This window comes from Psittacula echo, assembly GCF_963264785.1.
Source record: "Psittacula echo genome assembly, chromosome: 7".
NCBI classification, from domain to species: domain Eukaryota; kingdom Metazoa; phylum Chordata; class Aves; order Psittaciformes; family Psittacidae; genus Psittacula; species Psittacula echo.
The window spans coordinates 7,692,514-7,836,692 of NC_137740.1; the positions used below are offsets into that span (position 1 = coordinate 7,692,514).

Consider the following 144,179-nt stretch of genomic DNA (forward strand, 5'->3'; position numbering starts at 1 on the left):
GACAGTGGGTCTGATAGCATGTTACTTAAGCGCTGTAATTTGGAAAGACAATCTTGTGCAGAGTAAAAGACATTTTATCCCATTTTACTTATGTGTATCCTATAGGCTGAAGAGATGTTTTAAGGTGTTTTTCCATACAGGCAGCCATTTGCACTCCACAATAACTGGAAATAGATCAGGAATTTAGGAGAAGTGCTGCTTTGAACAAGGTATTTGCTTGAGAATTCAGTTTGCTGATCAATACAAGATGAAGTTCTTACCTTTGACTTGAGAGGTCTGTCCCAGCTGGCACTGGCCTGCAGGAGAACCTGTTGGCTGCCTTGGTTTTGTATCTGACAGCTCCCAAGTCAATAAAAGGATTCATCCTGAGCCACTCACTGATTTTTCTGTGTGCACCGATTCATTACTTACTCTGTGGAGGCTATGTAACATTGAACTTGTATTCAAAGTGGTAAAGCCTTTAGGATTGTTCTCTACAGACTGCAGTTTCTCTTGAGATGTTACATGGACAGCTGTGGTCACTTATACAGAAAAAACCTCTTTATGAAAGGCTCAATGGATTTTTAGGTAAAATGCTTCTTGTAGAATTTCTTTTTAAAATACTTGTCTCAACCTCTCTTAATTCCTCCTTATTCTTAAATGCTCTTCAGTAATATAGACCAGGGTCTTTTGTGTTCCAAACAGTTTGGGCCTACATCCAGTAATAACTTTTACTGAATAAATGAGATGAGGTTCAACCCAGTGACCCAGAATCCTGAAAACCATACATAAAAGTGCCAGTTGAATGTTGCAGTCATAAATTCTCTGATTTTCCTTCATGTGCCATCAATTTATCTTAAATTATTTATTTTACTGTCAGATACTAAAAGCACAACTGTTCATGACATTTCATACATGTCATACCTGTGATATGTATGACATGTCATACATATTCATGGCATGTCATACAGTGACATGCTCAGGAGAATAACAAATTTGAACTGCAATTAAGCTAATGATGCACATTTGCCCTTCTGTTTTAGCTTTTTCTACTTAGTCCCTACAACATAGAAATCCTGAAAGTTGTAACAATCGATCTCAAGTATATTCTGTAGGGTATATATCTATTAATACAAACGTTCTTTAGGTGAAATGCGACTGGCTGTTGAAAATGGGCTGTGTCTGAAGTGCAGAACTACACAGGAAGTCTTTTCCTCTTGCAAGCTGTGAGCTGGGATGTACGAGCTTCACAATTCAAAGGCAGAAATGGACGAAAACAGGTATTTCATGCTGAAAAATGTGAGTTTGCATCTGTACCAGAATAACAGCTCTGTGAAGGTGCTTGTCATTGACATCCCTCACTGATCTAAAACGTTCGATTTAGCCAGGACAGACATGAATTTTGCCTATTGTCAGACTAAAGAATCCCAACTGTCCTCAGTTGCCTCCAGTTCTGCCCCTCACAGCAGCACCCAAGCACTGGAACGTGAGGCAGCCCTGCCGCCTACCTCTCACTCCACACACCAAGAACCACATTGTCCGCGTTCAGCTAGGAAATTCTTTCTTTAACCTCATACACGCACTGTTCTCATTAATGTGCCCATTGTTCTCTTATGTCAACCAAGGCCTGTTTGTCCTGCCACTCCCTAGGCCCCGTATACCTTTGCCTTCTTTCCCCTGTTCATTTCCTTCTACAAACTCCTTTCTTTTGTTAATCTCCTGTTATCCTCTGAAGCTGCATGGTTGACATGATTAATTTGGCTATTATATATATTAGAAAACAATCTTTATTACTTGTATTATAAAACCTTTTTTTTGGGTATTGCATATCTATTGTAGTTTCATTTGATTTAGCCATGGTTTAACTGTGTATTTAAAACAATTAGTACATCAGCTGATAAATGTGAAATGTAAGCACTGTTGGTCTTTACTCCTTTTGTACCATTACTTGACCATGGTGTTTTGGGGCAGAGGCTCCACACAGGCAAACGCTGTACTGGAAGCAGGTGCATAGAGAGTTCAGGAACTAAAAACTTGGGTAATAGAAGTTATCCTTTCCACCTGTGTTTTCTCAAGAGGAATTAATTCCAGTACTTAATGCACGTGTCCCTGTGGCAGGCTCACCGCAGGCCTCCCTTCACCTCAGTTCCAGGGCAGGCTGGACCCTTCCCCACACACGCCGCAGGCACCGAGCCCCGCACCAGTGCGGACCAGCCCCGGCCCCCTCCTTACCGTGCCCGGGGCAGCCACTGCTGCTCACCTGTGGGGGCGGCTCCTCGGTCCGGCCCTGCCCGAACATGCGCCGAGGCTCACTGCTGCCGCCGCCGCTCCACACCATGCGAGGTGTCTGCGGCTGTCGCCCGCGCCGGGGAGCAGCAGCGCCGCCCGCCCGCTCCGGCCTCCCTCCCTCCGGCTCCCGGGGACGCCCTTCGCGACGCCTCCATGGACCCCCGCGCGGCCAGCGGCGGCGACGCCCGGTACGGGGCTGAGGCGGGCGGGGGGGCCGCGGCCGTTACCTCAGGCAGCGGGGGCTCTGCCGCCATAGGTAGCGCCTGCAGCGGGGCCGGCTCGGGGGTCCTTGGGAGTTGCGCTGCCTCCCCCCGGCCTCGCGGAGCGCTCTGTCCTGAGCGGAAGCGCCGGTCCGGTGCCGGCCGGAGCTGGGGGTCCGGTCTCCGGAGGCGCCGGTGTGGAGGGGGATGAGGGCGGCTCGTCGCACGGGTTAAGCCGCCCGTCTGGGTCTGGAGCCTGTAGATCGAGTTTGGTGCCTGTCTGAAGGACTCCTTCTGGCTGCGGGCAGGCAGCGTCCCTGTAGCTCCAGCCCCGTCTGTCCGGAGAGGCCGGGGATACCCAGGTGCGGTCGGGACCGAGCCGCGCTTGGCCCGGTTCTGGCCGCAGACCGCTCACGGTTGCGGGCGAACGGGGCTGTCCGCCCGCTGACCGACCTGAGCGCGGCCACTGGAGGGGCACAAACTGCTTTGTGTGCTTTGAGGGCTTTATCTGTCTACTTCTCATTTTCTCTTGGACAAAAGCATTAGCTTAAGCTAATTACATGCCTGTACTATAGTCCTTCACAGAGCTACATGCCAATTAACTTCAGTCCTCAAAGTGTTTAAGAGCATTGGCGTGTCTCTGAAGTCTGAGGAAGAGCACGGAAGACCTTGTCCTTGAGCTTCTGTTTGCACAGCTTGTAGCTCACCTTGACAGTGGAACTCTGATGGTGATTGCTCTGTAACTCAACACCTCCTTGCTCACCCTGGCTGTAGGTGGATAGCTTTCCTTTCTCCTTTCCACGTGTGCGCTCCCACAGCCCCTAAAACACACAAACTTCCCTTGCCTGCGTGTGAGGGAGCTGTTTCTTCCAGCTGAATCAGTGAGCAAATAGCATTCTACCCTGGTGATGATGGCGTGTCGCGTTTTAGATGTGGCTGCATTAAAGGCCTGTTTGTGGGTTTCCTATTTGACATAAGACTTTTGATATAATCTGCTTTATAATCTATGCAGGATTAGAAACTTTTGAGAGCACAGTTTGAGGTCAGCAAGCTGTTTCTGTACTTGGAGGGAGGTGGTAAAGATTCTGCTCATGACTTCATGAAGCGTTGGGAGAGGTGTTTTGCTCTGGTTTGGCCTGCTTTCCTTATATCTTAAAGTTGAAACCAAGAAACGTCAGCCCAAGACTTGAATTCATCCCCAGAAACCATGGTGGAAAAGGTTTCCTGAACTTCAGATTCTAAGAGCTATGGGATAGAGCTCGTTTTTTAGCGGCATGTATATTAACGTTAGAATTATTACAGAGTGGAGGTAGGTGGGCTAGTGGAATTTAAAGCAGCAAAGTCCTGTAGGATTTTATATCGAGTGTTAGACCTGCCAGTGATCCAGAATGACTTGTATTAGTATTTGTAATAGTTTTATACAGTTTTGTTGCCATGTTCTGTCTTGATAATCCCTTACAGGTGAACAATCCTTATGTTTTTAAAGCTTTTCTTCAGTTTTGCTCTCCAGGGTGGGAAGGTGGCCCACATGTTTGCAATAACGAGTTTAAATCACAGCATTAAATGACTTCCAGGTCTTGTGTTTGTGCTGACAATCGCAGCTGCAGGGGCTGAGAGATTGCGATTGTGTTGTGCTTCACAAGTTCTGAATGTGCAGAAATGTTCAGGAGCAGGAAGGGGCTTGGTGAATTCTCCTGGGTTGGGCAGGTTGTCCCAGGCTCAGGCTGTGTTGCTGAAGCTGCTGGAGATGCGAGTGCAGGGTCCCCATCACCTTTCTGCAGCTCCGTCTACTGGAATCAGTTTCCAGCTTAACTGCACTGGGATGTGAAGTGCTTCAGGTGTTTCAGTTACTGCAGTGCAAAAAACTGAAAACACAAATACCAGGAATTTTGCCCTTTTTCTTTTTGAAAAAGTATTGCTATTTTATTGTCATTCATATTTTACTTTAAATGCTTCTTTAAAACCTTGATGAAGCTCCTAGACTGTTTTCACAGGCCTGAGCTTGTGGTTTCTTAGGTTTTAGATATGCTTTGGGAATAGATGGAAATTATTAGCTCATAGCTGGAAGACATGACGGTCTAGTGTACTGGTCGGAATGGGAACCTAAATGCCAGATTTTCTGAGTAGGGGGTGAGAAGTGACCTCCCATTTTGCAGGTTTTCAGCTTTCACCTTCACTTTGACAGAAGATCTTTCAGTCATCTTTTGTGGAAGAAGAGTTGGCAGAAGACAGCCTGAATGCTCAGGTGGTCATTCAGATATATTTGCTTTAATGGCTTGAATCTCAAATGCAAATCAAACAGAAAGCAGTATTGAACTCACAGGTAATTTTGTGTTTCTGTTTGGCTCTAACTAAAAGTATCACCCTGAGCTGATGAAATCTTCTCCCTGCACCTGCATAAAAGGTTTTAATTTTGACCGATCCACGTTTCCTGTCAGAAGGGGAAGAAATGCCAGAAAGATTTCACTGTTCTGATTCTGAGTTCAAAGTCAGCCTTGCTTTTTTCCCCTTTTTTTATCCTCGGGTAGCTTTCTTAGTTGGTTTTGCACTCCGTAATGGAGAGAATAATAACCGTCTGCTTCCTGATGCTGTTGTGTCTAAGAATAACTTCAAAATGGCTTTAGAAATACGAAGTGCCAGGAAAAGGGCTTTTTTTTCTGTTCCCTAGTATTGATTCAATAGGCAGGTTCAGGAGAGTTGTAAAGGTGTATTGAAGTGCTATGCTTTAATTTTTACTCAACTGCAGAGAAAGTGATGTTGTTATTGGTCAAGGTTTTGTGAAATATGCTTTGCAGATGACTGCTGAGATATAAAGTGAGTTTGTTGGAAGCTCTCGGGGAAATGAAATCTGAAATTTCATGTAAAGCAATGATTAAAGGCAAAACAACAATCCTGTTCAAGTACTTTGTGTCATTCCTATGTATTTTTTATGAGAGCCTAAAGTAGTGTTCAGCAGTGGAACTGAAGCAAAAGCATGACTTTTTTTAAAGTCACAATAAAAGATATTAGAGAGTAATTTATTTTGAGAAGCTTTGCATAGATTTCATGCAAAAAAGACCCCAAACCAAACAAAACCAAAAACCAAACCAGGAAGCGTATCAGCCCAGATTAAATATTGCGAGAAGATGCCTTTTAAGTCAAAATGCGTATTTCATTCCTTCCATGTTCATCACTGCACTGAAATGTGACAGAAATGAACTCAGTGTAAGAAAGTTCAAACCAGGCTTTCCGAAATGCTGGAGTAAGATCATAGAATCCCAGACTGGTTTGTGTTGAAGGGACCTTAAAGCTCATCCAGTTCCAACCCCCCTGCCACGGGCAGGGACACCTTCCACTAGAGCAAGTTGCTCCAAGCCCCTGTGTCCAACCTGGCCTTGAACACTGCCAGGGATGGGGCAGCCACAGCTTCTCTGGGCACCCTGTGCCTCAGCACCCTCACAGGGAAGAACTTCTAGCCTAAGATCTGATCTAAATCTAGGTAACTGTTTTGTTACCTACCAGTCAGCCTTTATTACTGCTAGGTAATGCAGAATCCAACAAAAAGGGAAAACTGAATAAATACTCCCTAAATCCTCCCTGAATCTTGTTTGTTTGTTTGTTACCTAAATGTGCTCAGCAACATTGCAAGACAATGGACTAGTGCAGCTCTTGTTATTTCTCATTAGTCTTAATAGGGCAAGTGGGTATTGTAAGTGAATCTAAAGATCTTAAGATGCTTAAAAAACCCAAAAAGGCGTGATGAGAATCATATCTATCCTTCAAAGTGACAAAGATTGTAAAGTATTTGAATTGAAAAGAGCTGTCCAAACTTGCTGACTTTTATGATTTATGATGAAAATTTACTCTCAGTTGCAGCAATCTTGTAATTCTGACCCTATGTGAGCTAATTTTCTTTGTACTTTCCAGTTTGTTAATGCAGTTCCAGGATGCTTGGGTCAGTAACTTGTGATTTGCTAGACTATATTTTGTGTGTGTGTGTGTGTGTGTGTGTGTGTGTGTGTGTGTGTGTGTGTATATATATAGTGTGTGATGCAGGCAGTTCTAACTGGGAATAATCACCCACAATGGTGTATTTAGCCCTCTGTGAGCAGCCAGAGCAGTACAACACGGAAAGGGAACTGCAAAAATTACACCAAGACTTTATTTATCTGAACAAACCTATCTCAATGAATTTATTACATTATTTGCCTGTTCAAATACAGGATGAGAACAGTGAATGTAATGCAGCCTACATCCTGCTTGGTGCAACTTAAACAGCGGAACACCACTGATTACCTGGTCTTTGTTCTGCTGGCTGGACTGCTTTGCCACATCCCTTTGTTCTGTGAGCCTTCCCTGGAACAGGAGTGCTGAAAGCTTGAGTACCTTTTTAACAAAAGACCTTTGACATGAAGTTCTTTACTGTAAGGGTGGTGAGGCACTGGAATGGGTTGCCCAGGGAAGCTGTGGATGCTCCATCCCTGGCAGTTTTCAAGGCCAGGTTGGATGAGGCCTTGGGTGGCATGGTTTAGTGTGAGGTGTCCCTGCCCATGGCAGGGGGGTTGGAACTGGATGATCTTAAGGTCCTTTCCAGCCCTGACTATTCTATGATTCTATGACATTGCTGAAGCCTCAGCAACTTGGTGATTTGAGAGCTGTGTTAACCTCAAAAATTAACTGTGTCATACTCCATGTGCAACTTGAAATAGTAAGGTATCCTGAATTCCAGATTTGCATCACTGTTGTGTCTCTTTATGCAGGATGTTTGGAGAATATTGACTTCTTTCCAACTGCTTTGTTGTTAGAAATAATGGCATTTAATCAGCATGATGACAACAGAAAGCGGTGCCATGGCAAGAATTTCTGTGTCCAGTGGTGATATTTTTGGGAACATGCACCAGGACACTGTGGTGTCTGTTGAAGGTACTTACCACACATGGTGACCTGTGTATCAGCAAGCTGAGTTGTGTTCATGTGTTGGAAGTGCCTCTAGATGTCTTTTATGTGAAGAACTGAAATTCAGACCTTTGAAATGTGCTTTGGGATGCTCCTCACTTGTGTAAATGGTTGAAGTGTTAGCGCTGGTGAAGCTTTGGTAGCCTGAGTGGCACAGTGTTTGTAGGGGCAATACTCCTTCCTTCTTTGGGGAAAAATGAAGCCATTTTGGGCATTTGAGACTAATCGCTTCAGTTCCATTTCATACTCTGTGAAGAGGTGGTTTAAGAATGTATTACTTTGACTACGTGGCTAGACACAACCCTCTCTAAATGTAAAGACAGACTGTAGTGCTGGTTGTTGTTTCTCTGTACATACTAAGCTCTCCACCATCACGGTACTGAGGAGTGCTGCGAAGTATATTCACTATTGATTCAGGTAGTTTAAGAGGCCTGCGTTGTCTGTGCATCTTAGTCCTTTGTACCAGTCTTACGAGTGTTTGTGATGTCTTTTTAATAGCATAAGGTTAGCATTATCATGCAAAAATTGAAACTGTATGTTTGAGAGCCCTTGATATAAAGAGAGTAAAGGAGGCTAAAGCACAGTATTGCCCAGATTGTTAAATATAAAATAAAATCAAGAGCAAATACTCCAGAGTCACTTAACAGGAAGCTTTAGAGCTGAAACTGTAACCCTTCAGATAAAGAGCTGTGTTCTCCTTGCCTTCCATGTAGTAGGGCTGGGTGCTGAATGGTTCCTGTCGTGTTGCAGGAGCGGGAGGGCAGGAGCAGAAAACAGCTGAGCAGTACAGGTAGAGCTGTTGCAGAAATCAACCTGGAACCTGGGTTGATATTCACTGCAATGGCTTTGTTGATGGTTTTGAATAAGATGAAAGCAGCATCAGTCATTACTGAGCCCAGTTGTGCTGGTGTTGTTCAAGACCCTGAAATAGGTCTCTAGTACAGTTACAGAGATTTTGCTGTGAATCATAGTATCAGCTAGGTTGGAAAAGACCTTTAAGATCATCAAGTCCAACTTTGGATGGGAATATATTCTTTCCATTAGATATTTTTCTGTGATCTTGCATCTCACTTGCTTTTGTGTGTTTGGTGCTAGCCTGTATTTGGCAAAACAGTGTGCTTCCACTGCTCCCCACTACAAGGGTCTTCTGATAATGGAGAGCAGAGGGTCAACTACTGAGTCACCGGCACCTGGTCTTCTCTGTCATAGTTTCTCTTCAAGTACTGGTTTAGCTCAGTTGTGCTTGACTTCTTGTATTTTATTCTCTTCCTCCCAGTGAAGTTAGCCACGTACACTACCTCAGCTGACTTAGGCACATAACATAGATTTGGCAGAGAAATGCATGCATATTTTAGGATGTGACTAATTTAACTTGCTTTCACTGTTTCACAATACTGAAAGAGCTCTTGAATTACTATTAGAAGCTTTACTATAAAGGCACAAACTTCAGATTTACCTTTTTTTGCAAAGTTCTGATAATTACTGGGGTCAAATTTAGCATTTTTCAGGATACATGGTTCAAGATCCTTTTTTTTGAAGAAATCCATAAAATTCAATGACAAATCATAAAGCATATGTGCTGCAAACTTGTAGTAAGAAGCCAGGCATCATCATGCATGCCGTGAAATACAGTTATGGAGAAATATGGTGACTCCCACACTCAAAAAAGCCTTCCCTCCCCTTCGCTTTGACCATGGAAAACATTGTGATTCTTTCCATGTGAAAATGCTTTACTTTTCATTAATATTCAGAAACTTAATTTTGCTTAGTTCTGCTTGTTCATTTTGTTTGATATTGCTGTTGGCATGAAAAGGATGTGATGTTTAAGAGGAAAAAGGCATTGCCTAGGATGTCCTGACTAATTGTGCTTCTAACTAGAGACAATGGGGATGCAGTGGAGTAAGAAGATCAGGTCATATCGTAAGTCACAGGGTAACTGTAATTATGATTTGTGAAGCACCCCCAGTTGTGGTCCCTGGGGCAGAGAATGATGATTTCATAAATAATGAAACCACAATGAGAACCATCTGACTGTCCTTGCAAGACCTGCTGCCAGAATGCAAAAGCATGGAAAGAAGCTTCTAAAACAAAGGGGAAATGGCCTAAATTTGGAAATATTGCAGATCTTTTTGGGTTTGTTTTCTTTCAGATACACGTGGGGAAAGAGAGGTTGCATGCTGAAGGTTGTCTGAGCATGTAAGAGTTTCCAGAGAAGTGGTACTCAAATGAAAACCTACCAACTAAAGTCCTGAAGAACTTGGTGGAGCAGCCAGAGCCTTCACCATATAGAGCTTTAATGACCATTTAGAGGAACACAGTATCAGTTAGAAATGTATAAACAGCTGGTGAAAATCAAGAATAATCTTTCTGGAGGAGTTCATGATCCTGCCCTGGAAACACCCTGATTGATTTTAAGTTATAACCAGTAGTTATTCCTGACTGAGGGAAAAGGAAAATGGTAATATCTTGTATCTCCTGCTGTGGCCCAGTTACATAGTGCTGTTATAGACATGTAATGGAGTCATTAATGGGGCAGCCTGTGGATCAATTACAATAATTTATATACCAAATGCAGCACAGGCTTTTCCTGTACAGGATGTCATAAAACCAGCATTTAAGAGATTTAATCAGGTGTGCTAATGTCTTTAGAGCATTTTCCTGAAATTATCCTTCACTTTTTTATTGGTTTTGGGCCTTCCTTCTGCAGTTGATGTCTTCATTATTGGCACTGCTTTCTGTAATCTAACAAATAAGTCCATGTGTAAGAGAAAGGACATGTATAATTTTTAACATTAGATAGTCTTCGAGAAACAAACTTAGATAAGTATGACATAGCTGATCAACTTCTACAGCCTAGGTGTTGTAATGAGGGAGATTAGTAGTATAGTACAAACTACTACTTAGTAGTAATAGAGTACAAGCTTTAGCTGCTTGTAGCTGAACTTCTTACACATAGGACCAGTACTGGTGATGTGCCAGCAAAGCAGCTTGGGAACACACACTTACGTACTTACTTACTTTATTTTGGGCAAAATCAGCCAAATGAGCTTACTCCACTAATTAAATTATTTATGCCAAGTCGCTTCAATTTGCATGGCATTAAAGAGAGACTTTTACAAAGAACATGTAAAGTGTCACTACCTCCCAGACTTATAGGAGGCAGCAAAAAGCAACAGTTTGGGTGGTGAAATGAAGCCTGTTCTGCAGAGAATCAGTGCTGGGAAGGAAGTACTTTCTTCCTTCTCTGGCCTGTCTATTCCTCACATTCGGAGCAATTAATGCCTCAGTTCTCTTGCAGGTCAGCTGCCCTCATTTGACTCTGTTCTGGTTCATAGGTTTCTAATGTGGCCCATTGCTACATGCAGTAATTTTTATTGTTTCAGATCTGTAATTACAGGGATACCTGACTTCTGCCCAGTTTGTACCGAATGAAAGATAGCTGATGCTGCCACTAACTTCAGACAGATCTGCAGATCAAAGATATACCAGCACCTTCTCCATTAGTAGCATCCAGTGATAGATGAGCTTCCAAATCAGTCATTTGTAGTATGTTATAAGTGAAGTAGTGATGCTCATAACTCTTCTTGTATCATCCCTAATGGCCAATCAGAGTACGGTGTAGCAGGCAGTGGGCACTGCCCTACCCTCTGCTCACACAGTGACTGTCACTCAGGGCTGGGTAAGTAGCACCGAGTGCTGCTGCTGCCGCTGCTCGGTGCCCATGCCTGGCTGCTGAGTGAGCATCATACAAATCGTACATCATCATACAAATGACTATGTCAGAAAACACAAGACTTTTAGCAAAAAGGTAAGTAGCAGTGTACAGAATTTTCCATTTGGCTTAGAGGCAGTTCTGATCTTGCTGTTGAAAGCAGGAGAGAATCTGCAGCCCTCTGAAGCATGACTAATCAGTTTGCTGAAATGCTTAGCACTCTCTAGTTTAAGGTATTTCTTCCCTGTTGTTAACAGCAACAAATGATGATTTGTAGCATTTATGTAAGGTGTGTATTCAGTTCAGGTCTTAAACTCTTTGCTTGGGAGCTACATCAAATATCAGGATTCCACTTGTCAGGATGGAAGGGTGCAACTTGTATTTTGGTGCTGCTGGGGGTGGCACTATGTTAACTTTTATTCCAGAAAAGATGCAAGTAATTAATATATCTTATTTGTGCTTTGAGAATCAAGTGATTTTTTTTCTTTGTCACCTTCTGTTTTAAAGGGATATTTTGAAAAGATTTATTTGTCTTGAATGGGGTAATTCTGCTGCATTGACAAGAAACAAACAAACAGAAAAAATAGGTAAAATGTTACTAGTCTAAATATATTAAACCAGACAAGAATATGTTTTATATAGTGTTAAATATGCTGTTTGCTTCAGGGACACAGATTTTAAAAAGGGCAGATAAGAATCGTAATTCATATAGACAATAATTGACAGAATTTTAGTTATTATAGTAAGTAAGGCTCAGAATAGTTACGTGGACACTATATTGTATATTGCATGAGATGAATGCCTAGACTTGGTTAATCAATGTTTGCAAAGCACTTGGTGGAAGTTTTGGGCGCAGAAGGATTCACAGTGTATCTGAAGTGTGATGCCAACAGCCATTGTGAACAGTGTCATAGAATGTTACCCTCGAATTTATAATCCTGTTTTTCATATCTATAATTATGCTCTCTTTTTCTTTGCAGTCATTATTAAAAACAAACTCAAGCTGCTGCTGCAGTCAGTGGTTGTTGCTGATGCTATCTGTTTGTTCTGTGCTCCCCTGTCTTTTCCGTAAGATGATACCAGGACTTTGCTTTCTGTTTTTCCTTTCAGCAGGCAATGTGCTGTGCCATTTTTAAAGGAACTAACATAGTTTCTAAGTCACAAGACATCACATTAGTTATTGCTGTTTGGAGTCAGGAACATGGTGAGGATTTGTTTGTGTTATGCTGGGGGAGTTTTCTTTGTACAGACTTGTATACAGCATGTTAGTGGAGTATAGCTCTTTGATCATTAGATGCTGATGTTTCTGTGTCCTAACATTGGCCAGGTGACCTTAACTTTGTTAGTGCAAGGCCTTGTTATTTCATCTGTGAATTTTTTTTGTCCAGCAGTTCTGATGGCGATGAACTTGGGCCAAAGTTATTCAGCTGGTCTGTATTATCTTGCTGCCAGTAACCCGAAGACCAGCTGAGAGCCCTTGTGACGGGTCAGGCTGACATCTGAATATTGTAAGGGAGAAAAGTACAGCCAGAGTAAGCTGCTGAGAATCTTCTGACTTTGAGATGCAGCAGCAGCAGCAGGGGTTTTTATGAGTGCAGTAGCATTTCTTACGGATGATGTTCCCAGGAGCAGGCACAATCACAATGTGGATTTCAGCCCACCTGTATGTGTTCAGTAGTCTACCGGTCAGGAACCACACTGAACACGAGCTGAACTAACGTAGGTGTACCAGCAGCAGTCAACAGAATAATCTGGTGCAGTTTGGCAATGTCTCATCCTTAAAGTGGCAGCGTGATCATGTCACTAGCCTGTAATCTCTTGTCAGCTCTACATACACTCAGATGTGCATTGTCACCCAGTGCTTCTGTGTTCCTGATACCTGAGCTCATCAGATTGCCGTGCTCCCACATAGTAACTTCTGCATGTCCAGGTTCTTATTTACATTACATGCAGTTTATTTTGTTTTCAGGAAATACAAAACTTGAAGAGCTTTCCACGTGTCTCAGGGTAAGAGCATAGTTAAAGAAAACCACCTACCAACATAATGGAAGTTGCTTTCATCTTTTGCAATTATTGGAAATGGAATAGCAGGTTATGCATGACAATAAGGCTAGAACTGAAGAAAGGAGGTTCAAACGTAGCAGCAATGCAGCAGTAGGTGTGCTGAGTTTGTTCTGTCTTCTTCTGGCAGGTCACCTGCATCAGACCTCAATGTGGCATTGCGTGAGTGTATGGCAGCTCTGGATTTGTTTCTTAACAACAAGTTCTCGGATGCTTTGGCTTCTTTACAAGCAAAGTAAGTTGATTGCTTTTACTAGTTTTCCTCCATTCAGTTTAATTTGCTTCACCATCTCTGAGGAGAATCGACTAAACAGCTAGTTCTCTGTTAATAGTTGATAAGACTGCATGGTTTTGTTCTAGAAGCAAGTTAATATGTTAAGTTTTGGGGAAGACGAAGGTGCTTTACAGTTGGGTAAGTAAAGAGATTGATCAAAGTTAACCAGAGAAAGCACAGAATTGTTGTCCAAAGAAGTAGCTCCTCAGCTGTAACACAGTATGTGGGGTTCTTGCTCCTGGAAGAATAGAAACTATGTTTTAACACTTTATTTTTCTTTCCCCCTTCCTTTGCCCGTATTTTTCTGCATATTGTGAAGAATTCGAGAACCTACAGTTTTGTGTCTAAATGAGCAATTGTCCAGGAATTGCCAGGTTTCAGACACATTACTTTAGGTATGAATTCTTGGTTTATTGTCTTTTTAATAACCACTTGCAGAAACTTTCTCACAGCTTATTTGCAATTCAGTATTGTGGTCATGCACTGTCTCCTAATTACACTGCAGCCCAACATGTAATGAGTGGCCCAGCTGCAAGCAGTGAGCGAGGTAATGAAATAGCTTCTAAAAAGTTGTTGCATCTTTACAATGTCTGTGAGTTTTCATTCCCTGTCCTGAAGTTACCTGTGCTCTTGGCTTGGTAAAGTCTGTGGTTAAATCACATTCTTTCCCCTCAATTTTCTCCGTTTACTTTTGAGCCATCAGCAAATTTACATCAGGCCCTTTTTTCAGGCCACTGGAATGTGAAATAAGTAAAATTCATAGGTAATGCAGTAGTGTGTGTTTGATGTGCATCTGCAGTAACTGTAGTAAACTCTACATACCTTCTTTGTTGCGGTATCAGCCTCAGTCTTTGATGCCAGCATCTGCTGCTTAACCGTGCAAGTACACTCTGTGAAAGACATTCATGACAAATTGTAGGCTCAGATGTATGGTTTTATTCACAGCAGTGTTGTTTTGTGTTTATATATCATCAGAAGCTATAACAAAAATGGTAAGAAGAATAACTGTGTGTTCATTAAATTCTGACAGTAAAGCCCCTGTGCCCATCTGGAAATGCTTACTCGGTGCTTAGCATAAAATAGGGAGATATTTTATTGAAGGGGGTTTTCGAAACACTGCAAAAGCTAGCAAGGCTGTGGGGTTTTTTTTCTGTAAATCCATTTTTCTTCTGTTGCATATGGTTTTTATTCAGCTTTTGTTGGGCTCTGTGGAATATATTTCATGAGCTGATCCTCTAGTTTTGTACCTGACCGTATTCCACAGTGCAAAACCATTTTGAAACTGATTTTTCATGTTTTTCCTGTTGCCTTTGGCAGTGAGGAAAATAGACTCGAGATCTTTGCGAGTGTTAGGCAGAAACAGGATGCTAAATTTCCCCACAGATGATATCCATCATGGTCATACTCCATCTCATTAGGGAATGACAAGAGCTGTAGAGTGGGCACATGTGGTAATACTGAGGGTTTTCTTTAGGAGTCATCAGTTCCTCACTGTTGCCTCTTAGCATGCTGAGATATGAAATTGGTTTTCACAGTCCATAAACATACTATCTTTGTTTAAAGAAATACTTTTCAGTTTTTACAGGCTTGTAAAGAATTTCATATCACAGATTTTGCAGCTTTGCCACTTACGTTGTAGGACATACTCTGCTCTGTATTACATTATTGCAGATTCACTAAATTACTCACATTTGGCTTCCACAATAAGTGTATTTGCAACTGATTTGTACCATGTGTAACTGAGAGCAGATTTGGCAATGTATGAGAATTAAAATTGGAAGATCTTTTCTAGCAGCTTAGAAATAAATATCTGAGAATGATGTCTAGACTAGTGTTGAGGTAAAGCTCTTTTTTTCCTGTTAGAGAAACAAATCCATCATAAAGAAGAGATCTAATTTCATAAAGAATTCATCTGGTCTTTTTGCTTCATGTTGCATAACTTTTCTTGTTTCCTCCGCTACCTTTTTGTTTTCAGAGTAGGGTTTCTTTATCATCATTAACAATCATTGTACAATATGATTAAATTATCTTGTGGTTTCTGCAGCAAGTTTAATTAAATTCACCTTTCATATAGAGCAGTCATATTAAGTTGAAGAACTCTTAAGAGTTAAATTCAGTCACCAAACACAGCAGTGATTTTCAATATGTAATCTGTTGACTCTGACAATGAGTAGCGCTGAAACTGTCTAGTCATTGGAGTGGGGAAAAAATATCATCATCCTTCTCAACCCTGAGATACTTACAGTAAATTGATTAAAAGCTGACTAGGTTTTAGCCCTCATGTAATTGCAAACAGATAATCATAAATCAAAGAGTTGGTCCTGGTGAGATGTCCCTTTCACTTCCCCAGCATAAATGTTTAATATTTTAATGTTTATCCTGAAGGCAGGCAGGACATAATCACCTGATTTTGTCGTGCTTTGACATGCCAAGTGATTTGATATCAGCATCATAGTTCACTGATGTCAAATCACTTGGGAGAATGGTATATATAGTAAAGATAAATTCATTACACAGAGTGATCATTGAGGAAGCTGTGACGCATCTGTATTGCTGCTTGCAATACGGTAAGAACAGTATGAGAACAATTCATTCCAGGCAGTTGACTTTATTCTGAAAATAGTCTTCAAAAAGCATTTGGTTTTGTCTGGTGGTGTGTTAATTCTAGAATGACTGTGTTTGAAAGGTAAATTCAGTGCTTTGATGTGGGAGTATCTCGGGTGCGTCTGAAGAAATGATGTTATTACGCTGCTAGTTACTTGTGAAACCCTTTCTGGAATAGTGTAGTTCTGTGGTACCTATTTACTATCACTGGAATTTTTAATATAAGCCAGATTTACAATATTAAATGTTATCTTGTATATTCTGATCTGTAAAAAGTTTAAAGAGGTTACTAAGGAATTGTAATGACTGTTTCCATGGTGTGGTGAAATGTTTTTGCCCTTGTAGAACAAAAGCAAACATGAGGGTGGAGGAGCTTTCTCTGAGAACTGATCTGGCAAAGATAGTGTGACTGTCACACTGAGAGTAGTGGAAGAGTAAGGGCAATTACATGGAGGCAGAGTGAGGCTCTAGACAGTGTTTGGATAAAGATGGTGCAGAGCTCTGCAGAAAGGTTGAGTTAGCTATTTATTGTAAAGACTGTCAAGAACATGAAGAAGGCCATTATATCTAGGGCTTTTTTTTCCTCTTTTTATGCCTGGAGTCTACAAGAAGACAACTTTTATAGCCACTGTAAATAAATACATTGCTGCCAGAACCTGACCTTGTTGGTTTCACCGCCTAGATGGAAGAACTTACTAGATTCCAAATCTTGGAGAATGGCTTAGATCAAAAAGGCTCAGGGGTTCTCTTGTTTTTCTTTCTGTGGAAGCCCATGCAGTCGGTCTAGCGTATTGTTTGAGCGTTGGGTGGAATTTCTGATCAAAGATGAGGAAAGCCTTCGGGCCTTGTATGACCACATTCTCTTGGTGCAGTTTCAGTTTGGGCCTTGGGTTCTTACTCATGGGTACACTGAACAGATTTGGCTGGTCTGTGGAGGGCCTTTCTCACACTGTACTGTTGGATTTACTTGTTTGAGGCATCTTGATACTAAATCAGGGCATGGATTTGAACGTGGGGTTTCCGTAACCTGTCCTGCCTGCTGGATTACTGTGAAAGCATCCACAAAACGTTTTGGGCACTGTGTTTTCACAAAAAATACCAGCTCCTGGGTTAATCCTGAGGTCAACCCAAGCCAAGCTTTTTGGTTTCCGTACTTCAGCCGGAGGGGGTTGCTATCACTGTCCTCACTTAGGTCCTTGTTTTCAAGCAGGAATAAAAGTGTTCTCCAACAGCTCTCAAGAAGGGATAGTACTACAAGATAATGATTGCACATAGTTGGAGAACAGGCATGTGGCATAACTCCCTAAGTGCCTAAAGATATTAGTTGTAATCCTCTTACTCAGCCATGTGATACCAACTACTGGGATAAGTCATTAATCACAATATTTTATTTATGTCATAAAGACTTGTTAACTCCAGCAATGTCCTGGGAAAAGTGCTGCTGAGGAATCAAAGAAGAAATAAAAAAGCTATCAAGTTTCATTCTGTATCCACCTGTATAAAATGCAGGCCTTAATACTCGAGGCAGTATGCCAGGATGGAACTGGCAACTTTAATTGTATGGTTAGTATAAATAGCATAGATAACTCTTTTGTATTTGATTGTATTACTACTCGCATCCGGGCCCCTGAAAAAAATAAGAGTAAATTTGAGTGTTGATAAATACCACTTGACTAAGGATAAACGTTATTATTATCTCCTTTAAATAGTAGAGACAAAACAGATGAAACCATTGATTAGAGCAGGGGTGATTTGGTATCAGAAGCAAAGTATCGGAGAGGGAAATCCTTCTTCACCACGTATATGTGAAAAGTATCAATTTTCCTTTTAGTGCAGTGAATTTAATATTTATCTGCTTTGATTTTGAAAGCAAATTTCTACCATTTTGGAAGAGAACTACTCTACTGCCTTCCCTGTGCTTTGAATTTGAACCTTGGGAAGGGTTTTATTTTAATAAATACGAGATGAAGTGTGTTTCTCTGCAGCCTCTGAGGCTGATGAGTAATCAAATGAACAGGAGCACTTCATCAGGCTGGCATTGTATAGTATGTTCATATTTTTTTTCTGCTTTACATTATCATTCTGCTGAAAGCATCATGATCTAGAAGGCCAGGACAGAGCTGTTCTGACTCCACTGGATTCTTGAAAGAAAAAGATCATGAAGTGGCTCAGTATTAGAAACAAACACCTGAAGTATACCTATTGAGAATAGGTGTGCTGAGGGACGAGATGCTGTTGAAAGGATATCCCTGTGTGACTGCAAGTATTTTTGAATATTTCCTGCTATATAAATGGGGATCTACCTGATCCATTCAAAAATGATCGAAATGGCAATTGTTGTTCCTCAGCAGTATTTGTCTAAGTCATGTTATTTGTCAGGAGTGGATTAGCAAGCTCTACAGAGAGTTTCTGAGGCAGGAATTCAGCTGAACTTGCCCTTCAACATATTCCCCAAGTTGTCTTTATTGGACCTCTACACCTGCAGGTATTTTGATTCATTGGCAGAGGATTATACTAAACATAGGTACTGTCTGAATGCTGTAAATGTGTGCAATATATAAACCCTTCTTCCTGCCAGAGGAAGGAAGACAGCATCTTCCTGCCTGTAGGAGTTAGTTGTTTTTCTTGCACTAATGCCAGAGTTTTTGGCTTTCTGCAGAAGAGGCACCATCTGAAATCCCACAGGATAATATTTCAGTTGGATGGATTGGGGTGGAAGGTTGGCGGAAGGGGAGCAGAGGAAAAAGCTGTAACGTTTGACACGGATTGGAATGCTTCTGGTGGGAAGAGCTGTTTGAAGAAGATTCTATTATGGCCATGGTTATAGTATTGTGTTACTTATCTCCTTCAGTCTGTCCTGGGTAAACATCCCAAATTAGAAGAAGAATATCTGGATTTCTGTCACATGTTCTCGTATTGATTAGATACTCCATTAAAAAACCAAACCCCACATAATTCTGTTGTCCCTGAATGGCTTAGCCATGTGGTTAATTCCTCTGCTTTTGTATATTGAATACCTATTCTCTGCTCAGAACTGGAATATTTTAGCACAGTTATTGAAACTGGAGCTGTAGACATGATTTCCTGTACAAATCTTGATCTTGATTATTTTGCATGTCGTTTGTGTTTGATTTCTAGTTTATTTAAACCTTGTTCCCATGAGGCTGATACATTTCTGGAATTGGATTTTTGTTTCTTTTTAAAAAGTAATAATATAATCAAATCAGCTGTGCTTTGCATCTTGTGTTTTCTTTCAGAACTAAAGAGAGTATGTATCATGCACTGACTTATGCCACCATATTGGAAATGCAAGCAATGATGACATTTGATCCTCAGGACATACTGAATGCAGGAAACACAATGAAGGAAGCTCAAGCTACTTGCCAAAAGTAAGTATGGAGCAATTCAGTCAATAAATGTGCCCTTCATGGGAAAGTTTTGGAAGAGATACAGGTGAAAAAAGGACATATGACCTATAGAAATCGTAGGAAAACTGAAATTGGAAGGGACATCAGGAGTTCCTCTAGTCTAGCTGCCTGTTCAAAGGAGGGTCAGTTATGAGGCCACACCACATAACTTTGGCTTTTCAGCTGTATGGTCTTGCAAACTTCAGTTTACTGCAATATTTCTTGTCAATTAGGTTTTTGTTCTATCAGGAGCCCTGATTCTCCAGTGTCTGGAAGTTATTCACCATTTACAGGCACTGCAAAGTCTTCCCATTTGGCAATAGTGGTACTGTAGCTACCTGTCTGTGAGTCAGCTGTGCTCTCACTTCTGTACACACATGCACACATACAAAAGAAATCCAAAAGCCCCATTGTCCCCTTCCTTCATTGAGACAGATTTCCACATATGAAGGGTGAAAGACAGATCCCAGGACCATGTTGGCTATGCTCTGTGTGGTATGTGATGAAGTTTGTGTATATGGTAAGATGGCAGAGGGTTGGTGAGCACTAGAGGTATGTTAGTGACTCTGTGGGTGGCCAGCTGAAAGATACAGTATTCTGTTGTTGATGCTTTGCGTTCACAATGACCAAATAGACTTTTCTGCAGATTTAGGAAGAAATCTACAGTAGCTGATTCTATCAACAACCTTGTGCATAGACAAAGCCTTGAACACTTCACTGAAGGTAACATTATCTCTAATGTGTTACTCTTTTTACTTTTTACTCCTTTCCCCCCTCCACCTCTTCTCTTTTTCTCCTTTCTTTAATTTGAATTGTGTAATATTGTTCACCCAATGTGATTTTCAGATTGTGAGCTCACTGACAAATGGCTATTTGGCAGTTGCTGTGTCGCCATATCCAAAATTACTAACTGATTTTGTTGATTGCTGCCTTGGCATTTCCAAAAATTGCTGGGTAAAGAACCTAGGAAGAACTAATGACATGCCTACAAAGGTTCTAGATCCAGGAATTCCTGGAAAACGCCAGAGGAATTCCTTGAAAGGTTCTGTAATTCATAGAATCACAGAATAGTTAGGGTTGGAAAGGACCTCAAGATCATCCAGTTCCAACCCCCCTGCCATGGGCAGGGACACCCCACACTAAACCATGCCACCCAAGGCCTCATCCAACCTGGCCTTGAACACTGCCAGGGACGGAGCATTCACAACCTCCCTGGGCAACCCATTCCAGTGCCTCACCACCCTCACAGTAAAGAATTTCTTCCTTATATCCAATCTAAACTTCCCCTGTTTAAGTTTGAACCCGTTATCCCTTGTCCTGTCACTACAGGCCCTAATGAATAGTCCCTTCCCAGCATCCTTGTAGGCCCCCTTCAGATACTGGAAGGCTGCTATGAGGTCTCCATGCAGCCTTCTCTTCTCCAGGCTGAACAGCCCCAACTTTCTCAGCCTGTCTTCATACGGGAGGTGCTCCAGTCCCCTGATCATCCTCGTGGCCTCCTCTGGACTTGTTCCAACAGTTCCATGTTCTTTTTATGTTGAGGACACCAGAACTGCACACAATGCTCCAAGTGAGGTCTCACGAGAGCAGAGTAGAGGGGCAGGATCACCTCCTTCGACCTGCTGGTCACGCTCCTCTTGATGCAGCCCAGGATACAGTTGCTTTCTGGGCTGTGAGCGCACACTGAAGCCGGCTCCTGTTCATTTTCTCATCCACCAACACCCCCAAGTCCTTCTCTGCAGGGCTGCTCTGAATCTCTTCTCTGCCCAACCTGTAGCTGTGCCTGGGATTGCTCCGACCCAGGTGTAGGAGCTTGCAGTTGGCATGGTTAAATTTCATAAGGTTGGCATCAGCCCCCCTCACAAGCGTGTTGAGGTGGGCTAATTGTGTGTTGCTTCTGTTTGGAAAATACTGTTCCGGTAGTCTAGGGCTGAAACACTGCAGCAAATTTGGAAGGGATTTTTCTCAGTTTGAGCTTTGTGATGTTCTTCCTATATTAATGGGCTAAGTGGTTTTTCATGACTTCTTATGTGATTGATTTGTTTTCTTTCCCCCTCCGTGTGACACTAGAGGAAATCCATGCAGAAATTTGCTATGCTGAATGTTTACTTCAGAGAGCAGCACTCACATTCCTCCAGGTATGGATTCCTGCATGGCTCTTTGGGGGGAAAAAACACCATACAGGTTTCTTGAAATGAAGGAAATGGTAGAAGACCATAGTTTGATGTAATGGTGTAAGACTCTTTTAACAGGATTAAATCTGGAATTTATCTGGTGATGAGATGGTAGAATGCTTTTGCTAAACAGTGCCGCCTGTCTTTGAAAGAAGGGGAGCTCTACCTTTTCTTTGAATTTTATCTGTCTAAACAAATGAAGCTTGGCTTGTTTTCTGGTTCAGCATTAGCAGTACTTGGGCTCAAGTTTGCAACCGAAAGTGTTAATCGTAGTTGAAGTAACTGATTTTTCTTCTTGATGTGAGTGGACTTGCTGTATGACAGTGGGATCTCTTCATCTGTGCAGAAGGGACAATAAAAGTCATATTCACAAAGGGCTTCTGCTTGTTGGCTCAAAGATGCTGATAGAGAATGGAATCCAGGTGGTAATTTTGTAGTGTTTGAGAACTGCCAGATGTGCTCTGACTGAGGTTGCTTATGAACCATGTAACCTTTTTCAGTGACCTGTCATGCCCCTCCTCTAGAGACTATTCCTTCGTAGCAAAACCAGTAATCAGAGTAGCTTCTCCTAAAGATTTTTAGGGTGCTGATGATGGGGACTTTATGGTAAGATGCTGGACTTTGAAATGGCCACGGTGTTGCTCCCTATTTCCGTCTTTCTTTGGTTTGAGTAGCCTTTAGCACTGGGGACAGTTTGGGACAGCTATGGAAGCAAGGTTTTTCAGAACTTCTCTGTTGTGTCTGTAAGAAAGGAGTGTTTTAATGCGGTGTCTCTTGGTTTTAAGCACTATTTTCTCAGGTATCTGCTTTTAAAAATGTTTATAGATACATGAGAGATTTAAGAGTAAGAAAATAATTTCTTGTCCTCTTCTGCACAAAGAATGCCTGTCTGTTCGCTTCCTCTTCTGTTCTGTGTTTAATGTTTCATGAACAGGTTTTAAAAATTAAACAGAGGCACTTGGTTCCAACAGCTGTTGAAGTGGGTTAGGTTTGATGCTTAACAAAAATGACCAAATCCAGTTGAAAACACAGAAAAATTAATCTCAGGATTTTTGAAGGGCTGGACTATTCTCTCGTTAGTTATCTCTGTTGTTAGTATAATGAGTATTCTGAATTTAAACATTTGAAAGCCATCTTGTTTCCTCTTTCAATTTTCCATTCAAAGGAAAATATAACTGAATCTTTAATTATGGTTAGGTATGCAGTGCACTCCACACCACCCCTGCAATTGCTAATTGAAAACTGATTTTTGCTTGTGATTGGGATTCACGTGTCTGGGGATGTATCCTCAGGAATTATGTGTTCATTTATGGTGCGTAGTTTCTGTCCTCGACAATCACAATAACATTGCTTAAGGATGACTTTAAAGGACACAGGTCTTGTTGCAGGCTGCAGGAGTAAGCCCCTGCCCTTCAGTTCAGTCCATCAGGCTTCCTATGGTAGTTCATAAAAAGCAAAGTCTGGAAGAAGCTGAGCTGTGACTTTGGTTGGATCGAGTTATCTTCCTTACAGGCAGATGGAAAGCGCTTTGGGGCAGGTTCTGTCTTTTTATTTACATGTCAGTGAGCACAATTGGGCCCTATTTCTTTAACTATAGCAGCAAAACTGCCAAATGTTCATCTAATCTATGCTATTTTCTCCTCAATGCTTCATACAGCCTCTTAAAATACCATCACAAAACCCATCTGCTAAAACACATGTAGTCTTCCTATCCCAAAGTAATAGCAGATATCAAAACAAACCAGAATGACAGGTTATGTTTGATGAGTGAGGTAAGAAACTGCCACCAAAAGTTACAAGACTAAACAGTTCTCTGTTTGGAGTATAGCTGTAAATTAATGGTCCCCCAGACACACTTTGCTGCAAGCTCTCTGTTATAGTTTGTAATGTAACATATTACTATGCTAGTATGGATCTCATAGATATCTGAGTATTCAGACCAGATAGAGCATATCCAGCATAACTCTACTTACTCTGCTTCCTTTTCAGGATGTAAAACCATATTCTTTAGACTCTGGAGGACAGGCTGTTATTTGTGTCTGGTGTTGAGCCAGGAAATGTTCAGATCTTAACTGTGCTGAAGGACAAATGAGAGACAGCTATTTTTTGAAAGCCACAAATTCATGGTACCTTATGTACCATTCATTAGCTTAGTCCCTGCGTCCATTAATCCAGACTCAGATGGTCCAAAGGTTACAGGGGGCTAAATTAGTCACAGAAGGCATCAAAATGAATTGCGTATGTCTGAACAGAATAAATAACATAGAAAGGAAATCCTAGATCCCTGTATTGTTTCTCAGAGACTAGCATGGTCTGTGTCATGATAGTTATGTTTAAGGCTGCTCATATGAAGAAGCCAAAAGCCCTTTATAATGCTTACAGATTCATGTTGCTAATGTGTTCCCATTCTAACAGGATGAGAATATGGTTAGCTTCATTAAAGGAGGCATCAAAGTCCGAAACAGTTACCAAACATACAGGTAAGTCTTAGTGATGATGCGATGAAGTGTACTCTTTCACTATAAAGTGTTGCTGGGAAAATTGTCCAATTCACAAATAATTACTTTATAATGGGCAGCCTTTATAATGGGCCCCATGTCCATAGAATTTCTCAGCCCAAATTCCTCCTTTGCATAACAAAGGGCATTGATATTATGGTTGATTTGTATTGTAAAGATAGTGGACCCTAACCCTGTTAACTCTCAAGCTTTGCCTACTTCAAGTACTGTATACTTGAAATTATGTCAAAAAATGACTGTTCTAAATGATGTAGTGGTGTGTGTCAGCATAGCACAATTTTGAGGTCTCACAGTCATTGGGCATGTGAAATGGCATTTCTTTATAGTTCTAGCTACAGCTTTTTAGAACATTCAAAAGCAGTAGCTGAAGCACAAGTAATTCCATAATAAGTGCATGAAACTAAAACAAAATGAGGAGACAATAAACTGAATTATAAAGGGCTTCAAACAAAGATTAAACAAGTTTACAGGAAATAGGTCTATGGGGGCTAGTTACCACAGTAAAACAGATGCAGTTTCTCTGGGTCATGAAGTCCCTGAGCAGTCAATTCCTAGATGATGTTTTTCCAAACATATGCCATTGAGTGAATTATTTGCTTAGCTGGACTTTTAATCTGGTTAGGTATGACAGTTGTTCTACTCTGAAGGTGCATGGTATTGAAAATGATAAGCAGGGCTGCTTATCTGAGCTCACATCATGCCTATTACTTAGTGTCTACAAGCCAAAACCACGTACTTAAGCAGATTTCTTTTCATCCAGGAAGTTGGAGAGAGGTACTTTCAACATGTGCAAAAGGTTTTGAAGCGCCATAGTAAATCCTAAAAATTACATTAAACTGGGAAGCACACTCAGTTGTGCCTCAGTAAATTAGGACCAGCTCTGGTATATTTAAAAACAAAGTGTTATAAGTTCTTAGGTGGTCTTCTTCAAAAGAATGCTAATAGTAACTTGCTTTGTGCTAAAACATGTATGTTAACGAAGGAGAAGTTTGTATGTGAGGTTGGCAGTTACAATGGTTGGACTGTACCTTTGATGTGGGAAGAAAGAATTGTTTGCAGTATTGGCGAGAGTGTCTGCAACAGGTTACAGTGAAAACACTGGAATATGGAAATGAGACTTTATTTGCTTTGATTGATCAGTGTTGTTTACAACATAGCTTTCATATGAGAAGCCATCTTTCCTTCTGCTGCTGTCCGCAGTTGCTGTTTGATAATCTGCAACAAGAACCATGAAAAGACGGGAGAAATAAAGGTTGCAAGAACACAATTTTTATCAATCTAAAACTCCTTTTCAGGGAGGAAAAGTTACTGTACACTATAAAAAAGATGAAATGAGATAAAACAGTCATTCAGATTAAAACATTTGCTTATTGTCAGTGAATACAGAGCATAAGAAAACTTTCACAGTAATACAGACTTATATGAATAATTTGAAGAAATGAAAGCTAAATATGCATCATATTTCGTTGCACTGTAGGACTTGAAATTTGGACTCAGCCACAAAAAGTCACATCTAGCAGATACAAAAGGGCATCCAATCCGGGTTCTCCAGAAGTATACTGAAAGGGAGAGAGATGGCAGTGTCCATATTTGAAGGCAACTTTAAATGCAGGTCCATTGTAAAGACTGCAGTTACAACAAATAGTACTTTATCTGCTGGCAACAACCAGTAGATAAAAACATGACAGCCTGAACACAAATATGTGGCTGCCATTAAAAAAGGGGTTTTTTCCTTCTCCTAGTAATTAACAAAATAAACTAAAACAATAGTGTGGAAAACACATAGCTAAAGAAAACTTGGAGATGGAACAGGTTCAAATCCAGCTGGATTACACAGGGAAGTAAAGGGACACTACAAAGTTGAGATCTAGGAAAGGTAGAAAAACAAGTGGAAAGTAATTTCCAATATACCTGGCCTTTAAAAAATATTTTACAGTTATGTTTTCCTATATATAATAAAATGTTCTTTTCAATGAACATGAGGGAGAAGGGAATACCTTCAGGGATTAGTTGAAACTCAGATCAAATTTGCTAATTTAAATTTAACCCTCCTGCACTGCCCCATCATCTCTTTTCGTGTTAGTAGAGGTTTATGTTGCTCCCAGCAGCCATTCTTGACATGTTTTCAGGCAGAAATGTGGTTGCGAATTGACTGTATCTGTTTGACAGAAATTACTCTCCAGGACTCCATATTTTTTAATAGGTGGTAATGTGACAGAAATGGTTTGTGGATAGAGCCAACAAAATGTTTGTTCACCTGGGTGAGATGACAGACTGACCTTTTTTGAACTACTGTGTAGTTCAAGGTGATTGGGTTACTTTCTTTCTGAATTATAATCCATCATTTTATTTACTGACAACAGATTCCTGTCCATTTGCAGGGAGCTGGACAGTCTCATACAGTCTCCACATTATGTCAAAGGAGAGAACCATCTTCATTTTGAGGGAGGTGTAAAACTTGGAGTTGGAGCATTTAATCTGGTACGTATCAAGAGTTCTTCTCTTGAAGTCCTGCGGCCTCCTGAAAATGATTCTTAACACCTAAGAAGTTCCACGAACATCAGTGTTACTAATTGTATGGTTATATTCATTATGTGCTCTGACACAGGATCCTCATCTCTGGTCTCAGAATGTCAGACAGTGGTACACTTTAGAAATAGACTGCTACCTGCAGCATGGGCAGCACTGCTCTGTGTGTGCAGACCCACTTGTGCATCCTCATGGGGAGATTATCAACTGAGAAATTATCTCATCTGATATGGGCTTAAGGGCATGTTCTTTGAGAATATAGCTGAGTGCCTGAGCTCAGCTTCCAGTAAAGGTGATCATTAGCTAAGTGACCAATGATTGGGAGGTGCTTAGAGGGGAAGGTATTATAGTCTCATGAGAAGGAACAAGCTGGGATGGGGGCCAGAAGCCTTGCTCAAAAGCAGCAGTTGCCTGTGCTTATTGACTTCCATGTACTGTTTAACTGGCACTTGGGAAGCAACCAGGGTCTTGGCTGTTAGCAGGGCAGTATTTTGGAAACATCCAAGAAGTGCTGGAGTTACTAAGTGCTGTGTAAACGTATTTCTGTGCAAGCAATATTGGACACACAGGTTCCCTATATTAAACAGGTACTTTTGTTGAAGTTGTATGTAAAATATAGCAGGTATGCACATTTAGCCAGAAAATTGTTGCACATAAATATGTTTATAGTAATTTCAGTGTTTGGAGAAGTTGTAGGAGGCAGCTGGTAGCTGAGAGGCAGAAAAGTCCATTACTGCATAACTGTTGCATTTCTTTCCATAGACATTGTCCATGTTTCCCGCACGGATACTGAGATTGCTGGAGTTTGTTGGGTTTTCTGGGAACAAGGTAAATGTGAACTGAGTACTGGTACATTCCTCTCACTCTTAAATTAGAAACTGAGACAGGAGCTTCTCTCTTCTTCCTCATATTAGCTCAGTAGAGGCAAAAATCAAATAATTCTATATGTCAGTTACAAAAACAAGCCAACTAAAGCAAAATACTCTCCTAGAAATGTAAGAGCAGTTCATGTACCAGCAGGGTTCTGAGAATACTTTGCTGAACACTCATCTTATTACTGCAGATGAAAATTGTCCCTCTAATTGAATTTGTGATGTTTTCTTTTGGCCCTGGGATTTCTTGCATGGGTATGAGTGGGCTGATATTTGTGTTGATGAGTCAGCTCCTATTCCAGTCTTTTTAATAACTCACTGAAGCATGACCTACGTTATCATAAATCTAAGCAAAACTCTGCTGTCTGCACACCATAAAAAAAGGAGTATTTTAAACATGTTGATCAAAGTTCATTGATGGTTGTTTGCTTTAACATCCTAAAAAAGGTCTTTTTGCATTTACCATTGGTGAGTCAGGTCTAAAGCCAAAAGCAGAATTGCAATTGCATTTTCAATCATTTCCAGTGGTGATTTTCCAGAGCTTGCAAGAAGCTGTCCCCTGCAGTACAGGCAGGAGTCTGGAAGGTGAAAGAAACAGTGGCAGAGGAGGAGAGGGAAAGTTTGTGGATCATGTGCTGCACCCCATCCAGAAGAAAGGAGTTTAGAATGTGTCTGTAGTTGATCTTTAAATCTGTTCCATTAAATGCTCATGGTGAGCATCAGATTGTGCAAGAGACAAAAGAGCCATGGTTAGTGCCTTTAGCTGTTTACAGTTTATCTGAGAGAGGTGCAGAGCACTGGAAGGCAGCTTGCTTTTGGTGTGGGTCATGTGTTTATCAGAACTGGATTTAAAATTGCGTTGTGATATCTTCCACAATACCAGTCTACCTTGGAGTCAGCAGATTTGCCCCTAGGGACTCTTCTTGTCTCTCAGACATGTCATGTCTGATAGTAAATGAGGACATGCCCAAAGCTTCATTACTCCCAAAGCCATTTGTAGGCACTGTGGACATGATCAACTTAACAGCAATCTGGAGTCTCAAAATAGTAGGTAGGGATAAGATCAAGAAAGTATAAAAGTAGCCTGAGGCCGTGATTGTTCCCTTCCAGTCCAACAGGTGCCAGTTGTGCCTGTCTCTCTGTTTAAGCTTCTTTCCCCTGTATCATTAGTCAAAATATGGGCTTATTTGTATTTAATAGCATAGGACCTGTGTTTGGGCATTTAGGTTCAATGCAGTTTTGCCCAATTTTGTAAGAAGCTTTTTGTGGGCAGAGGTTTGTATTACACACCCTCAGGTACACTGTGCTGGGGAGCCTGGGGGGTAAGTGGGGCACGTGTTCCATCTGGACTTTTTGTGTTTAATGATAGCTAACTTCTGATGTGAGATCAGAAGAGTCCTTGTGCTCCCATGTAAGCACTGAACTGTTCTTACTGACTCCTCTGGCAGGTCTCAGGCTAAATATTTACTCTTGTTCTTATTTTATAGGCAGTTACAAATACAGTGCTGCTAAACTGTAAAGAAGTTTGACATGAGCAATTTGTCAGGGGGTCGATGACAGCATGATTGCAGGGCAGGAAAGCTTTCAGGTAGAACCACTGTCTTTCAAATTGTACTGTTTGATGTGGGAGGACACTTTTCCTAAAGCAGCTGAGCTGAAGAATATTTTGGATATGTCAATTTGTAATACGTGAGTTCCAGTTCCCCACTAAGCATCTTTTTGAATTGCATTTTGGTCTCTTCTCCACATTTTAAATGAAGACTAAATCTAAAATGATACATTCAAATGTGCTGTCTACCAGTTTAATTAGTAGTATCCATCTTCCTTGCGAAGCCTGCAGTAAAATGATCTGGTCATGGGACATGACCTTGCTTTGCTTTCCTTGTCAGGATCCATAATTAAAAGGGAGGGATCTCAAAATATCATTAAAGAGCATTCACTTCAGAAAAGTAGATGGATTTTAGTCAGTGACAGCTGAAATAAGTATGAATCAGTATCAACGTTGTCTGATATAATGAGTTTGAGCATTGTCCTTGTTCATCCTGCATTCACTTTGGGGAATCCCCACTGCTCATATGGGGAGTCCTGAATGACAGAGCGCTGGATGTCTTGGGACAAGGATCAAATCAGCAAGATACCAATGTAACATAGAGTAGTGACAAATTGGGAATGAAGAGATTGTGGGATGTTATGAGCAACTTGCAAAGGAAGGTGAGAGTTAGCGTACTGCATCACATTAATCTCTTAGAAAGTGTCATTGCTCCCTGCTTTGCATTATACCTTAATTTGCTTCAGAGTAACTTACATTTTCTGTGAAAGCAAAACCTAAATGTGTTAATGTCATTTATATATTTTGGAGAAATTACGAGAACTTACTGCCTTGACATCTGTTTTATATTGCAGCAGTATGCCCTGTAATAGACTTTGTTTGGAAGCTCCTTCCTGGTGTTCTGGGATTGCTCATATCACCTGTGGCATAGGTGTGGGTGATATTTATGGGTTATTTATGGTTAGAAGGTGTGTCCTAACAAATATAACATACTCACTTAGTGACTGGCACCGGGGAGTGTAGTTTGCATACAGAATTCCTCCTTAGGCTCAAATAGTAGCTGCCTGTGATTTGTTTCTGAGATCCTCATTTGATCCCCAGCGAGTATTGCATGGGGGTATTGCCCAACTCACGACACCTCTCTTAGCTGATTAGGTTTGCTGGCTAATCTCCTTAGGCTCCCTATGGAGAAAGAGTAGGTGCTCGGAAAGGTGATTCATGCCTGACCTTAGGCTTCTACACTGAATTGTTCCTTGGAGGAGTACCTCTGAGTCCACAGCCGCAGAGGGAGCCTAGGGAGGCTGGCTGGCTGAGCATGGTATCTAAAACATTTTAACCAGCAACACCATCATCTCACTTTTCTGGGGATCTCATCATAACAGAACAAGTTTGCAAAGGGGTTTTTTTTTTGAGGAAAAGCAGCTTTGTTGCAGCCTTTTCTACACACAGATGTGTAGTACTAATAGCAACACCTTCTAGATTTCCTTTTTACAGACTGATTATATTATTTTAATGTAGAAAGTTTTGGGTATTCAAGTGGCGGAGTGAAAAGTGAGCATTCTTTAATACCTGTGCTGGACAAAACAGGATTATGGGCATACCACAGAGTGAACTAACTTGCTCGGTGAGTTTCCCATACCTGTGCAGCTACTCATCTTAAGAATTTAAGGTCAGGTGTGCCAGGTTTGCATCCTTCTTCTGATGAACGGGCAATGTTCTTAATCCGGTTACTGCTTTCCAGGATGAAGTCCCACCCAAGCAGGGTGTGGGTTGCGTTCCTTGTTCATACAGGTGAAAACTTTGTGTTTGCCTGTATTAAAATACATTTTTGAGACTGAAATACATGAGATCAACTCAACAAATTATTAAGTTATTCTCTATGAGTAATAAAAATTGTTTCTGTATCATTCTTAGTGCTATTCACAGATGTGATTAGCATTCTTTTTATGTGGTTTTCTATTATATGGAAGATAATGACTATAAACACTGTAAGGGGTAGTACTGATGTCAGTAAAGGCTCAGTGGAATATCCAGCCTGAAGGTTTTTCACTTCGGAAAAATGTACTTTGGAAATCTACTTTGGGATTTTTTTTACCAAAAGTCATTCCACAGAAAGTTTTGTCTTCTACCTTGCAGAGCTCTAGTGCTGGGTTTTAAAATCCACATATTTGTGGGTTTCATCTGGGCAGTTTAAAGAAGCTGAATACATCCTATTCTATTACTTATCCCTATCAATCAATCTTAGCAGCAGTTGGCTTTATTTTGCTGAGTGCTTGATTTCCATTATGTCTCCGATTTTCAGTAGTGATTTTGCTAGCTTTTAATTTCTTCTGAAGTGACGTGTAAGTCGGTATTATCATTACTTTGCCTTGACTAAATGTTACACTAATTGACCTGCAAATATGTTTGTTAATTACCTTTCCCTGTAATGAATGTAATAAACTGAGATTTACAGAGAACCCCACCAAACAACTGTATGTGTGTGAAAACACTGAACCACACTACTGTGATGGTATGTACGTATGATGAAAATTAGAATAAATGTGAGGTAATGCAACATTCTTCTGTTGTCAAGGACAAACAAAAGATGAAAATCTGTGTTGAGATGATGCTCTGAGTGCTGTTCTGATACCTCCCACAGTGGCTCCAATAGGCATCCCTCAGGGTCCCTATTTATAGTGTAGCTGGTTTGAAAGGATGTCCTTATAGACACATACATCGTGTTCCAGTAACTTTCCATTGCAGTCAGAGTGTAAATTTGAAACAGATTTTTCCCCAGCACACAGGGGATATCTCACTGTGCATATTTACTAGTAAGCAGATCTCATGTTTAATCCATTTGCATATTTATATTACAGAATTGTAGAATAGTTAGGGTTGGAAAGGACCTTAAGATCATCCAGTTCCAACCCCCTGCCATGGGCAGGGACACCCCACACTAAACCATGCCACCCAAGGCCTCATCCAACCTGGCCTTGAACACTGCCAGGGATGGAGCATTCGCAACTTCCTTGGGCAACCCATTCCAGTGCCTCACTACCCTTACAGTAAAGAACTTCTTCTTTATATATATTCTTGCTGTTGATATCATAGAACCAGTTCTAGAATGGGCTGCTGAATGCTGTGGCCTCTGGAGCTTGGATCCTTAAAGCTGGTTATCCATCATGCTCTTGCTGAATATAAATACACTGTATACTTGATTGCTTTAGTTCTTCCCAAAGGGAACAGAATATTCTTTTCATCTTATTTTTGCACTTGTAGTAGTGGGCCAAAAATAATTGCAAAGCTCTTTTTGATCTTGGCATACCTAAAAGCCTCCTTTTGCTCTGTCATCTTTTTGTCCTGCTAGTTGCAGATTTTATTTCTTTTCTTGATATCTGTAACTTGCTTCTGCAGTGAATAACAGCAAACATGGATAGGCTGCACAATGGTGATATGCATTATTTGCCTTGCATTTCAAAACTCCGTGGTTTTTTGTTTCTGGAATGCTGTTTAGCAGCACATGCTGGTGGTGCTAAGTTGTCTCACATTCTCTTGCATTAACCATGTAGTACATCCCAAGTTGCTGCTCTGTCATCAGATGTTTTTCAGGCTAAGCAGTAACTTTGTAGAATACTGTTAGATATGTGTATTTTTGACTTAGATCACTGTGTAAGCAATGTATGTCTGCATTTTGGGATTTTGGTGAGTGAGCAATTTCTAGTTGACATTGCAGAAGTTAAGCTACTAAAACACAGCTTTGGTTCTTGTCCAGTACTTTGTCGTACTCACCTCTGTTTTCACAGGAGCATGGTCTGCTGCAGCTTCAAGAAGGAGCATCCTCGTACAGCTTTAGGTCGGTGCTGTGTACCATGCTGTTGCTTTGCTATCATACTTTCATGACCTTTGTGTTAGGTAAGATTGTTTATAATAACTCTTGGTTTTGGTTAGTTCTTGTGGGACGCAGAGGGGAAAAAAGTGATTCCATCACCTCTTGGTGGTGAATTGTTCATGACCAGATTAAATATAATTCATTTATGGGTAATTTTACAATAGTGATTATTATATATTCACAATATATAACTCACAGTATATATTATAATTCATGATATATATTATAATTCACAATAGCGAATTGAAGAGAGTGTCTTAATCTTCAAGATTGAGGTTTGTTTGACACATAAGAGGGGAGACAATGCGGGTAGCAAAAGAAGCTGAGAAGATTAAATCTGTCTTCAGTGCTCAGGTGCTTTACTGGGGAGGTTAAAATAATGGTTGTAAGTGATAACTTCCCAAATACTTTCTTCATGTTTATGTTGTCCCTAACTTTTCTGGGAGGTGATAGCTTTCCACTGAAACGTATCTCCCTGTTACCTCCTGCTAAAGCATTCTGCAAAATGTGTTTGTCTACACAGAAGTGAGTTTTCAAGTCATTAAGCACAATGTTGTTCAGGTCTTTCTGTTTGTTGGCTTCTGTGCAACACCAACCTGTATTTATGCCTTACTTATTGAGAAAGGACTCACATGTTGGCTAGATGAGGATGGCTAATCAGTACCTTGCATTCTTGTTTTGTTGTTGTTTTCCTTATTATTTTCTATCACTTGCATTTTTATGCATTCTAGGGACAGGAAAAGGAAACGTAGAGGAGGCAGAAAGACTACTTAAGCCTTACTTGGCACGCTATCCAAAGGTAAAATGAATCATTATTTAATTTGGTGTGACTGTTCAATGTTTTTTTGCCAAACAGCAAAGATCTAGACTGTGTGGTCAGATTGAAAACTGTTGTAGAATACTTGTATTTTTATTATTATTTATTACAGGGAGCCATATTCCTGTTTTTTGCAGGCAGGATAGAAACGCTAAAGGGTAATATTGATGCGGTAAGTAATCCTTTTGCTCTTGGGAAAGTAAGTTTCAAAAGCTTTAGAAAAACTCCTCCAGGAACAATGTTTCCTTTTTGGCCAATGCTTCCTGTGGCTTTTGCCTATGGGTAGTTTATAGACTATGAATTACAGCTATTTTGACTACCTTGTTTGACCATCTGGTTTTGCTACCCTTCTCAGTTTCAAGTGATAATCTAGTCCACCAGCATTAATGGCACAGTTTTCTCACTGTCTTTCCTATTCTGAATCGAGTTGTGCCATTAATAACATCCAGTGCTAGTCATTTGTCTTCAGTCTGATTTGGAGAGTCATACAAGACTTGAAAGAATTAAGGAGATGAAGAAGGCATGTCCAGAAAATTCTGAGAGTATCAGCTGGTACGCAGTGTGGTAGCTCCCTTGAAATCTTTGGAGCTGCAGCAATAAATGTCAGCTTAGAATCTGTCCTCTGGCTTTAGTTTCCTAATTTCCCTGGACACGAGCATTCATTTTGCCTGTGCTTTAAACTTAATACAACTTCCAGGAAAGGGGAGCTTTGTGCCAGGGATAGACTTGCTAACACCAGAATGGCTGTAGATGCACAACATCTTGTGTGAACCCAACAGATGTGATTTTGGGGAATACTGAACTTTTACTAATTTGGAAGTTGCAAGAGCCAAGCTGGCAAATCATGGTGCCCCAATGTCTATTACATCTTTGGTGTATGTGCATTTACACATGATTAAGGCAGTGTTTGGAAATCTCTGTGTTCAGGCAGTTAACAGGTATGAAGAATGTTGTGAGGCTCAGCAATACTGGAAGCAGTTTCATCACATGTGTTACTGGGAGCTCATGTGGTGCTTCACCTACAAGCGCCAGTGGAAGATGGCTTTCTTCTATGCAGACCTGCTGAGCAAAGAAAACACTTGGTCAAAGGTAAGTTACGCAAAACAGGAGAATGGAAGGCCCTGTGGTATCTATTAACTTTCAATCAGATTGAATTGACTTTTTGTAGCTTTGAAGCTTTTATAGCCTTGAAGGTAAAGATTGTAAAACAAAACCTGATCTGCTGTGGCTTTACTGAACAATGTGAATTGCAACCATTCAAATCTGACCACATTGTGGGCAAACAGAAATCTTTTGGGTGTGACTTGAAGAACAGCTTGTTAAAGATGTTCTGCTGTGTACTGACTGTGTCATCAACACATTGCAATTAGTGGCACAAGTTGCCTTTCTTTCACTACATTATGGAAATAAGCTCTTTTGATGGTGAGCAAGATGGTGCCTCCAAGATAATAAATGTAATAAGAAGAGGCGCCTTGCCCTGTGTGTCTGAAAGAGAGAAGCTCTTCCATCCAGAACCTTCCATCCTCCTTTTGTCTTCCCCTGAGCGCCAGGGAAATCTGTCTGAAGGGATTAAGTCTGGCTGGGGGTGTAGGTGGTTGATTGGCTGTTTGTTTCTTCTTAACGTGATCAGACTATGTGTGTAGGGAGGGTATCTCTACTTTTCTACTATGCATTGTATGTATTGGTCAAGTGGAAACAAAGCCAGCATAAGATCCAAGTAGACAGGTGAGAGCAACTCTCAGTACTCCCACTTGGGTGAAAACTGCAGTATGGACTCCCTGTGCCCCCGGGGACTCCAAAAGCACATTCAGCTGGGTGCATTATTCTGAATAGCTCCCACAAAACTACAGCCAGAGGTGCACCACCTGGCTTAAAAGCATTAACATCCTATGGGATTAATATTAGCATGTGTCCTTTTAAACTGGGTGTGAAGTTTTATATTGCGTTGCAAGGGCTTTAGAGAAGATGCTTTCTGTTCATATGTAATCTACAGTGCAATGTGATAGTAGCAAACTAGTAACTACATGAGCTAAATGAAAGATGGTCTTATATATGCACTGTTAGATCCAGTGTAAATAAATAATCACATCTTAGAATATTCCAGAAAACTCCTGAATTTTATGGTTACGGTATACTCCTTAAACAGTAATCAAGAACTCACCAACTGTTATTCTCTACTGTTGTGAGAGTTGTAACATTCTCTGCTGCTTTGTTTTCCTTGAATGTTTCATTTGTTGCTGAATGTATGCTTGTTCAGGAATCCCTATGAAGTCAGTACTTTTTATAAGTAATGGAATTATGAAACCCTTCACAGAATCATTCTATGAATGTTGCCCTTGACTTCTCTGGCCAGATTGAATTCTGTCAGGGCTTTGGCTTTCCTAACCTGATCACTGACTGCTTGGACAATTTCTTTGTATTCATCCCAAGCTACGGGTCCTTGCTTCCACCCTCTTTAGGCTTCCTTTTTGTGCTGGAGTTTGTTCATGAGCTCCTTGTTCACCCACAAAGGCCTCCTCACATTTTTGCCTAAGCTCTTCTTTGTTGGGACGCATCACTCCTGAGCTTGGAGGAGGTGATCCTTGAGTCTTAGCAGCTTTCATGGGCCCCTCTTACCTTTTCACAAGCATGATATTTGTTCTTGGAATGTGAACACAAACTATAAGCTGATACAAAGTAAACAGAGATGTCCATGATAAAAACCAACAACCCTGTACTCCACTTCCTAAAATACTTATCTCCTGCTTCAAATTTGGTGAGATCCCATCTGTGAGCAGAAGCAGCAACTTCTTCCTCTTTGTTGCTGTTTTATGCTTTATATCAATAATGGTGATGCTGTAAATTCATTTTTCTGTGTACTCTCGGTTGCATTTGCAGGCTACTTATATTTACATGAAAGCTGCTTATCTCAGTATGTTTGGACCAGATGACTGCAGCCCTTTTGGAGACAGCGAAGTTGAATTATTTAGGTAAAATTTGCTAACTCCCAGTTACGAAAGTTTCCTATCCCTTCATGTCACATCGTTGGAGCAAGAGAGGCAAGATTATTCATTGTGTAGTCTGGAAGATCTGCCAAATAGCATTGGATTGTTAAGAAATTGCAACATTAAACATTCCCTGAGACTGAAGTGAACCCTGAGCTTTCTCCTCTCCTGGAAATGCTTTAGTGATAGAAATCAGGTCTGTCAGCCATACAGTGGCTGCTGCTGTTGCAAGTAATATTCACATTCCTTCTCAGTTGTTTCCTTTAATCAAAATTACATGTAAGATATGAAAGCTTTCAATGGATTATGCTACAAGTTGTGTGCCTTCTTAATGGAGACAGCAGTAGAACTTGATTCTTGGGGTTTTGAGTCTGAAAAGAATATGAAGTAGTTAAATGTGCAAGTGAACATAAGCATTATTAACACAGTGAGTTAATCTGATTGTAATTTAAGATCAAAATTGCCTAGATCTTGCTGGGGCAAAGAAAATTGATTATTTGGGGGTTTGTAATTTTTCTATAAAATATAAATATTACCTTTTTTTTGTGCTGGCAATGATATTTCTTTCAGGTTTTCCATATATATTTGTTACAGGCAGATTTCATTGGATTCTGGAACCATTACAAAGTGAATAGGTGTGATATTTGGGAGTATGAGAAGAACATTGACAAAAGCTTGTCTCTTCCTTAGTCTGTGGGGAGAGATGGGCCCTTTATTAGTTAGGTGGACCATCTAATTTATTCTTTGGATGGGGAAGAGTTCCTCTTCCTCCTGCTTGATTAAAGTGGAAGCCTGGAGATATTTGTGCCCTGCATAAAGACAGCTTTTGTGAATATGTATTGCTCAGCTTCCCCAGAGGTAGCAGTACTTCAGTCTGCAGGAGCTTTTTTAATGTCTTTTGATTGGACTTTTTTATTTAAGTTTGAATATTTTTTTCCCAAAGGTTCTCAGGAAAAATTCCTTACATTTTCCTTTGAACTTTCAGGATTGTTCCCAGTTTGAAACTGAAAATTGCAGGGAAATCTCTGCCTACAGAAAAGTTTGCAATTCGGAAAGCTCGACGATATCTTTCTCCAAACCCCATTCCTCTGCCTGTTCCACCTTTGGTAAGTTAGAACTGTATCCCCCACCCCAGCCTTATTAACATCTTTTTAATTTATGGAAATAAACCCAAGATAATTAGAATAGTATCTTTCCATGTTTCTAAGGTAAAACCTCTGCAGGAGACTGGAATGTTCCCAAAGCAAAGCCAAATGAATGCAAGGAATGCTGTAAAACTGGGGCATGCACCAGCCACAGGGAACTAAGCCAGTTGTTTGTGACACGTAAATGTGTTGCATGTGTAACTCATTATTCCAGCCATAGACTAGCATGCTCCTAGCAGCTTTCTTTTGATTCCCTTTTGAGGAACTTTGCCCTGGGTCTCTTCTGTCACGTGTCATTTACTGAGGCTGCTAAAAGAAGAATTTAAGGTACAAGTTACAGGGGGAGGAGGGGGGAATCAAGGAAACAATGCACAAATTGGGCACTGCATATAAGCATCTATTTAATGTGCCCCTGAATGTTTGCAGTTTGGTGCTTTGCAGAGCAGCTCACGGGTGCCAGGATGAAACAACCAGATCCTTTAGCCACTTCAACAGTATGCAATGGTTTTCTGCCTTTCTTCTTTCCCTGTTTTTTGTCTATAATGCTGGCCACATACCTGTGACCAGATGTGAACAGCTGCATTAAGGCACCCATTGCTTCACTTAATAATGACTTTAAAAATCTGCCTGCAAAGAACATGTAAAAGAACATAAAAGGGGGTTTGCCAAGTGCAGTGGTGTTAACATTGCAGTGCTTTGAGCTGTTGTGTTTGAGAAACAGATGGGTGATTAGTAAATACTCCTTAAGAAAACGCTTGAACAAGAAGAGTCTCTTGGAGACATCAGTGAGTAGTCATTTCTCAGCCCACCAGCTGGGAATGTGACAGGGTGCTGCTTGAAGAAATAGAGTTGTTACTGCATAGTGTGGGTATTCACTAGGGGCCACTTCTCACTCAGTCTTGAGACTGCAAGGAGAGAAATAATTACGTTACCTTGATTTGCCTTTCAGGTTTCAGAGATTGCAGAGTCAAAAGCGTACACACCAGCGGTTTGGCTGGGCTATTCCAATGGGATTTTAGCAGAGCAGGTGCCTGTACTAAGCTCTCTTTGGAGCAGCTGGGCACTGCGTCCTTTGCTTCTGCTGCAGTTGCATTTCTGAGGCAGCAGATGCCGCAGCTGAACAGTTAAACGCACTCTGAAGATGTGGCATTGGGTGCGGAATCTAATCTCTAGCGTTTTTCTTTTCCCTGGGAAAGGACTCGCTGAGAGGAGCAAGTCCTCAAGCAAGTCTTAGCGCAGAGATTTAGCCTACAGTAAATGTAGTTTGAATACTTCCATTTCAAACCCATGTTAACAAGTCTGCACTAGGTAAAGTAGGTTCAGCACAGGTTTTCCAATGGATAGAGACCAGATGGTGAAAGCAACAGTGATGGGGTTAACATGCTGTTTCGTTCTATTCTAGTCTGTCAGCTTTTGCTACTGTAGTTCCAGAACTCAGTTATTCTGTGCCGAAATTTTATTGGAAAGCTTTAAATTTATCAAATACAGATGAGGTAGTATAAATAAATAGAATAAATAACTTGTCCTGAGGACCAGTTTGTTTCCATCTTTAACTCTGTGATTGCTAGTGGCAATGAGCACATTTGGACTGGTGATGTAATCTAGGAGAGAACCCCAGTAACAAATAGGAATTAAACCTCTTTGTTAAAACCTAAGTTTTTAATACCGTTTACTGTAAGAACAGGTGAATAAGAAAGGAGTTACTTTCTGTGAGAACATCAAACAAATCTGAGGAATTTAAAGGATTTACAGTTCAGCTCTAAAATTCTGTTGGTTTCTTTGGAGCTCGGCTTAAAGGTTAGGGGGTTTGGTTTTCTTTTTGTTCTGTTTTGCTTTGTTATCCTGAGGTTTCAGGTATTTTCTATGGAAGCAATACATTGTAGTTAGTTATTACTGCTCTGGTTAGGATGGAACTGAAAACCAAGAGGAGACCTTTATCAAGGGACAGTTAGCTGTGTGCCATGAATGTTTTAAGTCTGTCTTGTTGGTACTTGTCTTCATTTATAAGTGACATTGTATTTGTAGTCTGTTCAAGCAATCCTATTTGCATTGTGTGTAGGAAATTGTTCTGCAGTTGTCTACCAGGGCTAATTTGTTCTGAAATCCAATGTAAAAAGTTTTCAATTGCAATGAAAATGTGTTATGACAAACTAACCCTTTATTTAAGGAATCTGTAGCTTTTTCTTCATACAGGGATAAACTAAAGTATTTGATAGCTGCATTTATCCAGTACTGTAACTAATGATGCTGTCATTTCTCTCTGTCCCTAGGAAATGATGTATATCTGGAATGGCTATGCTGTAATTGGAAAATGTCCCAACTTAACAGAAGGCATGTTAGGGACTTTAATTGAAGCAGAAGAAGCATTGGCAAGAAGTTCAGGTAATCAGTGGTAGGGTTTAAGCAGGTATTTCAGAGTGCAATAGCTAAAGATATTATCTGTAAATAGAAACACCCTCATTAGTAGTTAATTTGATCACAGGAGGAACACAGATAATGAAACCATAAACTGTTTATGCAGATAGTAATAATTTTCCTTTTTAATGCAGCAATAACTTACAATAGTAGCAAGTGATTTTTCCCTCCACAGATGTGCATTAGGAATAGTTTGACATGTGTAATAGGACTGTTTATTTTGCTAGATCAAAACAGCGTATGTGTTGACGTGATTACAATCATGAAGCTTTGTTATCCTTAGATACTATATTATTATTATTATACAGTTATTAAGAATAAATAGGAGATCAGTTGATCTTCTGTTTTAAAAGTGCTGTTGATTTATGATGTGACCTTGGGCTGAGTGTGTTTGTATATCAACAGTATGCTATAGAAACCTGGCACGTCAGGGTTGAGCTTCCTTTGCGCTGTGAATGAGTGTAAGATGGTATTGAACTGAAACAGGCTCTGCTACCACATTTTCTGTCAGTCTGTTAATGAGGCTTCCATGAGAAAGTTGAATTGATGCTTATTTCTTGCCAGTCTTTCCCAGCTCCTGTGGGAAAGCAAGCAGCCTGCACAGCTTTCCTCACAAAGTTTTCCCTTACTAAATGTTTGATCTTATTATTCTATACTACCTTCCTGCAAAAGGATCAAGCCCCCTGTTGCCAAAGGAGTATGGGCTAAATCACTGCACTGCAGTCCTCTTCTAGGACCTTTATCTTCCTGTGCCCATTGCGTTACACAGTGTTTTAAAGAGTTGCTTGAAAGACCAGCTAGAGCTATCTCCTTGTTAATTAATTGAAGAAGGGAAGAGTATTTTCAGTGGAGGTGACATCTCAGAAGAAGGCTTTTTGATCCTTTCACCTTCTTTGTCACCCGCTTTTTTTACAGTATTTTGAGTAAGTGAATTATTTCTCTGTTCCCTTTTTTGCCTGGTTGGTAAATTGTGGATAAGGCTGGCTTTTTGCAGGGATTTGTAGAAGCTGATTCATGTTTATGAAACTCTGTGTCGTCAAAGTGGGATAGTTTTTAAACGTGCCAACAATTTAAAGTATTACCTGTTCCAAATTGTGACTTGCTGTTTCCTTGAGCTTTCTTGACAGTGTTTGGGGCTAAACTATTGCATTTTCAAGTACTTTCAAGTATTATGAATCTGAGGATGTGCTCCTAGCAGTGTTGTATCATATAAGATGTAAAGGAAGCCTGTTAATGGAATTAATGTCCAGAAATACAATTATGCACATCAGATTTGCGTCTAGGATAGGTCCCTAAGTGTTTTCTTAAACAATCCAGGGCAGTTTATGTTGTAAGTAAAATAAACGCATGCATGTGAATCTGTTCTTGGGACAGATATCCAGAAGCGACAACTGATCTGCTTGTATTTTATTCTTATGAAATAACTCTTCTGTGGCCCTGAGTCTCTCACTGTGCACATAATTAGTATATCAGCTTTTGCCCTCTTCCTTGTTCCTTCTGAGTTAGTTTGCTGCATAGTCTTTGGGCATCTTCCCTTGGATTTGCTTTGGTGACATATGTATGTAGAGGCCTCTGTGGGACTTGGCAACAGAAGTGACTCCAATTGTGTGACCAAGGCCTCCAACTGCTTAGTCTAAAGGAAAACAGCTGCTTCATGCAGTGTGTGTCGGCATTTAATCAGCTGCAGGGTAATAGAGAAAGAACCAGGTAGGGTTTAAAGTAGTGAAAACAGGATGACGTTCACTTGCACGAGATGCAGTATCGCACATTTTGCAGAAATTCTTTTCAGTGTGTGTTTCATGAATTGGAAATGAACAAGCAAGCTGGAGATTTTGCTTGTAAGCTTTACAGCTGCCTGTGTGGAATAGCTACAGAAAAGCCAGATGTGTTCTTTGAAAAGTACTATGCAAGAGTTTTCTGATGGAGAAAAGGCGTTGATAGTAATGACTTTGAACTAGGCACTGGTAAGGCTGGTAAGAATGGCACTCTGCTTAGAAGTATAAACTCAAAGAGGTGAATATTTCTGTTTAGCCATAAAAGGCAGAGAATTGATAAAACGTTTCCATATGAATAAGCCATGTGACTAGAAGTCAAGGAGAGAGAAGAGCCATAGATACTGAAGGGCAATAGAGGCATCAAGTTAAGAGGTTATAAATTGGACCTCAATATTTACAAAATGGACACCTTAAATTAGTTTTTAGGTGTGAGAACAATAAGGTTGTGGAAGAAGAGTGGGATTCAGTGGGATTAGGGAGGGGAAAAACAGCCCAAGAATTTTTAGACAAAGTTTGATCTATGTATGAAAAGCTTGATGCATGCTTGTGTCTGCATTAAATGAACTAAATTGACCAGTCAGTTCTTTCTGTCCCATGTTCCAGTAAATGGATTGTGCTCACACCTACCTATGTAAAAGCTTCTATACAGGTGGGAAAGTCTTTGCTGCTCTAGAGTTTTCTAAAATGTACCATTTACTTCATGTTGCAGCTACAGAATTATTGGCAGATGACCAGTGTGTGATAAAACTGTTAAAGGGCTTATGCTTCAAGCATTTGGGCAAGATCTTGGAAGCAGAAGACCATTTTAATTACATCTATTTAAAGTAAGTTCTCATACCTGGCATATGGGAGGGCTCTTGAATTTCTCAGTAACTATTCATTTCAAATAAGAGGAGATGCAACTGTGAGATAACTAGAAAAGGACTGCAGTATCTTTCCTATTTATTTTAGTTGTTTGGATATCAAGGAATCACAATTTTAATTGCCAGGGGTTTCAGCCAAGTATGGAAGAAGGATTGCAGATCTACTCTCTTTACTGAGGTATTTTCTCCTCTGTTGGAAGACTATAGGTGCATTAAATATTTGAGATAACACTTCCCTTTTTTACCCCCTTCCCCTTAGTAGTCATGAAGAAGCTGTATCCAAAAAGCCAAATGAAGTCTGCAAAGACAGGTGGCAGCATGATTATACTTGAAACAACTATACATCAATAGCATCTCTTTTTGTCAGTTCACATGGGCATTGTCATCCTTTCTGATACTTCCCTGATAATGAAGGCAATATTTTGTGATCCTGAGAAATAACGTGCTATGTAGGATGGTTATGCAAAATACACATTTAATTACCTGGAAGCTAGCTCTTTGTAGAAAACATGGCAAGTGTTGTAATAGAGATTGATTGCTCTTTCTGATCTTAGCTAATCTGTATGTATTGGTGTTTGGAGCTGTTAAATGAGGGAAGCAATTTATCATTTCCAAATCATGAGGCTATTTCTTTTACAATGCAGTGAGAAGAAGATAAAATATGACCATTATCTAATTCCAAATGCCTTGCTGGAGCTGGCAATACTGTATCTAGACCAGGATAGAAGAGAAGAAGCGATAAAACTACTGGAAAGAGCAAAGTAAGCACGTGAAAAGCCTGTGCAAATGTCTGATGGGTCAGTATGGTATTTTACTGGTTAGTGGGAAGGAGAAACATTTCGTTAGTATCATGTAAACCCATTGTTTCATTTTTCAATGGAAGCCTTAGGTTTGCTTTGGACCTTTCTAGTGGTAGGCATTGTCTGATCACTCAGTCTGTGACTTACTTGTCCATTTTGATAAGAGTAAAAAAACTTGTAAAGATGCTACTAGGAACGTCAAAGGCTTCCCTAAGAAATAATCCATGTGTAACAAAATGTAATCATCCTTGTAGTCTATTTATTTATTTGTAAAAGATGTATTAAATTACATCAAAGCTCTGTGTTACGGCTAAAACAGCATTACTCAAATTGATGGCTGGCATTGCTGTTTTCTTTCCTTGATGAAATGCATTCAAGATAATGCTTCCGGTTGCATTTAGTATCTTTGTATTCTTTCATCTGCATCTGAAAGGCAACTGAAACACCTGCTTTCCTGGTTTGTGTGACTGGTTTTTCTATCAGAGTGGGTTTATCAGGAGTGGTTGGACTGGATCATGTATGTTCCTTATTAGAAACTTAACAAAATGTGGGGTTTGCCCTTTCTGAGCCTCTGCTTCTCAGAGGGAAAGAGGAAGAAGAGGAGGGAATCCAAACCAAACAAACCCTCTTCAATCATCCTGCACCAGGGCAGTTCACCTCTGCCTGGAGCCTGAATGAGTCCAGATGTCTGCATCTTCCCAAGTGCAGAGTCACACCAGTCACTGCCGCAGGTGTGAGCAGCTACAAAACCGATGTCTGGCCCCACGTTTCAGAGAGGGCACATTGAGTTTTTGTGTTGAGCTGTTGTCCAAGTCAATCCACTGTGCAAAACAGAGTGGGGAAATCTGCCTACCAAAGACAATGCCAAAAGCCTGTCAACACAGAAATTAAAATCCTACAATTCTTAATCTCCCATGCTTGTGAGCCTGCTTCTCTGTAGACTCCTGGAAGATATTAAGAAGAGCAAAAACTGCGTTAGCAAAACGCAATGGAAACTGTTTCAGTTGGTTTCACATTCCTCAAAGCCTGCGTCTCCTCCTGTCCTCGCTTCTGTGTTTGAATCTCTCTTAAGAAGAGATCTAGAAACTAATGATGCAGAGCTTCTCATTCCATCTGGTACTTGTGTCGCTTGCTGCTCATCCATTGCACTTCTCCCCTGACAGCTCTGTGTGGCTCAAGCCACAGGCCCCTCAAGGGGAAGGTGTTTGGCTTAAAGAAAGCACCAGTAGACAACAGCTCTTAAGCATTTGTTACCCAGCATATGGAAAGCAAACACTCAGACTCACTGTGCTCGAAGAACTCCTGGAAACTGGAATGATCTGCAGAAAAAGAAGTAAACCAAACCACCACGGACACCATCCCTGTTTCAGTCAGAAACAACAGTGCAGTCCTCACATCTCCACCTGTACCTGTTAACACTGCGTCGAAATGCTGAGGTTTTAGGAGCTTTCAGCTACAAATGCTCAGTGTCTTGGAAGCCACTAGAGGGAGAACGCGTTGTCTGTGGTGGGTTTCAGGGCTGCAGAATTAGGTTTGCCATTGGCAGGAGTGCAGGCGAGCCCTTGGCTTGTGCATGACGCTTGATTTGCTTGACCTAAATCCACATTCTGCTGCTGGCTCGAATGTTTCAGCTCTGGGAGAAGGAGTGGAATGAGATGATAAACAGTTTTGGCTTGGTCGTGCATGGCAATATTTCTGTTGGTATAAATGCAAGCTACAAGCAAGAATATCAGCCTGCTGGTGAGAAATACAGTATCTGAGTGACAAATTCTGCTTGATTTAAAGAAAAAACTCCAGAGGGTTTCTGTCAGCATGCAGCAGAGCCCAGTCACCTCCTTCTGTCAGTCAGCCTCTTGGGTGTTGCATACATGAAATTATAAGCTGGTGTAGGATGGGTGTTGGAATTCCTTGTTTTCAAAGAGACTGCTGTAGTGACAGATACCGTGCTTCCATGCTTGATTTGAATTACAAATTCTAAACTGAAATGCTTTGAAGGTATGCAGACTGTCAATACTTCATGTGATGTCTCTGGGAAGATGACAAATACCTTCTGAAAGAAAATTAGCATGATCTAATCCTCTTTGGTATTTGGATTCTGTATCCATCCTGCAGGAGCTGACATGTTAATTCCTATTAAGTAGGATCTGCACTTTCTATGTGGTCCTAGGGGCAAGTTTTCTTTCTTTATATAAGCTTTTCCATGAAAATGCAGAGTCTTTTAATGCTTCTGTAACTCTTTAGATCATGACATAGCTACTGGAGGCTGTGGGCAGGTGACAGTGCTGAGTCAGCCACTAGATGTCTGTGGGCCAAGTCCTGCCAGTCTTTCCCTGGGCTGGTGAATTGCTCCTCAGAAGCTGATGCAGCGTGTTGTGTGTGCCCACTTTCTCTTTCCAAGCTTCTAGGGCAGCAAATTGTCTGGCCTTATTTCCTGCACACATCATTGATAACCATAGGGTGGATGGAGGTGGGATTTTTCCCCTGTTCTGGTTGAGGACAGCTTCTTCCTCTCCTTCTTTCTATTCCCCCGACTTCCCTTCTCTATTCCCTTGCAATGTGTGTGCTGAATTAAGATGAATCTTATTAATATGATCTTTAAAACCCTGAAAATGTTTGTATTTAAATTTGTCAGTTATACTGGGGGGGGAGAGGGGGGAGAAATCTAATTTCTGAATGTAAACTAAGTGGATGTTACAGATATTTACTAAGGACTCAGTATTTTGATTGAGTGGACCAGATTCAATTTCTTATTAAGCTATATTTCTCTGGTAATTGCCAGACAGTGGAACTACAAATAAAGAACAAAGAGCTGCATTGTTTGGCTAGGAACACATGCCTTGTATTTTAGAGTAGGCAACAAAGGAGCTTGTGAAGAACAGCTTTTCTGCTGTCTGCACTTGCTTTGCTTAGAACAATAATAGAAAGATAACTTGAAAATGTTTTAAAAATATATATTCATGAGAGTGGATCTGCTTTTGTTTTAGACAAAACTACAAGAATTACTCCATGGAAACAAGAACACACTTCAGGATTCAAGCTGCCCTGCACCAAGCCAAATCCGCCCCGGAAAATGGAACACGCTCAGGAGCCTCGGCAGTGTCGTAACTTTTCCTTCTTTGATGTCCTGTTTGTTGCAAACTTTGGTGCAGAAAATTCCTGACACTTTAGAATAATTCTTTCCTTCTCTTTCAAGTCAGTGAGAAACCAAATCATTGAAAATCTTCAAGGTGATGCATAGAACATTAATGTAGTGTAATGACATGGCAAAAAACCTTCCCAAACCAACCATAACCCTGAAAAAGAGTGGTTTTCCAACAGTGGCTTTTTGAATACTTACATCTGTGTAATTCATTTTTCAGTCCTGTGTGCCTTTTTCTTGCATTCACAGCATTTACTAAGCAAGCTACCGTGTAAAGGGGAACGATTGGTCAAAAGCAACCAACCAAATGTTAAAATTCCCTGATTTGATCTGTTATCTATAAAGGTTGGTTTGAATTCACACTGCTCACAGTTGAGAAGGAAGCATCACGTTTTCCAAGTACCTGCTGAGTTGAAACAGTATAAGAAAATCTCCATGCACAAGAAACACAGCTCTGAATCCAGAGCATTTCTACTTGTGCATGGAAAGCTTCTCTTTACCAGCTTTCAGCAGTCACATTTTTGCTTCTGTAGGAAACTTGCTAGTGAAACAATGGTCTCCATTTTGCAAGCGTCTTGACTTCCCCTTTAATTTGGTTTTCATGTCAAGTCTGCTTCTTGTGGCGGCTGAATGATTTACTGAGGATCTGGGGGGGAAGGTGATGGCAGCGTAAAACTGCATCACTTCTTTGACAAGGTAAAAAATGGGAGGTCCTCAGGAAGCTGTTTTCTCAGCAGAAAGGACATGATGTGAGGTTTATATCAAGTTTAAAGCACAAGTCTTTGAAGGTCTTTTAGGAAATGGCGACGTTGCACTGGCTGTACAGCAACAGGAGTTACCGTGACAGCCAATTCCTTCTGAAAACAATTGTTCTGAGGTTTGCCCAACTTGAGCTGTCCGTGCTTAAAGAGGTTGCATGGCCTTGTTTCCTGTGGTAAGAAGCTGGGGTTGGAGCAGGCTCCCTTGGCACAGTGCTCTGCTTTTCTCAAAGGAGAGCCCTTTACCTCTTTGCTCTTTATTGGTCTTTTGGGGGAATTGCTGTGTGAGGGGCTTTGGGAATAGAGCAGTGAGCTGGGTCTGCTTCCCAGTGCTGACTGCTGGACAACTGCTGCTTTTCTGCTAAACTGGTGAAGTCAGATGTAATAGGTAACGTTTGACTCATATTTACTGTTCTTCAGGCTAGCTCCATGTTTGTATGCTTGCGGGTTTTGGGGGCTCACTTCTACCTCCCTTTTGAAAGAGCTTCTTCCCCATGACCCATTCTGATATGTGGAGATGGGAGGTCTTCTGACAGCCCTTTTTCTCCAATGGAGATGTTTGTCAGGAAGATTCCTGTCTATGTACCTCACAGTGAAAATTCTTTCTAAAGTGATTGTCCCCAGCAGAAAATTGACAGTTTATAGCTCTGCTTTTACCTCCTCTGGGGAAATGATATTGTTTTATAGTTGCAAATTAATATGCAAGGAGAGAGAACCACCTATTCCTCAGCATGGAGAACTTGCATTATCTTAAAAATAGACACCCTTTATAAAAGTCTTCCCAAGCTAAAAATCGTAGACGAAGAATGCATTTTTTAAAGTGACTTTCTCAGAGAAATTCAGTTCAGATAAATTTCTCAATGCAGATAAAACTCAGTATAAAGTGACGCTATTTACATACTGCACATCCACACTCGAGTGTAAAAATCCAGGCATTCTTTGTATAGAATAAAGAAGATTCTTGTTCTATTTCATGCATATAACGCCTCTTCTTCCAGTTGTGTCCCTTTCAACTGTTTGGGCAGTCTTAGCATCTTTTAAGCAAGCAATGCCATAAAAATCAGCATAAATTGTGCTTTGCAGAAAGTGAACAGTCCCTCTGACTGTCGATTCATCTCTCAAGGCCACTGAAACGCTCTTTGAAATGTCACCCACAACCGAGTTTCGCCTGCTGTTAGATATGCTGCACAAAGGACGTACTGTGCAATGTGCAGTCAACTTCCCTGGTGCTTTGCAGCAATGAAGATACTAAGACTTCCGTGGTCATCTCTGGTCAAGCACAAACACCGGTCATATCCTGGACCTGATCTCCAGCTTCAGCTGAGGACTCTGTAATCAGCCATGATCCAGTAGTCAGTTGTGCTTTCGCTCTTTTGAGTTCCCAAACAATAGGAAATAGTCACCTTCCTCATGCAACAGCAAAGATTTATGGACTGTACTATTCTGAAGTCATGAATGGAAAATGCTAAAGGATGAATGAGAGGACTGGTACATTGTTGCTGCATGTGTTTTTCAATGTTACATTTTGAATTGCCCACCATTACTCTTTGTTCATCAGCGTACTCCTTCATATTGATGCTCTTCCATGGCAGGGATCAAAACCTCAGTGGTGTCAGTCTGGGCTTGTTTTTCTATACTGGGCTTGCTTTTCCATAGCTTCTCCTGAAGCTTCAGCATTCTGCCTGAAGCAGCTCTCCAGAATGGTAAATGGCTTCATCAGGCTGAGTCCCAACACAGTCAATTAGGGGAAGCCCTATCAGTGCATGTTCTCCAACAGCTTGAGCATTTCAGTATGTTCACCTACCCAGAAGACAGCAGATACTCCCATTGAATCACAAGTCAAAGACTTTCAGCATGGCCTAAGATACAGGAAATTAAGTACTGCTTCAGATGGGTATAGTCAACACCTCATGTGCAGAAGGAGCACTTCCTTCTGCTTTCAAACATTGAATTGTCTGATTAATGCTAAAGAAACTCACTGTGTGTTTGAAGCATTGGCCAATGATTGCTGGTATCAACCCTTCTCAGTCCTCAGCAAAGCCAGAGAAGTTAACCAAAGGCAAGCTACTAACTCATACAGCAGAAAATAGGTGTCTGCACTTGGTAGGACCTTTACTGTAAAACTTATAAACTGTAATTCTTTATGCCTGTTTCCTGTATGTCTGCAGTAACTGCCATCGTGCCCCATGTGATAATCACATCATCTGGAAGTGGTAATGGCCAGGAAGGGAAAAGCACTAAAATGAGCATCACTTTTATCATCAGATCTGATACATGGAATCCATGTATGTATGGTGTCTCATTAAACTGGAGGGAGGAGATGAGTTGGAAATCCAGTGGCTTATGCTGAGGTCTAACAAGGTGTAATTACATGAACACCTAGCTCCTGTAAATAACACCAGATAAGATGTTTGGGTGAAGAACAGTGGGCTGAAGCTGAACCTGATCACAGGTCTTGATGATCAGAAGAGATTTTAATGAAGTCACAAACATAATGGACACAAGTAAGTGGGAAACATGCACTTCTGATTGCTCAACTAAACCAGCGGCACAGGAGCATGCTTTGGTTTGTTACTGATAGGCAGTTCTATTGCGATCTGCAATTAATGCATTGTCATGGATGGTTAGTCTAAAGACTGTCCTGTTCTGACAGTGCCTCAGGTTGTTTACACTGCAGTGAGACAGCATGCAAAACTTGGCTTAGGAAGCTTTGCCTTTTATAAAATACAGTAGCACTGAACAGGATCATATCAATCATTTCCTCCCATTTCACACTGGTTCGGGCATTAACTTCTATATCGAGTGCCTTAGTATTTCCAGTTGATCTGTGGCCTGTGTCCAAGACTGCTGGGGTGACAGCTTTGACAGCTTGCATGTCTCCAGCCCATCAGAAGCATCAGGTCATGCTCCTCTGTGTGAAACAAGGTTTTCCTAGAGGTCAGCCCCAGAATGCAAAAACACTCCCAGGAGTTTAAACACAACACCCTCAGCTTTCAGTTCCACCTGCGAAATGCATTTCTTTGTCTTCTCAAGCACAAGAACACAGCAGCAAAGCCAACATATATGAAATGACCAAAACAATGCGTTCCACGTGGTTCCTCCTTTGGGAGGAAGACGAGAAGATAAAGAGGTGAGTCATGCTGTTTACTGCTGTGCAGGAAAATGGTTAATGGTTGGAAACGTCACTGCCGAAGGAGACTGGAAAACCAGAACAGCCTGGAAACGAACTTGCTGCTTTTCTCATTATGTTCTCCAAATACCTTTTTGTGACGGATCCTATGCAAAGCTTGTATTGGCAAGTATTTTAATGGAATGATTCATCATCATAGAGTATTATTTGCAGATGCTATCTAGGCTTGCTTTGGGTGTCTGAAAACAAGTACAAATACTTCATTTCCAAAACATGCCCAGTCAATGCCTGTCTCCAGGATTTATGAACAGCAAGGGAGCTAATAAATACCTGCATTGCACTGTGGTAAAATTCTGCATGGTGTTTGCTCCAAATTCAGCAATGTTTTTGTAGAGCTGGGCTGTGTTCCAGTATTTTGGGGTGGGTTTTTAATCTCTGGACCTACTTTTATTGCTGGCTAAACACAGGCAAAATGTTGATTCGGAATTGTGCATTGCATGGAATTCTGCTTGCTTTACCTCTTCTTGACTGTTTTACAGAAAGAATACAAACCAGCAGTAACACGCACCCCATGGGCTGTTTTGTATCGTAAAATTAAGCAAAGTTTCTCTCATGTTAGTTAGGTAAAGGTCTGGCTGAAAAGCAATGTAGCAATGTGGCGAGATCAGTAGAAGCTGTGATATCCTGGACAGTTTTCATCTCTCACTATTCCTTTCACCCTGCAGCACACAGGGCATGGAGGTAAGGAACAACTTCCTCAGCACTGGAGCTGTGTTGGATGCTTGCAAAGCTGGAGCCACGGGGGCCATGCTTGTTGTTGGTAGTGTCACAGATGCAGTTCCAGGATGAGCTGGTGTTTTGTTTGTGACTGTGGTGCTTTTCTGGGTGTTTTGGTAAAGGTGGTGGTGTGAGATGGCTGAAGACTGCCTCTGCCTCTGCTATCCATAGGTGCAGATAGGAACTTCATCTGCAGCGGTTGGCAGAGTTCAGTAGATCATCCTAGGGAGGTGGAGCAATGTTAACTCCAGAAGATACGGGTCATGTTCAAGGTCATCTTCACTTGGGTACAGTCCCCAGTGCTGCTGTCATCACTATCAAGGTCACAGAGCCTCTGGTGGGCAGCTGCAAGGTTTTTTTAGAAGCAGGCAGCAGGGCCGGTTAGGTTTGGTATGTCACAGTATCACAGAATTCCAGGTTGGATGGAGCCCTCGAGGATCAGCGGGTCCAACCCTTCTTGGCCAACCAGTCTCAACAAGATGGTCCAGCCCCCTCTCCAGCTGAGTCTTTAAAGTATCCAATGCTGGGGAATCCACCACTTCCCTGGGGAGATCACTCCAATGGCTGATTGTTGTCATTGTGAGAAACTTGTTTTGGCTTTCTTGTGGCTGTAGATTGCAGGATCTGGGTCAGGTTTCCCAGGTTCTGTGATGCTGGGCTCATCACTGATGCAAGTAATTCTTTGTATTACTAAGGAACAGTAGCAGTCTTACACACACGTGTCTATTGACAGCAAGTGACCTGTCACACACACACATATATAGAAGTACATACACACAAAAAGCCTATGGATGTCTACTCACCCACACCAATAACAGCCTCCGTAGCCAGAGCTTTTCGATGAGTTACCAGACCTGTTTGAACCATTAAATTCAGCACTTTAAAGAAAAAAAGTGAGATGTGTTTCTTAAAATAAGCCAAAGCTTTGACACCTTTTCAGCTGCTGGCTGAGGGAACTGCAGGGAGCTGGAGGGCCTTCACAGCTGGTTTGTGCTGTGGGATCCTAAAGGAAACAGTGTGCAGGATATAGCCTTCTGCAAGGTGAAATCCCAAAACAGGCAATGTAGCAGAGCCCTTCAGCAAGGTCAGCTCACCAAAAAGCAGGCTGAGGCTGGAGAACTCAGGGAGCAATGGGCAGTTTTTACTCCGGAGTAGCCAGGCTGTGTCTGAGGCAGGGTGCCTGGGATGGCTCCATCCTGCTGAGGGAGCACAGGTTTGGATTGATTCATTTTTTCCCCCCTTTCGTTTTTGCCTTGTCTGTCTCCCTCAGTCTGCTCACTCAGTGTGAATTCCTGATTAGGCAGGCAGCTGCCCCTCATGTGGCAGAAGGGTAGGGAAAAGATGCTAAAAAGATGGAAGTTTGGCTGTCCTTCAGCAGTGAGAACCATGGCAGAAGTGCCGCTAGGCAGCAAAAGCAGGGCCTGTTCCTCCAGGAAGGATACAGCCAGGGTGTGTGTAATATTGCAGTGAATTGGAGATGTACTGTTGTGTGCAGAGTTGTTGAAATGCCTTATTTGAAACAAAGACAAGTGTTTTATAGGGGTCTGGTGCTGCAAAGAATAAGTTTATTGAAGTTACTGCTACTCCTGGTGTTTGTAGTGGGGCTGGATCCCTCTTGCTGAGTTAAGGGCTGTGCTGTTATAAACATGTACAGGCATTTTCACAAAGCCTTTTTTCATTCTAGATTCCTCTCTGCACCTTTTACTTAGCAAAAGTGTCAATGCAGAGTGGATGTTGTAATAAATCAGTTGCATGCAACTGAAGTTATTTCTTCTGCTTAAATCAAAAAGCTCCTTTTGCGCAGTATGTTTTTAGACCTTTCTGTTTATCAAAAGGAATTAACTTTGCATTTTGTACCAGGAATCCTAAAGCCCCTAACTCTTATTGAGAACAGGTTTAAGTGCAAGATAATCTGCAAGGGGTGGTTAGCATAAATTACATTCTTCAAAGTTAAATGCTATATAAAAGGAAAAGTTAATCCTTGAAGCTAGTTTTTCTTCTGAGTATTAAGGCAAGAAGGGTTCTTCTGAACAGATTTGAACTCATGTTTTCTATAGGTTTACCAACTAGTATGTATGTTCTTAATGAAAACATGGTGTCTGTAATAAACTGCATCTGTAATCAACTAGCATCCCCTTCGTTTCTAAGTCCGTTTTAATCCAGGATTTAACTGAGGAGAGGCTGTGCATGTTTGCTTCAGCCATCTCGTTACTGATTTAACTGGCAGTCTGACTCAGAAGAATGTTCATCTTTACCACGGTTGCACAAGGACAGGAAATGTCAAAGTCTTGAAGCTGTAGCAACTTCAGTTCAGGTATTTCATAATCCCTCAGCCTAGGAACATTTGCTTCTACCGCTGCAATGCCAGGCCTGTCAGCCTTCCAAACACAGCATTGCTTTCAGCCCTGGGAAGCTGCACAACAGCAGGGACTTTTAAAACCTGCAGTGGTTCAAGCACTTCTACACCACAGCTCCGCACAAAGAAATTCTCTGGGCTTTTCTTCTTGTGTACATACAGATTTGATGATTCCCTCCCAGATTTACATAGTGAACTGGCAACAAGCAATAAGGATTATCAGCCTTAGATGTAGAATGATTGAGGTGGTAATTCCAGGAGCCTGCGAGAATTTCTAAGCATAAAGGTCTTTATAAAATTGCATATTCGTTACTTGTTATTGCATCTCTCCTGCCTCAAATTGTGGGAACTCTGTTTCCCTCTGTTGTATGAGACAAAATCCATTTCCTATTCAGGCAAGGACAATTGTAACCTAACAGTTTCTCTGCTGTGCAAGCATCTCAGGTGTTGGTGATGCCCTTGGTCCCTACCTGCTGGTTTTGTGGCAGCTTTTGCCTTTAAATGGCAGAGCAGGTTGCTATGGGAGGCTGCAGCGTCTGGCAATGACTAGGGAGGGGTGCGTGGACTTTCACACTCCATCTCTCCTGTGTCCTTGCCTGAAGTGGCAGAGGACTGACCCCATTGCTGGGTCTGGGCCGGGGTTGTTTTGCCAGTTACAGGTCTAAAGCACAAACAGTGTTGTTGCACCCTTTTCATCGTCCTGCACAGCCCTTATACTTTAAAGCACCTTCTTTTGATGACTTCTGATGCACCTACAACCTTGGTTACTTACAGTAGCTGCAAGGGGTTTTTTTTTTTCTTGTTTTCTTCAAATTGTTGTGCAGATCCTTTACTGTGGGCCTGCCCACCCTGGCACACACAGCCCTGACTTAAGAAGGGCTATGGCTGAACAGGCCCAGATGGGTCAGAGCCAGCTCCTTCCACTGACTGAGCTGCGGTAGGCTTTGGTTCAGAGACAGCAGTGCTGTAAATGGCCTGTCTAATGTGTTTGAAGTGTAAGTAATTTATTAGACACCTCTGAGCCAACAGGCAAATATTATCTTCATCTTACAGATGGCAGAATTAGTTAATACACAAGATCTGTTTTCACAACTGGACCTAAAATTCAGGTTACATGTTATTTTTGCATTACGTTCAGATCGATTGCACTTTTTTTGTGTTAGAAACCATCCAGAAGAGCATTCACCTAAAAACTTGAAAAAATCAATTTGATTTATTTGTTATATTTACACATTTGCTTTAAGCTCAAATTTGAACCTTTTGGAATGTTTTTGTGTAATCACCTCGAGTTTTGGCCCTTCACCGCTTTTTGCTATTTAACAAGTATCTTAATAGTAATTTTTCCCTTAGCCCAGTGAGTAGAACAGTGTTAAAAGTCCAACTTTACAAAGTGCCTAGAAAAGCATTCAGCTCAGTAACGGGTCACTTCATATTTCTTCCCAATCTTTCTTAACCAAGTCTTACAATAAATAAAGACTAATACCAACATGCCAAGGCTGTTTTTTCAAGTTGTTCATTTGCCAGGTTTGACAAGAGAAAGAAATGAATACTTTATGTGGACATTATTTTACCAAAAAGAAACTGAACCCCCAAAAACAGACAAAAAGGAGGACACAAAGGAACACACATGGAATGATGAAAAGGAACAATGGTATTGCACAACTTCAGATCTCTCTTCCCAGGTTTTGATCCATGTAGTTAGGTACATACAGATCCGGAAAAAAAACTTGTGTCCAGATACATGTGTAGCAATGTGAGTGAATCTAGAACTGTAGACTGCTTTCAGTTCCTTCTGCCTGCTACTTGGAGTTCTTTGCTAAGAGCAGGTTGCTGCAGGAGTAATAAATAAACCAACATGTTGACTTTGCATGGTGCTGACCAACCCTTCAAAAGTCATCCACAACGTGCACAATTCTTCTATGTTGAAAATACACTAAGTCTTCAAAGGATTTGAGCCTTTAAACACAACTTGTTTGTCATATATAGCTTGAGTATTTGATTTGTTGTGGTTAACTTGAGATTGCTTTTCATTTGGCAAGACCAGGACTTCTCAATGCATCAGCATTGTGGTGAATGTGTAAGAGTCACAGTAAAGTACGTTAAGGGGGGAAATAAAAGCAAAAACCCAAACCATGCTAAGTGGAGAAAAACTCTTTACAGCAACAATCTTTGCTAGACCATCTCTTAGCAAGCACATACTGTTTGCTACAGAAATTAGCTAACGGTGTTATTGTGGTCATAGCAGCACTGGCTTCCCCCTCAACTGCTCGTAGACAGTCTGTGTTCATAGAAACTGTGCATGTACATGCAGAACAAACTATATTTTTCTCATATCTGATTTCATACCTGTTTGGTGGATTGATATGTCAGCCAGCAGGGCTCAACAGATACATTTAATACAGGAGACTGAGATACAGTATGTTTATTCTTAACTTCTGATAACCTAAGAACTACAAGAACGAGAGATGCAGTATCCATTTGCTAGAATCCAAGACAACCATTTTTAGGAAGAAAAAAAGTAGAGTAAGTGATCACTGCTAACACTACATTAGTTCCAATTTTATTTCTCTTTTTCTCTCAGTCATGGTAACTATTTATTGCCCACCTGGCCCACTTTTAATCCGAGCAAGTTAAAGGTGACATTAGACTTTAACGCCTGTTGTTTCATCAGAACCGAAGCAAGTGATAAAAACCATGAAACCATAATTTCACTGTAGGACTTGTTTCATATCTTCACATTCCACCTCGCTTGTAGAAAAGGGATAATGCATCTCAGTTTGCTTACAAGCTAGGAGATCACTTTGAAGTCTGCATATTCCTAACTGCAAACAAAATATAGCACTTTTAACAGGTTATAAATAAACTGGTTTTCAAGCATAGAGCCAGCCCAACAATAACAATACACTATTAAAAAGACCTAAGGCAATGAATTCCATCTCCAATGGAGGGAAAAAAAAGGGAGGGAAAAAGAAAAAGAACTGTGCAAACAAGCTTAAACCTATTTCTTTGTGCCAGTGTTATAAAATGTAGATTTCAATAAAGCCTTGACCCAAATGCCAGGACTTGTGAAAAGAATCAGAACAAAACTGGTTACTTTATTTAGGAGAAAAATACTCTTATCTCGCTGCTAATAAAATTGGATACACGGAGTTTAAACATTTACAGTTGCTGTAACACTTTACACAATTCCTATATATGGGTGTAAGAACAAACATTAAAAGACAATGGTGGGTCAAGGCTTTACATTAAAAATAACAACCTACTTCTCTATCGTCTCTAAAATACTATGGTTTTTTCCAATATTTGCAGCCATTCAGGAATATTTTTTATTTCTTTATTAGGAAATGTATACTTTGTGCATGATCTTAATTCCTAATTCCTGGCTCTTTGGGCTGAATGACAAAAGGATCAAACCCCTTAAAGTGGATGGTCTCCTTGAAGGTTCAGTGGAGAAACCCTGGCTCAGTTAGTCTCGTATGATGAAAGCAGTGCTGCATCCACTGGCTCCATGCAGGATGGACAGGTAAAGGATCTCATCAACCAGTCATCTATACAGTCCAGGTGATAAATGTGCATGCACGGCAGAAATCGGATAGGGTCCCCATAAACAAAGTCCATCATACAAATGACACATCTGGGGGGAAAGAAAAATCATAACAATATTTAAACTGCTGTTACCACACTGGAAATGAACAGTAGTGTAATATTTACTCCTAGATATGTTTGAGTCAAACAGACCTTCAGGAGGAGTTCTTAGCTCTTGTCAGTGCTGGCCCCACCAAGCACTAGAGGGTTTTTTGGCATTCACTTGAGTATATGTGCCCCTGGTTACAATGCTAGTGCGGGCAAGAAGCCTTCTATAGGCATGGGGGGGCAGCTCAGAAGAGTGCATAAGATCAGAAATGGTAAAAGGGAGCCACAGAGGTGAGGAAGTAACATAAAATTATTATAAAGAGGGGGAAAAAAAAACCTACAGGGGCACGAATTACATTTGGGAAAGTTTCACCTGTAACAGGAAAACAAGGGAGGATGAAGGAAGGAACTGTCTACATGGTCATTTTTTTCCCAGAAAGCTACATTAAATTGCAGCCTCTTAAAATAAGGTAAACCAAGAGGACACGATCGGGTTCCCCAGGGCAGTATCATAACCCAGTGCAACAGGCACACAAGTTCCGTTTCTGTAACTTACTCTCTGATCTTCTTCTCGGAGCCATCTCTTCCAGGATCATAGACTCCTTTAGGTAGATGCTGAATAAGGCCTATCCTCTGCGCTATTCTGATTTGCTCCTCTTCTGTCAGCTGTGTTGCTAGCCGAGTCTGGCTGGGAGTTGGGTGATAAACAGGAACGGGGACCTGCTCCTAAAATGAAAAGATTTCCGTTAAACAAACCACAGAGGCTTTTCTAGCAGTTCATAGCACAGGCAACATATTGAACTCTTCCACTTAGTCCTGCAAATGTCTGTAGGATTTCCCATTCCAACTGGGCATTTTTGGGGGCTATAATTACATTGAGAATGGAGTAAAAAATTGAGGCCAGTATGTTGAGCAAGGAGCTGTCTGGGGTTGTTCTCTGCAAAAGCTCTTTTATCTCCAGAAATTAAAACGAATGTACAACAAACTCTACATGGCAGAGGGCACATAAACCTTCCAAGCACCCGGTGAACTACCCAGATACTGACTGAGCAACATCATGGCTGAGGAAGAGCCGCTGGTGTTTGTTTGCAACTAAAAGTAGACTTTCCATTTTGGAACAATGACTTGCAAAGAGGAGGATAGGACCTATTCTTAAGAGTCTTGGAGAGAAAGGTTTCATTGGTTCTGTAATAACTGCAGTTTATGTGAACTGTTCCGGGCCACACAAGCTCCAAACCAGAACCACAGGTTTAATTCTTTTGTGTCTATGTCACCTGGACAATAAAGAGAAAAGCTTAAGTACCCCAAGTTTTACATTTGGTCTCATACATTAATACAAGTCTACAAGTTCTCCCAAGCTGAACTTCAACCGCTGTTAACGTTTAAAGTCCATTCTTCCCCAAACAAAAAATAAGCAACATATAGGTACTATGCAGTCCTTCCTCTGCCATGTTCTCAGAAGCTTCTTTTGCTATTAACAAGCTTTAGATTAGACACTTTCACTAACAGTTACATTAACATGGTATTTATTTTACTTGCCTTTAAAGCAAGCTTTTTTGGACACAAATACCAGTTTTGAACAGGATGTACTGTTAGGACAGTATCGGCCAGTAGCCATAAATCTATTGTTATAAGGAGACAATTTCTTGCAATAGGCCTATTTGAACCATAGTTCTTAAACAGCAGAAAAAATTCAACTTATTGCTGCATTCTGAAAATAACCGTGGTGCATTGGAGGCACAACGGCATCGATTCCACTGTCTGAAAAATGCAGAAGTAGATGTTTCAGAGGACACTGCTGCAAAACAAGAGTGCAGGGGTGCGTGCAGCTGCGCTGCAGGAACCGCCGATGCAGCACACATCACCTCCAACAAAGTTCCCTTTGCCACACTCCTGCTTGCTCATCACAGATGCAGGGAAGACACAGGCCTTTGTTGTCTGGGACAGAGCAACCACCTTTGTGCATGTCCTGACAGAGAGCATGAGCATCCCCGGGTACTTCTAGCAGCAGGAACACAGCTGTGTTCCCCTCTCCTGTTCCCTCTTTGCCTTTTGGCCTCCTCTGGCAACTGTCTAGTGCAGCATTCAGTGTTCAACTGACACCAGCACCTGGCAAAGCCCAGATACGGGGCTTAACACATGCAGACTGCTTGTAAAACCTGATAAAGCCATTCTCCTTTCCACTTGCCACACTGCTTAGCAGCAAAAGGCAGACTGCCCCTGGAAGGCCAAGAGAAAGCAGCCTCTCACCAGCCAGCGCCAGGGGTGCCCAGAAGCAAAAGGCCTTGCTTATGAGAAATGCCAATCAAAACCACCAGCCTGCCTGGCAGTTCTTTTCACATACTGCCCACCGCTTGCTGTCGGGTAAAATTCAGTCTTCTCTTAATTTAGCTAAACCGGGATTTCCCCCTCTGATTTCCTAGCAGAAGTCCGAGGAATTATGAGGTTCAAAGGACAAAACGCCAGCGGTGCTGTAAGGTTGATTAATTTCCTGACTACATCAAACTGAATCTCACAGAATCACAATTCCTTCTAGATCAGCCACATTTTAATGGTTTAAATTATCTAAAGTATCCTCTAATCTTCGTTTGGATAGGGAAAAGCACCAGCTGAAGCTACAGATGACCTGTCAGATATAACTAACTATTCTTAAAGTGGCTCTGCAACCTTTGGTGCCAGTGAAATAAAGCACTTTTGCCCCTGCCAAATGCTGCAGAACCTCTGCACTGAACGTGTCAGCTCAAGGCAGAGCCTGGTCCTGGTTTTATGTTTCAAGAACTTAACACTACAAACTCTCAGTAACTTTTAACTCCAAGGCTTTGCTATACTACTTTGGACAGATTATTAAATCAATAGTAAAGACATTAATGCTAACTCCTTACAGAGATGTAAAGAACACTTAGGATCTGGAGAGAGATGCACCCTCCTTCCAGTCTTAGGAAATACAAGAGGAGTAGCAGAACTGTATGTGCATGGCCCAGGTTGATGCTAATACGGGCAGATGAAGGGAAGTCTACTATACTTAATACAGATCCCCTTGGCAAATCCTTGACTTGCAAGTGATAACGCAGAAATACAAGGAAAGGGGAAAACAGGAGGAAGAAAAAAAGATCCAAGAAACTCTCAAGATGTCTGAAAGCAGAAGAGACAGCTGTCAGTGAATGCCTACAGCAGAGCAACAGCAAAGTGATCATCTCGGCAGAAATCATACACGGAAAGAAGACTATGGTTAAGTAGGAATCTGTTGTGAGTTAAATCCATCACTGTTGGACAACTCTGAATTGAGAAATCAGTCACACTCGCCATCCAGTGACTGCTTCAGTTATGTTTTGGACAGTGAATTAACACAACTTGCTAGCCTGTAATAGGCCAAACCAACAGGAACCCTTGTTCTAGTCTTTCTCAGGCGCTTGCTGCAAGCAACCACCAAGGGACAATGTACTTGGGGACCCCATTTCTGCATTACTGCAGTGCCCCTCTCCTGGGGGTCTCACATTCCCTGTGGTGACCTGCAGAAGAGGAGCAGGATGGACCCCCCAGGCCTCCCTCCCAGGCCAAACACACAAATGCTTTCCCGACCACCAGCGCTGTATGGAAACATTCCTCCTTCTGGCGTCCCATCTCAGGTTCCCTGCCCGCAGAGCCACCAACCCGCGCTACATGTCCAACATAACCAATTACAGCGAGAATTTATAGTTGCCAGCTGTGGGCTTCTAGAATTTCACAGCGTGGACAAGAATCTCTTGTCAGATGAGCAACTCTGGGTGAAAAATGGTGCTTTCACCATGACACCCTCATGGTTGTGAACATAAAATACTGGGGCTGGTGTGGCTGCCAAGCTGGTGTGGAAAATGCACAAGTTGTACTACTGCAAGTGAAAAAGAGGGACCACTCGCTAGCCGTGATCTGGTGCGCTCCCTCAGCACACTGTCTGGTGGCACTTCTGCTCTCACCTCCCAGTTGCTATTAAAAGCCTGCCCAAACTGAGCCAGCAGTCCCCTGGATACAAACACACCAGTACTGGAGAACACAGACGTGCATGTTGCAGAGACTCGAATTATAGGGTACCCAGTCAACAACCTTTTCAAACCAGTCCCTTCCCTTCAAAAAGGTGTGTTTATACCCATATGATTCTAAACATACTTTAAACTATTTATTCATGAGAATGAGAGCCCAGATTTCTCCGAGTTTGTTGAGCTTTCATTATCCCCAGAGGGGTCAGAGTAAGAGATGGGGCAGACTGCACAAAGTGTTCAAGGCCAGGTTGGACGGGGCTTGGAGCAACCTGCTCTAGTGGAAGGTGTCCCTGCCTGTGGCAGGGGTTGGAGCTGGATGAGCTTTAAGGTCCCTTCCAACACAAACCATTCTGGGATTCCGTGACCTGCACCGTGCTCACCAGCCATCAGCCACACTGGGCACCCCCAGCATGCACCCAGGCTGCCTGCTCGTAGCCACCACCCTGGTGGCTGCATTCTCTGGTGTCTCCACTACCAAATCTCTGGACCATTTTTGGAAGTTAAGCTCATAGGACAGTAATTTCAAGCCTCCTGCAGGGACAGAGTGCAGCCCTGCCTACGCGGGTTTATCGCCCCTCTGCTAATCTTTCACAGTTTATAATGGCTGCTGTTATCAACCCACGTTAAGGCAAGGTCCCACTCACTCCAGCATGGATATTCAAGGGTAACAACATGAGGATTTGAGACTTCAGCAAACTTACACTTGTAGTTAGAGGCCCCTGACATATATACATATACACACACACATATACATACACACAAGATTGTATTACCCAAGTAATTATTACTTGACTCCAAAGACAAGCATGAATTTATTGCTCTCAACTTCTCCCTTATCTCCCTTGGAAAATGTTTTTGCAGACAAAATTAGGCAATCCTGAACTTCTAGCCAAAGTCCATGTTATTTATCATTTGATAAAGATGTCAGGCATTTCAAACCAAGAGGAAATTTCATGTTAACTCTATTCCTCGACGCAAAAAGGCCGAAACACGTAATCAAAACCACATATCAGTGTCAGGCAATGAAATAAAAATCACTTTCTGGCACTTAATTTGCTTTAATCAATTATTTTTTTACCCCCATGTGAATTTAGTAATGATGAAACATCTGGAGATACACATTTTTCTTGTTCACAAAGTAGGTGGTGTCAGCACAAGTTTCCTTGGCTTTCTGTGCACAGAAATCATTGGTCCCTAATGTTTATTCAGCCCTTAAATAACAGCATTAATTTAAACTCAAGAACTACAGCAGGGTTTGTGTCTCCACCTCACCCTGGCTCCTCATCCTTTGGGGGGAAAACAAGAGGGGAAAAAAAACATAGAGGGCATCTGGAGCTTGCATTTTTCACTTGTAATGAAAATAAACATTTTCACACAGGCTTAAAAGGCCCAGACAGTGTTTCTGCATGCAGATTCCCAAGCACGCTTTGGGTTCTCACCTAGAAAAAGGAGGTTTCATCAAGCACGATTTTTAGTTTGAAGTTTTCTCCTCAATGCAACTTACAGCAGCGTAAGTAACCAAGGTAAACCTGCCTTTCGCTTGTTCTACAGCATTTTCATGCTGGTTTTGCAAGTGCAATGAATTTGCAGTGCTCTGAAAGCAGGTCAGTGGTAGATCAGAAACTCTTAATCTCTGGATAAAGATTACTTTAAGATCCCTTTACACCACATATAAGCAGTACGTTATCAGGGCTTTTGTTTGTTTGTTGTTGTTAATAATTGCACCAACATGCACAAATTATCCTTTCAGGAAGGCCAAAGGTGAGATGAATAATTCATAACATCTAATGGTTCCAGAGGTTAAAGCTTCACTGCTGTCCCGGAGATCCTGCCTACAGCCACCTGCTTTCCACTGCCAACTGCTCTGCTCGGTTTCCATCTCCGAATTTTCCTCCTCATCTAATCCAATGCTCTCCGTGTCTCTCACCCTGGGATATTTATTTGCATTTTAACACCAGATCAACAGCATCTCTGTTAAATTCAGTCTGACAAAGGAGACAAACATCTTCCTAGCTATGTTTATCCCAAGTCTCTTTTACATAGTTTAGATACCAGTACCAAGCGCTTAGGCTCCTTGCGGTTGCTGCCTAATTAGTTAATGCAAATGGAACAGTTCCATTTGAATTTCCCCAGCCGTTCCCACAGCTCTTTTTTAGAGATCCCTTCACTATGCAAATGTCTTTCTTGCAAGCGCTGTCTGAAAGCAGCTGCGCTGGTTCACATACAGCTTCATCAGGGCCACAGAGCTTACTGCTCACCAGCCCTCAAACACGCATCTGAAGAGTGGCCTGGCCTTTCCACTACCCTGACAGCCATGCAACATCCTGCCTATTACAGTGCTTATCCTCACTATACACATCTTCCTGCCTTGCAGCTTCCCAGTTTTCTCACCTCTGAGGTGAGATGTTAGCAGGAAGCTGAAATAACTGATCTAGGCACGAACAGCTTCAGTTTATAGATGTAAAATCAGGAGGTGAGAAAAAGATTGTGCTTTTGGGGGCTTTATTTTTGCCAAACCCCCGCTGAATTTCGTGAGATTTTCTCTTCAGCTACCTTATTACTCATAAGGAACTCGCTGGGATGACGGTCCAGGGGCCTTTGCTGTGAATGCCCTCCTCATCTGGGTGAAAAGACTCAAACTTCATCTGTATGTGAATATACATTCTGAAATAATATCCTCCCCCAAGACATATTAATGTAAAACCACTCACCATTATAACGTGCATTATATGGCAACTACAGCTTACTTTAATAACTCTTAGACTATTACAAGCAGCCTGCCAACTATAAAAAGCCTTTTCTGCCATACAGAACAGTTCATTTATAAAGCTGAATAGCAGTTGCTATAAAACATCATGTAATGAAATTGTTACCCAATCTTTTATGTTCCTGCTTCCAGGTAACCAGTCAGTGTAAATAACTGCAACAGCTGAACACTGCAGCTGATAAATGCTTTTGAAAGAAAAATACCCTCCTCTCACCTCTCCCATTTGGGGGGGACACCTGGGACAGAACCAATCCAGACACACACACGCATGCACAAGAGGAGCCATTCTGGCACAAGCTGGAGCCTGAAGTGTGGGCTTTTCTAGCAGACTCCATTCACTGAACAGCAATACAGTCAGAAAAGAGATTAAACATTAATACTGCATTAAGCAAAATTATAACCAATCCTTTATCAAATTTCCAAGGATGCCAAAGACCAATTCCCTTTGTTTGTGTAAGATGTGTGAAGATCCAAGCAGCTCTCTCCCAAAAAATAACAATACATTCCAAGCCGGATTCACTGCACGGCTGTACTAAATACATGCTCACCTTTAAGAGACAGTTCAAGTCCCTGCATTTCCCAGGAGTGCCACATTCTTCCCTAAGGAGACTAATCACACAATTTAAATTCTGAATGTATATTTGATTCAGGCAGAACTTTAAGGCCAATAAATTTATATTTCATTTTTAAGGTTTATGAAGGGACTGTTCTGCAGGTACTGCTTGCCAGAGACAGCTTGCTTTAACTGTTCGTGACCACTTTAAAATGAAATCACTTTACTTTTACTTCCCTTTGTTTGATATATTCCTTGATATGTTTCACAGCACTGAAGGACCAAAAAAACCAAATCCACAACGTACTAAATCACAGTTATCATTTAAATATTAAACAGAGAACCTTCATGCAGAAATAAACCTGTGCTTTAGCATCTTCCTGGTCTGTAACCAGTAGAAGACCAACGCTTCAAACCCTAGCAAAGGCCCCCTGCACCTCGGATGGAGTCACGTTCATACCATACCCACATGAACACATTGTAGATATGGTCAGTAATTAAAATGAGACTAAGGAAACAGTCTGCAAATGAGCAGAGGAACCTGCAGGATCTGCACAGCACTTCTCCAGCGGCAGCACCTGGTTTGAGTCACGTATCAGATGGGTTTTGGTGAAAGCCACAGTGGTTCTGCAGCGCATAGCCTCTTTTAAGCTCTTGCTAAAACGGTAAAATTGCCCTTTGCACTTTCCACAATTATTGAAGTGACTAAGAAATAAATATAGCTGGAGAGTTGGAAAAGACAAGAAACCATGAAAGAGAGTGGCTGCTGTCTCTTAAAATGTCACCCATCTCCTGAGCTTCCCTTTGCTACCGAAACTAGAGCTCGGACAGAGAGGAAGTACAAACTAGATGCATTTTGCCTGCTGCTCTCTTAGACAGCAACAAGGGTTATTAGAGAAAGGGACTTTGTTTTCAAGCTTCTTACCCGTGCTGTCACAACAAACCAAAAAGGCTACCAACACAAATAGGTGACAGTGCCCTTTGCAGCTTGGCCAGTGCCCAGCCTTACCTGGGAGATGGAAATCACCTCACCCGCTCTGAAACTTGATTAACCACCAATGCAAACCTAAATAGAAAAGATTAGCAAGAAGGAGTTGTAGGGGAAAAACAGTAATTAAGAAGCAGTAATTAATCCCTGGAAGCACAATCTCTCCTGACTCAACCAGACAGATTTTACATTTCCAGGCTGCACAGCTGGTTTCTCTGACTCCAGGGCCATATCCTTGGGTATGGTTCCACCAACTGAGTTCTTGTACACAAGCTCTATGTCAGTTTTAGCTGCCCTTGTTCCTTTCTCCAGTGATCCCATCTAATATCAAGATGTGAATTCCTTCAGGAGAGTGGATAACAGACACCAACACATCTCTGACATCAAACTGCTCACCAGAGAGCTGACTCCATCTCTCCAGACAGCTCCACTTACAGCATCAGGCCACAACTCCTGAGAGATAACAAAGTCCTCTTATTATAGCTCCTAGCATGTTTATTTTAATGGGTGTGGGTGTGTGTGTGTGTGGGTGTGTGTGTGTTATACAGGGAGGGAAAAGATCCAATAAGAATCTACAAAACCTCATGATTTTCAAGTTGCTGCAGTGAGCAAAGCCAGGAAAGAACACTTGCACCTGTACATTAAATTAAGGACACTCAGGCACAAAATGCAGCCTCCTGAGACATGCACACCCCAGGGACTACAAAGCAAAGCAGCTGGGTAAGGAGAACATCTAGCAGAAGGGCCAGCAGTTTTTACTGCAGCTGGTGGCAGAAGGAGAGCACGTGTATGTGGATCATCCTACCCCATTAGCAAACCACAACGTCTGCACTATTGGTGAATGTTCTCTCCTACTTAGGCCCTTCTTATGCCTGGCAAGCATAGACAGTCATTATAGTGCTATGGCTGCGTTAAACACAGCACTTACAGTTCAAGCAAGGCAGTTGCTGGAGAACTAAGGAGCAGATTTAACAACAAATAAAAACCTGACGTTTGGGGAAGAAAATGGTCTTGTAGCAGAAAAGGCTCAAACAGATCTCTCAGACAGTCTCTGCTGAAAGGTGTAGAGTGAACCTACTGTGTCCCGTTCACCTGCTGTGGAGCTGCTGGATAGCAGGAAGTAAAAGTAAAAAAGAACACCCCAAACAAACCAACCCAGTTAACACGTTTTTCACTCAAGCACAAGAGAAGGGGAAGCACTCTGGAGCTACCACAAAGAAGGTGACAGAACACAGTCAACACAGAAATACGGGAATTGTTCACACTCCCTTCAGACACATATTTACTTTCTGGAAAGAGTAAACATCAATCAGTGCTGCTTGTTTATAGTGTAAACCAAAGGGATAGCAGCTAAAAATGCTAGTATTGATCATCCTGGGTAACACATGAAGCCTGCATGCAGCCCGGTCCCACACCCAGCACAGCAAACAGGGTTGCTCACAGCCTGCCCCGCTCCTCCCTGTGAGATTTGTCCCAGACACTGTCCCCCATCCACAGCCACCCAAACCACTCACTCAGAGGCTTTGACTCACCTCAGGGTACAGTACACAAAAAAAGCTTAAGCTCACACATGCTTCTGCCTCCTGATACATGAGCTTGGCCCGAGCCTACCATCCTATAACCCCCAAAGCACTGCATCACTCGGACGAGTCCATGCAAGTCCCTTCCATGAAGGGCTTGACGCTGGTTACTGAATGGGTGGGCACCCAACCAAGAGTACAGGCACAGAGGTGACTTCAGCTGGGTGATATAACACCCTAAGAGTAAGTACCAGCACACTTTATGCCCTGAATTGCTTACTGAGCCCACAGACTCAACATAGCCAAGCTTAGTGCACACACAGCCCCTGCTTACCTCTTGGTGCCACTGTAGGGAATTTGAGGATTAGGGTGCAGCTGACTCCAGCTGGTGTAAAGCAGCACTGGCCCCAAACCATGGGTCCTGCTGCCACTTCCCTTCCACTGGGACCAAGGACATTGCTCCAACTGACTCTTTACCTCATGAAAAGCATTAATGCCATTAATGGCCATTACCATCAACTCTGCGACTGCTACAGCTACTGAGTAAGTTAGGAATAGGCAGCCAAGAGTAAAATGGGAGGAGTGCCCCTGTCAGGACTTAAGCCAGTTGACTCCAAACACTTAGAACAGCAGAAGTGCTAAAATGTATCTTTTGGCAAAAATTAGGTCAGCTTGAAGGCAATTCTAAGAACAAAACAGCCCCTTCCAAGTACTTCAGGAACAAGGTAGCAAAAATGCAGGAATTGGCCCTAATTAGCCAGGACAGGCTGGGGACAAAGGGCCAAAGCAGGGAGTAAATGTGGAAATGCACCTAAGCCAAAGACACGAGCAACCCATCAGGGAAGGACTGATGAAGTATAAATACAGGCTGTACTTCTGTATGTAAATAGAAGATGTGTACATGTATATTTAAATGTGCTACTTTGAGCTAGTAAGAACATAACAACAACCTAGTAACATATAGTGAGTCCAGAGGAGGGCCACAGAAATGATCACAGGGATGGAACACATCTGTGAGGGAAGGCTGAGAGAGTTGGGCTTGTTCAGCATGGAGAAGAGAAGGCTCAGGGGAGACCTTGCTGCAGCCTTTCAGTACTTAAAATGGGCTTGTAAGAAAGATGGGAAGACTTTTTAGCAGGGCAAGGGATGATAGTTTTAAACTAAAAGAGGGGATATTCAGGCTGAATGAGAGGAAGAAAATCCTGGAACAGGTTGCCCAGAGAGGTGGTGGATACACCATCCCTGGAGACATTCAAAGCCAGGCTGGATGTAGTTCTGGGCAATCTGATCTATCTGAAGATACCCCCTGATTGCTGCAGGGGTGTTGGATTAGATGAGCTTTGTAGGTCCCTTTCAACACAAACTGTACTATGATTACGTTCTATGATTATCAGGGGGTTGAAACTAGATGATCTTAAGGTCCTTTCCAACCCTAACTATTCTCTGATTCTATTCTATGTAGAACTAGGAATGTATTTTATAAGTACAGTGTGAGTAGGCTATCAGAGGATCAGTGAAATCAAATGACAAATTATCTCATCTCTAGGCTCACTGTATGGTGTTGCCTCGACCTTACTGTGCAACGAAATGGCAAGCATCCTCCTTGGGCAAAGAAAGCTATCCAGAGCGCCATTTAACAGCCCTGCCTAAAGCAAGTTTCACCACACATCCAAACCCATCGTATCGAATGCAAGTCCTCATATATCAATTTCCTAAAACAGGACTTAAATAGACACAACAGCCACAGTTGGAAGGAGAACATCACCCATGGACAGTCATCTGGGAGGTGTCAATTTAGCTTCAGACAAGAGGCAACACAAAATGAAAACAGGCAGATCAACAGCAGCTATCTCAGACCATCTACCTCTGATGTACTACTACCCTATGCGATGACAGAAAATACTTGTCTGTTGCCATCCAGTTGTAAGCAAGGACCAAAAAAAGATGTTTAAAAGAGGACATAGTAGTTCTTTTTATAGAGATACCGTCTGCTACCCAACCAAAACACACAGGAGAGGCAACATAGGAGAGGGCTTCTCCAAACCTTGACAGGGGCCTTCCCAGCGATGAGGGAGCAGGTAAAGAATAGCTGATGAGACAAAGCACCACAGCCAAGATGGGCTAGCAAGAGGCTCCCCCCAGCAAGGTAAGTCAAGCACAAACCTAATGAAGAACTTTCCACCAGGCCTTGCAGCAAACAGGGACTCAGCAGAGTGGGACTCACACAGTGCAAACCTCTGCCAAACCATAGAAAAAGCAGAGGAAACAGACTGCTCTACTGAGGATAAATGACTTGGAGGAGAAAAGTGGTAAGAGTCCATGTCCTACTGCAGAAAAGCTTCAAAAGTAGGCAGGGCTGGTGATGAGCAAGTAAACCTGAAGCAGAGAGACTGCTGGTGTGGGACACCTGCTTTGAGACCATGTTAGCAGGGTTTGTTTCAAATCTCAGAAATCTGTGCTATACTTCACTTGATCATAACTTTGTACTCAATTTGGAAGATTTTAATTGCCTTTTTAATGAAGCCATGCTCAATTACAAGCACTTGCTCAAGCAGGAAGCTGCCACACCTTGGCAGTTTGATGGTACACGCAGATACACAGGCCTTTTTATTTTCCTAGCAGTGAATTTCTAACACAGAGTGGGTGCCCCCAAGACCCAGGTATGTGACTGACTCCTCAGCCCTGGCAGTGCAGCAAGGGACTGGGCTGCTCCTCAGTGGCAGGCAGGAGTCTTCAGGAGGCCAATTAAAGGATATAATCAATGTTGCATTGTGCAACAGTTATAGCCACAGCTTTTTTAAGCATGTTACTATGAGGGTGGAGAAGCATCGGAACAGGTTGCCCAAGAAGTGGTAAATGCTCCATCCCTGGCAGTGTTCAAGGCCAGCCTGCACAGAGCCTTGGGCAACATGGCCTGGTGTGAAGCATCCCTATCCATGATGGGGGGGTTGGAACTGGATGACATTAAGGTCCTTTCCAACCCAAACCATTCTATGATTTTATGATTCTGCATTAGCCTGCCAGAAAGCCATAGCCAGATGAAGCCTCACATATACTAGGGCACATTAAATGCAGTATGACTCCCTGTGTGCAGCTTTCCTGGGTGTCACCAGCAGTGGAATGCCAGTTTGGCCAGGACATCCCAACCATGCACCCAGCCTATGGCTCCTCCCTTACACCAGACCCTGGACAATCAATGGGGGGATTTCTGCTATTTTTTTCCACCTCTTGAAGCTGGATATGGGGTTTGAATCAGCACTCTGAACTGCGGGGCTGCACACAAGAGGTTTCAGCACAGCCCAGGGTGCTGCATCATGGAGGTACAGTCACCTCTCCCAGGCACATACTTGCTGCTATCTCCTCCTTTGGCACGATGAACGCACACCAAAAAATGCAATCTGGCCATTTGTTTAGCATCACTTGATAATAACATTCATTATTTCAACTCTGAGCTAATGAGCAGCAGATGTAAACAGCCAGAGGCTCCGATTCAGGCTGTTGGCTCATCTCAGCCTGTCATTTATTAATCTTTGAGGAATGTCTCAGGCATTAAACAATTATTACTAAATCTGTCGGTTTGGGTTTTGTTGGGTTTTTTAAAGCAGTGCTCCATCTGAAAAGGAACAACTGCATGAACATTAAGGCACACTAAAACTTGATGAAGCGCCCCTTTTCGATGCAGCATTAGCAGTGAACACAAGGGCAATGTTTCTATTTTTTCCAGCAAAGTCTTGTCCTCACAAGCAGTGACTCTGCATTTTTAGCTCGCAGGGCACAAATCCAAGTGTGATCTCATGCAACTGTCAAACCTCTTCTAACAGAAAAAAAGCCTGTGCCAAGAACAGGTACAAAAATCCTAAATAGCTCTCTCAGGAGTCAGTTATACAAGCAGAATATTTCCAGAATGTGTTTTCCCCCACTTATTTTAAAGTTTCCAATAAATAGAGACAGTTCAATGAGCATCTGGATCTTTCTTTAATCTGCCACCAGAAAACACATGTTCATTTTACTGCTATGTTTGAAACACACAGCCAGTTGCTGGTGCAACCAAGACAAGCCACAAACGTTCAGCTCCCACAGATGAATAAGGTACCACATCCATCACTAAATATAAGCAACCACCTGTCTGAACACCATTTTCAGCCTTTGGTTGGGGTTTTTTAAACACTTATCTTTGGATCTTGCCTGTGCTGGTTTTACACCAAAAATACTCCTGTTCAGCACAGGTGCTTTCAGAGTAGGTGGCCTGAAGCAGATCCAGGGATCTGCAAAGTCACGGAGGAAGAAGACGAGCACAGAGCCAGGCCCTCCCTCTGCAGCCACTGCATCTCCTGTCTCACCTTGTTCAGACCTGATGGGATAAAGAAAAACCTCTACTTCATCAGGCCATCCCCCTTATTATATCTACACTAATGGAAAGTGGCAAGAGCTTTGCACTGAAACTGGCTTTCTGAAGGAAAACCTGAGGTCTTCACAATGGGTTCATCCTGCTGACTGCAAACATCATATAGTAAGATGTACAAATATCCCCACTACTAATCCCAGTAACACACTGAGTAAGGATTCCAAACACTACCAGGGCTGCAGCACTTGAGCACCAGTTAAGTACTTGCCTAAATTAAGGCTCAGGCTGCTACAAAATCTCAGAAGAACAGAAAACTGTTTGAGAGCAGGGACATGAAAACAGAGAGGTCATTTTTCTGAATATGGACTGTCTGGTTGGAAAACAAAGCCCCATTTCTTCCCAACACACTTGTAGGAGAGCAGCTGCAAAGCCCAGAGATCTCCAGCCTTAGCTTATCCATACACAATGACACATCTTTCATGTTGTGTTAAGTACCCCAGAAACCCTCAACACCTAACACAGTGGCAGACAGGATGCAGTTTTAGGTCTGGGGTTGAGAAATCACACGGAAATACAAAGGTTATCAGCACAAATTCAGAAGTGCCAACTTCCCAAAAGCATTACCTGTGACTTTCAAATACTCTGATTTAGACACATGGGGACAATGAAACAGCTCAGACACTGCACTGACACTTGAGTGTACCATAGGTGAGGTAAGTGCTACTTTTGATACCCCTCAGAGTCAGAACTGAAAGCCTGATATCATTAATATTATTCTTCTGATCCTTTTTCAGGCATTACGAGGACACAAAGACATACTTCTGCTTATCGCATTCTCCTGCGTTAATGTTTAGGGTGGAATAACTTGCTACAACCCACACTATCACTAAAATAAGTTTTGCCAGTTTATACATACATGCACAAACTACAGTCACAGTAAAACACCGTAATAGAGTAACATTGAGCTTTGAGGCAGCAGATCTGGAGGTATTCAGTGTGTCATCATGTCCAAAAATAAGTAACAATACACACAGCCACAGGTAAACAGCTGGGAGTTTCTTAGGTTTAATTTATGACAGCAAGTCTAGAACACCTTAGGAGTCATTAGGGCGTAACTACAGAGGTAACTGCAATAACTAGATAGGCTCAAAGGGAAGAGAAGCAACAGCTTCTTGCTTGCATCTCAACCCCCACTTAGAAATATCATCATGCAATTACTACAGAAGTATTTTAGTTATCTTTCCAGACTTTTCACCTCACTGTACAGTCCCCAAAAAGGACACCTCTCAAATGCATTTCTGACAGGTATGGGTGCAGCAGAGTAGCCTGGGAAGTAGATGGCATTTAGTGACACTCCTCCAAGTCCAAAGACCTGCAGAACTAAAACTCACTTTGTCTCCTTACAGACTGCTGTAGTTATGTGAAGCCGGGGAAGGTGCTTCCCTGGGGACAATAAAAGATTTGCTGAGTAATCTCTGAACCAAATAGCCATGGTAACAAGACGAGTGAGTCTGAATTCCTGTCTTTATTTGGGACACCTCCTTTCCTACAGAGTGGTTTCCACTGCAGTAAAGATACAAACAGAAATTACTGCAAACATTTCTTTTGTTCTTTAATTTGTTGTTTTGAATCAGACAGTAGAAGCAGAAATAAACCATCGTCTTCTGAGATGGGCAGCTCTAGGTGTGTCTTTGGGGGCAGAAAAGGGCTGGGCATACCCTTTCTCCATGAACTTCGGTAAAAATGAGTCCCATGTTCATCAACTGAAATCTGCTGAAAGCCATAGAGCAAGTACCCCATGGAGCAATTTCAGACTGGCAGGTTAGGTTAAAGAAACTCTGCACAGAAATTAGCCTTGAAATAACTTACAGGCCTGATCCTGATTTATTTTTATCACTTCATGAAGTGCTGCATTCCTGGTAAGGTCTTCAGCATGTTATGGAATAGTTCACCCCAATGAGAGAAGGTAATGGCTAGCAGAGCATGAAAAGGTACTTGCCCCTTGGACTTCTGAGCTGGATATTCTGCAGGTTTAAAGTATTGCCTTTGACCCCGTTCTCAGTCATCACGACAAAATTTACTGCAAGATGTTCAGCAAACAGTCAGTGATCCCTCAATCATGTAAAATATGCCCTACTTCAATATTCTGTTATTTTTTCTGGGTTTGTTTTAGTTTCACTGTCTATGGGTGAGACAGATTCTGTTTTTCAGGAAAACCAAGTTGTTTGAATATTACATCCACTAACAAACAAAACAAAAATAGAAGCATTAGCCTAGAAAAGAAAACAAAGGCTGAAAGGGATACAGGACTGGTGTCTAAATAAATCAGGGAAGTAAACATCAGAGAAACAAGTAAAGATCTGGTTGGTACAAGAATAACAGGTGCAAGTTTGCCATAAATATCTAGAACTATGAAATAGCTTCTTGAGCCTTAGTTCTCAGTTCATCAAAAGAGGTTCCCTGGAGGAGTTGTAAGGGAAAAACTTGACCAGCGCTTTGCTAAATCATACATTTTCTGCAGAAAACAACTTCACCGAGCACATGCATAGCTATCCATACATCTCTTTGTTCACAGACACCAGGAAACAGTCCAATTCACACACTCGTTAATAGGCAATTTCCAACGCTGTGCCGAACAGGGATATTATCCAAATTAATATAATCTATGAGGCAGCATAACAACTAGCAATAATGCTTGTCGTATTTAACTCAAAGCTAAATCAAATATGGACAATAACACTCACTAAATCTGAGCCTCATTTTGTTGACACCATTATAAGTGCCTGCAGACACTGTTACATCCACATTTAAAACACTAACATAAAATTTAAACCACTAACATAAGGAAACTTTAAAAGCAAAATAACTTCTTTTTGGATAAAATCATTATTTCTGGATAAAATAATTTTCCATTAGCAATTCTGGTTTGATCTCTGCTGGGTTTTCAATAGCACACTGCTGGAAGAAACCTATGGCAGAAGCACAAAGGTTCTTGGCCAAACTCTGTTTCCTACAGCACAGTCTACAGGTAGAAGCAGCAGTGAAGGCAGAGATGAAAATAAAGGACCTTTAAAAGGCTTATCCTGCTGACAGTGTGCTAGCTGTAAGTTTTGGCACGTTCTGAAGTCTCCAGCTTTATAAACCCATTTGCGTTGCTTGAGTAGCACCAGGCAGCTGCACCACTGGTGAGGGTTTGGCCTGTGGCAAGCAAAATGCAACGTCATCAGTGAGCAAGTATATGTGGGATTATTGCACTCCATGTTGATATACAGGCACTTTATTGCTGGAACACAGTAATCATTCTGCATCAAGGCCTTAAAAATGTTTTACTTCAGTTGGACGTGTTACTTAAGTCTTTTTAAAGGAGGAAGGGCAATAGCTATTGGTCTAATTTAAATAGCTATGTTCTGTCCAGCTGAAGCACATTACTGTATTCAAACTGAAACCTGGCCAGCGTATCTTGTGAAATAAACCAAGGAAACATTAGCAACAGCAAGCAAGCTCATTCAGAAAACAATTTCTACAGCTTTGCAGTGCCACACAGCCCCGGTAATGTGCTGGGCCACTTGCTCACCGGTGAGTGACAAGGAAGGGTGTCCCTCCCTATCCCAGCAGCCCCATCTCCTGTGGTTTTGGGGGTTTTTTGTAGGCCTCCAAGCCAAAAATTAAGCCTGGCACAACTTGGTTTATGAGATGCAAAAAAAGCTGTACAGATTGGTTTTATTACTGTTCGTGTTCACCATTACTAGTTCTGAATCCAGAAAACTAAACAGAAAGGTAATGAGCAAGAGGGTTCAAGTTATGTAAATGCATGGCATTACCACAGAAATTACAGGTGCTGGTAATGCTGCATAAGCAGGCACATGAAGAAGTGGTAAGATTTGCTTCCCAAATTTATTTCTTGAAACAGGGGTTTGTCCCTCAATTTGCTTTAAATAAGATTGGCTTCAATAGGAAACTAATGGCCTCTCCTGAGGGACGCCAGATTAGAATAAGGAGTCACAACATGTAAAACAGGACAGTCAAATTGAGGTGTCCAGCTTAATTTCTGCTCTTGCATTTGCATACTTGTATAATTTCTTAATTCTAGACATTAAAGACAACAGAGAAGTTGTTTTATTAAAAGCCACATACACTGTCTGTCCTCACATATATATGCACAAAGGTAATCAAACTCCCAACAGCAGTGACAAAGCTTGCCAAGTTATGTTCAGACTTTGGAAACTATCCACAGAGTCATAACTGGAAGGCTTGTGTGAGCAAAGAGGCAGAGCAGCACCCCACAATGCAGATGAATGACATTACTGTAGTCAGTTGTGTCCCAAGAGATACCACAGTCTGCTGTGCAACATGAACAGGCTGTGAAAGTCTTCATCCAGCCCTGTACTTAACCAAATACACTCATGAACTGTTAGATAACACTAATGAAGCTTCTTTAAAAAAGAAGAAAATAGAGAGGAAAAGCATTCAAGCATCTTTAAAGGTGGTTGTAGCAGACAGATTTATATTCTTTTATTCTGTTTTGTTGGGGGTTTGTTTTGTTTTTAATAAAGAGAGATCACATTAAACAGAATTAAGGCTTTGTCTACATCAGAGCTTTGCTCTGAAGCAACAAAATCCCTCCAACTGAAATCACCATCCCACTGAGAGTCCAAATAGCACTGTTACACTGCATCTCATGTACAGACCATTCCTAATGCATTCACTACCCAAACCAGTATCAGATATTCAACTGCAAACCAGAGCATGCATGGACTAAGTCCAAGTAGATCCTCAACTGCAATATGGAGAAGTCAAAAATCCTTTAGTATTTGGTGGTGATAGCATACATCTTATACCCGACACTTCTAGACCTTCCCTGAGAAGTCACAAAATAAAACACAATATATAGATGGCAGAGTGCAGATAAGTTTGTCACCACCAGGAAGTCATTTTGGTTCACTAATCTGACAGAAGGAAAACAAGAGCAAGAGCACCCATTTCAGACACTTGAAGAGTATAAGCTGACTCACTGAGGGATGAGATAAGCACCAAAGCCACCATGTCACAACTGCAGAGCACACGGCTGCAAGTGGAAAGCAGGAGGGAAAAGCAAAGCAATCCTTTTTGGCAGCAGCAGATGGGTTAGATCAGACCTCCTTGAGCCAGAAACATGGAAACACACACCACCAATCACGAGGCACGCCACATTTTCGCCTGGTTTCAGCTTGTGGTCTGCTGCAGAGATAGCCCCCAAGCCTCTCCTTTGGTCTTAGCTGCTTTCACTCCTGAGCAGTGTCTGTCAAAGCCATTATTTTTAAGTGCTGGAGCAGAATCCTGCCTCAAATCAAGTTAAGCAAACACAGATGCTAGTTTTGCCATGTGCCAGAGATGTACACAACCCAACACAGGAGCACTGGTGGGTTCCACTGGCACTCATCCCCGGTATGCTAACGGCCCCAGGAGTGGAGTCACTCCTAGGCAGCAGCACTTTCTTTAGGGACACAGAAAGTACTCTTCTCTCCCCAGAAAGCCTGCAGAAACCCAAACAGCTTAAGTTGTCAATGCACTGACTCAGATAAACTCCCCTGTACTTACAAAAAACGCCTTACACTAACAAAGGGACAGACAAATTTCCCTCAACCTACAGTACTCTTCACCATTTGACTTGTTACCCTGAGATGGAAACACTTGTTTGATCCCTCACCACCACCAGCCTGTTTGGTAGCATCTGCTATGTAGTTGTTACTACTATTTTCCCAGTTTTTGCTTTCCAATAAAAATACCACTGTGCCAGCAGCACTGCTTGGAGGAATCTCCATCTGCGCGATCCAACCTGAGCAAAGAACACACTGAACCCAGGATATCACGTTCAGAGTCCACTGCAGAAACTCCTGCCAGCACAAAGGCATGATCCAATTCACTCGTTAAGCATGAAGTAATTGGTCATTACTCAGCCACAACACATCCAGGAGACACAGAGACATGAAGTTCTGTATGTTGCAGCTGGGAGCTTGGAAGTCTGGCCTTCACACCATGTTGCAATCCAGCTGGTGGCATATTTGCAAGATGGATTTAATAGACCCAAAAAAAAGACAAAAGATTAACACGCCCTCCTTTTCTACTTCAGCCTAAAACTATAGTTCTTTTCTTCTCAGTTTATCAGCTGAGAGTAGGTGGCAGCTACATAAAGACACTTCAGGAGAAGCTATATATATGGGGAAGTGAACTTCTCTCCAGGAAGCTCTAGATCTAGGTCATCTTGCTTCTTCTGGGAAGTACGAAAAAACAGGTTACTCATTCAACAACAATTATGGTTTGCAGAGGAAAACAAAGATTACTTGAAGCATGACATTTGGTGTGAATAGTATTTTTAAAAATAAAACTAGTTAGTCATTAAACACTGTCTCCAAATGCCTTGACTCCATCTATTGTAAATCAAGAAACCCACTGTACTGACAAAAAGAATGAGCACTCTTTGGTAAACTTACTCTTGGTAGTTTAGCCACACAGTAAAACAAATAAAACTTCAATTCTTTGAAATTCCAGGGAATTTGTCTAAATCTAAATCTACCATCAAGTAAAACCCTTCCTTCCACTTCATTTTTGGTTCTTACAGATGACTGGCTGGAAGGATTGTATACAACCCAGCAGAGTTCCAGGCAAGTCAATATATGAATCCACTCTGATGGATTAACTACCACGTTACCACTTCCAACTCAGGGTGGAGTGGGAGAGCAACCAAGCACTTCACTCAGGTTTGGGTCAAAGGCCGCCATCTAACTCAACCCAGGGTACCTGGCCATCATAACCACTGCAGCATCACATGGATGCCATTAGCTAAAAAAGTGTGCCTCTATCAGGGCAGGCAGAAGACTTTCCTTAGGTAGGGACAGACCTTAGAGTAATACTACCTATGCAGCACTTCTTACTAGTTTCTGATTTGCAGATCCCCCAAAATTGTCAAGTAGAGGTGTGGACCTGTATTGTCAGTTCAGTGACTACAGGGATTTTATCAGCTCTCATGAGCACTGCAAAAATAGCCCATAGAGCCCCAGAGACCCAGGAACTAAGAGGTGAAAAAAAGCACTAACCTAGAAAACAACTGGCAGTTAATTTAAATTGAGTATTTTTGCTTGAATTTTAAAAGTGATACTGGTTCCTTCCAAGAAGGGCAATATACTTTCAAGTATGACACTCTCCACTAGACAATTCACAACTGCCTCAAGGTCTCCAAGTATATGGATTCAACATTACAGAACTCTGCAACACTACAGCAATGACTTGGTCTTATTTCATAAGCTAAGCAGAAGATAAATGGATGCAACTGCAATACAAATCATAATACCTAAACAGAAAACAACCAAGGGAAATCCCCAAACATCAGAAACTGGCAACAGCAATTATGCAAGCACTATTACAGAGCATAAAGTCTTCTGGTGTTAAAGCATTAATTTCAGTGTCTTAACTAAACCTGAATTTAGAGCATTAGTTTGCTGATCTGAGCCTTTTATATAGTTTCCACTGAATATAGTAGTTAACTGCTTTCTGTTAAGCAACAGTACAGACCAAACCAGTTTAGCAGTTTGGTACTTCTGTATTCAAGCAATGCTTGCACCTGTGCTCAAAACCTGAGAGCAATTAGCTTCTCTTTCTGAATTTTAAATACTATTACTTTATTCTGGCAAAATAAATACTGGTCTCAATCTACACTGCAAAATTATGCTATGTCTGAACCACAGATTTCGACAACCATATTAATAAAATGCTGTGATAAACATTCAGTGCACAGAACAAACTCTGTATCTGGGTTTAATTACAGTGATGAATGAAAGTCAGACACGGGCATCATCCCAGAGTAGTCATGCATTATACTGTCCCATAGATACTGAAATAATAGAATCTGACGTACTTTGATCTCTTAGATAAGTCTCCCACAGCTCTGAAACAGAAAGGGCAAGAGCACCCAGCCTCATCCAATCCTGCAATGTTTGCACACTGACTCATAAGAGATTTGTATCCCCCACTACCAAGATGCATCTTAGGGGAATAAATCAAGTCAGATAAATATTGCTCCATTTCCTTCTGGCTAGAGCTTGTATACAAATCATCAGGAGAGCCATGCAGAGGGTTAGTGGTGAGGACTACAGGGAAACCTTACAGAACTACTGTCCAAGTATATATAGCTATGTTACAGATATATTTCTGGGTTATAGACTAGTCTGTCTTTTTTAAGCAGTTTTGCCCTGACAAAGATTAGAAACTGGCAGTATCTGGTAAATTTAATGGTTTTAATCATGGCTGCAGGATAGCAGATTCCCTGCTTTTGTCCAAACCAGCACTGACTGAATGATTTTTGCTTACCACTGGATATTCACACAGCTTCATTAAATTTTATTAGTCATAAACCAGGCGTTTCCTTGATGCTTCTGGGACCTTTCTCAGCAGTCCAAACTCTAATGGCACATGGACTAGCTATAATCCCAAGCACTGGAAAACTCAGCATCGTCAGCCAGCTGAGATTTGTCTTTGATTGAGCATGAGGCTGTGCCTTACTCATCTTCAAAGGCATTTTGGCCTTGGAGTTCAGTGAACTACAAAGACGTACTGCTTCCGAGCAATGCCTCTAGAAATGCTCTGAGTGGGGAAAAAGCAGATGAGAGGACACAGAGGACTCTCCAGTGTCCAAAAAACATGATCAAGGGAAACAGGTTTCAGTATTGCAGGGATAATAGTCTGCACATTCATCACTGCATGCTGGGGCTAAGGGAAGAACTGAATTTCCTGAGTCACAGTTTCTCTTATTCCTCCAAGAGTTTCAGTCCTCCCCCGGGCACCTCAGGTCTACATCATCCCTAAACTTAAATCAGTGGCTAAAAACAGAGGCAGGACGAGAACGCACAAAAATCAGCCCAGCCTTTGATACAATGCTATGCATGCACACACGTATGTGAAGCATTCTGGTGGATCAGCAGAAATGCTCCATGCAATAAACCAGCTGGTTGTGATTTGGCTGACGCAACTGCGGTTGGAAGGATGGTTCTTTTATCTCCTCCTCCAGTTGCTGCACGCATCTGCTGTTTGTCCGTGTCACTGCGCGTGGATCGTGGCCCAGCAGCTTTTATGCCACCGGCATTCTGACTTTCTTCTTCACTGATGAGAAACAGAGCGGCTGGCAGATTCCTACGGAGGACTGGTAAATAAAACAACCGCTCTCTAAAACCGTTTGGCCTCTTGGAAATTGTTTCATTAGTTCATAGGAAAGTCATGGTTGATTTGCTTTAGTCCATTCCACAGATCATTATCTCTTCAAAACATAAAACTACTTTGTTCTCCATGGTTCAGAAACTGAAGTCCAGATGTACGGCCAGCAACAGCTGCACATCCCAGAAATGAGCCAGTGGTACGTACAGGAAGTACAAGAGCTTCCTAAATACATGGTGGTCCTAGATTTTTGGGGAGGGAGGTATTGCTTGTTTGGGTTGGCTTGCCTGAAAGAACACACAATCTCCCAGCATAATGAAGATTCATCATCCTGATTAAGCAAGATTTCTTATTACCATCTCCACGGCCTCTTCATTCCTACTAATTGAGCATCTGGAACATGGGCTGCCAAGTAAGTGCTGAACTACAAGATTCCAAAACAGATTTTAGGAGACTCATCTACTGCCTTAAACAGATCTCCCGATAAAAGTTCCCTCTTTACATCAGCAAGTTTGTTGCAAACTCCTGCAGAGGTTCATTTTGTAATGGAGGAATATTATTTTATCACAATCAAATTATCATGGAACACTTTACAAACATGAATTAAATTACCAAGTATGCCTGCACTAAAGATAAACTTTATTACTGTTTTACTCCTCATATTACAGTGAGGAAACTGAAGCCCAGACCAGTGATCTGCGAAAAGTTGCAAACTGAAGACTGAACTATGACTGACAATAGCTTAAGCTAGGGCTGCTAGAGTGATTTCTTGGTGGATTTTGTTTAGTTTAGTTTTGGGAGTGGGAGGTTTTTTTGGTTGAAGTCCACAGTGCAGTTTTACCCAGCAAGAAGCTACACATGACTCTAGCTCTGCTGGGAAAGGTCACTGCTGCAGCTGCCCCCTCAAGAGGCTGGCAGGACAAGAAGAAAGACAGCATCTTCTACAAAAGTATATCCTACCTTCAGGAAGCAGGACACATCTCCGCTTCCGAAACCTTTACAATGTCAGGGCAAATATCTCTCACAGATGACATTAGGACTGAAGCTTGCTTTGCCTTTTGGAGTCAGAGAACGGTGACTCTTCAGCTTTTTCCCCTGAAGAGGTTTTATTCTAACTCATCCATGACATCCCTAAAAACCTGCTCATTTTGTAATTCTTTGGTCTCTTAGGAACTGTTTCATTAGCTCGTAGAAATGTCATGGCTGATTTGCTTTTGTCTATTCCACAGACCATTACCTCTTCAAAATATAAATACGCTTCTCTCTGTGTGTCCATGGGGAGGCAATAACAAGGACAAGCACAAAGACTGGAAGACAAGTTTGTCACTTGCAAGTGCTGTTATTTTTAGTTTCTTGACCTTACATTCAGCAACCAGTTTGACTACAACCATTACCAGAGTCCACAGAAGTGCTCATTAAACCAAGCTTCTTTTTTTTGCTGATGTGATGAACAGGGACACGAGAAAACAGGGATGGACCTCAAGCAGCATCCTGATTCAACTGGCAACATTTCTTGCCAAAATCCATGTAGAACAGCAAGCAGCACCCAAGTGCAAACGTGATTATAAACATTCTCTTCTTTATTCCTCTTGGAATAAAAGTCTCCTGGCCAGAATGGTTAGGAACAGATCTTTACCAACTGCCAACTCAACAACAGACAGTCTAGAAACTGCTCTAATTTTCATAATAGAAAGATAATAACACAGAGAACTCAAACATCAGCATACACTTCCCATTACCCACTTTGACCAACTGCAGTCAAAAAATCTATTTTAAGCAGGAAAAGAACTACAATATTCATTAAAACCTGTTTATGAATGGGTATTTTCAAGATTAAAGTTATCTAACTCTGGTATCATCTGATATCTTTTATTTTCAGGTTTGCCTTCCTTCCTCTCTTCTCCCCTTGCCCTCGCCAGGCACCAATCAGCCAGCCTGGCAGGCTATGCTGAAACCAGCATGCATGAAGACAGGAAATACAGGTGCACAGTTTTCTCTAACTGTTATCAAGAAAGGAAGTCAGATTTAGCAGCCACAGGAAGCTTTCCACATAGCACTGACTACCAGAAATACAATTCTCCAGACAACTTGCTAAGTTCTTCAGACATGGAAGGAGTAAGAAGTGTCATGGCATATTGTTTACTAGCCAAATAATCTTGAATGCTATCACAATGAAGTTCATTGTATTATGTATATTTCATTACTGTCTGAATTAAAGAACTGTATATCCCTATACAGATGTTAATATATTATTGCTTTGTATATACAAGTAATTTATCAGAACCACACCATAAGACATGGAGGACTTACAGACTTTCTGAATGCAGCTGTCTAAATTGTATCAAACCTGTTTATCAGGAATTACTTTATCATTTAGTGCTTTATCTTTCACAGTGAGAGATATTATTCCAGAATTCCACCCAAGCACTTGTTCATTTCTGAGAATAAGTTATATATATTAGCTTAAGCAATCTTATTCTTGAAAATAAGTAAACAAAAAATGTCACTGTCTCACTCTACCATTTCTTATCCATGCAGAAAACTCAGCGACAGCTCCTCCATCACTCTCTCTTCTCACTGAAACTGATCTCCACCTAGGGCACTGCTGCCAGAAGGCACAGCCAGCAACACACCAGCAAAGACACACACTTGTCTGAAGCCCTTTGAAGTTTCCACCAGACTGATGAATTGTGGACGGGAGCAGTACTTCAGTTCACATCCACAAATGTAACTGTAATTTATGCATGTCATCACCGAGATGTGCAGAACAAGCAGAGAAAAGAGCAAGAGCTGCCTAGGCAATTTTTAAATAGACTCATTTCTCTTAAATGAAAGTAAACTTACTCGTTGGTTTGCTTTTGCTCATGGATAGCTGTCTGTATGTAATGTTTTCCCACTGCAGCTTTCCTCTTCTTATGCTGTTCCAACACATAGCAACAGTTCTGGTTCTAGCTTTGCACAACCGCTCAACATTAAATTATAACATGCTATACTACCATAGTCTTCCTTCTTGTACAATACGTGCAATAACAGATCATAAATCTTTTCATTTGCAGCACAAGAGAATTTTGTATGGATGTTTCTATAAATGGGTGCAACTCCTATATCAGAATTAATCTGGTTTGCAATTTTTAATGATACTAATTACCATGCCTTTGAAAAGACAGCATCCGAACACTGATGTAATAGATTATTTGATTCATGATGAGCATAATAAAAGGGTTTTTTCCTCTGTTGAACAAAATACATCCAACACATGCATCCACAGGGGCACAGTGCACACAGAAACGCAGCAGACTATTTCAAGAAAATTTTCTGACTGTGCAAACTGGGGATTCTTCAGTGTCTTGGATAAGCTCATAACTGTGCTCAGGCTGAGAGAACCCCAGAGTGTGACTCAGTAGGGACCAAGCGCACTGCAGTCACAGGCTGCTGTGCTACCTCCCTGAACTGGGGATGGCTGGAACAAAGCACAACAAGACAGATGGGGATGAGGAGACAATGCGTATAGGTTACACTCAGTTAACAGAGGAAGCCCTAGGAGGCTATTGCAGCAACCTCAGTTTAGGAGAGGCCATGAGACATCCTAAATTGTGTTTTCAAAACCTGTGGTCCCCAACAGCTTCTGGAACATTATGGGAGCATTACACTGAGTTAAGCTCATGTCTGTGATATCTGTTCTCATTTTGTGCCTACAGCCTCATCAAAGGAATATCCAGATCAAAAGGTTTTAAATTAATCCCCCCACAAAAAATCCACTAGATCCACGGAAACATTTTATCTGCATGTGTAAGACAACACAGGGTGGTACTGAGTACTGGAGCACATTTTGTATCAGTATTTTCTTAGCCTATCCGCCACATCAACATATTAAACATGCTTTTATGAGTTCAGAATCAATATCAATACCAAGAACATGCACTTATGTCTCACACTTTTAGCTTATTAATTTAGCAAGTGGTACACATCTTTTTCAGAAGACTGCAGCATACGTTTGTCCACAGTAGTACCTTGTAGAAACTTAGGGTGAAAAGATGTAAAGTGTTCTGTACTTAACTAAAACTCCAAAGTCTTATAAACTGGCAAACTATTTCCTGCAACTATTACAGAACTATTTAAGAACAGAAATAGGAAACAAGGACTAAGAAAAGGGGCACATCTGTTCTACAAAAAAAAGTCTAAGAAGTACTACTAGAAGTAAGATAAACTGGAAAAAAAAAGTGAACTTTTATGGAAAAACAGCAGAAGGCATATTGCCAACAGATGGCAAAGAAGCCATACACAGAAAAAGAAAACAAACTTGAAAGCAAACTCAATTTTGAGGGCTTGAGAAAAAACAAAACCAAGGCTAACTCTTTCTTCATCACAGATTCACTGGTTAAAAATGGAGTTGCATGTGCTTAGCACTTAAAAAAACAGTTGTAATTTCTGGGTTCTAAAATGGAGGCATCCAAAATTAGCATCTGCCTATGAAAATGTTGGTCTACTTTTGAAATCACTTCCTTTCTCCCCACCACATAAACACACTTTCTTTTTCTTTGGTGTGTTTTAATTATTTCCCATGTTAGCCGTTAAGCTTCATGCACTGGAAAATGTCTGCTGCTTTAATGGACCACTTTCTCATTAACTCAGATACCTGTTTAAAAAGATGCTTCCTCTGAAGCCTTTCTGCTGTAGCTTACAACATGTACTGCCACAGAAACTAAGAGCAGAGACAGTTATATGCACAGCCTCTGAAGGGAAGTTATATTCCCTGCTACTCCATGTGCCCACATTGCCAATCCAATTTCCAATCTCCCTTTTGGAAGCAGGAATTTCACACAGGCAGTTCAATAGCACTCACTCATAAAGGAAATTTGACATGCAACACTGAAATGATTATTGGGGGCACATTTTGCGGTTAGAAATCAATAGCTAAATAAAAATTAGAGCTTAATAAAATTCCCATATGGATACCCATGGCACAACCCTGTCACAGAAGATGAACAAGCATTTTAAATGTCAAAATAATACAGAAGTAATTTTCTACAACTGTGTATCTTCAGCAAACAAGCTTCCTTCTCCTAGTTCTCATACCTTGCAAGATATATCCAGGAAGTTGACACATCATTACTGCAAACCCAAGCAAAGCAAATATATCAGATTTTATTCTTTTCTAAAATACGTCCACTTTACAGCTGAAATTTCAGTAGTTCAGTTTCAAATTGTGCATCTCTCAGTTTCCCACACACACTGCTAAATGCCACAATTTTCAAATGCATTTTATCCTTTTCTTTCCTTCCTAATGTCTACATAACCACTTTAGTTCTGGTTAAGACGCTGTAAAAGAAGAAATTATCACAAAACTCCTAAATTCCCTTTCGTAACACTGAATCCAAGCTGCCATTTGAAAGTTAAAACAAGAGAGTGACCTGTTGCTAGCACAACAGCAATAATAGAACGTAAGTAATTGTTTGGAGTTTGGCTTGTGCATCTTGTACACTCCCCAGATTTGAAATTATACATCCCCTCAACCTCAAAGTGCATGAAATGCTGCGTAATACTGTAAGTAAGGCCCTTTTTTTCCCCCCAATCACAAACCGTTGTGTTTAAAAATCTGTGGAAAAAATAGCTTTGAATTTTGACTGAGACAGACGCAAATGCTACCTTACAGTGAAGCATTAGGAATTGCTAGGATCAACAAAAGGTTTTCAAGACAGACATGGAGATGTTCAAGACAGCCAAGTGCCTGTGGGCACATCAGATGCTACACAGCTCTATTCAAGCATGAGAAGTTTTGCTATGAATAGATTCACTCAATAATAGACACCTGTAGGTTCATTTATTTTACTGTCTACTATGTTCTCAGTCAACCATCCACACTTACGAAAAAGAAGTTCTTCATCAAGAAAAAAAAGCAGTAATTAAACAAAAAATAAAGGAACAATACCTATTTACACCAAAATCCACACGAGAAGGCGTAAGGCATATACTTAATTTGTGCCTCTTATCAGAGGTAACAGGTTGTTTTCAAAGGAGGGGAAGGGGAAATACACCAAATTCACACAGCTACCTAGAATCACAGATGTAAATGCAATAAATAGAACAGTCAAACTTTGTATGTTAATTCGACAAAAATAGGATGCATTCCTAAACTGCATGGACAATTCAGGCTTAATTTAGAACACCACAACCATTAAAAGTACTTAATCTGCCGCCAAGCACTTTCTATTTACTGGAGTTCAGCAGACTTAGTTCAGAATGCAGGGGGGGTAAAAATCCCCACATCATGAAATTTATTCTAATGCTAAGCTTTTGCACCCAAACAAAACAAACAGGCACACACTGCCAAGCAATACCAGTGCAGCTTCACTGCCCCAGCCAGGGCTGCTATGTGTGGGGCTTCTCTTCAACCCTTATGGGGCTTCCTATCAGGGCTGTAATTCTTGAACTTGTCAAAGCATTTGTAGATTACACGTCTGCCCGACTAAATGCTTCCTGCAATTTTGTTAATTACATGTCAAGGTCTACAACTACTGAATGACTCCCATCCTAGAAAACAGAGAGCTCTCCGATCACCCTCCAGAATTCAAGTCTCCATTGATATTCGTACAGATTTCTCTGGAACATATCCCATTGTCATGGATTGGAAAATACTGTTAAAAGGTGCAGTTATACCGCTAGATTATTTTTTTCTTCTTCATTTTTAGACCTGTACAACCATTCACTGTAAATGGCTTATTTAGGGCCATATGATTCTATGATACACATTTCTATATATGGGAACAGAGATCATGGAATCATAGAATGGTTTGGAAAGAACCTTAAATCTCATCCAGTTCCAACCCCCTGCCTTGAACACTGTCAGGGATGGGGCAGCCACAGCTTCTCTGGGCAGCCTGCTCCAACGTCCCACCATGGAACCACAAACAGCAGACAAGTGCAACCCCAAGTTCATCTTCCCCTTTCCATGGCCATCCCTCCGAGAAGCGGCCAAGAGCAGGGCTTTCACATTAGCACCATCACCACTCCACATCAGTGTTATCCTCCACTGTGAGGAAAGCGATATAAGGAAATACCCGGCTTTTTTGTGCGGTTGGTATTTTTCCCCCTCTGATTCGTCATAAAGATGTGGATTAACAGATCCTCTCAGCGACGGGGAAAAACCCGAACAATGGGACACACTTCCCTGCGGGTGCCCCACACGGCCGAGGGAAATAGGATCCGCTGCGCTGGGATAGTTACTTACTGGGGGATCACATGCCGCTAAAAATACGGGAGCGGAGCCCGGGCTGCGGCGAACGCGCCGGGACAAAGCTCGAGCGGTGCAGGCGCCCGCGGTCCCGGTCCCGGAGCGTCACCGAGCAGCGCACCGCCAGACAGTGATGTCACCGCGGGCAGGCGACAAAGGACGCGGCACCGGACGGACGGGCCTGTCCCCCCTTCCACCCTCCTCCTTCGGAACCCCGCGGCCGCCTCCAGCCCGGCAACGGGCCCGGCCCGCCTGGCGCTCCCCGTCGGAACCTCGCGTCCCGCCTGCCGGGAGGCCCAAGCTGCCAGACTGGAGCAGACAAAGCGGCTTCCCCTCCTCTACGTGTGAGCGGAAAGGGAGAGGTTCGGGCAGCCGCCCAGAGCAGGAGCGGCGGCGGCCTCGGCCCGGCTCTCAAGGCGAGCGGCCTGGCGGCTGCTCCGCTGCCCTCTCCTCAGCGCCCTACCCAGGTCCCCGCCGCCTCCCGCTGTGCCCCCGGAGGCCACCGGCCTCCGCTCGCCGCCGTGGTGCTCCCCGCCCCCTCCCCTACCTGATATGGCGGCGGCGGCTCCTGATCCGGCTCAGTCCCGTCCCCGTAGCTGGCCCTATCCGACTGGGACTCGTGAAGCAGCGAGATGTCATCCGAAGTGGGGGACTTGAGGCAGTTCCCCATCTTCCCCCCGGGTCACGGGGCTCCCCCTCCGCCGTCTCCTCCTCCTCCTCAGGAACGGACCGCCAGCCCCCGCCGGCGGCGGCTCCGCGCCCTCAGCCTCCCCGCCGCAGCGCGCAGCCCGCAGCCGCCCCGCCGGGGAGGCTCATGCCAGCCCCGGCCCTAAGCGGCTTAGCAGCAGCAGCAGCCTAGCCGCCTCCCGCTTCGCTCCACAGCCGCCCCGACCCCCGAGCCGGGGGGGGCGGCAGGACTGGCCTCCCACCCCCCGGAGGGGCGGCGTGAGGCAACGGGCTCCGGTGGGGTCCGCCCGCCCCACGGCAGCCCGGCGCTGTTCTGCTTCCCGGTCACCAGCTCTCTGCGTACTGGGCTTTGTCGCACAGGCCGCCCTGGCTCCTCCTCTCACTCCTCCCCACCGGGCCAGGTTAGCAGCCGCGAAGCCCCGCTGCGCCGTGCCCCGACCCACGGAGGGGAAGCCGTGCCCGCCTGTGGCGGGGCGAGGGGAAGCGGTTCGGCGGGACCGGCCGCCTGCCGTCGCCTTTGGGGCGGTGGAGCTTCCCCCCGGCCCCAAAATGGTGGTGCCGCTTGACTCCACCCCCGGGAGCGCTGTGTTTGTGTTTGTTTTCCGGGCATGGTGGCGCGGCTGGGGTGGCAAGGCCGCCCCGCACCGGCGGAGGGCAGACGGCGGCTGCAGGGACATCGCTTTACTCGGTGCTCCGCACCACCCCGGGTCGGCTTGTGGTGTGTGTAAGGCCAAGGGGCCTTCCCCGGTGTGTGGTACACCGCTGGGTTGTCGCTCAGGGAGGAAAGGAGGTTCCCCTGGTGCTTACTGCTGGCATTACTCGAGTGGGTTCGTTTGTAGTTGTAGGGGCAAGGCATTGACCCCCGAGTGTGGAGCAGAAAAAGCAACAGGCACGTCTTGTCAATCACTTTCATGCTTCTGAAGGTGCAGCCATTGAGGATTTTTATCTGATAAGCAGATCGTAGAATCACAGGATGGTTCGGGTTGGAAGGGACCTTAAAGCTCACCCAGTTCCAACCCCTGCCATGGGCAGGGACACCTTCCAGTAGAGCAGGGTGCTCCAAGCCCCTATGTCCACCCTAGCCTTGAGCATTGCCAGGGATGGGGCAGCCGCAGCTTCTCTGGGCACCCTGTGCCAGCGCCTTAGCACCCTGAGAGTGGAGAATTTCTGCCTAAAATGTAATCTCAGTCTCTCCTCTGAGATAAACCATGTATTGGGCTCCTTTTTTTCTTCATGAAAAGTTCACTTATGCTTGTTTATACATATAGATAAATGCAAATGTCATGAGAGTGAGTGCCCCTTTCACTGAACGAGCATGCTCGTGCAGACCAGCACAGAGAGCAGTGACTTTTTTTCTTTTCATTTACAGGCTGATCCTTTCAGTTTTCTTTCCAGCTTTGTCATCCAGGACACTTCCTCAAAATCCCTCCCTGGCTTTTGGAGTCAGACTGGGACAAATATTTACAAACCCATTTTTTTACAGGATTTTTTGAAGTGAAGTGAATTCAGTGCGAAAGAGAACAGATAGTATGGTCTGTAAAAAAGTACAGCAAAGTTACTTTTTATCACCAAGTTTTCTGCTCGTCCATGTGAGTCCTGATTTGCACAAGAGCTTTCATCTTAGGTCAAATGTCTATAAATCAGTTGTTCAGAGAGTCACATTTGTGACCTTTTCTTAAGCATTTGGGAAGGCCTGTGGTGGACCTCAGTCTGGGAGCAGGCTTTTTGCTTATTATCCATATGAGATTTTTCCCAAAGATTTCATTTTATTACTGTTCAGAAGTGTTTTGCTGCTTATCATGGATCACCTAAACAGCCCCAGTGTAAAATGTGTAGCAATAGAAATAGAAACCTCATTGTGGCATTTATGGTGTTCAAACACAGGTTTGGGCTTTTCTAGGAAAACGAGAATAAAAATGGTGCATGAATTGTGAACATTGCTCATGCTGGAGAGGTTTTGCAATGGATTACTGCAACTAATAATGAGTGTGGTACATGACTTGGTCATTTGGGTGTTTATGCTATGAGTATGTTGACTCCGTTTAATAGAATTAGGCAAGCAATCATTGGAGGGGATCCAGCGAGCCACTGCCTCAACCCAGTCGTGATTTCAAGGTTAAGGCAATGTCGGAGCTGTCTGCTGTGAGAGCCTGGTGGTGAGACTCCAGCTCTGTTACTGGCATTTTCAGTTGTGCAGTGGCAACATCAGAAACAGGATTATTGGAAACTAGAAAGACTTCTTTATTCAGCTGTCATTTCATGTTTTATTCTGTCTGTGGAGCTTCAGCCTGTGTGGTTGGTATAGCTCAGTGTAGATCACAAGCATGTGCTGCACTGTGCCTAGCAGTCCTGATTGTGTACAGCGTGGAGGTCCTTTGGGAGCATGTGGTGCCTCTCTGCTGGCTGGCATCCCAAAATTTCCTTTCTCCGGAAACCAGTGTGCTAACATGGGTCTTTGGTCTCATCCTGATACGGGGACACAGCTGGGATATACTCTGGGATCCCACAGTATAAATGTTGTGTTTATTTATCTTGAGGCATGTCTTCAAGAGGAATAACTGCTAAACCCAGTTAAAATTTACCCATTAGTAGGTACAGGATGCTCCAAATCTGGGCTCCATTCAAAGGTAGAGACTTGTCAAATGCTGGAAGAGATCTACTTGTCATGGTGGACTCACCAAGACCGAAGAGGAAGCAGCAGTTCACGTTGGGCTTTGCAACATGACAGACAATTCTGTGAGAAAAACCTGTGAGAAAACCCATGAGAGCTCCAAATGAGCAAGAGTTGTTACCAGTTATTACTAGGTTCTTTGAAGTAAGGACCATTTAAATCACTTATTTTCTAGGCTGTTTACTTCTGTCATGTCAGGTAGGCCATTAATAATGGTTTTGCACCACCAGCTCAAAGTGGTACAACAGTCCAGGAGATGGAGAATGGAAAATTTCTTGTGTTCACAAATTGTAGAATCATAGAATAGTTAGGGTTGGAAAGGACCTTGAGATCATCCAGTTCCAACCTCCCTGCCGTGGGCAGGGACACCTCATACTAAACCATGTCACCCAAGGCTCTGTCCAACCTGTCCTTGAACACCGCCAGGGATGGAGCATTCACAGTTTACCTGGGCAACTCATTCCAGTGCCTCACCACCCTTGCAGTAGAGAGCTTCCTCCTTATATCCCAATCTAAACTGCCCCTGTTTAAGTTTTAAACCATTACCCCTTGTCCTGTCACTACAGTCCCTAATGAAGAGTCCCTCCCCAGCATCCTTATTAGGCCTCCTTCAGATACTGGAAGGCTGCTATGAGGTCTCCACGCAGCCTCCTCTTCTCCAGGCTGAACAGCCCCAACTTTCTCTGCCTGTCTTCATATGGGAGGTGCTCCAGTCCCCTGATCATCCTCGTGGCCCTCCTCTGGACTTGTTCCAACAGTTCCATGTCCTTTTTATGTTGAGGACACCAGAACTGCACACAATACTCCAAGTGAATGCAGAAATATTGTCTTTTAATATCCCTGTGTATGCTCTGGTATGACTGTGAGGCTACTCCTTTTGCTACCACTTTTTTTGCAGCTTGAAGACAAGAAAGCAGCTGAAGAGCTTTTCAAGGGAGACTGAATTTTCTAGAGCCTTAGAATAATCCTGTTGATGTGAGAAAGAGCCATGTAGTGGTTTTGGGCTGCATAGATAGTACCAGTAGAAAGGATGAATGCAGATAGAAAAAAAATGCATCAGATTAACACCAGTACAGAACTGGCAACCTAAGTCAATGAAGCTTTTTCTTACCAGTAAACATTTAAACAATTTACTATAATCTGTTGTCAGAATGGAAATGGGGAAGTCTGAAATTTGACAGTGCACAGGATTAATGTACTAGTATGTCTCAATACAACAATGTGTTATACAGGTGTGTTCTAACCACTTCTCAGCAGCTAGAGTCTTCTAAGTGAAATGTGTTTTTAAAAAATAAAATGCAGATTCATTAAAAAATGTTTTTAAAGGGTGCAAACAGTGGAATGTTGATGTTTTAGAGGGGTTTGATCTGAGGGGAAACAAGTTCTATGGTGCTGTATTCTTACGGCTCATATGAAATAGAGATGAGGGATCTTACTGAAAAGTCCCTTTATTTTTGAGTTTAAAATCTCAAAACCACAGAGGACCTGAAAAGTCTTTCTTGTTAATAGTTTCTCTGCAAAGGTGACATCATAAATTGCCCAATTTATAGATAAAAGACCCTTTGGTGACTTCATTTTACGTGATCCATGGTCATCTTCATGTTGGGTAACATTTTGGGTGTGCTTAATGTGTCATGCTCAACAAAAGTTTTTGAAAGACCTTTTCTGTCCTCGGCATGGAAAAGTTTTTTCACTTCGTTTTCTTCCATCAGGCTTATTTTCCCAGCATTTACCATCTCTTATTATGTCTTATCTCTCTTCTGGATAAGATTGTTTTCTCAATCCATATTCAGAAGCCCAGTTAAGTGCAATCTTTCCATGCAGTGGTACCAGTAGGTTCAGAGATAGCATTGTTTGCTCAGGTAATGTTGGTGAGTAAGATGCATTACGATTTTAAAACCTTTTTCTGGGGAAAAAAAAAGACCTTGTGTTCCTCTAGAGAATGGAAGTAAATTATATTCTTCTATTATATATGTGAATCTGATTATGGGAATGACTGAGTTAATTTATATGGTTGTAAGGAACATAGCATCTTCTAAAATGCATGTGATTATTTTTAGTTTTGTTGATTTTAGCTGAACCATAGACATTTCTCAGTATGTATTACAGTTGTGTATTGTTTTCAAGAGAGAGTGAACACAGCACTAGAAGGCAATTATGGAGCTAATACATTTCCCTGAAATGCACTTTGTGATGCAGCATTTTCCTCATGTTTCTAAAAGTTGCTTAAATTTCTGCTTAAATTATCTCAGTATCACAAGTACCACTTATATCAATTTATCTCAAAGATACGATCTTTTTAAGGATATGTTTTCCATAAATAAGTTGCCTTCCATAATAACTATTTTCCTGAGATCCAAAATGCTTTATCACCAAGGAGCCTACCTACTGAGGCACCTCCACTGTATGTCACAAAGAAGAACAAGGAGATATATTTTGGCATTTAAAAACGCAAACAACAAAGCAGACAGCCATCATACAGAAGTAACCTCTTCAAACAAACCCTCTGTCACCCAACTTCATGGTGAGTTTTGTGTAGGAGTCAAGTTTTCTTTTTCCCAGCGTACCACATAATACCACAGTCTCAACATCAAGAATGATCAGAGACCTAGAAAACATGATCCAAGAGGAAAGACTGAAAGAATTAGGGTTGTTTAGTCTAAAGAAAAGGAAAGTGTTGGGAAACATGGTAATGATCTTCAAAACTGTGAAAGGTTTCCCTGCAGTGAGAAGGAATATGTTTTTCTTTGTGGGTCTAGGGCAAGAGGTGATGGACTTGGAGATTTAAGGTAGACATTAAGAAATCATTTCAAACTGCAGAATTAGTTTAGCACTGGAAATGATTAGCTGAGAATCTTGCTTACTGGAGGCTTTGAAGGGCGGATTAGGTCAAATGTCTCAGGAATGGTTTTAATTGCGGTAGGTAATACACAGATAACCTCATCAGGTTCCAGACTGGTTTATATTGTTTTGTTTCTCTTGAGTGACTTACAACAGATGCATTACTGCTGTGTTACTTTAATTCTGCAACAATAAGGTGATACCTAAAATGCTTGTTCCTCTTTGAAACAGAATAGGGGCATTTATCATTTGTCCGATATGAATATGCTTTCTGCTGCACAGCTTAAAACACCTCCTGTTTACCTTCTCCTAAGTCTTCCTGGTTTTCTGCTTTTCACCATTTGTCCTGTAGCGTAAAATCTGTTTTCTTCCTTTAGGTAGCTACAGGTCTTCTGCAATGAAGAGTGATAAAATGATGCATGGAAAGATTCATGGAAACCTATGGAGTGTGATACCTCTGACATACAACCCTGTCCCAGTCCAAGATTACGTATGTCTTTGTCATTCCTTGAGAAAAAACTCTTGAAACTGTTTCTGGATGCTGAATGATGTCTGGAGGTGCTGTGTTCTGATTTCAAAATTTTTCCTAATATCTAAGATTGCTACAAGTCAAACTCTTTATTACATGTCCTGCCTGTGTTGTTGCAGTTATTTTAGATATCTGAAGGCACTTACGCTGCTTTGTTTCAGTCTTCCCATACTGATCATGATTTGTAAATGTGCCACATGTTTCACTGTCCTGAAAACTCTTCGTGTGGTCCACTTCCTCAGTGGACATCCAAAGCTGGATGGAGTACTCTAGTTAAAACCTCAGTGTTGAGTAAAAATGTTATTTAGTATGTGCAGAAATGCTGTTTATCAAAAGTAGTGGCTTTCCTGTTTCACAGTACAACAGCTTGGATTTCAGTTTGTAGTGCACTGTCACTCCATATCCTTCTCCATGTAATTCCTGCCTATTCAGATTTTCTTACTTTATGCTTCTCCAGATGATTATTCTGAAGGGTACTATTTTGCACTTCCTGTTGAAACTCTGGTCTGTGGCAACTTAGCTAGCTGAATTGCAGAAGACAGGTTATTGGAGATTGAACAGAAGGAATGTGAGGAGGAACTACTGAAGATTTTGTGTAAAAAGTATTAGGTGACTGCCTCTGGCACTGGGGAGGAATTAGTCTTTGGGAAATTAACTTTACCATCTGGCCAGAAGTGTTTCCTCTTAAGATTCAGTTTTACTTTTTGAATAGTCCATGTGTGTGTGCCCTTCTCTTGGAGGGAGAGCGGGATGGAAGTTTGTACCAGTATTTGCTTGTTCATGCTCAAACAACTTCTGTTGTCTGATGGAATACTGTGCTTTCTGAGAAAAAGGTACAGAAAACAACTACATCATGCAGAAAGCAGAATGATCATAAATTAAGTCTTCTTGGTTTCTCTAGTACTATGAGAAGGGATACAAGAAGGTAGTTGTACAGTCCCAGTTGGTCTGTCCTGGTTTTGTTGTGTGGAGATTCCTATGACACGTGAAAATCTTGATTGTTTAAGCTTGCTTATATGACGAAAGAGGAGGAAGGCCATTTTTTTCTCAGCAGAAGAAATCGCATACTGTTTAAACAAACACTTCCCACACACTGAAACAAAACAGCTAAAGGTACTGTAAGTCTATTCCTGTATTTTTTTAATGTTTCAAAATTATTGTGTCTAGGAATAAATTATTTCTCTTTTAATTTATTTTGAAGTGCATACCTGCAGTTAGTATTTGTAAAGGCAGACTTTTCCCTCTTTCTGTTACGTTTATGGAAACTACACACTGTAGAGATGCTTCCTTTCACTGTTTCTTTGGAGGTGTTATCATCTTAACAGGAACATCCTAACAGTGGACATTCAGGCTGCTTTAAAATCTCATATATTCATTTAAAGATGTCTAAACCAACATACGCTTCAGTTGTGTTCTGAACTGCATGCTTTTCCACAAAAGCTCATGTAGAAGACATTACAGAATCTCTGCAAGACGCAAGATGATTATAATGGTGTGTATTGCCTCTGACTCATGAGCTGTACACCAACACAGTGCAAGGGTTAAGGACAAGATAAAATCACTTGCTGCTGTTTTTGTTTCCTGAGGGATTATTGTTTTTATGCAAGAAATGGAGAGTGGAGTTCTTTTTGTGAGGACTGTGTCAGAGTTTGAAAGTATGGGCTAAAAGTGTTTCTGTCAATTGTGATGCCATTCATAGCTTTTGTATCAAAATTTGGATACAAAGATCTCTGTTGTAGAAGCCCCATCTTGTGGACAAGCAATCAATGACTACTTCAGCACAACTGAGATTTAAAATATTTGGAAAATCTGAAGGTATTTTGATATTTGGTAGCAATAAACTGGAAGGTCTTCATATTGCTGGACAATATGGAAACTTCATTCATGTGCAGAAATCAGCATATGCTTTTTGAAGACTATTTCCGCAGGTGAGAAATAGTGAATTACAAAGAGGTAATAAACAGGGATGGAAACAAAAAAGTTGTCCCTAGAGCTCTGTTTTCAGTCTGAGCCAGCTGAAACACTACCAAGTCTTGAATTCCCAGAATAATTTCATTTAGCATTTCTATAGTATAAGTATAAATGAGCCTTTGGGTGGCAAAATTGTATAAAGGCTGAAGTATATTCTTTGAAAAAATTAAGACAGAATAGCAAAGTATGCATGATAACTGAATCTGGAAACTTTGAAAATATCCTTAAGGATATACTTGGTTTCAGCACAAAGTAATGGAAAAGGGCAACAACTCCAGAGTCACTGAGATGACATACTTGACAGGAAATCATTAGGTAGGTAAAAAAGAGTGTGAAACAAGCCTGTGATAAAAGCTATTTTCAGATTTCATTATGACAGTAGTAGAATAAAATATATATTCTATTATATAATATGCACTTTCTGTTATATAATATACACATAGAAATTCTTTCTGTCACTCTGAAGCAATTGGGTTATTATATGATAGTTTTCTGTTTCTTCTATATGAAGAAATAGGAAAATATGATAGTTTTCCATTTAATAGTAGAGGCTATAATAAAGTAGTCAGAAAGTGTAGCGACATCTAGGGAAAGCTTGGCAGAAGTGCCTCCATGCTAAACCATCTGTAACTCCCATTTTTTGCTTTACGGGTTGGCATTTGGCAGCTATACTCAGTGCAAAAAGAATAATGTCTTGAGCAACATAACCTCTTTAGAAGCAAGCATAATGAATATGAGAACATGATCTTTATTTTAAGGTTTTAGAATGATCCCCGTAGGAGTTTTGAGGGGTGATAGTATCGAAAAGCTGCTCTTGACTAAATTTGCAAGTTAGATCTGTGTGAATTTTAAGCAGGAGATGGGTTTGTGTTTAAATCCAATCTACTCTTCAAAAGCCAGTCAACATCTCTAACTGAAAACGTAACCAGTTTTTTTCCTGTGAAGGTAATGTCCCCAGAGAAAGTTTGTTTGGCGTGACTTGCTTGGAAGGAATGACAAGAGTAAAAAGGAATATGGCATGTGGTGCCATACCAGCCCCTTTGTTGGGAGGGGAACAGAGGTTCCTATTCCTCCAGGCAGATGTCTGACTAATACCAGTGATTAAAAAAGAGACAAAAGTTCATGATCTGGACGTTACAAAGCCAGGAAAGAATTTCCTAGTTCTTATCAGGAGGAGCCTGGATGAAATCTTCACTTTAAAGCCATATCAGGTACAATATATTTTAATATTTAAAATTACCTCTAAAAGTAAGTGTATGTCTGCCATTTTACAGTTTAGTTTAAAGTAACTGCTTACTTCATATAGATTTTCATCCTTCAGTAATCTGGGAATTTCATAGCTACGACTTGTTCGTAACATAAATAGATGTAAAAAAGTCATTGTTTTTAATCAATTAACAGATAAAATTGTAAATGGACGTTACCAGCATATTATTAAAATAGTCTCAGAAAAGCCTGCGGGTGCTTAGGAGTTCCTCACTGACTCCTTTTGTTTCTCACAGCAATCCAAAGAAATAGAATTCTATATTTTGGTCAAGGGCATCTTTGAGGAATTGTCCGAGCCAGGGCAAAACCTTTGAGAAAGATGCATATTCTCAGTTTTGACCTCGGTCTGTTCCTTAAGGAAGGGAATATTAAGCCTTTAGCAATATACAGGACTAAATCTTTTACCTGAGAGCAAATTCTGCTGGAACCAGCATGTGCAATAAAAATACAAATCTTTCTTAGTGTGAAATGAAGTCATGAAAGGAGCTTTGTTGCTCCTTTCTGTAGAAGGTGTTTCTTCCTTAAGAGACAGGGAACAGCAGATGCTAGTTTGACCCTCAAGGGAGGAGCATATGAAGTGTGAACAGCTACTTAAAATTCCCTGCACTTAAGTAATAAAGCATGAGCAATTCAACAAGAGGAATACAGACATATTAATGTGGTGTATTCTAGAGAAGAAGCTGTAGCCTAGGAAAAGAAAATGAATATGTAAAGCCTGTAATAAAAGGGTGTTGGAAAACAAGAATTTATTCCAGAGGTGTCCAGGGAGGGAATAACGACTGTTCCACCAAGTACATTCATTGTAGTACAGAGAAAGGACAACCTTGGTATAAAAAACAGCCTATGTCCTTACCCTGAGCAGAAGGCTCTAAAAAAGTGGTATGGGTGAAAGCAAAAATCTGTGAAGGAGTAAGACACAGGCAAGCATTCAGTGGTACTTTTCATATTGGATTGTATTAGAAATTAAAATTGCATATGCCCATATGGGAGGAAGGAAACTGGTGGCATCAGGACACTGAAGGGTAATCTGTTGTACATTCCCCTGCTAGTATGTATGATAAAACATTCAGTTGCAGTGTATCGTAAACAGAGGGTTAATTGCTAAAGTTGCAGAGCAATATACATCTCTTGTACTAATAGATTTTTATCAAGAAGATACAGCAGGACTGGAAGCTCAGAGTTTAAGTGTAAACTTGCAGTAATCCACTGCAGAAGAGCTGTGTGGGTGTATAAGATTGATTTGAAAGGGAATGAAGAGGTGTGAATTGCTACTTTTTAAAGATAAAAAATTAGTGCACAGGTAGGTCATGTGTACTAAGCACATGAAAACAAGTCTTCATCCTTCTCTCTTTATTATGCATATTTTTGTAAATGTTTTCTTTGGTCACTTCTAGCCTTTCTACTATTAAATCTTCGCATATTAAACTTTTATTGATATAAAAACATTAAGAGATGTAATAATACAGATATATAAAGTGATTTAGCATTAAAAAAGATAGATTTTCAATGGGCGTTTGAAAGCAAGGCTCGATGTGTTATGTTGCTACAAAATTCAATATATGCAGTTGAACTCTGAGCACTTGCTTTCATAATGTATGAAAGGGTTCTCTTAAAACTGTGTCTTCGTTACGTCATTTGAATTCCAACTTTGATATGTAATTTTAGCGTAGTACTTTGTGTCTGATTTTCAGCAGTGTAATGTTTTTGCAGCTAGGTAGGTTGTGCTTTGAGCAGATTCTTCTTTTTAATCAAAAGGAGGAAACCTTTCGCTCTACCCCTTTATAAACTCACTAGAGCCAATCCTTCATACCAGAGTTCGTGTTTTATTGACCAGACAGTGTTTTGTCTTGCAATTAACTTCTGCAAGGATACAGTGCTGTAGAAACTATTAAAGAACAATGTTACTGATGTTACTGTAATATTTACCAGAATAATTATTTAAAGTATACAGTTCATTACTTACATTTTCATGTCTGTGTGGTACATGTATCAGCCTGTTCCATTGCTCTGCACCTGTACCGTCTCTGCCTTCTGCCCACTCCTCTTCTAGCCCTGTACCTTTCTCCAGAGCTGTGTTGGTGCCACGTTGCCATGACCCCACTGCTGCTTTCATTAGTCACCACCATAGGAACCACGTTCTAAGAGACAGATCCTGGTCCCTATGCAAAAACAGATCAGCAAGATAAGGAGAAGGAAAAGCCCATGCCATCACCAAAACCAGCTTAAAATTCTTCCAAGCCTTGTCCAAAAGGTTCAATAATTCTTGTAGTAAGACACTTTTTCTGGTATTAATGTCATGAACATTTTAAAATGGCATCAGCCAGTAATTACTATCACAACTTTTAACTCTCTGTTTCTGTTTCAAATTTTCCCCAGTTCAATCAGAACCAAAAGTTAATGCCCATTGGCTAATTTCCAGTGCATGCCTCCACAGAACAACTGTTGCCTTTAACTGGTGGAGAGATCAAGGCTTGAACTGACAAAAGACATCTGTATCTTGGAAAACAAATTAATGTTTATATTTTAATTTATAAGTTCCTGGCTCTTTTATGGTTCCTGTTTTTCAAGTAACGTCTCTTTGGATTCCTAGCTGATGGAGAGTCAAAATGGAAAAGGCCCATGAGAGAATTATCACAGTACAACATCTGGTCTGCATTGGAAAGAGCAGAGAAAGATATTCAACATCTTCGAGACCAAGAGGCAGCTATGAGGCACTTTCAAAGTCTGTGGAAAATCATGCAGGTTGTGGCCACCTGGGCCAATCTAGTGTTATTTTGAGGTGAGCTTCTCTGCTTTCTAGAATCTGGATTTTAATCTTGCTTCAGTACAAATACGTGAGAGCTGGGAGTGGTATGAAAGGTGTTTGCTTTTCATAATGTTAATCTGAATCCCAGCATTGTCCTAATTATATTGTGGGGTTTTGCCAGTCTCCCAATTTTCTTTTGAGCATGTTAGCTAGGAGTCAAAACGCTTTCTCAGGGCTTTTGGCATAGCTTTATAGGAAAAAAGAATGGAAAGGACTTTGTGTATTTTTGGAAGAATATTTTGCATCCTGCTTTAAACTATTCCAGAAGGTTAAAGGACATTAGCAACACAGCATATTGGCTCGGGTACTGGTATGTCATTAATGGCAAGTTTTGCTTTGTCTAATTGTTCAGGTTTCTTCAGTCACAAACTATGAGAAATGCAAAGAAATCACGGACCAACCCAGGCAGTAAGGTTACCACTGGATTCAGAGGGAGCAAAGTCCTTCCACCACGTGAAACTTTGGTCCTTTAAGTCATCATAGCTCATGCAGAACATAAACAATTTGACATGTATAACAAGAAACACTGCAAATTGTTTTCCAAACAGGCATATACTGCAGATGGAAGAACTGATGAAAATTGTTTATAAATGAGGAACTAAATGTAGATTTTTCGAGAACAAGGTTGCTCTCTCCCTTGCCAAGACAAACAAATCTGACAGAACATCTCATTGCTTTAGGCTGCCTGAGGACCCACTGGAAAGTCTATGGATCTTTCTCCACAGTAAATTTGTGTATTGTCAGTACATAAGCGTATTGTCCACAGTTGCACTGTGGCAGCTGCAGAGGAAGTGGAAGGTTCTCAGGAATACATGAGGGAGAACTAGATTTTTGGCTCCTAACACAGTATGGAGTGCTTTTGGAAACTGTAGAAGTTTATGAGCTGAATGTTACTGCTACAAAAGGTTATCTGTGAGTTAAACATAAAGGTAATTAATCTGCTATCTGTAGATCTTGACACTAACAACATGATGAAATTGAGAATTCCTGTTCTTTAGAATTGCAGTTTTCCAAAATGCCTTCATTCCTATAAAGACAGGATTGTTAGAGGTTTTCAGTGCACAGATGTTTTTACAAGGCAGTATATAGTCATCCCAAACAACTGTTTTTAATGGAACAGTTATTTAAAAAAGCATGGACCAAGAGCATAAACACAATCCCTGATACTGACATAAAACATGTATTAGCAAAATAATATAGTTTTATTTCCCTCATATAGCAGGCCCTGGAAGTATAAAACTAATCATCTCCTTAAAATACTGTTATAGCTGTAAACATCTGGAAAAGAGGGCCAGCAGCATCCTCGGCTGCATTAGCAAAAGCATTGCCAGGAGGTCAAAGGAGGTGAATGTTCTCCTTTACTCAGCACTTGTGAGACTTCAGCAGGAGTAATGTGCCCAGTTTTGGGCTCCCCACAGCAAGGAGGACATGGACAAACTGGAGTGACTGCAGGAAAGGGCCATGGAGGTGTTTAAGAGACAAGAGCATCTGTGATATGGTTGCCCAAAGAAGCTGTGGAGCTGGCATCCTGAAAGATACTCAAAACTCAACTGGGCAAGCTCCTAAGCAGCCTTATTTGGGTGATTCTGTTTTGAGCTGGGGGTTGAACTGGATGATCTCCAGACATGCTTCCAACCTCAGTGGTACTGTGAATATTTGAAGCAGTTTGCTTATGTCTGGTCAGCATTTTAGCTGGAACTTGACTGCGTAGGAATCCTAAAGAAAGCAAAGTCTGTAACCCTAGAAATATATCCAGATGGCTGAGGCCCAGAGCTGCTGCATAATGGGAGCTGCTAAGTATTTTGAATGTCTCATCACAGTGATATTTCACTTAAAAATACAAATATAGAAGTGACTTGGGTCTCCTTATCAATGACATTGAATACCCACTGATCACTGGTATGATCTCTCGTTTCAGCTGGACTGTAAAGGGTAACAACTTCTCTCTGAACACCTATTTTAGTTGAATCTTGCTCTGGAAAATCTTACCATATACTTTATTCTATAAATGAATATTTGATGCTTTATGGTGCAGAATTAATTTGTTGGTTTGTTACATGCTTTCTTATTAGTACTGATATTAAAATATTGCAATGTACTTTGACATATTACTTCAGTAATAGCCACATACTATGTGTCAAGGACTTGAGAATATCATCATTTGGTCAAGGTAAAGTCAAAATATATAATTACATTGCATATTCTATGGCACTTAGTGTCCAACTATTCTTACAGCACCTTCAGAGAACAAAGATTAAATTCAGAAATGGCTTTCATATTTTCATGACACAAGTTTTATATGGAAAGGGTCGGAGCAATCCCAGGCATGGCTACAGATTGGGCAAAGAGGAGATTCAGAGCAGCCCTGTGGAGAAGGACTTGGGGGTGTTGGTCAATGAGAAACTGAACATGAGCCGGCTTCAGTGTGCGCTCACAGCCCAGAAAGCAACCGTATCCTGGGCTGCATCAAGAGGAGCATGACCAGCAGGTCAAAGGAGGTGATCCTGCCCCTCTACTCTGCTCTCGTGAGACCTCACTTGGAGTATTGTGTGCAGTTCTGGTGTCCTCAACATAAAAAGGACATGGAACTGTTGGAACAAGTCCAGAGGAGGGCCACGAGGATGATCAGGGGACTGGAGCACCTCCCGTATGGAGACAGGCTGAGAAAGTTGGGGCTGTTCAGCCTGGAGAAGAGAAGGCTGTGTGGAGACCTCAGAGCAGCCTTCCAGTATCTGAAGGAGGCCTACAAGGATGCTGAGGATGGACTCTTCATCAGGGACTGTAGTGACAGGACAAGGGGTGATGGGTTAAAACTTAAACAGGGGAAGTTTAGATTGGATATAAGGAAGAAGTTCTTTACTGTTAGGGTGGTGAGGCACTGGAATGGGTTGCCCAGGGAAGTTGCGAATGCTCCATCCTTGGCAGTGTTCAAGGCCAGGTTGGACAGAGCCTTGGGTGACATGGTTTAGTGTGTGTTGTCCCTGCCCATGGCAGGGGGGTTGGAACTAGGTGATCTTAAGGTCCTTTCCAACCCAAACTATTCTATGATTCTATAATTCTATGATTTTTTTTAGGTCAGCTGAATAGTGATAGGAAGATTTACCTTTGGTTTTCATCATGAAAATGCCAAGGAACTTACTTGCAGTGTTGAGAATTCCCAGATCCTCCTTTTGAAAACTCTTTGTCTTTTATGTTGCCTCTAAGAAAAAGCGAAAACATTCTGGAAAACAAGAAATTGAGGAATGTTGCACAAGGAATTAGGAAATAAATAGGTTATAAAGTACTTGATTTTGGTTTTCTGCACTCCAGCAAATGGAACACTAAGAAATAACCTGTTTCTTTATTATCAATATATGGAGTCACAATGGGTTTGGCAGACAAGGACAGAAGTGTATGAATAACATCTGTGATAATTATTAGAAGACCTTAAATTTTGCAGTGGCTGAACTCATCCTAAAATCACAAAATTTTCAGACATAAGTAACATATGAAGGTCAAATACACTTAGTCATAAGTTGCTATCATTTGCCATCACTTTTCCATTACTTAGTGCTTTTACAGCAAATCTCCTCTGATTGCAGTAGACTCTGTGTGGGATGGGGGTTTTGGTGGGGAGAATGTTACTTTAAATTGACACCTCTAGCAGCAGTTCCTACTTCTAATGTTTTCCTTTTATACATTTATAGCCTATTATATCTATCCAAGCCTGGCATAGCTCCAAGTCACCCATTTCTCAGTAATACAGGAAATTAAATTTAATGTCTAATAAGCACGGAGGCTTATGCAACCTTCATTCGCTGAAAAAAGTATTAAGTAACTTAATAATATTATCTTGTCTTTTGATGGCTAGAAAGTTGTGCACTTTGTTTCTCCGTAGACCAAATAGGTTCTGCATTTGGACTACAGGAGGCTGGGTTGATCCATCATTTTCTGCAAGCTTTCTGAATGTCACCTCAATATTACTCTTATTGAAGGACTCCCTGAAACTTTCATGTCTATAGTTTGGCACCCTTCTTCCACTTCTCACTGTGGTAGGAACCCAATCTGTTCTGTGATGCAAGGCCTGTGTACCCTGTATTCTTACCCCAGGGGTGCTGAGTGCTCTCACTCATTCTTTCCTCCCCCAGGATTTTCTCCACCCTGACCAGATTTCTGCCTGTTCCATCCTATTTTCTATTAATACCCCCTGCGGTTCTGTGTTGGTGGGTGCAACATTTAAAGGTGCAGAAATCTGGCTTGAAACCACACAGATTAGCACCATAATTTCAGGGTCGTGTCTCCTGCATATATCGGTTTATTAAGTGTATTTATACTGAATAATTTTAAACTGTTACAGCCTTCTGAAACTGTTTCTGTAACACATAGAGTGACATAAGGTCACTGGTGCTGTGGAAATTGGTTTTGCAGCTGATATGTTAATTCAGCAAGAGATGAGTTCTTGCAGAACGCAAAGAAAATGATTTTAATATAGTGCCATGCTACTTCGTTGGCTTTCAGGAAAGAGATAATTAAAACATTCAAGGGAGATTCAGGTCTCTGGAGAAAGTACCATTATGGAAATACAAGGTTATTTTTACCGCACAGCTTATTAGCTTCTTTTCTAAAAGCAAATCAACTGAATGTGATGGACTCAAAAGAACATTTGCACCTGCTTAGGAGGATGAGAGATGAGGTATTTCTATAAACTGAGTTCAATATAAGACTTGGCACAGCCTCTCCTGTGTCACTCACCCCAGGTTTACAGTCACCACTGCTGCAGTTTTCTGGATGACAACATTCATCCAAATACATCCAGGGCCCTTAATATGGCTCCACTAGTGCAACTGATTGCAATAGGGAACAGAATCACATTGATGGTGCCTAAGGAGAAGGAAAATCTCTGCACCCGGTATGAATAAGGGGTAGCAAAGGCCTAATTTTTCAGAAATAATTAAGTTAAATTGAAAATAGTTTTAATAGTCAATCCCAAAGGAAAATCACCAGGAATTTAGAAGCCCTGTATTTTTTCCAAACAGTGCACTTATACTAGGCAATTACTGAGCACCAAAAGTGAAATAACTGTAATATTTACTGTATGAAGATACTAAAGGAAAACAATTTTACCAGCAGAAGCTGCTTCATCTTTTTGAGATGAAGAAGAAACAAAATAAAATCGAGTTTTTAAGAAACAATTCTAAAAAATCTCTATTATAAAAATAGTATTAGATTTTACAGGATATTTTCATTTTGAGATAATAAAGGAGAAAATGGCATTTTACTCTATGTTCTTTCATGAAACAGGTACGATAGTGCTATTCCCAGAGGAAAGACACCAGTTCCAACAAAAGTAGTGTCTGTTCTAGAATTAAGGATAACTTGTCAAAATATCTACATAAACAAGAAGGTTAAAAAGCTTAATGTGAAAATAACAGCATCCACTGTGTCCAACCTATTCTGTTTCAGATGGCCCAGGAGCACAAACAGGTATGACATCATATCATTTTACATCATTAATGGAAGTGTTTCCTTTCAAAACTACATTGTTATTTTCTGCCCAAGCTGTCTTTCATTAATTCCGAAGTTATTTTGACCCAACCATCTCTGTGTGTGTTTAGCTATGTTACCTAAACATGGTTTTCCAGTATTTTCTAGTATAGACTTTATACTGAACAATATATTTAATTGCATTACATGACATTTTAATAAACTAACTTTCTAAAAATCTATATTGATGTATATTCTGATCTTTCCTGATAATCTGTTTCAGGGGGGCATTATTATGGAACAGACTACCTTGGAGGTTGCTTTTGCTATTTTAACTCCATTCCTGTAATCCACCACTGTCTTAATTTTTCAGCTGCTAACTTCTCTGACAATGAACATTATTATAAAACCAGTTATTTAAGAGAGAGTAAATTTGACTCTCAATTTCATTGTCACCAAGGTTTCTTTGTTGGTGCAATACCTGTGGATTGGATTATTTTCAGCAAAGTCTTCAGAGGCTCTGCCAGTGCCTTAGCAGTACTCCTCAAACCTCTTCTGCTGAGACTATGCAGCAGTGGGTGGCAGTAATGATGATTTAACTCCTTTACTAAAGATGGGTAACTGCAAGAATAGAGAAGGATCTAAGATGTGGAATCCATGTGAGTAACATGTCACCAAAATCCAGTAAACCACAGCTCCTGGGTAAGATCTGCAAGCTCCATTGGGAATGAGTTTGTTTTCCTGGCTGACAGCTCAGTGTATCATTTTAGCTTGTCTGAGATTTTCTGTGCTTGGTTTCTTCCCAGAGTGGTTTGGTTTTCTCAGATGCTAGACCGTTTCTTCTAAAAGTTACCTTACATGTCAAGCAAGCTTCCCTGGAGAAGTTTGTTAACTATTTATTCATTTGGTTCAGTTTAGGGAACTCTGATGTTTGCTGTAACACTCCATTTCAGTTCGAAATGGCTCGAGGGCAATGGGCAGTTGTGGAGCAAGCTCTGAGGCTGCCAGCCAAAAACTTGATTTACTGGTTATTCCTGTCACTATAATGATTAATTGGGAAGAGTTTGCAGAAGAAGTGAGAGGAACAAAACTTGTGCAAACTTCATTTAAAAAGAGATACTAACAAAGAGAAAAAATCATCAACTGAGACAGCTACTTAAAAGACTTTTTCTAAACTGAAGGCTCTAAAGTTTCTGTGCCTTGCTTTTAATAGTTATATATTTGTCAAACTAGAAATGGAAATGCTCCACTGAGTAAACTTTCATGTACTGCTAAGGAGAGTTTGGCAAAGGACTGTGGTATGGTCAGTATTAGTTGAGGGGCCTGTAGTGTTTGAGCTACAGAGGTCCATTTGAAGATGAGACATAAAATGAGGGGGTTGTGCCCCGATACTATGCCAGAGACATGGAAGCTGTTCATCCCCAACAGAGTTTATGCATGTGAGATCCCCAGGCAGAATATAGCGCAGTCCATTGACAATCCAAGAGGGGAGGAACTGGGTCCAAGTCTTTTCATCCACCTTCACTTTATGCAAGTGTAAATAACAAGTTGTATGCAGTAACTTTTTGAAGAGATAGAAATAGAAAATGCAATTCAGTGTTTAAGATTGCATTCTCAAGCTTACTCACATAAGCACACTTAGGATGGATATATGCTGCACACAACTTTGAGAGCTCCTGCTATTTTGAATTCTGGCTCCTGTGCTTTACTGACTTGACTGTATAGTAGATGGAGTACTCCTAACAGTAATACCCTCGTACCTCAACTGTGAAAAGTTTTTCTGGGAATCTAATGACCAATAGAATGGAATTCATTGTTTTGTTTTGTTTTTCAGCAAGCATTTAAAAGACCCACCAGTTCATCTCTATCACAGCTTATTTTTCTTGTGGCTCAGCTTGGACACTAATCTCCCTGTTGAGTTTACATTTATGGAGTAGGACCTAATATTTTCTCCACGCGTTCAGTATTATGGTTTTGATTTGGCAAGCCTTGTTGCTTGGGATACTTGCACAAGTCACGTCTGTTTGCACAGCAACGACAGAACTGGGGTTCAGATGCTGCTAATTAATCAGTCAAGAAGGAACAAAAATAGTTCTGAAGGCTACTACTCTTGGCTGATGCTCAGAAGAGTTAGTGAAAACTGTAAAGACAACTGAGTACACCGCTGGCAGTATTTGTTACACATTTTATTTCATAAGTGGATTTTTAGGAATATTTTTTTTAATTTAGTTATTTTACTCTGCTTTAGCAGTTCTTGTCTGAATACAGTTGTTGTTTTTCCAAAATGCCTGCTCTGGTTTAGGTGCTTTTGTTGGCACTCGTCAGCTTTTCCTCCGTGTAGTAATGTCCACAAGGTGGTGCCACAGCTAAAAAGTTAGCAATAAATAACACAAGTCTTATTTGATAATTCTATCACGTTTTTATAGCTGACTAAAGTATCTGCATCATCAAAGAATTAACAACTGTTTTATAAGCACATCGTCTGCATTTCTAATGATATCACACGTTTGCAAGCCTGTTTTTTAAATCACTCGTGTAAGCAGAGCTGGGTCTGTTTGCTGAGTGGGAGCAACACACACACGTGTGACAGTCCAAAATCATGCACAAAATTGAATAAGACAGGCTGAAGAACTGTGTCTGTAGAGACTAAGACCAGCAGAGCTGTGTATGTCTTAGCAGGGTTACCAGTGCAAACATCATGCCCACCAAAGAGTCTTCTCATGAACAGCCATAGGAGATGTATGTCTAGATTGCTTCAGCAGCACCACAGGATTCAGCCTGAATCTGGACAAGCAGAATAGTTCATCCTCAGCTTCAGCTAAGTCAGCTTGCATGCAGTCATCCTACTGTGGCCATGGCACGTGGTGGCCTCAGAGTTTTTTCTGCAGCCAACAATAGCCAGAATCCTTATTTCCCTGTCACACAATAATGTACAGTTGACTATTAATTCCAAAGTGCTTACAGAGGGACCTGCTATGAGAGCAGTGGGGTTGGTATATACAGGTAAAATTTGGTAGTAGTCTTTTTTCCTTCAATCATAGTTAAAAAGACAGCCACCCCAAACTGCGTTTAGTGAAGGTGATCAAGTGCCTGAGCCCCTTTCTACACAAGATCAGACTAGAGAAAGTAAAAGGCAATAACAGGGAATGTAAAATGAGTACACAAATTAACCACTCACAACAGAAAAAACAACAAAACTTACTGGATAAAAGTCTTTGTATGGATCTGAATGGCTATACTGTTTTATAGCAGATTTGCATGTCCCAGAAGAGCTGAAGTACAGAGGTGCTTCGTCATTCCTCTCAGCACATGTCTGTTCCATTCTTCAGCTGCCCTTGGCCACATGGCCATGGTTGCTTCTTGCTCCTCTCAATGACCTCTGCGATGCAGGTATGCATGCTTACACAGTAAATATTCTCCATTATCTTCTGCAATGGATAGAGAAGTTTGAGTCATTATTCATCACATTATTTTGTACCAAAAGCAGCAAGAAAAAAGGATGATTTAAGATACCTCTCAAGCAAACATTGCATTCATTGTTGCTTCCTGCTAGAATCTCTTTTTAATATGATAGACCTGTATAAGAAAGATAAAAATAACAGGTGTTGCTTAATATATTTTCTCTAAATTGCTATATTATTATTATAAAACACACTAAAATCCTGGTGGCTTGTAAGGAATTCAGTAGAAATTATATATACTTACGAAAGACGATCTGTCCCCCAGCTATAAAGCAGAATGAGAGTAGAGGTTTATTGGGTCCAATTCTAAAAGTTGTCAAATAGCACAACTGCCACCTCTTTTTTTTTAAGGATCATATTTTTAAATTGTATTTTAAAGTGGTTTATGGGTTTTTTAAAATTTGTATTGATTTTAGCATCTGTTTAGAAAAGTCAGGATCACAGAACCAGCTAAAAGAGCAGAGTCACTGAACAGGTCAGCTAGATTGAATTTACAAGTCAGTCACTCTGGTTGGTTAGTTTGGACTGAATCACGACAGTGACGTTTGATCAGAGTACTCCTGTAAGATTGTTCTGAGTCTACGGCTGCAATGTGTGTTGCAATTAAAATGACTTATTTCTGGTTTAGTTTGGACTTTGCTTTTTCTCTGACTTCATAAAATGACTTTCAAAAATGTGTCTTTTTCAGATGTTTTACACAGAGAAGAAACAATGCTCTATTCTAAAAGGAATTGCAGAGCACCTGAGACCATACCTTTAAGTCTTCACTGTGTGTAAAACCCAGGTATTATCTTTGTAATTTAACAACCAAGATGAAATTCTGAACATTCACCCTTGCAATATTTGTGTGATTTTGGGTTTTGCTGGAAATTCCTTAAGTGCTTTTAAAACATCAAACTATTTTTCCTCTAGGTCTGGTTTTCTGGTTTCCCATTTAGGCAGTCATGAACAAAACACGCTTTAGCCATATGTCTATACCTAAATCTACATTTAGATCCCTTTAAATATTAGAAGGAGGTAATTTTCAGTGTTCTAAGTTAGGAGTCAGCCTGAGCACGGCTCAGAAATCATCCTGCAGATGCACAGTGTTAACCGGAAACAATTTAGAATGGCAGTGGTATCCTGCAGGATGTGTGCAACTCGTTCAGCAATGTGTTGATTTACACAGGACTACATTATAGATTATACATTCTGGTAATTGTGGTATTGTTATTGCTAGGCTATATCTAAGCACAGGAAATACATATAAGCACATTTGAAGTGATAACATCCACTTCTGTTTAAAAAGCAGTATTTTATTCTTGTCAAAAAACTCACGTAATACAGCATTTGCAAGAGAAAATAGAGAATTTCCAAATTAGTACTTAGCAAGACTTCTAGGGAAAAAGCTGCTTCATTATGGGAGGCCCATAACCAGCATTTGCAAATAAATCCACAAACTTTTATTTTTAATTGCTTTTAAAAACGTTTGGTTTTTTTTTTACTATGGACTCTAATCCAAGATCAGAAGGAGACAATGCATTTCCATCTGAAAACACAAGAAAGATCAAAATAAATGTTTAGTGTGTCACCAAAACCACAGAACAAGTTTCTGTTAAAGAGAATGAGTAATACCATTCTAGCTATTAGAATGCTGTGAGTGGGTAATAATTCCATCTAACTGGTAGGGCAGATTACATATTCTGGAAGAAAATTATCCCATCTGAACTCTTGACCTATTTCGTCAGCTCAGTAGGAAAGCCTACCACCATACCCATTTACCTGAAGTCCCTCTATGCTTGCTTGTCTTAATATTAGGATTCAGGAACATCCAACATCCCCAACCCTGTCTTGAAATTCAGGAGCAGTTTAACTCAGACCTTGACTTGAAAATGGTCACAGGTTCCTGCTACTGCTCCCAGGATATAGGATTTGGGTTCATCCTCAGCTCTGCAGCTGGAGATAGCACACGGTGAGGCCCCTGTCAGATCCCTTCTCACCATTTCTCTGTAGAAAGCATAGGCTTCAGACCTATCTATGCACTTAGGAAAATGACTGATCAAGTCAAAGGTCTCAAGTTTACCCCCTGGAAGGGGGTATGGATCTCTGCAGAATGATGAAATATCCATCAGGGTTTGTATGACAACCGCTTTTCCACAGACAACACTAACTGACAAAACATAGTTAACTATTATGCATGCTATGCCTGCTTCTTAGTTTTTTTCACCAGGGAAAATATATTAAAATTGGTATGAAGTTTCCTCTTGTTCCTCCCAACAATAGAAAATTACCAGGGAGAGAAAATAAGACAAAGATTTAACTTTATGGAATAATTAGAGGAGAACATATGATGCTGTCTCAAAAGGCCTTCCAGCTAAACTTCTTGTTTTTTCTTTAACATTGTGAAACATTCTTGTCTGTAGTAATACATGAGAAAAGTAGCAGTAGAACTGTGAAACAGATTAATATATCCAAGAAATACAAACCCCTGGGCCATAGCTTAATCTGTATCCATACTGCAGCAAGATGGCAATTGTATCACAGGGTAAAATCAGAATTGGAGGTGGTGCTGGTGCATACTTTCCCTGTTTGTAATCCTGGAGCTTGTAATACTGTTGCAGATCAATAATATCATGCTATACTGTGTAACTGATTTGTTGAAATGATAGATAAGAGTGGGGTTCTAAACAGACACTGCAACATACAATAAAGGATTGGCCTACAAATGGGTCTAATGGTGATGTGATAAACACAGACATAAAATAGCCCAAAGCCTACTGATTTGCTTCACAATTTCATTAAAAACTTTTTATTGGGTTTTGGGTTTTTTTAATCTTTATTATTTAACATCAAGAATACATTTGTCTTTATGAATTCGTAAATGCAACTGGTGTGACATTTTTGTGCTGACTGTCAAGCTAACACTGTACAGAACTCCAGTTTTGTCAGATCTCATATTATCCAAACTTCGTAATACTAAGGTGGCTCTAAGTTAATATTAATATGCCTTTGCTTGGGGAGAGCTTATTATGATATTCTTTTGGAAGTGTCATTTGCTTAGGTAAGCTCTCATTTAAAAGATAACATGAAAATGTGTTTAATTTTAAATACGATCTACAGTATTTTCCTGAATGGGAATCTCTGTGCCTAAACTTGTCATATCCTGTTTAACAAAGGAGCAGCTTCAATAGTACTTACAGTACTTAATGTTATACAGACTTTCAGTTTGTTGCTGAGATCAGGGCTTTAAAAGCAAAGGTCAGGTAAAGATCCCTTCTTGGAACACGCTAGGATATGAGCCCCTATGTTTATTTTTCTTCATAAGTCTACTTATTTAATAGACCATTTATAACTTTACCTTTAATATAATTAAATATATTTGTATTTGTGTGAGTATCAGGAAGAAAACAAATACATATACTCTGTTGAACAGCATTCCTAATGTGGCTGCAGTGTGCGTGACTCTCTGCAGTATATTCAGATGGTGGCTTTCATTAAGAGATGTTGCCTGCAAAAATCTCTCCCAATTTCAAAAAGGGATTCTAATGTCTGTCTGTTTCACATGGGAAAATTCATTTCATCGCTCTTTTACGTGACATCAAAATAATTGTGTCTTTCCTTAATTGTGACTATAGAGGACCAATTACAATGGAAATTAAAATACCAGACTCTGCATGCCATACAATTTGTGATTAGCTCGAGATATCCAAAGGAAATTCTGTAAGTTACTTCAGTCTTTTCATTTTGTCTCAAATGTCTCAGATCTGTCTGATTGTCTGAGTTCGTAAGAGCAATTTGTCACTGAATTTTTGGAGGAAATGTGTATGTTTGAATTGAATTGCTCTAACGAGTCCTTATCATTAAAATCCTCTGAGTTCTGTCGCTTGCAAGGAACCATGTGGAGCCCTGGAGCCCTTGTGACTGTTGGATAACTCAGAAGTTTCCTCACCTGCTTGAGCGGTATGACATAACCCTTAAACACCTGACGTGTCTTTAGGGCTTAAATGTTTGGTGTAGGTACCTAAAAGATAAGAGTTTCTTAAGTGTTAGAAAACACAGAGTTCGAAGATCAGATTGAGCCATGTCTCTTGCATTTACTTCTCTAATAAAGCTGTCAAGATGCTGACCAGCTGGCCTGATAGATGCACTCTTCCATATTTTGGGTAAGTAATTGACTGGGCCTGGGCTCTACTGCGTAAGTTATATCTGAAACCATTTGCAGTTACTTTAGGTGACACAATAAAGCAGTCAGCATAAACTGAGAAAACTTTGTCAGGGCCTTGTCAGCATGCCAGAAAGAATTCCATGAGGTTCAGAACCTAAGGTGTAATTTCAATTAATTGTCTGGATGCTGAATATTATTAATTCACACTAGGGCTCATATTAACCCAAAACACTGTCATCTAGCATCCATGCAGGCAAAATTGTAAGTCTTGCTATGTAGAAGCCCATCTAGATATGATCCAGTTTGCCCTTCTCTCTCTGATTTCAGTCTGCAAGGATAACAGGAACAGAGGCTGCAGATGGCCTGGGATTCCCTTGCATTTGTGTGTCAGCAGCCTGATCTAATTAGGCAAGTCTGTTTTTCCAGAAAATAAAATTATTACAGACAACAATATGATGAATTGAAAACTTCTCAAAGTTGTTAAATTATCTGGTTTTGAAAAGGAACTGCATCAAGCAGATACTGAGCAAGGCAATGAAGCCCAGTGGGCAGAGTGCTGGACAGGGATTGAGAAATCTGGGTTCTTTTCCAGACTCTCCTGACTTTTAAATGACCTTGAGCTGTCACTTCACTGTGCTTCAGTTTCACTGTGTGTATGAGGAGAATAATAATCCTCCATAATGATTTTACATTCACTGAAGAAAGGATCTGTATCAACACTAGGTATTCTAAATGCAGCTCTGGTTAATGATGGGCAGGATTTGGTCAATACCTCATGTATTCCAGAATATCTGGGAAACTTTGGTTGTCAGACTTCCTGCTTTCAATTGTCTCTCAAAACACATTTCCATGCTAAAGGTCTTTCTTATCTTTCAGACCATTACAAAATATCTCCAGAACATTTCATATTAATTGCTGCATTAATACTCACAATTCTTACTAATGTTACTGGGAATTGCAAAGTGCCTTTTAAGATCACAAAAATGATAACTTAATGGAGATAATGCATTTTTAATCCCCCAAAAAAGGTGTTTTGCAATATTATGGTTACCTTATGTGGGTGACTTTTTTATCAGTTAGTTTATGTTATAACATATTTTAGTTGGACTTCTGGTTGGAAACAGTCAGTTTTAAACTAAAAAAATATGTGTTTTTTTTTTAAATTGTATCTTGATTTTACACATTTTGTATTAATATACAGCTACAAGCTCTGTGCACAAAAAGAGCAGTCTACTTTCAAAACTGTTGAATGCTTTGACCTCAAGGGCATAGAAACTGTTGACTCATTGTTTTTACTGCATATAATATTAGTCCTTTGTCACATCCAGGGAATGACATCATCTTCTTCATTGTTAGCAGCAGGTTTAAATAATACAAAAAGTGCAGCATTAGTTGTCTCTTCTATTTGCTCTTAATAAATGAATGGATATCTGGTACCAAGATTCAGATTAGGATTTTTGAATAACATTTAGAACAAGTTTGTGCCTGGTCCCTGCAAGGAGCTTTGCTCCTGCCCGTGGTCTGCAGGGCAGGCAGGCTGGCAGGAGCACAGAGCCTGCAGAGTGCGTGTCACTGATGGTACTGCCTTCTCTAAAGTGATAAGGGGAGACAGGAAAGGAAGAGGCTAGGCACAAAATGAAACAGATCTTTTCTCCAAGGTCATTTTAGTAAAAGGAATCCCTGAGCTTATGGGAATCATATTTCTCTGGAATCTAAAATTGTGAGAGGTAATTCTCTGAAAATAAGTCATCTCTAGGACATGCTAGCAAAATAGGAATTTATTATCTCTAAAATGCACTGGCATAAGTATTTTATCCACTCTAAATTTGTTTTAGTGTCTGTTAGTCTTCTGCTGTCTATAACTAAAATGTCTATGCCCTATTCTCAAAGAGTAATTCCCCATTTGAAGTATTTGCTTAGGCCTGCCTGCTTCGTGAAGGAAGAATGCACTGGTTTAGATGTAGCAATCAGAGTAATGAAAGATTTCTTTGGGGTGATATGCCACCTTCTTCTATAGGATTCTGCAGAATTCTTTCCTGGCAAGGAAAATTTTAAGTGTTGCTTCCCGAAAAATAGCTACTCCCAATGAAACAGTTTACTCAGAGAGATTCCTTGGGAGTCTGATAAAATGCCAAATCCTAAGCTGTCTTCATTATCCACTGCCTTTAAGTTTTCCCACAGAAAACAAGATGGATTTAACCATAAAATTACACTTCTGTGGTCCCAAAAAGGTTTTGTGATGAATAGAAGTTCCTGTGTGGACAGACTGAATCAAACTGGATTTTGAAAAGCTGTGAGAGAAGGACCAAGACAGCAGGCTGGGAAAGTTGGAGGCAATGGGTTAAGGATCCAGGATTGCTTAATCGTGGAGGCCCACATACCAAGAGTGGACTCAGGCAAGGGGTACACACATGGAAATACTTCCTAGAATGCCAGAGCTAAAAAAGAGAAAACAAACCATGCTGTAAAGGATCAAATTCAGACCCACTGACTTAGAACCAACAGGGACTTAATGGAGGGGTCTTTTCACAAGCTTATCTGTGTTCATGCAGGTAGAGCCAGGTTTGAGCAGGTGCATCCACCCCGATTCCTATCCCAAAAATATATTCTGGATTTCATATTTATCTCTTATGAGAAGTAGAAAAAAGTTATGCTTTTTTCTTTATGTTTCATATGCTTTTGCCATGTGAAGCCTGACTTCTTTCCTGCTCCAGTCTACAGGTGCTCTTCAGTCAACATTTCCAAATATCTCAAGTAGCAGGAATTTTAGTGAGGCTAAATCACTCCATTTTCCCCTACCCTGTTTAGGCTCTGCTTGGACAAAGGCAATAAGGCCAGCCATTTCCTTTCATCCCTTAAAAATTACTGGCCACCTTTAAAGAACTTGGTCTCTCTTTTATGTCACCTTCCAGCAGCTCATATGATTTGGACAGGCTGCCATGGCCAAGTTAAATGGTTGTTAAATAGTTGAATAGACCATACAATTAATTTGCAGTAGTAAGTTGTCTCAGCATCATTTCTCTTCCGTTCGAGGGGAATGCTGGCTCAAGCAAAAGAAAAGATTAACGTAATCATAATATTCCAAAGACATCCTGTTAAGTGTCTCGAGCTCAGATGGGTTTTTCTGTTCTTCTGTTATACATAGCCAGCAAACAGTGTAAAATTCAGAATATTCTTCCCACTACAAAAATGCAGCCTTCAGTGCTGCAGCATAATCTCTGCCTTTCTGTAAAGGGGATGACAATGTGGTGTGACAGAGCTTTGCTTTTGTTTTCAAAGGTGAGCTCAAATTTGTCTCATTTATGAGTATAATAATAAGACTTATTTAGGCACATCCGCAACTTTAATGAAGAAAAAAATGGTATGTGAACAAAAGGAAAAATACAAGCAAAATAACTGAAAATTTTGGGAAAAGAAGGGAATGGGGTTTTTTCTCTGAATATGCAAATAAGGTTTTCCATGTTGGTTTAGGGACAGAAAAGACTTGAGGTTTTAAATTCAGCCAAAATAGCTTTCATTTACAGCTACACTTGCAATGTTGACCTTGAATATCACATTCGGTGGCAGCAAATCTCATACACGAAGTGAATGTATGCAATAAAACTCAGAAATATTCCCAAATGCCTGAGTGCAGCACAGCTTACAGAGAAGTTAGATGTAACAGAAGTCTGTAATTCTCTATTTGCTCTAAAATGTCCTTCCCTCAAAATGGACAAAGTCTTGATTTAGGGCACTTTTGCTTTTATGAAAATAGACATGAAATGCATAAGAAAACAGAGGATGTTATTTGCTTCAGTTCATGTAAACTGATCAGGCTGAATGATGAGAGAGTCTTCCTGTAACTCAGAGCACTACTGAATACTATGCATGAAACAGTTCCTCCCCACATAAACAACTCGAGCTTTGCATATGTACCAATGTAGAAAAATAAGTATTGACTTATTCACAAATTACTTTTTAGGCAGTAGATTCCCAGAAGTGTATTTGTAGAACAGCATCTAGAAGCAAATGAATGTATTGATAACTTCATTGGTTTTTCTTTCATTTTATGACCTTTAAGGCACCTTGATCTTAAAAATAATATGTTTGTCATTTTGAAAAGCAGAACTTTTATCTCAGCTCTGATACTGACTGTCTTCTTCTGATACAGATTTTGGACATGGATTCCATGTGCCCTATTTAATTTTCTTTCAGATTGCCTATTAAGATGTTTCTTACTATTTTACCAAACAAACAGGTTCCCTACAAGAGGCTCATTTGTGCTCCTGCTTTTATTATTTATGTATCTTCCCAAAATGCAGTATTTTGAATGTGGTACAGTTTTTTCCACACATCAAATAAGGAATTTTTAATTCTGCCATTCTGCAGAACAAGAAGGAGAGAAAATAAATCCGATGTTTTCTCTGATTGTACCTCAGTCAGTTTCTCTGTGTTCTCAAAAAGAACAGTGTGGAGCTTTACTTGCTCCACAAAAAGCAGTTTTGGACTTGAAAATATTTTAAAGACATCTCAGGAAAGCCAGACCCAACACTAAGAGTGGAGTTCTACTCATCTTGAAAAAAACCCTCATATTGCTTTACCATAGTCATAGCTGACCATTTAGGAGATCCTGGCATCTAATTTCCATTACATGAGCTGAGAAAACCTTATTAGTAGGAGCCAAAATGTGGGCAGAATTTACCCACCATACTGCTTCCTATCACCCTCCATCACTGACAGGAGTGGATGATGAAAACTGCAATTGTGCTTTTGGATACACCTGGGTATGTGGCAACCTAGGAAATACTGACACTGCATGAGTTAGGTGCTAACCAGGGTGAGAGGGATCTGTGAGCCATCATACTGGGGAGTTTTGCTGTCTTTGAAGTATAAACTGAAATCAATAATATTAGAGATAACTTCACGGTGGCCATGGAAGTCTAAAGGTTGTGGTAGGGCTTGTGTCTTTTAATAGACATTTGAAAAGGCAGACAAGGCTTTGGGCAGACAAGGAAGTATGCTGCTCACCTTGTATGGTGCTCTTGCTATAGGCAGAGGATGCTAGGGATTTGTTACGAACATTAAGTAATCTAAGGAAACAATAGGACTGTGAACATCCAGAAGTTAGACTTTAATCATTTTCCATCTCCTTTATTACCTTCTCAAATTATACTTTCAGGATCCAGAGCCTATACCTCTGGGAAAGCTCCTCAGCCTCGGGGGAAAAACCTGAGGAATCATTTCCAATTTAGTTCACAATAATTGATCATTTAGTTTCCACAGTATGGTAGAAGCTAGGTACAGTTCTTATGGCTCCTGTCAGTCCTCCACAGATGCCTCCCACTTATCAAAGGCACCTAAAAACAAGTAACCCTTTTTGAAACACATGAACTACTTCCCAGTGCTCCAAGACAACTGGTGTTCTCATTATTTAAGATACGGACTCAAACTGATTCATCTCTTTTGGTGGCTCCAGTGCGAAGTTATTACATTGTCAGAAAAAAATGAAGTCTAACTTGGGGGGGGGGGGGGAATTGGATTCCATCGTGTGTTTCATATTGTACTATTACAAAAACACTATATTAAATTCAAATACTTCAATTGTACCATTAGATGGTGTCATTATGTGGCTTGCTAATTGATAGGTTATTCAAATGGACATTGTAATTTCAGACTTCTTAGAAGCATCCATATGAAGAGTTTCCAAGCTTCAGAGGGGTAAAACTGGGTGTTAGGAAGGAAAAGCTTTTACTGGGAATATTTCCTAATGCATGTCACTGAAAAATCGTTACATAACTGCCGTGTGCATTCCAGGACTTGGGGCAGTCTATTTTTAATACCTGGTATGAAAGAACTTCCTGCTACTTTTTCTCTTTGAAGGCAGTTTGTGGTTCATTAGCTCATGTTGTCAGGACAATTTTCCTGCTATCCTTAAACCTCCTTTTTTTCCAGCTAAAAAGACAAGAAAGTGAAACTGTATCAAATGGAAGAAGGTGCTGAGCATAAAATACCATGAAGATTAAGGTATGTTGTGTAAATGTTGCAGTGGTCCCAGCACTAAGAACTGCCAACTCAGGTTTAATATTAAACCTGAAAAGAAATCTGAACATGTTAAACACATGCAGTTTTAAGAAAAGCAAAAGAAGTTGTGTGCCAAGCAGCAGCACCTAGAATGAATTTTCAGCTTGGTGCTTATGAAGATAGATGCTGGGTTTCTTTTAATTAAAGTAGTTTGAATTCCATACTTTTCTCCATGCAGTGTTATTGCAGGCCACCATTTTGACTGTAATTTATATAGTCATGGTCATTAACATAAAATATTTTGCTTAAATGCAACCAAACTGCTTCAGACATGGGCTGTGCTAGATGTTTCAGAATATTTCAACTGCATTAGTTAGAAGTTCACAGCATTAGTGCAGTTTTGCTCTTAAAATCCTAGACAAGCAGAGACTGATAAAGTGGCCAGAGGGACCACCATTTTCACCTCATCTGACTTCCTGCAAAACAAAGGCCACAGGACTTCCTGAATTAAGCTCTTTTCAAGCAAGAGTATATCTTCTAGGCAAACAAGTGACAGAGAATCCATTAGATGTGCTAGAAGAATTTAAAAGTGTTAATTTTATAGACAAAAAAGGTAATGAATGTACTAGCAAATTAACAGGCAGTTCATTGTGTATTAGAATGGACTTGTGTGACTCTCTTACTTTCATCCATAGCAGAGAAATGGAATGGCAGTTTCAAATGCAGAGTAGCATTCAGTAGTAATAGCTGCAACTGCTGCTGGGAGCCTACTCTTGACATCTCTAGCAGGCAGGCAGCGGAGCGTTGAAGTCAGATGGCTGAAACAGGTAATACCCTCAGCTGTCCAACCTGCTCTGACATCCGTCGCCATTGCAGGGAGGCTTCAATGTACAGAGCAGCACCCAAACACCCATAGTTTTCAGTTTGGTGTATGAAGGTAAGCAGCCAACTCTAGGAGATGGGGAGCACCTTTAAGGGCTGTTAGATTGTGCTTTCCCTGGGGCTTGTGATGGTAAACTGCACTAATGAGGGTGTGGGGCAAGGGTACCTGCTTTACTGTGTGGGCTCAATCCGTTGGCATATGCAGAACGGAGCTGAGGTGTTCAAGAACCCCAGAGCTAACAAAATATTTGGGCTTCACTTTCTTTTGCTCTGATGTTCTCAGAGCAAAATTGATCAGAATTCTCTTGACCAGAAGCAATTCCTTTCCCCCCATTCTCTCTGCTGTCTCCATAAAGCTTCATCTCCATAGAATACCTTTTGATAACTTATTTCTGCACTTCTGTAGGTCTTTCAAGTTGTTTTTGTTGCCAAAGAAACTGCTCCAGCCTTCAGTCCCAGTGTTCCCAGTCTCAGTCCCAGCACACTCCTTCCTCTCCCTCTTCACATCAGAGCACTCTGGATCATAACCTTTATTTTCAGAGGAAATGTCTTTACCCCAAAATGTGAAATCTGACTGGATTCTGCTTATTTCAGCAAAGTTGTTATTAAGAAATTCATTACAGGTCACTTAAAAATCTTCCACATTTAGGCCAAAGTCACGGAACTGCTCTGCTTAATCTTGTCCGGTGTGTCTTAATAACATCTTATTTCCAGTTGCTTGTCACCATTTGGGCTGGTATTTTCCAAGCCAAGCATCTGCCTCAGGTTTGGGTTTTGGCAGTTCCCAGCTAAACCACTGTAGTCATTTTCAAGAACAAGGTTAAAACAATATTTAGCCCATATTAAAAAATAATAACCCAGCTGCCTCATTCAGAACTATCAGCATCCCCATTTCTCAACAGAAGGAATTTGAAATGGAACACCGTCACTGGCCTGGTTTCATCCATGTACCTCTTCAGTGGCAACTTGGAATTTGGCAGCACCATTGCTGTGGTTTCACAGATGCGCATCCGAACATAACAAAGTCAGAGGGCTCCGCAACATCTCGGTTTGCACATGATGGGTTAAGAACTGTTAGCTTTTGGCAGCTAAATTTGCCAAAGATGAGCCTGTGCTGACAGAGTCGTTCCATGTTCGGCATCCGCATGGCGTGCAGGCACCATGTGCAGCTCTTTCACAGAGCAACCCAGTATGCTCTTTGCCTGAGGCACTGGGAACCAAGCAGCCTTTCTCTGCTGTATCTCCTCCTGCATTCCTAAAACATTAACGTTTGTGACATCTGGGTATTCCTGTGCGCATCGTCTCCCCTGTGTGCATCATCTCCCTTTCTTCCGTTGCTGCTGAGGCAGTGAGGAAAGAAGGCTGGGTCACCAAGATGAAAGAGTTTGGGAGGAGGCTGGTAACTGGCAGAGCATGGGAGGGAGAGGAAAGTGAGAAACAGGAGGAGATGAAAGAGGTAGATGCCAAGGAGACAATTATTATTGACCAGTGCTAGGACTTTTCCTAGGATGTCATAGACAGAAATCAGTTGTGGAAGCAGTTCTTCATGACTAGGGGTTTAAAAAAAAAGATTATACATATCTACATAATGAGATTCTGCTGTGCAGTGGGGAAAGGGTATTATATATGAGGTAAGGAGGTTAATAAACATGATGGAGATAAAGATAAGATGCCAGGGGAAGTAATTAAGCAAAAAAATGGAGAGTGGATGTGCATATGAAGGAAAGGAAACTAAGAGGTGAAAACAGAGCATGAAGAGTGGAAAAAGGCAGGAGCCGTGGAATGGATGTATAAGCAAATCATGAAAGAGCAAGAGCTGGGAGTAATCTGACAAAACCACAGAGGAGAAAGAGAAGGCAGGAGCCAGGCAGAAGGAAGATTAGTTAGGAGCATCAAGGGAGAGGAGGAGTGTGACTGCAGGCTGAACTCCTAAGGAATAGGCTGGGGTTTTGAGTCTGACATCAGTGCAAATCGTGATTTATCTGTAATGGTGTAGGAGCAGGAACTGGGTATGGCTATCTATAGCCACACTTCTTTTTCTTGTTAGAAAACTTCTTTATCAAATATTCTGGATCTCTTTAGCCAGAGCTCCAGAGTTAAGGTGACCGCATGTCACCATCTGTTTACTTTTCAGACTTCCTCTGACTTTATTAACAAACATTTGAAGTGCCTAAAGTGCAATCTGCTGCCTTTTTAGCCACAGCGAAAAACATCTCTGTAAAATACATTTGAAACCAAGTAATTCTGGACAGCAATGCCTCTTCCTGGCAGAGCAGAGCAAAGCCCTGTGATCAGCTCGGTGGCCTTCCACTGTGGTTGGTTGTCACCTAAGGGGGCTTGCACCACCACCACAATAATTAGGCACACTTCATCACAGTGTGATGCCTTTGCAATGTCATCTCCCACCAGCTAAGAGCAACACTGCCTGGGGACATGGAAAGAGAGAGGTGGAGAGGGCTGGGTGGCCTCAGCATGCTCATGGGCAGAGCAGAAATAGAGGCCCCTGGAGCAGAGGCCAGAGTGCTCAGCAGCTGGAGGTGTCCTGCTCGTGATGCTGCTAGAGCTGCACAGACACCAGAGTTACACTCCTCCAGGGATAAAAGTAAGGGGGAATGGTGATATTTGCCCCTAAGATGATGATTCAGCTTGAAAGCTGGAATTTCTTTAACATACATGGTAAATGCTTCCGAACAATCAGCATGGCTGGTCTGCTGTGTTCTCTGTCAGCTGGGAGGCAAGCTCTGCAGAGCTGAGCTGCTTTACTTTCCTTTTGAGAATGAAAGTAGCCCTGCTGTCAGAAGATTAAGCTGTTGGTATGTATCAGGTGATAGGGAAAATGACCCTGAAATAGCAAAAGGTCTGATGTTTTGTATACTCGGGAGTTGCAAGTGTTGCTTTGCTGCCTATTTATCTGTTTGCCATACTGATAGCTTAAAAACACATATTACACTTCGAGTAACAACTCCAAGGGGTAAGGCTGCTGTTACTACTTGGCTCCTCCTAAAAATTAAACAGAGCTAGGAGCTGATACATTGACCTATTGCTTCTCGAAGCAGATCTCTGTTCGAATTCTGACCTACGTCCCAGCTAAAAATCTTTCCTTAATTTGTAATAGATACTTGTGTGCATTTCAAAACCATCTCACAATTTGGCAAATTAAGTTGTCTGTGGTTTGCTCTGGAATTGCAGAGATATTGCAGTGCACTGCAGCATTGCATAACAAGCTTCCCCAGACTTCCTTACTCGAGTGAGTAACAGTAATCCTTATCTTGAGCGAGCATCAGATTCATCCCATTTTTGAGAAAAGAATTAGTATCAAATATACTATGGGCATGTTATGCCTTGTGGCTGCAATGTTTTTTCAATTAACTTCTCTGAATATACCACAATGAAAAGTGTCAGCTTTTTGCCTCAGAGGCCTATAATTAGATTAAATGAATACAGTTAATTATCTACTACCTTCTTTACACAAAACAATATGTTTCCATAAATTAAAATGCTGGTACACGAAGGAAATTGTTGTTCACTCCAATACATGCATGCAGTGCTTGGATTGTGAATACTGTGAATATATGACAGGGTAGCACAGCTTTTTGTCTGCAGCCCTTATTTTACAAGAGCTAAACCAAATTACATCTGAAAAATCCCCAGGCATCACACTATTTAGAGCATATATGTTGGTCCAAGGAGGTGATATCATTTAAAGTTACAGTGCTCATGAAACAAATACACTTTTCTCTTTCACTGATGTTCTCTATAAAATTCCCTGAGAGAGATTAAATACAGCTTTATTTGCACACCTACAGTCACACCCTCGAGAACTATGGTGTGTCCAGATATAAAGCTGCTTTTTCTAGCAGAGTGTACTTCTCCTTTCAGAAATTAGTAAGAAATAATCCATTTTGTAGGAGGTATTCACAGTTAACAGCTCGGTTTCCAGGCCTGCTGCTATTCCAGCCAGCATGGACTGAAAAATCCTCTCTGCCTGCTCTTCAGCATTACTAAATAGAAGCAAAAGCTCATGACCAGTCAATATGCTCCTGTCCTGGCATGCCTGATTTGGAAGTGCAGCTATTCAAGCGGTGGCACATCACCTCGGTGGCAGCATACCTAAAGCTGAAAGCACTCTCTTGGGTCTGACAAAGTGCATCCAAATGTCCCTATTTCCATCAGAATAGATGTTAATAACTTAAGGCCTAAACATGTGATCCTCCCTCACCAGAAAATTACAGTTAACTTTAGCAGAAGCCCTCATTCCAGCCTGCACTATAGTCTGCGTATAATGTGATGTGTAGCCAAATTGCTCTCATAGGGTCAAACCCCAAAAGCTTCTGAATACTCAGCGTTTCTATAGTGCATCACATTTTACTGTGATCTGGGCTGGGTGAGTATCTTTTCCTTTAAACATCCGTTAGCTCCGTATATAAAAGTGTTCATTAAAATATCACTGTGTTGATAATAATCTTAATATTGAGGAGTGACAGGGCTGCTTTGCCATATAAATGCTGCCCCGTTTCCTGCTCCCAGGGTGTAACAGGAGAAAGAAAGACCATCTTGATAGGCACTATCTGCTGAAGGAAAACTTTTCACCAGGAGCTCTGCATTGACTTTAACCTTTTAGTGGCTGCACTGCGAAGCAGAATGTTTCATGCTTCCCACACAGAATGAAGCTGGTTTGTTTAAAATACTCATAAATGCCAGCAGCCCCCCTAATTCCTTCTGCAAATATCAGAAAGCAGTTACGGAGGAATAAAGCAATGCAACTGGAAACATGGTTCAGTGGTCTTGTACTTCCCTGAAAAGCTGATTTTGGCTGATTCAGTTGCTTTCAGAGGGAATTTACCCTTTTTGGCAGTTTGAGTTTCAGCAGTGCTGATTGGATTGACGGCCGAAAATGCATCTGGGGCTGAGGAAATGAACTCGAGGTGTTTGTGTGTGTCTCAGGCTGAATTTTGCCTGCGAGCTCTGGGTTTTGTCTTTTAGCCCCTCAGTATCCCTGATTTTGTGTGATTCAGAAGCCGTTTTAACACTCCTCTCAACCGCGAAACGTTTCATTTATGCTTTTGCAGGTGCCTTGCCCAATTCCCTGTTTTCCCTGTCTGATTTATCTTTTAGGATAAGCACTAATGAAAGGTCAAGGTTATTCTGAAGTATCCAACCCAGGAGAGTGCTCTCCCTCGCCATTCCTTAAGACGAACTTCCCACAACTACAACTGAGACCATGCTGAAAGGTAATTCAAATGTTCTGGGAAGAGGCACAGGGTGACAAACAGTGACCTTTAGCACTGGGAAACGTCCCTGGTGATTTGCACTTGGTGCTTCTTGAAAACGCAAGGAGCCATCTTACCACTCAGGGCCATGGCAGAAGTTAATTCTTTTTCGAGTGCAGCTCTGTAAATCAGGTCTGCAGAGCCAGACTTGGCACATGTGGCTCTCAGAAACGTGCCGTGGGGTTCACATCGCAAGATAGTTTCCTCCCGTCTGTGATATAGAAACCAAGAAGGGTGGCTGCTTATTCATTTTGTTTCCCTGCTGTTTCTGCTCTCTGTCATTTCCAAATGCAACAAAAGGCGCTCAGGCTGGGAGATCCACCTTGCTTCCCATCTGGTTAAGGAAACCTGGAGATAAACCTGCTGCTTTTTGTCTTCTATGTAGGAAGGGATGCTTCTGCATCCCTGAAACCTCGGGGTTGGGGGGGGGGGAGAAGCCCGGGAGCGCCGCAGCCCGGGCAGCAGCCACAGATATGTGTCATAACCATCCCCCCGGCGAGACGTGGGTCCCTTTCTGTGCTGTACTCACTGCGGCGGAGGGGCTGCGGAGGCACCGGGGTTACGCTGAGGAGGCTCCAGTCCGGGCTGCGGGGAGCGGGAGGGAAAAGAACAGAAGCAGGAGAAGGGGAGGGGTGGAAGGAAAAGGGGCTCAAGCCGCGAAGAAACGCGGCGGCCCCAAGCAGGGGGGTACCGGGTGCGGGGTGCCCGGCGCGGCGGAGCGGGACGCGGAGCGGCGGCTGCCCCCGGGGCCGTTCCTCGGCGGGGGGCCGGGGCGAGGCGGCGGCGGAGGAAACAAAATAAATAAAATCAGACTGTTGGGGAAGGCGCGTAAATTTAAAAATATTTGGACAGGAAGAGCGAGGGCAGCGGAACCGCAGCGCAGAAATAACGGTTTCGGGGCCGGCCGCGCCACCCCCTGCCCCGCTCCCCCCCGCTCCCCCGGGGCCGACCGACCTGCCCCGACCCTGCGGCTCCCCCCCCCCCCCCCCCCCGGGGAGCCCTCCGGGAGCTGCACCGACATTTTGAATGCGTGTGTATTGGAGGCTGCCGGGGATCCGGCTCTCCCTTTCGCTCTTTCCTTCTCGCTCCCTTCATTCCCCCCCCCCCACCCCCCCCGTTTTTATGCCGTGCCACGGTATAACAGTCCTCACGAATAAACGCCGCAGCTTCTTCCCTCCCCTCGCTGGCTTTTTCCCCCGCCACCACCCCCGAGGGAATTTCAGCACTTTAGGAAGTCGATGATAATACGTGGCTGCTTCTGGCTGCCCAGTGAATTGCCAGGTACGTTCGTGGAGCAGAGCCTTTGCCTTCTTCGCAAAGCTAAAAAGCGGTGGGCTTTCACCGGTTTAACTCCTTCTTCACGCCAGCAACGCAACGGCGTTTCCTACGAAGCTAATTCCGTTTCCCACCCTCGAATAAAGCACTGATTTATCTCCTATCCCCACACTGAAAACTGGAAGGAAAGTCTTTCCGTGTCCCTAAATGTGCAGTTATTTCCTGAGCTGGGTTCCCCCTCCGAAGTCCCTGAGCCCTCAGGGGCTTTGCCGCTCTCTCCCCCCCACCCCGGTCCCAGACCGGCCCTTTCCACTCTCTCAGCAAGCTGCTGCCACACATTAAATCCGGTTTTTTTCCCCTGTAGGATCCCTTTGCAGGATCTGGCCCTTTCCCAAAGGAGTTCCACAGCCCCCGCCGTTGTTCCGAGGGTAATTTAGAAACAAAGGTCAAGTGCAACAGCTTTGCTCATCCGTGGAACCGAAATAGGGGAGAAGGCTCTTTCCCCACAGCTCTGTGCTCCCGCAGCCCGCTCAGGGTGAATCCCGGTACAGCGACAGCTCCTGCTCCATTTCTTCCCATTTTTCTGTGCTTGCTGTATTTATTTCTATGTATACATCTCACCTCGATCCTATATTGGTTGCTGCCTCTCCCTGGACTACTGCAGGACAACCTCTGCTCCTGCCTGGCAAACTAGCTCTTTATTTGGCTTATGTCTCAATAAAAGCCTTAGGAAAGATTTCGTTCCATCGCACACGCTGCAGGTTTACGTCCTATTATCTTCCCAAAGAGGCGAGTTTGTGAACCTGGACCCTCTGATGTTGCCAGGCTATTTGGGAAAAATCACACCAGTGACTTCTGCAGCCTCATCCGATACCAGAATCTTTGTGCGGTGTCAAGATTCCCTGTCAATGAGACTCGCTTTACATTATTTTCTCCTCGCGCAGTAAATGTAGAGACTTTTCCCTGGTTTTACTGACCTTCTGCCTGTTTTAAGCTGACCCAGCCCCAGCAAAAAGGCGCCTTTTATAATCTACAGACCCCATAAGGTGCACATAACCCACCACCTGATTCCTTCCTTGGTTTGCCAGAGGCTTCTTGTAGTAACCATTAACCTCTTGGGGCAATTTTCGCTTTTCAAAGTATCTCAGTAGGAATTTCAATTTACAATATTCTTTCCGAGAAATGGAGTAGTTTACAGAGAAAACCCAGCAGAGAAAGGAAATAAACCCTAACTTTAAACCGGGCTTAATATCCGAAGTGACTCACCCCCAACGCCATAGGCGTGACGGGGTGTAACACGTCCTGGCTGTAAACGTGAACTTCTGGCACTCAATAAACCCCGCTATTTCTGGCAAGGCGGGGCATTTTACTCGGGAAAGCAGTTGTTTTATTAAGTCACTGCTTAAACTCTGGCTTAGCGTGAATTAAACGCTGATGGAGCTCAAAACGGGGTTGGTAGGAAGGGTTTTCTAGCAGCACAGGTGAAAAATAAGTGAGAAATTCATATTACCTTTCGGATGGGAGAAATCCTGGTGGAAGAGCGGATTGCTCCCTGGTAGGAGTGCGGGGCACTGGTAGGAGAAGGAGAAAGCTTGGAGCATCCTCCAGGACATGAGGAAAGGAAGGCGGAAAGCAACAGGGTTTGGGTCACTCCACCTCGGGGACCTGCGGATTACGTTGCTCGGGTTTAATGCTGCGGATGGGTTTAGTGCTCTTTACACAGGGTATATTGCGGGTTATTGCCCCTGTGCCAGCCGCCGGGGTTAATGATCCCTCTTCAACAAAAAGTGGTAACAAAAGCGCGCAGAACTCCGTATTTCACAGAGGTTTTTAATCAGAAAACACAGCAGCGTGACAGAGCGGATGGTAAACGTGACAGGCAGCTTCAGCAGATCACTTCTTACTTGATAAACGGTACTAATTGAACTGGGGGGGGCTAAAAACCTCCGGTTTTTTTAAGAGTTAAAATCTAAACTAAAGTACACCCCCTCCCTTTTTAAGTGCTATTTTCAGTACAGTTCATTTCACATCGATTTAAAACCTTCTATTTTGCGCAATTGAAATTTAGGCAATTCAGAATAAAGCACTTGAAACCGCCCAGCTGTCCAACAACTGGAACCTGTACAAACGTTATAAGTTGCATATTAAACTCCTTCCAACACGGTGCTAAGTTTCCTTAGCTCCTAACGTTGTAGCTGGAGAAGTAAATGAGTCTGGCGAATCCTCTCAGCTGTATTGCAATGGGAAGAATTCAATGGTTAAGTTGGGTTTTAGGCGCAAGCAATAACATAATTTCCCGAATACCAAAGTGCTGCTTCCTAAATGTCACTGTATCCCGATATTCCTGCTTTGTGCGATGCATCTGTCAGTGAGACAGTTTATTTCCAGGCAGAACAGAACAGCTGGTGAAAGCAAATATTCCTTAAAGAGCATCTAAACTGCACTCAGCTTATGAAGCGACCAGAAAACGTGTTGCATCGCAGCCCCCGCGTCCTCCTGCCTCTGATAAAGGTTCTCTGCTGCTTGTTTGGGAACTAGAAAATTCGTTCAGTGCACAGTAAACACGAACTACTCAACTGGGCTGTTTGAAACCTCTGGCAATCAGAACACCACCACTTACACTCTTTCTGGTAACTAAATTCAAAACCAGCTTGGTGAAAGTTTAAGTACAGAAAGGGGAAAAGTGTCATCTACGTTTAGAAAGCGAGTGACCTACTTCTACAAGCTGTTGCTAGTGTCAAAATGCAGCTATTCCCCAAAGCCTCTAAGCGCCGTCCTCTGTCCTCAGGCCAAGCAGCCTTTGACTTCAAGCTCTGCCCGAGCAGGAAGATGCAGGTTGCCCCTCGAAAAGCTGTTTTAAGCCAAAAGCAGGTTTTCAAACCCTTAAGCCTGACTAATAAGGGGTGGCGAAAGGAGGGCATGGGAGATGGGCGTTGAGAGGTGGGAGAAATCACAGTAGGCTCTTTTCTTTCCTTAAAAGCCCAGCAACATTAAGCATGTGAATATGTATTAATGACTTAATACGAATGATCTACAATAAACCCTAAAACTTGATACTTGGAAAACTAGGTATGAGCGACCGGCATGTACACGGCTGAGTTTGTGAGTAGGCTGTAAATGGCAGGCATAAGAAATCGCTGGGAACTCGGGTTTAAAGCGTTTCCGTTACCTGTAAACCCACCTCTAGAATTTCTTGAGACTTACACTATCAGCTGCTCAGGAAGGGGGGAGAAAAAATAATATATATATATATAATAATAGAAGTAAGGTTGCAACACATGTTATTAAAAAGGAGGAGGAGAACAAAAAAATACTGAGGAGGGTGAAGGCTCAATGTCCGAGTGGAGCTTAATCCATGGCTGCGGGAGAAAAGCTGCTGCCCTCCAAGAGCTTTACCACGGCGGATCTCTTGTAGAGCTTGGCCAGGTCGTAGGCAGTGGCCCCCCGCTTGTTCTGGTGGCCCACCTTGCACTCCGCGCGGGCCAGCAGGACCTCCACCACCCGGACGTGCCCCTCCCGGGCCGCCAAGTGCAAGGGCAGGTTCCCCTCATCATCCTCGATGTTCACATCAGCCTTGAACTCCAGCAGAGTCTGCAAAGTGTCCAGAAACCCCTCTCTGGCTACATCATGAATTACAGCAAAGCCAGTACTGTCCTTCAGATTGGGGTTAGCGCCGCTAATTAGCAACCTCCGGGCTATTTCGGGGTTCCCCAGCTTCATCACCTAGGAGAGATGAAGAAGAGTTGAATACCGAGGGATGGGGTGGGGGGGGATTTGCTCCAGCACAGGGCTTAGATGCTCAGTGCTTATCCCTGGGTTCTGCTTCGGCTCAAATCTTCATGTCAAACAGACAGGGGAGCCCACCTAGAAAGCTAACGGCACAGCAGAACATCTGTTTTTTAATGTATTTTTCACTAAACCCGGTTAAAGATGTTATCACTTCGGTGGTAATGGCTTTCTGTCTCAGAGAGATTAATGACTGGAGGAGGTGACATAGAATGGAGATTTTTATATTATTATTATTATTATTATTATTATTATTTGATGTGGGTTATCTCAGTTTCTTAGCACACAAAAATTAAGCACGGTTTGGTTTCATTTGCCTGAGCACTGAGACACCTTTGCATTACTCTGTAATCTCCTTAAACACCCAGCCCAGGGTCTCTGAGGAGCAGATATTTCACCTCAGCAACAGCAAATGTGCCATGTGTTTTTATAAGCTTTCAGGTGTTTACATTGTCTGTGCATTATCATAAAACAAATATTTGCACTGTACCATAGCTCTGTCTGCTAAGACAAATAAATGCTACAAGAAATTTTTCCTCCCTTATATTTGTGCTGCGTTAGGTCACCCAAAAAGGAGAAGTTACAAGGAATGTCTCAAAGTCCCAGGAGTTTCCTTCTCAACCCAGTACATTATATCCTACTTTCATCATTTCAATCTGAGCAACCCGTGGCTATATTCTGCTGTTAAAAACAGCCCTTTTTAAAAAACAACAACAACAATAATTGGATTTTCTGACTGTTTCAGAGAAAAAAAAATAAAGCTTATTTGAATTTTTTCAGCTGTGTCATAAAACTCTCATAATTCGAATGCAAATCTCTCTTATTTGGGACTTTACAGCTTGCACCGATTCCTCCTAAATTCCTATTTTTTTTGTTAGCACAAAGAGGGTTTTTACATGAACACAGTAATGTATAATCTCCAGCCTATGGGCAGCATTTTCCTGTCCTTGCCATTAGACTCAGTGCAAGTGTCAAATTCGAGTCAAAATAACAATAAAAACCTTTGTTATTTCCTGAGAAACGTCAAAAGTGATTTGAAAATCTTGGTAAAAAAAATTATCTGCATAAACGAGTATTACAGTGCCTTGGATTTAGCAAAAGGTACGATTTCTACAAGGGGTTTTGCTGTAAAACTCTCCTGGTGAGAAATCTCGGTTAGGCTGTTTAAGAAAAGCAAGCTATAATAAATACAATTAGTGCAGCGTTTGGGCTGTAAAGCAGCCCGGTATATTCTACCTACAGACTAGAGAAAAAGTGCAGATAAGACAGGCTGGGATTCAGGGAAAAAGATCTGGGATTCAGGGAAAGGGATCTCTCTGTGCCCCAAGGCTTCCAGCTGCCTGTGTGCCACTTCTTTCACTTCTGACCAGAGATGGAAGAGATGTAAAAGAAAACAAGGGCATTGAGATCTCTCTTTCTTTAGTAAAATCCGGACATTTTGATCTCTTTTGGAGTGCCCAGGCTGTATTATTTGGGAATTCAAAACATGTATTTGGGAGTTTTCTGTGTTCGGCTCATAGGACCAGAGGCTTCAGCTACAGATGCGGGGGGGGGGGGGGGGGGGGAAAGAAAATCATCTAAAAGGTGATGCTCGTGGGTAGTGGGCTACAACTGCACAGCGAATGCCCTTTATTTTGCAAAGTTTCACTCGAGGGGAGGGAGGCAAAGAAGGAGAAAGCATTAATAGAATAAGGCTGACGAAAAGCATTAGGGCAGGAGATGTATTTGAGGCCTGCATAGGTACACTTCACCAGGAATAAAAAGGACAGAGCAAAACAAGCTGAGCAGTTGTTTAATTCAACATAAATGCAGGAGAAAAATATAAATTCATTGGTATTAATCCAGGAGCATTCACCCCGTTTTAATTGAGGGGGAGATTATAGAGAGATTATCTCCGTTTGGGAGAGGGCACTGACAGAGAGCTCTTTCGAGTGTGGTCGATGATACATATTGAAAATAAGTAGACAGATTCCCCTGTTTTGATTTTTGCCGTGGTTCATTAACTCAGATATAATTAGGCAGCGATAAGAAGCATTGTTAGGACACAGATGTGTGTTTAATAGAGCTGGGTGCTGGATCGTTGTGTAAAATATGCCTTAATTCAGGATACGGACAGTTAGCTGCTTTTAGGAGGAAAAAAATAAATACACTACTGTAGGACAAATCGGTTTTCAGCCCCTGTCCCGAGGATAAACCAGCTTGATGAATGTTTCCTGCTTTCTTAAACAAGTTAGTTTGTCTAAGTTTTTAATTTAAACCCTTTCACTCTCTTAAAAGTTGCTGCAAGTGCCTGTGCTGCCCTGCAATGCCCTATTTAGGTGCTAACAGGGCAGAGAGGAGCTCACAGAGCCCCAGCTCCAGCGAAATGGTCAAAAAAGGGTCAGTCCTGCTTTTTTAGCAAGAGGGGCTCATTTTCCAGCTCTAGCGTTTTGATGGTAAACCAGAAAGTTGTAAATATCTCGGGTACATTCGCAAGCTCTCTGCTGTTTAAAACCCCATTTTCAAGCAATTATTGTTGTGGTTGGGGGTGGGGGGGAAGAGGAGTTAACAAATGTTTTTTCTAACGTTGAGAAATTGAAAAGATCTATAGCTGCACTTCCACATCTCATTACTTATACCTTAAGTATACAAATAACCACACATCACTATTATTATTGTTATTATTATTCCCTCCAGATTTATAAATCACATCTTTAGCTGTTTGGTAGATATTTGCACCTTTTTTTGCCATCATTATCTGATATTATTAAAAGCAAAATCTTTCATCAGCTCCAATAGTTGGACGAGATCCAACTCCTGCCTTGCACAGCCACACACTCAAAAATTAGGACATAGCACCCTATACGATCAGAAAGGAAATAGCTGGAAGCGGTGCCCCTGCTAGCCGAGCTGAAAAAGCACATTTTAAAGCCTTAATTATGAATGGAAAATAAAAGGAAGAAGAAGCAAAAAGCAGCAAGTGATCCGGCTGGATCCCTGACTCGTAGGGCTAAGCCTGAATGTGCATCGGAGGTCCTCGGTGCGGAGCAGCATGCTTCCCGATGAGAAAGGTCATTCCTCACAAACAGCGCAGAAAGGAAAAGTACCATCTACAGCAGCCCCAGACCCGAGACGAGCCACGCTCTAAAAGCAGATCGCAGGCAAAAAATAAAACAGGAGGAAAAAAAAAAAGCAGACGAAAAAAATAGAGAAATCCTAAGCTCAGAGAACAGCACATTGGTGTTTACAGACCTGCTATGAAATCCTGCTCACCTAAGCTGATTTCTTTTCATCTCAGCTCTTTCATTCCTTGCCTCCTCCCCACGAAGTTACAAAATATCAGCAAACTCGCAGCCCGTTTGACACTGAGGGTGATTCCCCGGTTGAAATCATGGTTTTGACCAGTTTTTATTTCAAGTACGTCATTTTAGGGAGTTGGAGCCACTAAAGTTATAAAATATGGCATCCAACGAGTTTGAAAAACCACTCGAATTTCATCCACCAGCCTGCTTTCAAAACCAAAATCAAAAAGTACGCTGTCTTTTTTGGAACCCCGGGTCACGGAGGTACCAGTGATGAACCATTTTTTTTTCCTCCCTCTCTGGATACCAACCTGCAGCGCAGTCCTCCCAAATCCATTTTGTGCATTGACGTTTACATTCTTTTGCAACAAATTAGTAAGTTGCACTAGGTCCCCCTTGGCAGCCGCGGACGCCAGCTCGTTCCCAGAAGGCTCGGCCATTCTTTAGGGTGACTGACGATCGGAAAAAAGAGGAGAATTTTTTTTTTTCCCTTTTTTTTTTTTTTCCCTTTTTTTTTTTTTTTTTTTTTTTTTTTTCACCCAGGCATGGCATCGGAGGCTGACAGAAGGATTGGGATGGTTAATCTTCTGGAGTAGACCTTGTAGTAAATACTCGTAAAAAACCTCCTTGCCAAGAGCCCGCCCCTAACTCACACGTGATTATTCGGCAAAAAGTGCAGCTCCACTTGAAAGAAGATTTCTTTGCTTCCACATATAGAGTAAACTCCTAGGAGGGACTTTGGCCTCTTTTCGGGGAGGTTGGGGGGAGGGCAGGTTAAGAGCTATGCGATATATGATATATGTTATAGGTAACATATATACACGTACACCGGAGACTCACTCAGACCTGAGATCTTGGAAGAAGAAGACAACCCACCCTTGCTCACAGTCGGGATCTGAGACTTAGCAGCAACAGCTCCGAGGAAAAGTCTTCCGTAGCAGTGTGCATCCAACTCCCGCTCGGGATCCCGGTCCCCCCTTGGCATCCCACGCCGCCACCTCTCTAGTCCGGGCCGAGCAGGGCAGGGTCGGACGGGCCGCGCCCGCGGCGCCCAGCCGCCGAGCTGGTTCCCTCGGTGCTCCCGCTCCTCGCAGCAGCTTCACTCCCGCGGCCCCGCGCAGCCTCCGCGCTGCGGGCGGGCGCGATCCCGGCCGGCGGCCGCCCCCGCCGGCGGCGGCTCCGGAGCATGCAGGAGAGCGGCGGGTCCTGGCGGTACCGGCGGCGGGGCGGAGGGTGCCGCTGTTACCGCTGCCCGCCGCCAGCCGCGCCTCTCGCCCCGCCGGGGAGCGGAGGGTGAGCTCCGGACAGGGGCAGGGGCCGCTCCGTGCCCGGCCCGGCGCGCAGTGACAGCCGCCGCTCGCCTCTTCTTTCAACTTCGCGAAATAAAGCTGCACTTGCCGGTCCCGCGGTCGCTGCCTCCGCCCGCGGCTTTGCGCTCCCCCTTTTTTAAGCACAAACAATTGCTACTTCTGTTTCCTACGGACACGAAGCCGGTTTCTCTCTCCTTTTTTTTTTTTCTTCTTCTCTTCCCCCCCCTCCTTTTTTTTTTTTTTTTTTTTTTTTAACCTCATCAGCTTTTTTTGAAAAGAAAAAAAATTTGAGCGCTTTTTGAGTTGAAACACCCGCCCACATTTTAACGGCAGAGATTTAAGGAGGCGCGGCGGAGTTGCGACGCGGCCGGGCAGGAAGGCCTGCAGCGGCCCCGGCCCGCGGCTCCTTGTGTCGTTCCCCGGCCTTGCAGAGCCCGGGTACGGCGCTGCCCCGCCACAGACATAGCAGTCAGGGTGCTTTTAGGAGGAGCGCTGCTGAGGCGTAGGGGGGAGAAGAAGGGGGGGGGGGGAAATGAAAGGAAAAGGAGGTTTTAGCAGAGGGAGCCGCCGCGCCCCGGCGGAAGGACCGGGGATCGGGGAAGCTCGGGCGGCGGGAGGGCGGCTTCCAGCCGCGGCTCTATCCGCTGCTTCCCCCCGGGCGGTCTCCACCTGCCCGCGGGGGGAGCGGACCCGGACTCGCACCCAGGCTCGGTCTCGGCCCCGCCGCCCTCGCTCGGCACCCCGCGGGACAGCGGCTACGGGGCCGGGGTCTACCCCAGCAGCGACGCGGGCTTCTCTCCCCAAGGACAAGGTCAAGGATGAAGGGTCAATGTCAAGTTGTCTTAACGGTGGAAGGCGACCGTCCACGGCAGCACTCCTTGCTTTCCGCGTTCCTGGCATCCTTGATTGATTTGAAAGTGCCATTTTGAGGGAGAAACGCACCCAGCCACCGAGAAAACGTGAAGGCTTCGCTTTTCCTTCAAACGGCGGAGAAGTGAGGATGGTACAAACAGCACGGGGATCTCAACGCCATTCTGCCTAACAGCTTTTAATGTCTGCTTTAACGGCCGGATTGCTTTAAGTTTCAGGGACCCTCGGGACACTGAATTCCGCCAAAGGCAACCCCCGAGAGGTAAGATGCAATGTCACGGCTCCCTGATAAGCACACGCATCCTCTCGGTCCTGACTTGCAGTGCCAGAACCAGCCTTACAGGGGTGACTCTGTAGCGGGGTGGAAGGGGGGGCTGCTGAAGGAACCCGGTGTGACTTCTGTGTCTGGTTCTCTCCTGCCAGCTTCGGCTGCTTCTTGCTCAGCGGTCGCCTTTTCCTGTCCTAATCCCCCCCCCCCCCGCCTTGTTTTCCGCCCCGCGCTTGTCTGTGAAAACACGAAGGTGACAAGTAACGAATTGTCTGCATGCGGAGCAGGGAAAACGGCTTTGCTCAGGTTATCGAGTGATCCCCGCTCCCACTAAAAGGCGCATTTTTATGGGCCTCATTATGATAATTCTCGGCCAGAAGTAACAGTGCTAATGGTTCTTTTAACAAAAATTATGAACGATAATTTCCCTCAATGTTAACTCGAGAAATATATGTTTATAAATAGCATCCTTGTATTCAACCACAGTTATTTTTCTGCATAAAAAGGAAATTTATATGCAAAAGTCGAATATTCAGTCAGACGGCTTATAAATAACTTATTTAATGCCTAAAATCCACAGGCTTTGGTGGTGTTACCTGTTGCTAATTCACTGCAGAATTAGAGCTGCCGGTCTTACAACAGTCTCCCCATTTTTTTTTTGTCTGTTTTAGAGCTCAGAATAAAGCCCCGTTTTCGGTTAATCACACCACATCACAAAAATAGTGAAGTGAAGGTCGGCCGGGGTGCTGCAGGCCTCCTGCGAGTACAGCTGCCCGGCTGGAACATGCCGTCAAACCTCCTTCGCCGTGTGGAGCTGTCAAAACCCCTCGCAGAGAGCAGCTGGTTAATCCTGATCGTTTCCTCTCCGCAACGATCAAGATACTTCTCCTGAACGAGAAAGAGTTGCCCCGATCAGCTCTAAAACCAGCGACAGAAACAGCTTCTTAGGGGAAATATTATCACCGGGCATTGGGAGGAGTTAAATGAGTGAGTGTTCCCCCTGCTCCCTGGTTTGTCTGACTGGTTGGAGGACGAGAAGCACCTCGAGTGGCTCCGGGCGAGGGGATGGGAGGAGGAAAGCACAAACTTTCACCGTGACTCTATCGTGAACTTCCTGCGGTGCGGGGCACACGTGCAGCTCTTCACCTTTCCTTCACGTTCTGGACCAAATCCTTCCTGTTTTGATCTAATATAGATATCATTATTTTAAATACGGCTGTAATAGACGTGAACGCCGGGTAACTAACCTTGACAACATACCTATAGCTTCAGTTCCTGCCAGGAACTAATTGGCTTTAATCCAACTGTTAAAACTCGCTTTTCAGCCTTTATTATAGTTACTCTCTAGTAATGTGTGGGTGGCTTTGTTTGTAGTTTAACATAGGCTGTCCCTGGCATTGCACCATACCTTGTACAGAACTGTCTGTAACACCAAACTGGAGGTGGGGAAAAAAGGTAAAACAAATAAGATTAGGTGCGAGGGCAATTACTTTATCATCCCGGTGGTGGGGAGCTCGAATTGTGAAGCTAATGTCAGCGGGCAATAAAAACCTCTTGGCAAACCCTGCTAACACAAATTAGAGCAGGAACACTATAAAATATAACCCCCAACGTCTCTGACACTTGGTTTTACATCGCAAGTGGCGTTTCGGTGTGGCCTCAGCCCGCCTGGAGACCCTGAACGGCCCCGGCGCCTTGCAGCTTCCCAGCTGCGCTCGCAAACAGGCTTTAAACAATCCCAGGACTATTTTCCTTGGGCACGCGGGCTCTTCTGCAGGTACAGGCTGTCTTTGTCTACTCCCCCATCTGCAGGCAGTGTTCGGTCTGTCCCACCGCCGAACGGTGCGGTAGCGCCGAGGTCTCCCCGCTGCCAGCGCGGCCAGCGGCAGGGAGCTCGCAGAGTCTGGGAAACCCGTCCATAACCCTCACGGAGAGAGAGGAAACAGATGAAAGAACAGTGTTTCCTAAAAACGACAAAACAAATTGGTTCAAGGCACCATCGTGTGGCTTTATTAGCGAACAGGAAAGCTGCTGGATGTGTCTGGGACCTCAGGTAGCTGCGACACCCACACGAAGAGCAGAGCAACACACGTCGGGCTAATTAGCAAGCTGGCATCCAAATGCATGCTAAAGGGGTAGGTGAACGGCATCAGGTTGTAGCAAGCAGACTTAAAAAGCATTAATTAGTTAGATTTGCATTACTTAAAGGAAACAGATGTATGTAGGGTATACAATGCAAGTGCGTCTTACAGTGCTGGAGTGCTAAGCTGGAGCGAGGGCCGCTGTGCAGATCACGGTCTGTTGGCTCAGAAACCCGTGGAAAACCCACGTCTTCCTTTCGAGAGAAGTACAAAACCGGGGGGAAACCACCGCCTGCCCGCGGCCGCCGGTCGGTGCGTGCCCCCGGGCCCGGGGAGTGGATGTGGTCACTCAGCGAGCACCAGTTACGGGCTGTCAGAGCAGCCACAAGCCGCGCTGGGGACCGGGTCACTGCCCTCACTGCAGCCGCCGCCATCCCGCCTCTCCTCTGCCGCGGCGGCAAGGACGGCGCTCCGCTGCGCACCGGGGCCACAGCCGCCCTCCGCCTGCAGCGGCCCTTGGACGGCGGAGGGCACGCAGGGCCCAGGCTCGCTACAGCCAGGTCCCCCCCCCAGCCCCCGCCGTTAGGCCGCAGCCGGTAGCGGAGCCCAGCCAGGCCCGGGGAGCCGCCGTCAACCGCTGGGAGAGGGGGGACGGTGTCAGCCCCAGCGCTGCCGCCGGCCGAGCAGAGGGCCGGAGCTGCCCCGCCCGCTCGGAGGAGCCGCTGACCCCGCTCTGAGGCCGGGCCACAGCTCCTCGGTGCTGAGGCGGCCCGTCCCCGCACTAAAGGCCTACGCTTGGGCCGCGGGATTACTCTGCACCACGGTGCTGCGGCCGGTGCGGGCAGCGGGGGGGGCCAACACACGCTCGGCTCGGCCCCGCCCTCCCCGGCTTCGCCAGCGCTTGACAGGAGGGTGGTCACGTGCCGGCCGCAAAGCGCCTCTTTGCGACCTCAATGACAGGCAAAATGTGCGACAGGCGCTGTGGAGGCAGGGAGGGAGCGGCGCTTCCTCCTCCTCCTGCTGCTGCCCGGGCCAGCGGCTGAGGCAGCGCTGCCCGCTCCTGGTCCCGGCCCGCTCCCGGCGCCTCGCTCGCCTCTCTCCTCCCTTCTCCCCTCCTTCTTCTCCGCACGCCGCCGCCGCGCTGAGTTGCTGAGTTGGGGCAGCCCTCAAAGCGCCGCGGGAGCCCGAGAGGAACCGGGCGCCTCGATGAGCTCGTAGCTCCCACCCTGCCCCGTCCTCGCCGGCAGCAGCTCCAGGTGCGCGGGTCAGAGCAGAGCCGGGGACGCAGCTGGCTGCAATGGCGTCCAACATGGACCGAGAAATGATATTGGCTGATTTCCAGGTAAATTTCAAGCCGCCGCCACACAACCGTGGCCTGTCGCTGCTTTTCTCTTTCTCCTCCTTGCTGTGCTGCTGGTTCTTTGTGGGGAGGTCCAGGGTGGTGGGGGTGAAGCCCACCCTCCACAGCCTCTTGCTCTTTCTCTCTTTCTTTCTTTTTTTTGTTTTGTCAGAAATGGGGAACGTGTGCCCTCTCCTCTCAAGGTGCGTGATCAAAATGTCTTCTTTTAACTTAGAGAGTTTCGGGCTTTAATGAAAACAAAAAGGCTTTTTTCATCCATTTTTGCTTGTTCCAACCCTCTGCAACCACCCCAGGCCCTGGGACAGCTGTGAGCCAGCTCACTTGGAAGAGGCAAATGCCAGGGAGGATACCAAACTCATCACTCCTCATGATTTGTCACAGTGTTTGTAATGAATCACTTACTGGTACTACAGATTAGAGCTGGTCAGAGGTGTTTCCATTATAACATCAACACTAGCTTCATGGTTGCCTCAGCCTATGACTGTTGTAATGACGGTATAACTCTTCCCGCCCCATTCCGAACAGCAACATGTTTGTGTAGAAAGGAGGAATATGCCCTTAAAAGCTGTTTATGTGCCTTCCTCCCTGCAAAAGGGCTATAATTTAACTTTGAACTTTTAAATCTCATTCCCAGAATAAAGTTTTTCTCTGAATAAAAGTGATGTGTTCAGAAGCCTGGTTAATCTGTTCAGTATGTTGCTTCCTAATATTGCTTGCTCTTACATGGTTTTTCTAAGAACAAAAAAGTGGAAGGTGCCTCCATTTGGAATAGTGGGGAGAGCCCAGAACAGTGTGGACGGGTATCAGATTATCTTTGAATATATCTTTTAAATATTTACTTTTTAATCCATGGTGTTTGTTTTTTTTTATTTTTTTTTTTTTTTAAGCTTTTTCCATTTCCAGTGGTTGTTCGTACATGGGTAAGCTGCTGGATATTCTTGGATTCAGTTGTAAAACTACTGTCTGTGTGTCCAACTTCTTAAAAGACTGTTCCTCAGCTGCTAGCTTAAAATAATCCATTTGTTCACTCTGTGTGTGTGTTTAACAGGAATGTTTCTTTGGAATTACAGGTAGGGTGACTGTCATGTACATTATGTAATTCCCCTTTACAAAAGGTATCTGATATCTCACTGATGTAACACACGGAGTTCCCAGCTGATAACAGGGGAGTCTTTTCCCTTTTTGTACCCTAGTGCCTTACACCCATACTTACTAAAACGTTTAACAAATATTTCTACAAGGATCTTTTATTTTGTTGTGCTTGAAGGCGCTTTTGCGTGTGCAAGGAGTGACATCTGAATTCTAAGGCTGGGGTTTCGTAAGGGAGTTCTTCCAGTAACAGGACACTGTGTAAGAGAAAACCAGGGACCCCGATTCTGCGCTCATACTAGTGGGGACAATCTTTTATGGAATCCCACTTTTATGGAATTCCCTGAAATAGTTTTAAATTCAGGAATCCCAAGTTAGTGGCTGGAGAATGTAAGATTATTTTTGTTTTAATAGAGATTTCAATCTGTATCCACTTCCCAAGTTTTCAGTGTCAATGCTGTTTTGCAATATTTTTGTGCTTGGGTTTTGAAACCAGTTAATAAAGGCATAAGAGCAACTGCAGTGTTGGTACCATGAAGACAAGTAAGTATTATTGCAAGCTTGCAGAAGGGCGGTGGAGTCACAGAAACCAGTTGTAGATCAAGGATGACATAATGTGTTTGAACCTAGACCCAGGAAGTATTTTATCCTATAACAGTACTTACTTAAAAAGAACCCAAACCTTTTCTTCTTGTATTTCAGCAGACAACTTTCCTAGTTTAATTTTTTTTTTTGTTTCACTCCCCTTTTTTTTTTCCTTTTTAAAAATCCTGTCAAGCTTCTACCTGATTCTGAAACACTGACCTGTTAAGTGTCACGCTGCTAAAGCTTCAGATTAGCAAAGGACAATGTCAGGCATTATTAGGCCTTGTATCTTGCAGAATGGTAAAGGATTTGGGGTATTTTAAGTACTTGATGGAATTTGCAACTCCTTCACTAAGAATTTAAAATGGAAAATAGAACATTATGTGCAGAGTAATTCTGCATGGTTTTTCCTTCTGTATTTTCTGTACCTTTTAATTAATAAATGTTTTTCTCAGAGTTCTGCTGCTATCCTCTATATTTGTATGAGGTATCTTGTTGAAGAATGTTGTGCACACTGGAAAACCTAAAAGCTATTCTTTGCAGTTTTGTTCATCTCATTGTTGCTGAATTGAGTTGGGAGGGAAACTTCTATTTCACTCTTGCCTTTCCCCAGTTACATTTAAGAAGGATAGAGCAATGTCTGAACTTTTAAAACTTGAAAGGATTTTCCCCCATTATAAAACTTATGCCTTCAGTGAAGTCATGATTATACTGATATCTTATGCTTTTATGAAGCTCTCATGGGCTTATTTGGTATCTTTGAAAGTCATTGATTTCAACTAGAGCAGGATCTTCTGCTGTGTTTGGTTTTCCCTTTTAGCTCTCATTGTTGTAACAGGTTGCTTCTCTGAGGTACTAAAAGGAAACACTTTCCAAAATATTTTGTATATATACATATGTATGCATACAAACACTGCATAATTTTATTAAAGATTTAAACTATAGAGCAAAACACAGTAAGTGATCTATCAAAATTTTTTTTCTTAATGTCTCAAAACAATTTAAGCCTGTTCTGTGTGGTTTGTAATTATTTTCTTTCCCTTTCCTTTTTTAATGAGGTTACTGTGTGCTACCCAGGGAGTACAAAGTAGGTATTCATACATGTGGGCTGTGTAGGCAACCTGTCTAACTTTTCCTTCTTAGGCTCTCACTTAGGAAAGATTATGCAGAAGCTTAACTTTATACATGAGTAGTCTGATTGTTTTCAGTGGAAGTAGCTAAAGTAGTGGAGTTGAGCGCACAAACAAGTTTTAGCTGTTTCACTAAATGCAATTCAGAATTCCTCCACAAAGTGTCATTGGCATATAGGAATAACGCCCAACAATTTCTGCTTCTGTTTGTAGCAGAAATTCTTTGAAAGGTAACTGCATGTGAGCTGGTAAAAGGGTGATGCTGCAACATGCTGGAGAAAATAAGGGCATAAAATTCCTACCAGTTTTTGTCAACATCACTGTTCTCCTTTTGTTTGTTGTGTTTAGCTGTAAAATATTCTTCCATCTCCAGTGGGATACCCAGGTACTTGCAAGATACAAAAATGTTAATGATCTATGCAGTTTGGGGTCCATTTTTCATTATAAAAAAAATAGATTTTTTCTTATTTTTTTTTCCTTTTTAAATTATAAATTTTAATTGCACTGAACTTAGTTAAATTGGCATAGTTTGGCTGTTAAGAAATGAAGAACAATCTCTGCACATTGGCAGAAATGCCAGATGTTGACATTTGTGTATGCAAGCAGCTTTACTTTTGTAAAACAGCTTCACCTAGGATAGGGACTAAAATTATCAAGATATCTTTTTGTCACTATAAGTTATACCCACCTACAGGACCACTTTATTCATGCTGTGTGGTTTTACTTCCAACAATTCTAAACGTAGAGCCTAAGGGTTGGAGTACTGCGGGAATTTCCAGCTCCTGGGTGCCCACTTCTTACAAGAATATCTGGCATGTGAAGCTTCAGAAGGAGGTTTTTCATAGAATACACATTTTCCATTGACGAAATAAATAAACAGCTCAGTCTTCTGAGCTAAGGCTTCCCACCCAGAAGCTCAGGTCTGGGTGGAAAGACTTTGGAGTAGAATGGCAGAACTAGAAAATCCTTGCTTTTATTGAAAC

General features: G+C 42.1%; 4 protein-coding genes across 5 annotated transcripts in view; 2 read left to right on the forward strand and 2 right to left on the reverse strand.

Annotated features, from left to right (window-relative positions):
- Window positions 1–13,310: 13,310 nt before the first annotated feature.
- On the forward strand, window positions 13,311–46,879 carry TTC39A (tetratricopeptide repeat domain 39A; the record flags this gene model as incomplete). Its single annotated transcript, XM_080622603.1, has 17 exons — window positions 13,311–13,411; window positions 19,312–19,443; window positions 20,108–20,184; window positions 21,532–21,599; window positions 24,051–24,115; window positions 26,536–26,635; window positions 27,446–27,511; window positions 32,890–32,998; window positions 33,707–33,774; window positions 33,905–33,964; window positions 34,720–34,881; window positions 36,670–36,761; window positions 37,762–37,882; window positions 40,192–40,303; window positions 42,821–42,935; window positions 43,619–43,735; window positions 46,759–46,879. Exons 1-17 carry the CDS (start codon window positions 13,347–13,349, stop codon window positions 46,877–46,879), a joined length of 1,650 nt encoding a protein of 549 aa, XP_080478729.1. The 5' UTR covers window positions 13,311–13,346.
- An 8,550-nt stretch (window positions 46,880–55,429) lies between these two features.
- Window positions 55,430–89,386, reverse strand: RNF11 (ring finger protein 11). The gene is made up of 3 exons (XM_080622604.1): window positions 88,718–89,386; window positions 58,124–58,293; window positions 55,430–57,568 (listed from the first exon to the last, which is right to left on the reverse strand). Exons 1-3 carry the CDS (start codon window positions 88,838–88,840, stop codon window positions 57,397–57,399), a joined length of 465 nt encoding a protein of 154 aa, XP_080478730.1. The 5' UTR covers window positions 88,841–89,386; the 3' UTR covers window positions 55,430–57,396.
- A 39,860-nt stretch (window positions 89,387–129,246) lies between these two features.
- Window positions 129,247–135,515, reverse strand: CDKN2C (cyclin dependent kinase inhibitor 2C). 2 transcript variants are annotated; one of them, XM_080622802.1, is made up of 3 exons: window positions 135,380–135,515; window positions 134,815–134,955; window positions 129,247–131,159 (listed from the first exon to the last, which is right to left on the reverse strand). In XM_080622802.1, the coding sequence occupies exons 2-3, from the start codon at window positions 134,941–134,943 to the stop codon at window positions 130,785–130,787; spliced, it is 504 nt and encodes a 167-aa protein (XP_080478928.1). In that variant the 5' UTR covers window positions 134,944–134,955; window positions 135,380–135,515; the 3' UTR covers window positions 129,247–130,784. The 2 variants fall into 2 exon arrangements, with proteins under 2 accessions (XP_080478928.1, XP_080478929.1); XM_080622803.1 differs by having other exon boundaries at window positions 135,344–135,431.
- A 4,554-nt stretch (window positions 135,516–140,069) lies between these two features.
- FAF1 (Fas associated factor 1) overlaps window positions 140,070–144,179 on the forward strand; it is a 170,652-nt gene continuing 166,542 nt past the window's right edge. The window contains exon 1 of the mRNA XM_080622796.1: window positions 140,070–140,374. Within this exon, the coding sequence (XP_080478922.1) occupies window positions 140,330–140,374 (45 nt within the window). The 5' untranslated portion in view covers window positions 140,070–140,329. The remainder of the gene's footprint in view (window positions 140,375–144,179) is intronic.

Coding starts and splice junctions, on each gene's coding strand:
- RNF11 (XM_080622604.1), bottom strand. CDS start 88,840: ATGGGGAACTGCCTCAAGTCCCCCACTTCGGATGACATCTCGCTGCTT. Junction 58,294..88,717: donor AGCCGCCGCCGCCATATCAG/GTAGGGGAGGGG, acceptor TTTTCATTTTAG/GAGCAGGTCCCCGTTCCTGT. Junction 57,569..58,123: donor TCCGAGAAGAAGATCAGAGA/GTAAGTTACAGA, acceptor CTTTCCCCCCAG/ATGTGTCATTTGTATGATGG.
- CDKN2C (XM_080622802.1), bottom strand. CDS start 134,943: ATGGCCGAGCCTTCTGGGAACGAGCTGGCGTCCGCGGCTGCCAAGGGG. Junction 131,160..134,814: donor TTGGGAGGACTGCGCTGCAG/GTTGGTATCCAG, acceptor CATCTCTCCTAG/GTGATGAAGCTGGGGAACCC.